At 38.3% G+C, this 144179-nt stretch overlaps 3 protein-coding genes across 14 annotated transcripts in view; 1 reads left to right on the plus strand and 2 right to left on the minus strand.

Moving 5' to 3' along the window:
- The first annotated feature begins 1021 nt into the window (after positions 1 to 1021).
- DNM1L (dynamin 1 like) lies at positions 1022 to 50709 on the plus strand. Of its 10 annotated transcripts, XM_055318562.1 has the most exons (21): positions 1022 to 1248; positions 24190 to 24337; positions 27549 to 27587; positions 29063 to 29109; positions 29512 to 29583; positions 32685 to 32771; positions 34559 to 34721; positions 35513 to 35633; positions 37360 to 37491; positions 38465 to 38671; positions 41493 to 41613; positions 41830 to 41985; positions 42212 to 42301; positions 43911 to 44003; positions 46361 to 46417; positions 47307 to 47384; positions 47699 to 47731; positions 49429 to 49605; positions 49772 to 49881; positions 50012 to 50171; positions 50454 to 50709. In XM_055318562.1, exons 1-21 carry the CDS (start codon positions 1147 to 1149, stop codon positions 50508 to 50510), a joined length of 2250 nt encoding a protein of 749 aa, XP_055174537.1. In that variant the 5' UTR covers positions 1022 to 1146; the 3' UTR covers positions 50511 to 50709. The 10 variants fall into 10 exon arrangements, with proteins under 10 accessions (XP_055174537.1, XP_055174539.1, XP_055174542.1 ...); XM_055318564.1 differs by lacking the exon at positions 47699 to 47731; XM_055318567.1 differs by lacking the exon at positions 47307 to 47384 and having other exon boundaries at positions 1023 to 1248.
- A 394-nt stretch (positions 50710 to 51103) lies between these two features.
- On the minus strand, positions 51104 to 71502 carry YARS2 (tyrosyl-tRNA synthetase 2). 2 transcript variants are annotated; one of them, XR_008663548.1, is made up of 6 exons: positions 70692 to 71502; positions 69025 to 69192; positions 56709 to 56864; positions 56278 to 56448; positions 53385 to 53677; positions 51104 to 51187 (listed from the first exon to the last, which is right to left on the minus strand). XR_008663548.1 is itself a non-coding variant. In XM_055318574.1 (5 exons), exons 1-5 carry the CDS (start codon positions 71468 to 71470, stop codon positions 53518 to 53520), a joined length of 1434 nt encoding a protein of 477 aa, XP_055174549.1. In that variant the 5' UTR covers positions 71471 to 71502; the 3' UTR covers positions 51389 to 53517. The 2 variants fall into 2 exon arrangements, 1 of the variants encoding a protein (XP_055174549.1); XM_055318574.1 differs by lacking the exon at positions 51104 to 51187 and having other exon boundaries at positions 51389 to 53677.
- A 29952-nt stretch (positions 71503 to 101454) lies between these two features.
- The window catches only part of PKP2 (plakophilin 2), an 87513-nt gene continuing 44788 nt past the window's right edge, over positions 101455 to 144179 (minus strand). Inside the window, exons 6-13 of one of the 2 annotated variants that reach the window (XM_055318964.1) lie at positions 139801 to 139978; positions 122937 to 123054; positions 121934 to 122098; positions 120423 to 120596; positions 113008 to 113161; positions 103051 to 103138; positions 102827 to 102910; positions 101455 to 102794 (exon numbers count right to left, since the gene is read on the minus strand). In XM_055318964.1, coding sequence (XP_055174939.1) covers positions 102671 to 102794; positions 102827 to 102910; positions 103051 to 103138; positions 113008 to 113161; positions 120423 to 120596; positions 121934 to 122098; positions 122937 to 123054; positions 139801 to 139978 — 1085 coding nt within the window. In that variant the 3' untranslated portion in view covers positions 101455 to 102670. Of the gene's footprint in view, positions 102911 to 103050; positions 103139 to 105731; positions 105922 to 113007; positions 113162 to 120422; positions 120597 to 121933; positions 122099 to 122936; positions 123055 to 139800; positions 139979 to 144179 lie in introns of both variants that reach the window. The other variant, XM_055318963.1, reaches the window with a different exon arrangement.

The raw sequence follows: 144179 nt of genomic DNA on the forward strand, positions 1-144179 counted from the left end.
GTCTCTCTCATGAATAAATAAATAAAGTATTTTTTAAAAATTAAAAAATAAAGAATATAAAAAGGCAAATTTTGACTACTACCGTAGGTGCACTTAACCCAAATTGGAAAAAAAAAAAAAAGCAAGCAAGGCAGTTATCAGATCGATTTCCACTTTGCCAGGAGTCAGGGCAAAATAAAATTTTATACAGAATATAGAGAACAGGGGCTTAGCCCTTTCCCCTCCAAAAACTCTTCACCTAAGATTCTTTCTGAACGTGCTATTTATTTTTTTTTATTTTTTTAAAAGATTTTATTTATTTATTCATAGAGACAGAGAGAGAGAGAGAGAGAGGCAGAGACACAGGCAGAGGGAGAAGCAGGCTCCATGCAGGGAGCCCGACGTGGGACTCGATCCCGAGTCTCCAGGATCACGCCCTGGGCTACAGGCGGCGCTAAACCGCTGCGCCACCGTGGCTGCCCTGAACGTGCTATTTTGAAAACGTTTTTACAGAAATCTCGGGAGAACCCGCGTGTTCTAACTGGGACCGACGTTCTGTTTGTTTTGTTTTGTTTTGCAAAATAGCAGCGCACGCCCTCCGCAGAATCAGCCTACACACCCCCGCACCTGGTCGGGGAGCCAGAGGCGATGAGCTACTCCTTTAAGTCTCTTCAACCCGTCCCGGTTAAGCAAGCTTCTGCATAAGGAAATGGCATCTTGGATCCTCAGGCTACCCCGCTGTACTTAACACATATTCCCTTCCGGCATTTTCGCCCTCGTTGCGCCCCGCGAACAGGCGTAAACGGGTCTCTTCCTTCCTACCCTCGGGGCCTGGCCCCCCAGCCTTCCGACAGGAGCCCGTGCAGCCGGCCCTCCCAGCTCCTCCTTCCGCCCGGCGCCGCACAGCCTTCTGGAAGCCGTAGGCCCCCCCCACCCCCCCGCGGTCCTCCGCCCCCCCAGAACTACAACTCCCGGCAGACTTTGCTCCTCTCCACCTTCCTCTTAGCGCACGGCCCGCCGGGAGGGGGCAGGTAGCGGGCGGGCGGGGTCCAATGGGTGCCGGCTCCCGAGGAGAGGGCGGAGGAGAGGAGGAAGGAGGCGGACTCTGGGCCCCGGCCCCATTCATTGCCGCGGCCGGCCGGGCGAGGGTCCCGCGTTCTCGGAGTCATGGAGGCGCTAATTCCTGTTATCAACAAGCTCCAGGACGTCTTCAACACGGTGGGCGCCGACATCATCCAGCTGCCTCAGATCGTCGTGGTGGGGACGCAGGTACGCGACGAGGGCGGTGTCCGCTCAGGCCGGAGTCCGGGGCGCGGGCCCGGTGGGGGGCTTGCGGCGGCGCCCGCTCCCGGCTGGCCTTTGCGGCCTTTGCTGGGGGCGCCGGGGCTCCCCGGGCTCGGCCGCGCCTCTCCGCCCGGGGCTGCGTTGCTCCGGGCCTGGGAATCCGGGCCCGGTCGGGAGGCGAGGGGCGGAGCCGGCGCGGCGGGCCCCGCGGGTCTCGGGGGCGGGCTGGGGGAGGGACCCGCCGGCGGGCGGAACTGGAGCCCGTGGGGACCGGGCGCGGCTGGGCCGGCGGGCGGCTGCTTGCAAGGGCACCTGGGGGACGCGCGGGGCACGCGGGGCCACCCTGGGCTCGTGGTGGGCCGGCTGGCCCCTCCTCGGGTAGTTCTAGGGAGCGTGGCTTTTTTTATTCCTCTCCTTGGCTTGCTCCGGGGATGCGGAGTCAGTTTTGGAGCCGCCGGGTCGGGGCCGAGAAGGCCGCAGCTGTCTGACAACCTGAGTGTTTGCCTGCAGTGCAATCCCTTCAGGGTTCGAGATCGCCGCAGCAATTACAAAAAAACCCCAAGAAGCAAAAGAAGCCCTCCAAAACAAACAAACAAAAACATCCCCCTCGAAACCACCTGTACTTGGGAAGGAATAACCAGTTTTTCTGCATAGGCTGTGGTTTTTGTATTCCGTCCAAATTGGGCATCAGGGTTCTCAGGTCTTTTCGTTTTTGGGTCTCCTAGATAGCATCATATTTAATAGGCAGAAATGTTGGAGAAATAAATTATTTCTAGAGTGACAGAGAAGTAGTACAAGTTTCATTTTTTTCTGCCTGCTGTGTTTCTTGGTTTAAGAATCATAGGACTTTTTTTTTTTTTTAAGAGTTCAGAGAAACACATTATAGAGATTACTTGATATATTGATTTTAAGTGTTTTCATTTCTTAATGATCTATTCGGTTGAGAAGGGGACGGTTTGCTCATTTTCTATTGCTGTATCTTGCCACAGCATTTTAGATTATAAATATTACGAGAGGGAATTTAATGGTCAACGTACTATAGGATATTTTCAAACACTTGGAGACCATAGACATTCTGCACTTTTTCTTGCTTTTAAATCAAGTGATAGAAATTGTTTCAGAAACGCATTTGCTTGGTCTGCTGTAGGATTACTATAGGTCCTGGTCTCTCCTGCCTACATATACTGTAATATTTGTAACTCGATATTTGTAATTTGGACACTGAATCATCAATATAATTTTGTGAGAGGTATTTTTATTTAGCATATTTTTTCACTGCCATATTCCTGTTCCTAGCACTGAAATAGTCTGGGGGTATGTAGTGAATGCTCCGTAAATACTTTAAATGAATGAATATTGCTCCAGTAATTAGATAATATTTTAAAACACTGGGACTTTTATTATCAAAACGTATCTGTTTTTGAAAATAGAATTAAAGGAGATGAAATAAATCTTTGGTAGTAATTTCTAGATGTTTCCTGTCTGTGGGCCAGAAACTTTCCATTTACTTTAAAGAGATTCTCCATGCTTTTTAAGCTTGAAGCAGTAACAGAATCAGGGCTATTGTGTATCAACATAAATAGTTTAAAATCAAGGACTTTTCTTACACCTTTGAGTTTATTTCAGTGAATAAACCTGTTGGCAGAATTGGGAGGGTCAGAGTAGAAAAGTGAAGACTGTTATGGAAAGTCATTAACATAATGCTAGGAAGAACCATCCTAGTAGTGACAGATGTATGCTGCGTCTGTATGTTGTTTGAAATTACTTGGAAATTTTGTTGTTGTTTTTTTTTAAAGATTTATTTATTTATGATAGACAGGCAGAGGGAGAAGCAGGCTCCATGCCGGGAGCCCGTCGCGGGACTCGATCCTGGAACTCCAGGATCGCGCCCTGGGCCAAAGGCAGGCGCCAAACCACTGAGCCACCCAGGGATCCCCTGTTGTTGTTTTTAAGTATGCTCTATAAGACACCCAGCATGCTTTTCTTTTCTTTTCTTTTCTTTTTTTAAGATTTTATTTATTCTTGAGAGAGGGAGGGAGAGAGAGAGAGAGAGAGAGAGAGAGAGAGAGAGGCAGAGGGAGGAGCAGGCTCCGTGCAGGGAGCTCGACGTGGGACTCTATCCCGGGACTCCAGGATCATGCCCTGGGCCAAAGGCAGGCACTAAACTGCTGAGCCATCCAGGCGTCCCCCAGCATGGGGTTTGAACTTAAAACCCTGAGATCAAGAGTCACATGCTCTACTGAGTGAGCCAGCCAGGCAACCTGGGGAAACTAGTTTTTAAAGACTTGATTTAGTGAAGTTTCTCTCCTTTTAGGTCTTTATTAGCTGAAATTCAATTCTTTAGGGATCCCTGGGTGGCGCAGCGATTTAGCGCCTGCCTTTGGCTCAGGGCGCGATCCTGGAGACCCGGGATCGAATCCCACGTCGGGCTCCCGGTGCATGGAGCCTGCTTCTCCCTCTGCCTGTGTCCCTGCCTCTCTCTCTCTCTCTCTCTCTCTCTCTCTCTCTCTCTCTCTCTCTGTGTGTGTGACTATCGTAAATAAATAAAAATTAAAAAAAAATTCAATCATTCAGGTACAGAAGAGATAAGATTAGAAACAGTGTCTTTTCCTTTTTTTTTAATAGTATTTTCTTTCTTTAAAAAATTATTTATTTATTTATTCATGAGAGGCACACACACACAAAGAGAGAGAGAGAGAGAGAGAAACACAGGCAGAGGAGAAGCAGGCTCCATGCAGGAAGCCCGACGTGGGACTCGATCCCAGGTCTCCAGGATCACACCCTGGGCCGCAGGCGGCACTAAACCGCTGCGCCACCGGGGCTGCCCAGTGTCTTCTTTTCCATGTTTTCCTCAGTATGTTGAAAAAAATCTGGTCATCTACTTTATATCTATGCCATTTAATGTTTTGCAGCATGCAACACATGCATTACATTCATATTTAACAGAGTAGGGTATCGTGAATGGGTTCCAGACATAGTGTTCTGACAGGTGAACTTCTCAGGGCAGTGATGACGTCTTCATAACACAGGTAGTCTCTATCCTACACATTACCTATACCTTAAACGGCTGTTGGTCCCATTTTGTCGAACTTTTTAGAGCAGTGATTTGCAATCTTAGTGTATGTAAGAATAACTTTGAAAATAAGTTCATGGATTCTGTCCCCAGAGATTATGATTTTCTAAGTCTTCGTTGGCCCAGACACCACAGGTGGTTCCAATGCAGATGGTTCCTAGAGCCTAATTGAAAAGAATTTTAGTGCATGTTTGATTTTAAAATGCATGAAGCTGGAAAAGACAGGGAAGCTGAGCCCAAGGGCATATCACCATCCAGTATAGCATGTTCATCTTGGTGGCATTCTTGCTAATCCTTTATATTTTGATTTCTTAAATTGCCCAAGTAATATTTATTTCAATCCAGAGAGTTGGAGGAGTTGAGGAGAGGGAATCATGTTTATAGCTGTAGATCATTCACAGCTTTTATGATTTAGCTAAATAGTTTTCTTTTTTCTCTGAGGGCATCCGTGTGGAAAGAACAGAAGAGGGGAAAGAAAAGGTTGATACTTGTAGACTGTAGTGTACTTTGCAGGTGGAGAAGGAGATAAGACTTAAATAACTTTTGTGACTCAATTTGGGAAATTTAACCACTATTTTTAAAGTTGAGAATTAGAAGGGGGAGCCCTCCCACGTATGTAATCCAAACCATCACCTACTATAGGAATCCCAGTGCTAATGACATTAACCTGAGACTCTGGCTCAGTTGCTAGTAAGGAACTTTTTACTTTACCTTTTATTTCAGTGATTTAAGCACTCCAACTTTAGTAATTCAGAAAGGAATCTTGTGTTTTAAAGGACCAATTTGCAGACCTTTTTTTTTTTTAATTTAACATTTAAAAAATTAAAATATAATTCATATAACAAAATTCACCTTTTTAAAGTGTATAGTTTGGTGGTTTTTAGTATACTCACCAGGTTATCCCATATCACCACTATATAATTCCGGAACATATTTTTTAAAAGGAATTTTTTAAAAAGATTTTGAGTGAGAGAGAAAGAGAAAACACGCAAGTATGTATGCAAATGAAGAGGGAGAAGCAGACTCTCTGCTGAGCAGAGAGCCTGACTCAGGGTTTGATCCAAGGGCCCTGTGATCATGACCTGAGCTGAAGGCAGAAGCTTAAAGGACCACTCAAGTGCCCCTAGAACTTTTCCCCTCAGAACATTTTTATGCAGGAAAGAAAACGTACCCATTAGTAGTCTTTCCCCACTTCCACCCTTCTGCCTTCAGATCCTCTGGTAGTCACCAATCTACTTTCTGTCTTCTATGGATTTGCCTGTTCTGGACATATAAATATAAATGAAATCAAACAACATGTGGCCCTTTGTGTCTGGCTTCTTTTGCTCTGCATGTTTTTTAAGTGCATCCATGTATTCATTACTTTTTATTGCTAACTAATATTCCATTGTATAGATATGCCACAGCTTGTTTATTCATCATTAGTTGATGAATCTTGGGTTGTTTCTGTTTCACTTTTTGGCTCTGATGAATAATGCTATGAATATTGTTTACAAGTTTTCAGTGGACATGTTTTCATTTGTCTTGGGTACATACCTATGAGTAGAATTGGTCGGTCATTTGGTAACTTGTTTAACTTTGAGGAACTGCCACATTGTTTTTCATTGTGGCTGTACCATTTTACATTGCCTCAATGCATGAGGGTTTCAGTTTCAGCACATTCTCACCAACTCTTGTTATTGTCTTTTTTAAAAAGTGCTAAATCGGGGTGTCAGGATGGCTCAGTGAGTTAAGCATCTGGCATGATCTTGGGGTCCTGGGATCGAGCCCCACATCTGGCTTCCTGCTCAGTGGGAAGTCTACTTCTTCCTCTCCCTTTGCCCCTCCCCCTGCTCATGTGTGTACTCTTTAAATCTTTTTTTTTTTTTTTAAGATTTTATTTATTCATGAGAGGCACAGAGAGAGAGGTAGAAACATAGGCAGAAGGAAAGGCAGGCTCCCCACAGGGAGCCCAGCGCGGGACTCCATTCCAGGACCTTGGCATCACCACCTGAGCCAAAGGCAGACACTCAACCACTGAGCCACAAAGGTGCCCCATCAAATAAATAAAATATTTTTTTAAAAATGCCAAATTATTGTAGAATTCTTTATCTTTTTTTAAAAATACCTCCCTCCCCACACTGCTGTCTACATTTTAGTTCCTGAAATCTTGTCTGCTCCTGCTGGATAGGCCTTCATTTGTCTTTTTTTTTTTTAAGTTTGTTTGTTTATTTATTTATTTATTCATGAGAGACAGAGAGAGAGAGGGGCAGAGACCTAGGCAGAGGGAGAAGCAGGCTCCATGCAGGGAGCCAGATGTGGGACCCAAACCCAGACATAGGATCACGACCTGAGCCAAAGGCAGACGTCCAGCTGCTGAGCCACACTATTCTGGTGTGTCCCATAGGTCTTCATTTGTCTTGTGTTCATAGAGGTGATGACTTCAGTTTAGTAATTTGGTGCCAAATATTGATCATAGTTTTCATTCCTATACTGATTTCTTATGAATGTTCTTAGGTAAACTCAGTTGCTTAAGTGTCTGCCTTCAGCTCAGATCATGATCCTAGGGCAGTGGGAAGTCTGCTCCTCCCTCTCCCTCTGCCTCTCCCCTTCTGCTTATGCTCTGTCTCTTGCTTTCTCTCAAACAAGCAAATAAATAAAATCTTTTTTAAAAATGAGGTGAAATTTATATAACCTAAAACTTGTCAGAGTGTACAGTTCATTGGCATTCAGTATTTTCATGATGTTGTGCAATTACCACCTCTTTCTACATCCAAAACATTTTTATCACTCCAAAAGCAAACTCCGTGCCCATTAAGCAATCACTTTTTGTTGTCCCTCTAGTCTTCTGGCAACCACCAATCTTCTTTCTTCTTTCTTTCAACCACCAATTTCTATGGATTTACCTATTCTGGATATTTCATAGAAATGGTGTCATAAAACATGTCATCATTTATGTCTGGCTTCTTTCACTACAAATTAAAAGTTTAAAAATTAAAAATACATTTTTATCTGTTATATTAATATCGAAATAAGTAAAAAGTCTGTTTTATACATGAAAAAAAGCTTAGTTAAAAACTGAATCAGTTTTGGGTAATGTGTTATGAATGAATATTTACTATTACCTATTTCCAACTGATGGTAGTTATCAGAGAGAAAAAGCTAAAAATATGAGTCTTTTCAGTGAAAGAGTTTCGAAATATAAATCGAAAGCACTATACATTTCAATACAGTACAATTTGTAAGAAACTAAAAGACACTGAGACCAGGCACACAAATCTCTTAACTCTTCAATATATCGATTTTGAATCAATTTGGGAAGTATGTGAATCTGTTGACAGAATTTCTTATAATTGAGATATAATTGAAATACAGCATTTTATTAGTTTCATGAGTACAACATAATGATATGTTTTGTTTTTTAAAAGATTTTATTTATTCATGAGGGACACCGAGAGAGAGAGAGGCACAGAGACACAGGCAGAGGGAGAAGCAGGCTCCATGCAGGGACCCTGACGTGGGACTTGATCCTGGACTCCAGGGTCACATCCCAGACCGAAGGCGGCGCTATACCATTGAGCCACCCAGGCTGCCCTAATGATCTGATGTACATATATACAGTGATCACACTAAGTCTAATTAATATTCATTATCACACATAGTTGCATTTTTCTTTATGAAAACTTAAGATTTATAGTCTTAGCAACTTTCAAATATACAGTATTATTATCTATAGTCACCATATTGTACATTACACCCATAGGACTTTATTGGAAGTTTTTACCTTGACCACCTTCACTCATTTCACCTAACCCTGCTTCTGACAGCCAATAGTTCTCTATATCTATGACCTTTTTGGTTTTTAGTTTTCATGTGTAAGTAAGACTATATGGAAATAAGTCTTTCTCTGACTTATTTCAGTTAGTTTAATGCTGTCACGATCCATTTATGTTGTTGGAAATAGCACGATTGCTTTCCTTTTTATGGCCAAATAGTATTCCATTGTGTGTGCATGCATGTGCTTGTGTGTATATTAGCATATATTAGAGTAGTCTTTTAAGGTCTTTTGTATTTCTGTGATAATAGTTGAAACATCTCTTATTTCTTTCTCATTTTGAGTCCTTTTTTTGGGGGGGGGCAAACTTAGCTAAAGGTTTGTGTATTTTATCTTTCCAAAAAAACCTTCGTTTCTTAGTTTGATTTTTTTTTTTTTACTGTTGTCTTTTTATTTAGTCTCATTTCATTTATATCTGCTTTGATCTTTGATATATTTTATTCTTTTACTAATTTTGGGCTTAATTTTTGTAGTTCCTTGAGGTGTAGTGTTGATATGTTTCTAGAGTTTTTTTTTGTTTATTAACATAGGCACTTATCACTATGAGATTCTCTGTTAGAACTGCTTGTGCTGCAATCCTGTAAGTTTTGGTATGTTTTATTTTCATTCATTTCAAGCTATTTTTTAAAAAGATTTTTATTTATTTATTCATGAGAGAGAGAGAGACCTAGACAGAGACACAGGCAGAGGGAGAAGCAGGCTCCATGCAGGGAGTCTGACATGGGACTCGATCCCAGAACCCCAGGACCACGCCGTGAGCCAAAGGGCAGATGCTCAACTGCTGAGCCACCCAGACTTCCCAATTTCAAGCTATTTTTTAATTTCTTTGTTCATTTATTGGTTGTTTAGTAGTATGTTGTCTAATCTCCACATTTCCACAAATTTTTCAGTGTTCTTGTAATTAATTTCTGGTTTCATACCATTGTGATTAGAAAAGATGCTTGTTATCATTTCAGTATTCTTAAACTTATTAAGATTTGTTTTGTAGCCTGGTATATGATCTATGCTGGAGAGTGCTCCATGTGCACTTAAGAATGATGTGTATTCTGTTAGTTTTGAATAGAATAGTCTATGTATGTTGCTTAAGTCCATCTGGTCTAATGTGTTTTTCTTAATTTTAAATACAGTTCACTTAATATACAGTGTTATATTAGTTTCAGGTGTACAATATACTGATTCCACAATTCTATACATTACTCATTGCTCATCATAAGTGTACTCTTAAATCCCTTCACTTATTTCACCCCCCCCACCGATCTAATAACCATTAGTTCTCTGTATTTAAGAGTTTGTTTTTGTCTCTTTTCTTCGTTTCATTTAGCCACATATGAGTAAAATCATAGGGTATTTTTTTCTTTTTCTGACCTACTTCACTTAACATTATACTCTCTAGATCTATGTTATTACAAATGACATTATTTCATTTTTTATGGCTGAGTAATATTCCTTAGTGTGTGTGTATATATATGTGTGTGTGTATCCTTTTATTATTTTATTTTATTTTATTTTATTTTATTTTATTTTATTTTATTTTATTTTATTTTATTTTATTTTTTTGTTTCTATCCTTCTATTCTGTGTATACTCACCATCCTTTCTTTGTCGATTTATCTATCAGTGGAAACTTGGGCTGCTTCCATAATTTGGCTATTGTAAATAATGCTGCGGAAACCAAAAGGGTGCATATATCTTTTCAAGTTAGCATTTTTCTATTCCTTGGGTAAATACCCATTAGTGGAATTATTGGATAATATGGTAATTCTGTTTTTAATTTTTTGAGGACCCTCCATATGGTTTTCCAAAGTGGCTGCACCAGTATGCATTCCCACCAAGAATGGGAGGGTTCCTTTTTCTCCACATTTTTGCCAACACTAGTTTCTTAAATTTTTAATTTTAGCCATTCTGAAAGGTGTGAGATAGTATCTCATTGTGTTTTTTTTTTTAAAGATTTATTTATTTATTCAGAGAGAGAGAGAGAGAGAGAGAGAGAGAGAGAGGCAGAGACACAGGCAGAGGGAGAAGCAGGCTCCATGCAGGGAGCCTGATGTGGGACTCGATCCTGGGTCTCCAGGATCACACCCCGGGCTGCAGATGAGGCTAAACCGCTCTGCCACCGGGGCTGCCCCTCATTGTGGTTTTGATTTGCTTTTCCCTAATGAGTATGTTGAGCACCTTTTCATGTGTCTGTTGGTCATCCATATGTCTTCTCTGGAGAAATATCTGTTTATGTCTTTTGCTCATTTTTATTGGATTGTTTGTTTTTTGGTGTTGTATAAGTTCCTTATATATTTTGGATACTAACCATACTAACCCTTTATTGGATATGTCATTTGCAACTATCTTCTCCCACTCAGTAAGTAGACTGGCTTTTAGTTTTGTCAATTGTTTTATTTGCTGTGCAGATAATCTCAATAGTTTATTTTTGCTTGTTTCCCCTGCCTTAGGAGATTTGTCTAGAAAAATCTTACTCTGACACATGTCAAAGAAATTACTGCCTGTGCTCTGTTCTAGGATTTCTGGGTCTCAGGTCTTACTTTTAGGTCTTTAATCCATTTTGAGTTTATTTTTGTGTACAATGTAAGAAAGTTGTCCAGTTTCATTCTTTTGCGTGCAGCTGTCCAGTTTTCCTAGTGACATTTGTTGAAGAGACTATCTTTTTCCCATTGTATATTCTTGCCTCCTTTGCCATAGATTAATTGACCATTGTGGATTTATTTCTGGGCTCTCTATTCTGTTCCATTGATCAGTGTGTCTATTTTTGTGCCAGTACTATATACTGTCTGGATTACGATAGCTTTGTAGTATATCTTGAAATCTGGGATTGTTTTTTCTCCTTTTTCCAGATTACTTTGACTATTTGAGGTCTTTTGTGGTTCCATACAAATTTTAGGATTATTTGTTCTAGTTCTGTGAAAAGTGATGGTATTTTTTTTAAGAGTTTTTAAATTTTATTTCATGAGAGAGAGGGAGAGGCAGAGAGACAGAGAGAGAGAGAGGCACAGAGACACAGGCAGAGGGAGAAGAAGGCTCCATGCAGGGAGCCCGACATGGGACTCGATCCTGGGTCTCCAGGATCACACCCTGGGCTAAAGGCAGCGGTAAACCACTGAGCCACCCAGGCTGCCCAAAAGTGGTGGTATTTTGATAGGGATTGCACTAAATCTGTACATGGCTTTGGATACTACGGACATTTTAACTATTTATTCTCCCAGTCCATGACCATGGAATATCTTTCTATTTTGTTTGTGTTATCTTTATTTTCTTTCTTTAGTGTTTTATAATTTTCAGAGTAAAGGTCTGTCACTTCCTTGATTATATTGATTCTTAGATATTTTATTTTATTTTATTTTATTTATTTTTTTTTTTTTTATTTTATGATAGTCACAGACAGAGAGAGGCAGAGACACAGGCAGAGGGAGAAGCAGGCTCCATGCACCGGGAGCCCGATATGGGATTCGATCCCGGGTCTCCAGGATCGCGCCCTGGGCCAAAGGCAGGCGCCAAACCGCTGTGCCACCCAGGGATCCCAGATATTTTATTTTTGATACACAATTGTAAAGTGGACTCTTTTCTTCATCTTTTTCGACTGCTTCATTGTTAGTGTATAGAAATACAATGGATAACTGTGTATTGCCTTTAAATTTTGCAAATTTCCTGAATTCATTTATCCATTCTAGTAGTTTTTTGGTGGAATTTTTAGAGTTTTTTTTTATATATAGTATCATTTAATCTGCAAATAATGGACGTTTTACTTTTTCCTTACCAATTTGAATGTCTTTTATTTCTTTTTCTTGTCTGATTGCTGTGGCTAGGACTTCCAGTACTGTGTTGAATAAAAGTGGGGAGAGTGGACATCCTTGTCTTATTCCTGATCTTAGGGGAAAAGCTCACAGTTTTTCCCCATTGAGGATAATGTTAGCTTTGGATTTTTCACCTAGGGTCTTTATTATGTTGAGATATGTTTCCTCTAAACCTACTTTGTTGAGGTTTTTCTTTTTTTAATCATGAATGGATTTTTTAAAAAAGATCTTATTTATTTTAGAGAGAGGAAGAGGGAGAGTGAGAATCATAAGCAGACTGCCTTCTGAGCATGGAGGCCCACATCATGACCTGAGCTAAACTAAGAGTTGGTTGCTTAAGCAACTGAGCCACCCAGGTGCCCTGATGAATGAATTTTTTTACTTTGTCAGATGTTTTTTCTGCATCTTTTGAAATGATCATATGGTTCTTATTTGTTTTGTTGATGTGATGTAGCATGTTGATTGATTTGTGGATATTGAACCACCCTTGTATCCTGGGAATAAATCCTACTTGATGGTAGTGAATGATTTTTTAAATGTATTTTTGGATTCAGTTTGCTAATATTTTATTGAGCATTTTTGCATCTCTATGTTCATCAGAGATACTGGCCTGCAGTTTTCTTTCTTTTTTTTTTTTTTTTTTGTAGTGTCTTTATCTGGTTTTGATATCAGGGTAATGCTGGCCTCATAGGATGAATTTGGAAATTTTCCTTCCTTTTCTATTTTTTGGAATAGTTTGAGAAGAATAAATATTAACTCTTCTTTACATGTTTGGTAGAATTTTCCTGTGAAGCCATCTGGTCTTGGACATTTATTTTTTGGGAGGTTTTTTGTTTGTTTGTTTGTTTTTTACCAATTCAGTTTTGTTATGAGCAATTGGTCTATTCAGATTTTTTCTTCCTGATTCAGTTTTGGAAGATTGCGTGTTTCTAGGAATTTATCCATGTCTTGTAGGTTGTCAATTTGCTGGCATATAATTTTTTGTAGTATACTCTGTGTAGTATCCTTTTATTTCTGTGGTATTGGTTGTTCCCTTTCTTTCTTTTTTTTTTTTTTTTGGTTGTTCCCTTTCATTTCTGATTTTGTGTCCTCTCTTTTTTTCTTGATGATTCTGGCTAAAAGCTTATCCATCTTCTTTATTTTCACAGAACCAGCTCTTGATTTCATTGATTTTTTTTTGGGGGGGTACTATTTCATTTTTTATTCTATAATTTTTAATATTTCCTTCTATTCATTCTGGGCTTTGTTCTCATTCCAGTTATTTTAGATGTAAGAGTATATGAGATTTTTCTTATTTCTTGATGAGGCATGTATCACTGTAAATTTTCCTTTTAGAATTGCTTTTCCTGCATTTAAAAACTTGGACCACTATGTTCTCATTTATCTCCATGTATGTTTTGATTTTTTTCATTGACCAATTGGGTGTTTATTACCATGTTGCTTAACGTCCATGTGTTTGTGTTTTTTTCCAGTTTGTTTTTCCCTCATAATTCATTTTTAGCTTCATACTGTTGTAGTCAGAAAAGATGCATGATATGATTTTGGTCTTCTTAACTTTATTGAGACTTGTTTTTATAACCTAACACGTGATCTATACTGGTGAATGTTCCAACAAAAGAATGTGTATTCTGTTTTTGGATGGAATGTTCTGTGTATATTTAAGTCCATCTGGTCTAACATGTCATTCAAACACACTGTTCCGGGGGGTGCCTGGGTGGCTCAGTTGGTTAAGTGCCTTACTCTTGATCTTAACTCAGGTCTTGATCTCAGAGTTGTATGTTCAAGCTCCAGACAAAGACACTGTTCCTTTATTGAATTTCTGCCTGGATGATCTGTCCATTGATGTAAGTGGGGTGTAAAAGTCCCTCACTATTATTTTATTACTATTATTTTTTCCTTTTGTGTCTTAATATTTGCTATATGTATTTAGGTGCTCTGATTTTGGGTATGTAGATAGTTATAATTGTTATATCCTCTTGTGGGATTGACCTGTTTATCATTATGTAATGCCCTTCTTTGTTGTTTGTTACAGTCTTTGTTTTAAAGTCCATTTTTTTTCTGATAGAAGTATTGCTACTCCAGCATTTTTTTTTCATTTCTATTTGCATGGTCTGTCGTTTTCCATACTTTCACTTTCAGTTTTTATGTATCTAGGTCTGAAGGGGGTTATTTTAGGTAGTGTATAAATGAGTTCTTTTTTTTAAAATTTATTCATGAGAAACACAGAGAGAGAGAGACACAGACACAGGCAGAGGGAGAACCAGGCTCCATGCAGGGAGCCTGACATGGGATTTGATCTCGGGTCTCCAGGATCACGCCCTGGGCTGAAGGCAGTGCTCAACTGCTGAGCCACCTGGGCTGCCCCCAGAGTAATTTCTTTTTCTTTTTCGTTTTTTTCTTTTTTTTTTAAAATATTTTATTTATTTATTCATGAGAGTCACAGAGAGAGAGAGAGAGGCAGAGACACAGGCAGAGGGAGAAGCAGGCTCCATGTAGGGAGCCCGACGTGGGACTCGATCCCAGGACTCCAGGATCATGCCCTGGGCCAAAGGCAGGCGCCAAACTGCTGAGCCACCCAGGGATCCCGAGTAATTTATTTTTATTTTTATTTATTTTATTTAATTATTTTTTTTATGATAGTCAGAGAGAGAGAGAGAGAGAGAGAGGCAGAGACACAGGCAGAGGGAGAAGCAGGCTCCATGCACCGGAGCCCGATGTGGGATTCGATCCCGGGTCTCCAGGATCGCGCCCTGGGCCAAAGGCAGGCGCCAAACCGCTGCGCCACCCAGGGATCCCTAATTTCTTTTTAAAGTCCATTTCACCACCCTGTCTTTTGATTGGAGTGTTTGGTCTATTTACATTTAAAATAAGTATTGGTAAGTGTGTACTTTTTGCCATTTTGTTAATAATTTTCTGTTTGTTTTTGTGGTTCTTCTCTGTTGCTTTCCTTTTCTCTTTTTCCTTGTTATTGATGACTTTGTATTGTTATGCTTGATCTTCTTTCTCTTCATTTTTTGTGTATTTATCATAGGTTTTGGGTTTGTAGTTACCATGAGATTCATGTGTAGGATCCTAAGTATATAGCAGTCTTTATTAGGTTGATGGTTATTTAAATTTGAATACATTCTAAAAAAGTCTTTTTTACTCCCTCCTTCATGTTTTATGTATATATTTTACATCTCTTTTTTCATAATTTTATTATTTCTGAGTGTGGCTTTTTCCTCCTCAGAGAAGTCACTTTATCACTTTTTGTAATGCTAGTTTAGTTTGATGAACTTCTGTAGCTTTTGTTTGAGAAACTCTTTATCTTTCCTTCAATTCTGACTGATAATCTTGCCAAGCATAGTAGTTTTGGTTGTAGATTTTTTTTCCTTTTAGCACTTTGAATATATCATGCCATTCTCTTCTGGCTGTAAAGTTTCTGCTGAAAAATCTACTGATAACCTTATGAGGTTTCTCTGCTATGTAACTTTTTTCCTTTCTCTTGCTAATTTTTATTTTTATTTTTTTTATTATTATTTATTTATGATAGTCATAGAGAGAGAGAGAGGCAGAGACATAGGCAGAGGGAGAAGCAGGCTCCATGCACTGGGAGCCTGACGTGGGATTCGATCCCGGGTCTCCAGGATCATGCCCTGGGCCAAAGGCAGGCGCCAAACCACCGCGCCACCCAGGGATCCCTCTCTTGCTAATTTTTAAATTCTCTTTCTGGGACTGGAGCATCTGCCTTTGGCTCAAGTCATGATCCTGGAGTTCTGGGATCAAGTCCCACATCAGTCTCCCTGCATGGAGCCTGCTTCTCCTCCCTCTGCCTATGTCTCTGCCTCTCTCTGTGTCTCTCATGAATAAATAAGATCTTTAAAAAAATAAAAATTCTCTCTTTAACTTTTGCCATTTAAATTATTATATTGTCTTGGTTTGTGCCTCCTGGGTTCCTCTTGTTTGCAATTCTTTGTGCTTTCTGAACTTGGATGTTTGCTTCCTTCCCTTGGTCAGGGACATTTTCAGCTATTATTTCTTCATATCATTTTCTGCCTTTTTCTTTCTCTCTTCTCCTTCTGGGACCCCATACTGTGACTGTTAATTCGCTTGATGTTGTCCAGATCTCTTAGTCTAATTGCCACCTTAAAAAATTCTTTCTTTGTGCTTTTCAGCTTGGGTGCTTTCCATTACCCTGTTTTCCAGATCACGGATCCAGTTTTCTGTGTTCTCTAATGTGGTGTTGATTCTCTCTAGTGTATTTTCTATTTAAGTTATTGTTCTTTTCAAATGTGATTACATCTTTTCAGTATTTGCTATTTCTTCATTGAAGGTCTCACTGAGTTCTCCCACTCTTTTCTGCAGTCTGGTGAACATCTTTTGATCATTACTTTAAACTCTATCAGGCTTATTGCTTATCTCCATTTCATATAGTTGTTACTCTCAGGGTTTGTTCTTTTGTTTGAAGCATATTCTTTGGTGCCCCATATTGCTTGACTTTCTTTGTTTGTATGAATTGGATAGGACAGCTACTTCTACTAAACTTGAAAGTGTGGTCTTGGGTATAATCATCTCATGTATAGATTGTGTGTGCTTGGTGACTTTGGTTGGCTGGAGCTGTGTCTGGAGTAGGGTCCTGGGACACTCTGCTGGGGCTGCCCTAGTGGGATAGCCAATGCAGAAATGGGCATGGGCCAGAGTGGTCCAGGGGCTTTCCATTCAGAGGGTGCTCTGGCAGCACAGCTGAAGATGAAGTGGGTGCAAACCTGGGGTCCCTGGTGTCTCACTACAGAGGGCACCCTGGTATGGCAGCTAGAGCTGAAGTGGATATGAGCTGGTCCCTGGGTTCTCCACACAGAGGATTCCCTGGCAGGATTGCTGAAGCTGAAGTGGGTGCAAGTTGGTATGTCTGGGGGTACTCAGTGCAAGGGGTGCCCTGGCAGGGTGATTAGAGCCAATGCTTGTGTGGGCCAGGGTGTCCTAGAGCACCCATGCAGGAGATGCCCTTTTGGGGTGACTGCAGCCAGGATGTGGTACAGGCCGGAGGATCTGAAGTGCTCTACTTAGGAAATTCCCTGGTGGGGTAGCTGGAACTGAGGCAGGCATGGGCCAGGGGCTTCTGGGGTGCTCTATTCAGGAGGTGCATTGGCAGAGTGGCTGGATCCAGGAAGATATAAGCCAGGTAATCCTGGAGTGTTCTGTGCCAGGAGTCAAAGTGGTGTGGTTCTGTAGTGTTCTGGGGTACTTTGTGCCTATGCCACCTTGACATGACAGCTGGAGCTATACTGACTGCTGAGCAAGGGTGTCTTGGTGTGTGCCACACTGGTGCTGCCTTAATGGTATGGCTGTGACTGGTGTGGGCTAGGGACTCAGTACTCTCGGAGGTGGCAGGTTGACTATGACACCTGGAACTCTGCACCCATCATCTGCACTGTCAAGGTAGAAGTTGAATGTAGACTGTGGCACTTGCCAGCCCCTCCAACCTGGAGCGAGTTCCAGCAGCTCCCTCACTGTTTGGTGGAGTTGTATGGCTGGATCTTTTATATGCTAATTGCTTTTTTAAACCAGAGCTTTTTTCTGTGCTCCAGGGCAGATGAATCTGCCCATTGTTCCCTTGTACTATCCTTCTCTACTGCAGTTCAGAGTTGGAGGTAGAGGTTCCCTTCCTTATAGTGTCTGGTTTCTTTGTCTCTCTTGCTGATGTGGCCTTTCTGTGTTTTGTCACGTAGAAGCTATTTAGGCAGCCCTCAGTTCTTCAGAGGAAGTGGTATATAATTAGGTGTAGATTTGATGTGTCTGTGGAGGAGGTGAGTTCAGCATCTTCTTAAGCTGCCATCATGGACAGGACTCTTGTTTATTGTCATGTTTTTAATTTATGGTATTTAATGGTGATTCTTATACCTCCCTAATTATTGAGTGTGGGCATCTTTTCTCTTGTCCCTTTGTAGTTCTACTTTTGTGAGTTTCTGTTCCTATCTCAGCACATTATTTTCTACTAGATTATCTTTTTCTTACTGGTTTGTAGACATTGTTTTGGCATTTTGCTTACTAGTTCTTGTCAGTTATGGGGATCACAAATATTTTCCTCTAGTTCTTTTGTATGAGTAAAAGAAATTTCAATTTTACTGTGTTGAATTATCAAGTTTTTCCCCCTAGTTTATACATTTTACATAATAGGGAGTCATTCCCTATCTTAAAGTCAGAAAAGTATACTTTAATGTTTTTCAGTACTTTTAAAAATATGTAATTCATCTGAAATTACTTTCTCCTTTGTTTTGTCATAGCTTTATTGATGTTGAGGTATATATACCATAAAGTTCGCCCACTTGAAATGTATAATCAGTAGTTTTTAGCATGTTTGTAGAATTGCAGCCAACACCATAATCTAGTTTTAGATATTTCATCATTCTAAAAAGAAACCTTGTATCCATTAGCTATCACTCCCCATTTCCCTCCATCTCCAGTGATTGGCAGTCACTTCATCTATTTTCTTGCCTGTTCTGGACATTTCATATAAATAGGATCAAATAAATACATGGCCTTTTGTGACTTACTTTCACTTAGCAGAATGTTTTTGAGGTTAATCCATAGTATAGTAGGTATCAGTACTTTATTTTTTTCATGATTGAATATTGTAAAAAAAAACCATAATATTAAGCATTAGTCTCAATATATCCAAGTGGGCTAAATTTCCCAATTATGGTTTCTGAGATGACAGCAGTGATAGAATGGTTTCCTAATCTCTATTTGACTTTCCCGTAAAAATGGGGCAAATGGAATAGGAAACCCAAAACCCATGATTGTTTACAACGTTTTTTAAAAAGATTTATTTATTTATTTTAGAGAGAGAGAGAGAGACAAAGCACGCACAAGCAGAAGGGAGAGGGAGAGAGAATCTCAAGCAGGATCTGCACTCCGCATATGAGGGGCTCAGTCCCAGGACCCTGAGATCATGACCTGAGCTGAAACTGAGAGTTGGACATTTAACTGACTGTGCCACTCAGGTGCCCCTACAACATTTACAAGAAAATTAGTTGACTGTGTTTCTTTGTAAATCCCCCATACCACTAGGTTGGGGACAAACCACAAACAGCTGCAAGACCTGTGTATTATTATCTATTCAAGAAGAAGAAGAGGGAAGCAGTGGAACATCAGATGAATCTGGGAATCGTAAAATAGGCAAAAGGCAGTCACTGGAAATCTTGGAGGGCCAGTTTAAGAATACCAGCTGAAACTGGGTGGCATTTTGCACACACAGATAATGGATGAGTGAGAGAGTCTGTGGTGAAGTCTTTTTTTTTTTTTTTTTAATTTTTTTATTGATTTTTATTTATTTATGATAGTCACAGAGAGAGAGAGAGAGGCAGAGACACAGGCAGAGGGAGAAGCAGGCTCCATGCACCGGGAGCCCGACGTGGGATTCGATCCCGGGTCTCCAGGATCATGTCCTGGGCCAAAGGCAGGCGCCAAACCGCTGCGCCACCCAGGGATCCCTGTGGTGAAGTCTTAATGGACTAGTGCACCTTTGTGAAACTTTGAAAACTATCCAAAGCTTCTTTCCAGGACCAATTCTCACAGTGCAATGGAACTGAGAATATAACTGAGCTTCCCTTGAAGAATACAGACAAAGGAAGAGAAGATCCTGATAAAAATTAATGTGAAATCTCACAAAGTATTTAAAGAAGAATGAGGCTCAGAATAGCCTTGTAGACAAGAAAGGACACCAGGAAGACATATCCAGATGAAAATAATTAGATATTAAGACTAAAGGCAAGACAAGACATTATAATCACAACAAGGCATTAAAAAACAAGTTTGCATAAAAGAAAAAACCTAGGTGATAGAATTTATTAATAAAATAATAGAAATGAAGAAAATTTTGGAAGTGAAGAAAATGGAAGGAATACAAGAGCAAGAAAAAAAAAGACAGACCATAAGAGAGGAAGATGAAAAGGAACAGGATGTTAAGAATAAGGGTTAGATAGAGTTATAAAAAGAATTTGAAAGAAGCTAACAGGGCAGCCTGGGTAGCTCAGCAGTTTAGCACCACCTTCAGCCCAGGGCCTGGTCCTGGAGACCCAGGATCGAGTCCCACATCAGGCTCCCTGCATGGAACCTGCTTCTCCCACTGCCTGTGTCTCTGCCTCTCTCTCTGTGTGTGCGTCTCTCATGAATAAATAAATAAAATCTTAAAAAGAAAGAAAGAAAAGAAGCTACATATTGAATACAGGTAAAGAAGATCCAACATGTGTATAATGGGAGTCCTTCAAAGAAGAAAAAAAGATAGTAAAGTAACAAACAGTTACTAAAAATTTAACTGAATTAAAAACACATTTGGAATTCCATTTTTTAAAAAGACTATCTATTCATGAGAGACACACAGAGTGAGGCAGAGACATAGGCAGAGGGAGAAGCAGGCTTCCTGCAGGGCACCTGATGCAGAACTCTATCCCAGCGCCCTGGGATCATGACCTGAGCCAAAGGCAGATGCGCAACTACTGAGCCACCCACGCATCCCTGGGATTTCATTTTGAAAAAGCACATCACATACCTGAGGGCATTGACACAGAAAGACCAACCCTGAGACAAGCATAGTCTAGTAAAATTATTGGACTTTAAAGGAAAAATAAAAAGTCCTTAGATGTGCAGGCAGAAGTCACAAAGTCTCTTGGAAAACCAGATTATTGTCATAACCTTTCAACAGTAACCATTCATGAGAAAAGATATGTTCATAAAATTTATGAAGGAAGATACAATTCATTGTGGAATTTTATACGTAAGATATTGAAGAGTATATGGGCCCAAGCTTTATGTAATCCAGCTGATTTTCAGGTAGAAAAGTCACAAACTTACATGTATGCTAGGATTTGAAGAATATTAGCCCTTTCTGAGGAATCTATTAGAGAACAACTTCAGAGAATCAAAATGACTAAAGGCATTAATGTAAGGACTGATGTTAGCATGACACATACTTGCAGAGCCAAATGATGGTTAAAAAAAAGGGGAAAACATGGTCTGTAAAGAGGTGGGAAAGAATGGAGATATCATTTGCAAAATATATAAAAAATTATTCTCAGCTATCTTATTGGTAGTGGTAGTATTGGTAATATTTGGAGGCTAACCAAATAATTGTGAATTAGAATACACAATTGTTAGAATAAACATTCTTGGTGTAGAAGAAAAGATAGAGACAACTCAGTTTGAGAAATGTATATATGTGTGTATGGGATGGATGAGGCAAATATTGGTAGCTGAGATAGAGAAATAAGCTAAATGTTTAACTTCAGGAGTTTTTAAAGAAAAGAAAAGATAAATAACTCCTTTTATCGGGGGGGGGTGCTAAGAAGTAGAAATGAACAGTATTAGAAAGATGACTACAAGATGAAATCAGTAAAAGATTTGACCAATAAAATCAATTTAATAATCAACTGGAAAATCTGATTATAAGAAACTACAAAGACAAAATATTAAAATAAAAATAAACTATCCTAAGAATATTATAAGCAGTTATGCCTGTAAATTTGAAAATGCAAGGAGTTAGACGGTTCATTTTGTTTAACAGACAGGTTCTATCAAAATGCATAAATTAAAGAACAGGAAATTTCCATTTTGCTCAGAGTGAGTACAGAAATGATGGAAATCACTTTATTTTTCTTAATGAGAGGAATAAACTGAGACCCTAAAATCTGGCAATACCAAGTGTGACATGTAATCTTCAATTTGACCATTCCAGTCAACATTCCTGTTCTTTCTGAGATGAGACCTTTCTGGACAACATGAATGGGACTCCATGTCCTCTGGCATCAGATTGGATTTGGAAATGGGGAGCCCTGGATATTTATTCCTGTGGCTCAGGCTCTGTATGTGGTTTCCTTGGGCTGGCTCTCCCTCTTTTCAAAGTTCTAGTCTTCAGGGCCTTTAGGTGGTAACAGCTTCTTTGTTGTTATTAGTCTGGGTTATAGTACTATCCCTTGTGATTTCCGAGAGCCTTATTCACAGTTTTGTAAACAGTCTGCTCATAAATAAACCCTTCTTAAATTAACCTAACTTGAGTGGACCATCTGCTTTCTGTAGACTCTTTCTGATTCAATAGATGAATTTAGGATTTTTGCCTTTGTAGAAAATATGAAAGTAATAGTCATACTAGTTTTGACTAAGAAGTATAGCACAGAGAAAATGTGCAGAAAATACTTACTATGAACTAAAGAAAATTATAAACATTTAAGATGTATAGGTTAGGGATTTATATATTATTTGATAATCTACTGTTTTTTAGTATTCTATTTATGCTTAGTTTCCGGAGTATGATCATTGAATATGGTTGTATAGAAGAATGCCCTTATGGATCTTCTTAGAGACAGATACACTACAATATTTAGGGATGAAGCATCATGATATATATAATTAATTCTCAAGTAGAACAGAAAAAAAAAGAAGTGTGTGTGTTTAAGAACAGACATAAAGCACATATGTCCAAATGTTAATTGGTGCATCTTTGTTAAGAAACGAATATTTCACTGTTAATATTTTCAAAACTCTTGTGGCTTTGAAATTTTCAAAATGAAAAGTTGGGAGATACAACAAAAAATGAAATTCTTACATGGATAAAGAGCTTTGTAAGCTAATAAGAAACATAAAGTGCCAGGATTTGAATAATCACTGAAAAATATAAAAAGCCTTTAAACAAAATGATCTTTGACTTCAGTAATAAATGTAAAATTATTTCTATTTATTTATTTTTTTTTAGGTTTTATTTATTTATTTGAGAGGGAGTGCATGCCCAAGAGCAGGGGGCAGGGGAAGCAGACTCCCTTCAGAGCATGGAGCCTGTTGGGGGTGAGGGGAGTGGACCCTAGGATCCAGTACCCCAGGATCTTGACCTTATCCAAAGGCAGATGCTTAACTGACTGAGCCACCTAGGCACCGCAGAAATGTACATTTAAATGAGCTATCAGTGTGTTCATCTATCAAAGTAGTAAAGGTTCAAAAAAGCGATAATGCCCAGTGCTGATGGGGTTGCAGAAAATTACAAGGGGAGTATAGTAAAATTACATGGGATCCTGCCACCTTGTGTGCAGTCTGACAGTATCTGTGAATGCTTAAGATCTCTATGCTCTTTAATCACAGCCATTCATTTAATGAAATAAATCTAATAAGATAAATGAGTAAGGTTATATGTATAAAGCACATGTACTGCAGCATTGTTTTTTTTTAACATTTTTTAATTTTTTTGAAATTTTTATTCATGATAGAGAGAGAGACAGAGACACAGGCAGAGGGAGAAGCAGGCTCCATGCACTGGGAGCCCGATGTGGGTCGATCCCGGGTCCCCAGGATCGCACCCTGGGCCAAAGGCAGGCGCCAAACTGCTGCGCCACCCAGGGATCCCTGCAGCATTGTTTTTTTCTGTTTTTGTTTTAAAAGATTCTATTTATTTATTCTTTAGAGACATACAGAGAGAGGCAGAGACACAGGCAGAGGGAGAAGCAGGCGCCCCAGGAGCTCCCCAGCATTGTTAATAGTAGCAAAAACCATTTAAATGTCCAAGTCAGTGTTTGATTTGACTTTACAAATAATAGAATACTACTTAACTATTAAACACAGAAATTACTATATTGATATGAAATAATCCATTTGCTACATTAAAAATCATGTTAGAGAAAAATACATATAAAACTACCCTATTTAAAGTAATTACTTTCATAGGCCTAATGTTATGTACCAATATTATACAGGCTTTGAAAACCTGGTTGAGAGAGTATCAAAAAAGGTGGGAAAGTTATAGGGGAGTGGGACTTTATTTTTTATTTTAAAAATTTTTGCAGGGGAGTGAGATTTTTGATACTCTCTCTTGGGAGTTTTTTTTATTCTAAAGATACAAAGATCACATAGTAGAAAATGTAACTAAACTTTGATTTTAAACATCTTTGCAATAATTTTCCCTTTAATTTATTCGTATGGTGCTTTCTTAGTATAGTCTTACTGAGTTACAAAAAAGTCTGTGGAGGGGTGCCTGGGTGGTTCAGTTGGTTAAGTGTCCAGATTTCCACTCAGGTTGTTGTCTCAGGGTCATGGGTGAGCCCTGTGTTAGGCTCTGCACTCAGCAGAGAGTCTGATTGAGATTCTTTCTCCCTCCCCTCTGCCCCTTCTCCTGCTGAACCATGCTCGTGCTTGTTTCTCTCTCTCCCAAATGAATAAATCTTTTAAAAAAAAAAAAGTCTGTGGACACACTAATTTTGCTCCTGTGTATTCTGTTTTCAGAGCAGTGGAAAGAGCTCAGTGCTAGAAAGCCTAGTGGGGAGGGACCTGCTTCCCAGAGGCACTGGTATTGTCACCCGGAGACCTCTCATTCTGCAGCTAGTCCATGTTTCACCCGAAGATAAGCGAAAAACAACAGGAGAAGAAAATGGTAAATTTTAGAATTGGAATAAAAACTATTTAAGAATTCTTCATATTTGCTTGAAAAATTTGCTTAAAAAAATACATGAATTGATTAGACAGAAATCAGTGGCTATAACAAAAGCAGAAGTCCTGTGAAGAGAAGTGGAATGAATGCGTCATTTCTCTTGTGGAAAAAGAGTAAGTTTTGTTTTGAGGACCATGAGTAGACATGTTTGGAATAGTACCTTTTTCATAATTCAGCTTATTAGTATACTGTCATTAATACTTATGGAGGATTTAGTGAGATACTTGATAATAGGAATCAGTTATTTTAAAGAAGTTTTTGTATTTTTTGGAGGTTTTTAATAAGCTTTTCTCACTTGTGTTGAAAATAATTTTATTTTTTAACTTTGATTTAGAAATGTAATCATTTTAGATATCTAGTTTAAAGATTTTAAATACAATTAAAATGACTTGCTTTTCAGTACAGCGGTGTTATCTCACCTTCCCTTTTCTGGTTTCACCATGTACCTGATAATTTTGAAATCTTTTGCCCTTCAAGCTAATAAAATATTATTTTTAGAAAGAGTTTTAATTTTTTATTTTTTTTCCTGTTGCTAAGGCTTACCTACATTACGTAGCACATACTATTCTGATTTTTAAGATCCACCCACTCCTACAATAGTAAATGTAGGACATTAAGATAAGAAAATATGTACTGTCCTTTATAGTAGTCCTTCTTTGGTTAAACTGAAAATATTTTGAGAAATGCTGTGTCTATAAACAGATATTAAATTGCTTTGTAAATATGTGTCCTATTTATATGAGTGGAGTTGAAATGTTTGGTGAAAATATATTTAATCTTCCTTGTTCAGTGTTTGACTCAGACTTTCTTATTTATGTAAGTGTAAAATGCTCTAATTATCACTTTGCAGCAGAGTACCATGTTTGTTACTTATCTGTAGAGATCTGTTTTTAGTGCCGTTTCATTCTACTTCTTAGATTCTGATCTAAGAAAGGATGATAGTATTAATGATATTGAAGTTCCTTTAATTTGTATCTTATTTTCCATTATTATAGGAGCATTGGTGGTGATGACCTGATTTATTTATTTTTTTTAGGGAAATTAAAAAAACCTATCATGATGTAGAAAGTTAATTACTGAAGCAAGTTAATGGAGTTGTACATGTTAACAAGTAGTATTTTTGGATAGACTGCCAGAGGATAGGTAGGAGCCTCTTAATTATATTAGGTAGTGTGTCTGGGTATATTTTTCATCACTTTCCATTTCTGTAATATTTCTTAATTATTGAAATTCTGAGCCTGGAATTTAATCATTTTGTACTAACCTATGGTTCAGCTTCATATATGTAGAATAACGCTTAAAATTTCATTCCCACTAACTTAGTTATCAGATCCCTTAAACTAAGACTTTAAGAAACTATATGGCATTAATTAGGTCTCTTTTGTTTAACTTTTTATTTTCTTCAGTCACCATGAAAAGGGCAGATGATAGATATCCTGCATGTCAGAAACTATTTGCAGAGGTGGGCAGTGTTTTTAGAAAAGACTATACATTCCAACTACGGAAGTGTCAATTCCTCAGTATCTCTGCTTATATGTTCACTATGTTTCGTTGATGTGTCTCCTCTTGGTGGTGGTCAGCAAATCTGCATATCTTAACGGATATATATATATATATATTTTTTCAAAGCTTAGTGCTTATATTTTACGTAAAAAACATAAAACCTCACTTAAAATGACAACTCAGCTACTGAGAACACAAAATAGATTTCATAAGTTTTCAGTATTAAATTTCGTATGTCCTATTAATAACTAGCATAGTTCTTCAGTTTCTCATCAGAGCCTCTTTATCCTCAGGATAAACAATCTATCTCATAAATCATTGTAAGTCAGAGAAAATCAGAAACAATGAAGCAGATAAATATTTAGTTAGCCAGAAGAGTATGAGCTCCTTGACATTCTGACAACTAGAGGGGAGAAAGGGAAGAAAACATAACCAGATGGAAGAACTTTCAAAAAAGAAAAAAATCAGTCTCTAACCATTTTGTATAGGGATTTATAACCTCAGAGGGCTTTGTTATGTAAGAAAGGCCCAAGTTATCAATAGTAGGTTAATTTAAGAGCAGTATATTTTAGGATGACATGAAGTAGTATAATCCATTTTAGATATGGGTTCATCAAAACAGACTAAAATAAAGTATTTAATGTTTAATATGTATAATTATCAGGAAATTTTATTCAATGTGGAATCCTTCATTCTGCCAACTATTTAGGATAATTAATAATTGTCAATATGTAGAATTTCTCAGCTTGCACCCCTTTTGCCAGTTAAAAAGAATTTTCTGATAAAATCTTTTTTTTTCTTTAAAGATTTTATTTATTTATTCATGAGAGACACAGAGAAAGAGAGGCAGAGACACAGGCAGAGGGAGAAGCAGGCTCCATTCAGAGAGCCTTGACATGGGACTTTATCATGCCCTGGGCTGAAGGCAGCTTGAGCCACCCGGGCTGCCCTTTTCTGATAAAACATTATTAAAAACATATTCACACTGTTTTAGAATAAGATGGTGGTGTAATTTGAAATTTGAACTTCATTATTATCTTTCATATATTTTAAAGAAATAAATCAAGCTTTCCTTAGATTTCTTTTTAGGTGAAATCCAAAAATAGCATGCTGATTAAAAACCAAAATTGTTTTTATGGTGTTCTTTTAAATTGAGTATATATTTCAAAGAATATAATAATCCCTTATAAATCTTAATTTTTATGAATAGGGTAAAAACTTGTATATATTTACTTTCAAGGTTTTGAAAGATATGTTTGGTATGGTTTGTAGATTTTTTTTATACCAGGCAATTTCTCTTTCCCCATAGTCATAGATCAAATATATTAATACTTAAGGCAAATTTTTGGAGAGTGAATTAATTTTAATACAGTTGTGTTAGAACTAGAAACCAGAAGTAAAACAATTAGTTGTAATGGAAAATAAGTAAATTATGACACATAGTATGCTTTATTCATATCATTAAAATCTATACATCCCTTTAATTATAATTAATTATAATGGGAATTATAGTCGTAAATTTTTAATAATTGAATGCTCTGTGCATTTGAAATGTGTTCAGGTTTCTACACATTTGATTTTTTAAAAAGGTTTAAAATATTAGGGATAAGCATTAAACTTATCATTCTGTGCTGTTTCTCTTTAACTACAGACCCTGCTACATGGAAAAACTCAAGACACCTTTCTAAAGGTTTCCTTTATCCATTTGTTTTTGGCCCTTCTTTTTCTAGTATGCCTGCATGTGTGCTATGTACTCTTACAGGCTGTGTGCATTATTTTTCTTCCATTTTTATTTGCCTATCCACATTGATTGATTGCAGGTGGTTCTTGTTCCCTTTTGGCATTGCATCAGAATGCAGGCTTTTTTTGGTGGTGAATGTATTTTATTTTTATTTTCAAAAACATGCTTGTTAAGCCAGGCCTCCTTTATACGATAAGGTAAATTTAAAACACCCCTTTGGTATGTAGTACCTCCTCTTTGAGTTCTGTTCACCTAGATTACTCCAGTCCTCCAATGAGACTTCTTGGAAGAAGGTACTAAGCTTCAAGTAGGTGAGCATTTTACTTGCAAAAAGGATCCAGTTTTATTTACCTTATTTCCACCAAAGATCAAATCACCTTTTCTTCAATATTTATTTGAATATCTTTAGTCATTTTTATTTTGATTTCAGTGGCTGATATGCATTATTCATAAACTCAGTCGTTAAGATATTTAAAACTCTAAATTTGGCAAAAGCAGAATAGCTGTGCTTAGGGAAGGGAATTAGGTTATCTTTCTACAATTAAACATGTCCAGTTTCTCTGAGAAAACTAGAACAAAATGTGCTCGCCAAGATTTAGACCCCTTGAAAACAGTGGCTACAGTGAATATATTTTCCTTTTTTTCCAGCAAGTGCAGGAAGGACAGACCTATTACTGGAAACTCATGTAGAGTAGTGATTTCATACAATAGTTATGATAGGTCTGTCTCTACCCGCCTCCCTCTCCCCCCAACATACATTCATTTCATTTCTTTCCAACCTTCACTTCCAAGGGAAAACATAGTCTTGGCCCCGGGGTGTGGGGTGGGAAATCACCTTGAAAGTGCATATAAATTACATAATGCACTACTGAGAGAGCTCTTTAAAGGAACAATAAATTGTGACTTATAGGTAACCAGTAGGAAACCAAATTAAAAACAAAATGGATTTAATATCTGTTTCATTCACATATTGCAAATTTTTACCTTGAATTACATGTGGAAATCTATTATATGTGCTTTTCGCATTACTCAGTAGGATTCTTAGTTTTTCTTCTTTTAGCCATTTGCTTGAGTTACTTTCCTCATATAAACTGCTTTATGTGTAAGATATTTAAAAACAAAGTATATATTTTTACTATGATATAATTACATACAGAATATGAAGAGAAGTGAACAATTTTATTTGTAGAATCTAGGTTTCAGATCTAGATTTCAAAAGGAAGACCTGTGAGTAACTCTGAAAATAGTCACTTTTTGAAATATAGGATACAGTTTTTAAAATACGAAAATATAATTTAGTAGATCTTAAAATACTGTTTATCAGCGGCAAAAAGAAACAAATGATACTATGTTGCCTTTTTGAATTCCTAAGATAAAAAGGTAATTGCCATAGTTTCCAATAAATGGAATTTTTCTTTTTCCAGGGGTTGAAGCAGAAGAATGGGGTAAATTTCTTCACACCAAAAATAAGGTAATCAGTCACACAAGAATATTATGAAGAAATAACATGTTGAAAATTTTTTTTTGTACAGATAGTTGATCATTTCTTATCATTGGTGATGTAGTATGTTAACTTGAAGCAACTACTCCTTGTAAAATAAATATTATCTTGGTAACATGTCTAACTATAGCAGTTTATTTGGAAAACACATTAAGTTGAGTCTTACCGTAATTTGGAAATTAATTGTTGTGGGATCAAGCAGCTTTGAAAAGCTCATATCAAACTCCTTGGCTCAGCAAATACATGTGTATATTAGTATTTACTAATTCTCTTAAGCAGATCCATGGGCCTCCTTGAAATTTATTGACTCCTTGCTTAAGAACTGTTGATCTTACTATGAGTGTTGTGCTTTTTTGTTTCAATAATTTTCAGCTTTACACGGATTTTGATGAAATTCGACAAGAAATTGAAAATGAAACAGAAAGGATTTCAGGAAATAATAAGGTAGGCATTTTTTAGAGCTAGAACACATAAACGTTGTAAATATATCATTCAGAGTATTCTGTATACAATGTATGATGGGCATTGTAAATTCATAGTCTTGGTATTTGAAATTAATGGAGATTTTCACAAAGATGTAAAAACTTAAATCCCTTTTGTTTCTTAGAGCTTTTATGTTCTACCAGATATTTCATTTAGATGCTTATTTTTTTTTTTTTAAGATTTTATTTATTTATTCATGATAGTCACACAGAGAGAGACAGAGAGGCAGAGACACAGGCAGAGGGAGAAGCAGGCTCCATGCAGGGAGCCTGACGTGGGATTCAACCCCGGGTCTCCAGGATCGTGCCCGGGCCAAAGGCAGGCGCCAAACCGCTGCGCCACCCAGGGATCCCTAGGTGCTTATTCTTGATCGTGATGTACATACCACTTACATAATTTTTCTATTTAATACTGCTATAATAAGTTACCTTTTCCTAACAGATTGATTGTACTCTAACTCAAGAGGCATTGTGTAGCTTCTGAGAGTTTGAAGAACCTTCTTTTTTTTTAAATTTATTTTTATTTTTATTTTTTTAAAGGTTTTATTTATTTATTTATGAGAAACACAGAGAGAGGCAGAGACACAGGCAGAGGGAGAAGCAGGCACCATGCAGGGAGCCTGATGTGGGACTCCATCCGAGGACCTGGGGATCAGCCCTGGGCCGAAGGCAGACCCTCAACCGCTGAGCCACCCTGGCGTCCCTCTTTTTTTTTTTTTTTTAACATTTTATTTATTTAACCATGAGAGACCTAGAGATCGGCAGAGGCACAGGCAGAGGGGGAGAAGCAGGCTCCATTCAGGGAGCCTGACGTGGTGGGACTCAATCCCGGGTCTCCAGGATCATGCCCTGGGCTGAAGGCGGTGCTAAACCGCTGAGCCACCCGGGCTGCCCCAAGAACTTTCTTTCTTACCTGAATAATAAGGATAGAGGTACTTATGAAAGCAAAGAGAGACTGGCTTTTTTTCAGTGAAAATGAAAACCAGTGTTAGCAGCTTAATTATTTTCCTGTTTTCTAACATTGTGAGAATTTAAAGTAAATTTGGTGTCTAAGATGCCATTAACCTGACACAGGCACTGTCACTGCTTCCTATAAATGCTTCTGTTTTCTCTTTTTTTATTCTTGCTACCATTCTCTGTTCCCTCCCCCCCTTTTTAAAAATCTCCATTCTTGTATTATCCAGAGGCTCTTTATTTTTTATTTTTTTAACGATTTAATTTATTCATGAGAGACGGGGGTGCTGGAGGGGCGGACACTGACACAGGCAGAGGGAGAAGCAGGCTCCATTCCATGCAGGGAGCCTGATGGACTGAATCCTGGGTTTCCAGGACCGTACCCTGGGCTGAAGGCAGCACTAAACCACTGAGCCACCGGGGCTGCCCTCCAGAGGCCCTTTAATCCCACAAGTGGGCCATAACCCAGAATATTCAACAAGTATTCATTGAGCCCTTTAATCTGCCAGATGCTGTGCTAGAGAGGTTGTCCTGACAGGCGTTTTTGGAGCCGTATCAATTCTTTATGCCTAGTAAGGAGATTATCTCTCTGACTGACTAAGCTTTGTTTGTTATTGAACTGGTAACTGAGTTACTGCTGCTGCTGCTACCATACTTTCCTGAATTTCTAACAATTGTGTTGTAAAAAGAAGAGGTAGAAAAAGTGGCAAGAAACTAGATTAGCTTCTCCTTGGTCCTGTAACTGTTTTCAGGGATAATTTTGACTTTGGGGGTATTATTAATCATAATACCAATCTGAATTCTCCTGCATCCCCATGGATTTACTGAACTTAGGAATTGGTGGTAATTTCACATAGGGCTAGAATTGAGTGCATGTGACTAGTGTTTCAGAAAGTTTTAGTTACATTAAACTGAATGTCATGAAAGATAGAGTCTGTATACCAACAAGATGTTTAATTTATGGTGGGGATGTGATATACTTACCTAGCAGGTTTTCTTACCCACAGTGTCCAAAGGATGAGAAGTCCCCTACCCCCAAATCTGTGAAAAGTCTCTTCTTTCCTAAGTCATATTTGTAATGAAGTAAATACTTTGATCTTATGTAAGTAATTTTATATGTACAAATATCTAAATGATTTCATATGCCTAACATAAAACCCTGAAGGATTTAAAATATCTGTGAGATTGGAATTATAGAAGCAGTTGAGTAAATCTTTGTATTAAACATGATAAGGGAATGCCTAAGAAAGCACACAACCTAGGTAGGTATGCTGAATATCAGCATATGACTTTGAACACTGGTGTATTTGAAGTAGAAAAGTAGTTTGGAGAAACCCAATATATCTCAAAGTAAAGGATGTTCCAAAAAAGCTTTCTGGGAAGTTAGAATTTTCAATGGATTAATGAAAGAAGATAGAAAGTAGGTAAGAGAAAAGGACATTTAAGGGCATGTGCAAAGACAAGTTATGCATATTTTTTGTGTGCCCTTTAACTTGTAGCTGGCTCAGCTTCAAAATTTTTAGAGGGCTAGTGTTGAAGAGAAGGCAGTCTGTATAATAAATAATCTCAGTCCAGGGGAGAGAAAATAGAGGTATCTCTCATTATCCAAATTCTAACTACTTGAATTCAGGGATCTGAAGATTTAGGTAAATTTTCTGAAGAATCTCTTAAAATACACACTCTTGCTACTTGATAGTCATAGATTAGGAACCAAGTTGAAATGGATAACTTGTTTGCCCATGCCTCACTGTCTACTCAACCTCATAAATTTGGATAGTGATACAGTTTTCTTTAGTTCAGCACTAAGTCTATTAAACATATTTAAGAAGTTGTATCTGTTCAGAATCAAGAGACAAGGATATAAAATAATGCAGGGGAAATAAATTTTTGTATATCGATGTTACAGAATTGGATAAGATTATCACCTGCTATATGGCTGGCTGCCTTACTTGATGTGTTTCCTCAGGTTTTGATTGTTTAAATGTTCATAGTTTAATTCATACTTAAAAGCATCTAATGTCTATCTGCTTGAAGGGAGGTATACTTTAGCAATTTATATTTCACTGAAATTTTAATGTGACTTTAATATATTTTAAAACTTATTTTTAGGGAGTAAGCCCTGAGCCAATTCATCTTAAGATTTTTTCACCCAATGTTGTCAATCTGACACTTGTGGATTTGCCAGGAATGACCAAGGTAAAGATTAGTTGTTACTCATTGTGGATTTGGTCATATTTGTTTTCAATTGTGGTCATTTTTGCTTTACCTTATGAGAATAATCAGCTTTTTCCCCCCCCCAGTTGATCTATTAGCAGCATTGAATATAGTCGAGCCCTCCCTTCTCATTGAAATATTTTCTTTACTTGGCTTCCAGGATACCATACTCTGCAGGTTTCTCTCCAGTCTTACTGGCCACTCCTTCTCTGTCTCTTTTGCTGGTTTCTTATCTTCCCAGTGTTTCCACAGTGAGTGCCCAGAGCTATTTTTAGACCTCTTGTCAGTTGGGTACACTACCCTCCCCCCCGCACCATTGATTTCATCCAAACTATGGCTTTAAATATATGAATGTCTGTATGCTGACAGCATTTAAACATCTCCAGACTTGTATATCCCAACTCTCTATTTGGCACGTACACTGAAGTGTCTAATAGGTAAACTTTGTGTCTCATGCTAAATTTCTTACCTATTCCCTCAATCTTACTTCATATTTCTGTAGTCTCCACCACCTCAATAAATGGCAACTTTCTTCTTTCTTAGGCCAAAAAATTTGTAGTCATCCTTGACGTGACACGTTTTATTCCACACCCTACTTTCTCAGAAGATCCTTTTGGTTTTCTTTTCTTTTTTTTTTTTTTTTTAATATTTTTATTTATTTTTTCATGGTAGACATAGAGAGGCAGAGACATAGGCAAAGGGAGAAGTAGGCTCCATGCAGGGAGCCCGATGTGGGACTTGATCCCCGGACTCCAGGATCACACCCTGGGCCAAAGGAAGGCGCTGAACCACTGAGCCACCCAGGGATCCCCTCCTTTTGGTTTTCCTTACATTTAAAATCTATCCAGAACTCCATTTTATCTTACAAATTTGTAGCTACCATCCTGATCTAGCCACTATCCTATCAGCTGGATTACTACAATAGCCCTCCTAATAGGTCTTCCTCATAAACTTATTCTTAAGCAGCCAGAATGATGCTATTAAGGTGAAGATTAGATTATGTCATTCCTTGGCTCAAAATCTCCAGTGGGTTTTCATTTCATTCACAATAAAAGCTTAAGTTCTTAAAAGTGATTTAAAATATCCCTGTTATTCTAACTCTTTCTGTTTGAGTTTTCTGCCCTTACTATTCATTGTGCTGGAATATTCTTCCCTCAGATATCTGCATGTACTTCTCCCTTATCTCCTTTAGTTTCTGCTCATTCTCTTAAATGTCATTATCTGAGTGACTTTTCCCCCTCATTTCTCTTTTTAAAAGCATAATCCTAAAGTAATTATTTAAAAGTATAACCTTATCTGATCACTCCCTAGCTCCTTGTTCTGCTTAATGTTTTCCATAGCTCTGCCACCACCTAGATACTATATATATGTATTTGCTATATATATATGTATTCTCATCACTAAAATATAAACTTAATGAAGACAGGAATCTTGGTCTTTTTTTTTTTTTTAAATCACTACTGTGACATCTGATGTATAACGGTGCCTGAATTATAGTAGGTTGCCAATAAATACTTGCTAATTGAATGAACGAATGGATTTGCCTCTGGGCATTGACCAGTCCTTTACACGGTAAACTTTTGATATTTGCAAGAAATATGTTTTGGGACTTTAATACTACCAAATTCATATATAATGCTAGTACTATATGCGTTCTTCATTTTTACTATCTGTGAATGGAGTAATACCTATATTCTTTAGATTAAATTGGCGGGGGGGAAGCTGAGTTGATTTTTATTATTAGTTCCTTGCTCATCTGTTCGGTTCAGGTGCCTGTAGGTGATCAACCTAAGGATATCGAGCTTCAAATCAGAGAGCTCATTCTTCGGTTCATCAGTAATCCAAATTCCATCATCCTTGCTGTCACTGCTGCTAATACAGATATGGCAACATCAGAGGCACTTAAGATTTCAAGAGAGGTAGATCCAGATGGTAAGGACAGATATTAATATTTAATGAGATCCTTGATTAACAGTGGTAAATCTACCCTCAAGAAAGGAGTATTTATTTTTAAAAGTAATTTCTCTAGCTATTAATAAAGATTTAAAAAATAATGCATTCCTATTTTGCTTATAATTACAAATAGATATTCTGATGGAAATTAAACTTTAATGGGTTAGTTGCTGTATAGACAAGGCAAAAGCACTTGACACAATATCCATATTTGTAATAGTTGCCTAATGATTTTAAAATTATAAGATGGTTTTGTAAAGAGGACTTGTTTTGTATAAATAAAATGATTTAGATTTTTAAATGGTTGACTTCTAAGAATAAACTCTCATAATCATTGTAGATGATTGTGTTACCTACATTCTGCAGAGGTAGAAAACATTTAGACAGGGCAGAGGAAATTCTTAGAAATAAAGGTAAAATCCTTTTAAGAAGCATTTGTAACTCCAAGGATTATGTTTGTAAGTCCTAATTTAGTTCATACTGTGGGTCAGTGTATGATATTTGACTAATGCTGTGGTGTGCATTTCTTTATATAAAATGGCAGCTTGCAGGGATTAGTTATTATTGCTGCTAATAAATGTAGCTTTGCTTCATACCCCTATAATTAGTTTTTAAAAAGTATTTGTAAGCAAAGGTCAGAAAAGCATTATTAAAATGACAGAGATAATGTTAAGGAGGGATTATAGATGAGGATTTTTTCCTTATTAATACCTAATAGCTTTATTTAATGGATCATTTTCTTCTTTGTTTTTGTTTTTTACATTTATCAGGTCGCAGAACCTTAGCTGTAATCACTAAACTTGACCTCATGGATGCGGGTACTGATGCCATGGATGTATTGATGGGAAGGGTTATACCAGTCAAACTTGGAATAATTGGAGTAGTTAACAGGTTAGCAATCAAGAATGTGATAAGAATTGCAGCATTCCCATTTCAAAGGAAATCTGAATTTTATTTTTATTTTTTAAAAATATTTTATTTATTTATTTGACACAGAGAAAGAGCACAAGCAGGGGGAGTGGCAGGCAGAGGAAGAGAGAGAAGCAGGCTCTTCATTGAACAGGGACCCTGGGATCATGACCTGAACCGAAGGCAGATGCTTAACCGACTGAGTCACCCAGGCGCCCGCAAATCTGAATTTTAAATATTTTTTTTTTAATTTTTTTTTTAATTTTTATTTATTTATGATAGGCACACAGTGAGAGAGAGAGAGAGAGGCAGAGACACAGGCAGAGGGAGAAGCAGGCTCCATGCACCGGGAGCCCGACGTGGGATTCGATCCCGGGTCTCCAGGATCGCGCCCTGGGCCAAAGGCAGGCGCCAAACCACTGCGCCACCCAGGGATCCCCAAATCTGAATTTTAAAAAGCAGTTTAAAATGTGATATTATCCCTCTTTTTCCCTTTTATATAATCTTGGTATTGCTAGGAGTTTATTACTCTGAAGAGAGGAGAGAGATTCACGAAAGCCTCCTATGGGCATTTGTAATGGAAAGGGTTTTTAAAGTAAGCAGTCCATAAAATGGAAGAAAATTTAATAGCCAGGCTTGAAAAATTTCTGCCTATTATGTTATATATGAGGAGTGCACTGGAAGAGAAAAAAAAAGTATTATTTGGTTTGTACACATTCGAGACAGAGTCTCTAAATAAGGTGGTAGGATTTTAATAAACTGGTTTAACACCTCTCGTATTAGTGATCCTTTTTAATCGCCAGGATGACTTGGAGAAATTTTATTAAAGGTATCCTAATCATAAATAGCTGGTATTAAAAATTATAGAAAAGAAACTCTTGTTGAGTGTCTAATTATATTTTAGATCCTCTTCTGTTAGCAGTTTCCAAATGGTAGCTCTTTGAATCCTTATAACATCTCTGTGAGGTAGGGGATGATGTTTATTTTATAATCAGAAGACTCAAGCTATACATTGGAGACTGAGATTGTGAGTCTGAGCCAAAGTCAGACAGACACTTAACCAACTGAGCCACCCAGATACCCCTTTAATGTGGATTTAAATGCCAGCTAACATCTTTAAATCTCAGGCCTTTTAAAATGAAACTGTTTTTACTAAAGTGATACCCAGGGTCCATTACAATTAAGTTGTCTGCTTTGTATGTCCTATCTTATCCATACTTTGGCTTTTTTTTTTTTTAATCTGCCCCCTCCCATTTCATAGCGTAAGACTTGCATCTGTAAATGACTGCTCTTGAAGTTAATTATTTTTGATAGAAATTAGATACCTGTATATGGATAAAATATACTGCTGGTTATCATATTTATACTTTTTTTTTTTCACTTGTCTACCCTGTTACTTCAGACTGCTGCTTTTGGCAGTAGTTAATGGTAACAGTGAGGCCTAAACTATTCAGGTATTACTTACAAGTCACAGGTTGAATCTTGGTGGAAGTACTTACCATGTGATCTTGAGTAGGTTAATGTCCCTGGGCATCAATTCCTTTGCTGTAAAATGGGATAATACCTACTGCAAGAATTACTGCAAAAATTAGATAACACAATCCATATCAGGCATTACAAGCAATGTCTGGTGCTACCATCATCATCTAAGGTATGTAGAGGACCACAATTGACTTTAGTTAAACAGTTTGTTATTTTTCAACCTTAGGAGCCAACTAGACATTAACAATAAGAAGAGTGTAACTGATTCAATCCGTGATGAATATGCTTTCCTTCAAAAGAAATACCCATCTCTGGCTAACAGAAATGGAACAAAGTATCTTGCTAGGACTTTAAACAGGTAACGTTTTTACTCTTGGAAAATATGGTCTTTTGGTTTGGCAATAGGTGTCTGTGAGCTCTCATTTTTAGTTCCTTTTCATAACATTTTTGCGTGTACAGTTTCATGTTTTGTTTCTTGTACAGTAGGTTCTTGTAATGTAGATAGATGTCTTTTTGTTCAGGTGACTGGCGTTAAATTATGTAGTCTAGGAGTGCTCAAGGGAATTTTAAAATGTCTTAATTATGAAGTTCTTGACAGTCTACTCTTTTGATAATAGAACTAAATAGCAGATGACTAATTTCCCCTTGGGGTTTCAGGAACTAAAATAAAATGTCTATTTTTTACATAACCAATTGTTATTTTCGGATGTCTTCTGTTCTTATCCATAAAAAGAATTTAAAGTATATACCTTGAATCCTTAATACCCACTGATGGTAGAGGGACTGGAAAAGCTTTCTAGATGATTTTTAAATGACTGAAATGAAAGTTGTTTTCTCTTACTTTTGTCGTATTCCTTAAATAAAGGCTCATGGACTTGGATCTTAATAAGATGGGGTTGAAGGCAAATTTAAAAAGTGTTGACTAAATTCTTTGTTCGTGTTCAACCCATCAAATTGTAGCGATTGCTAGAGAGCCAGATAAACATTGAAAAAATTATTTTTATATTAGTTACAATTACCTCATAGAAAGTAAGCTACTCAGTATAATTCTATCTACATAATTTTGATTACTGACTTCTGTTTTACTGTGGATACTCAGCACAGTGAAAATGATTACTTAGTCTGAAAAATGTAAAAAGTGTGGGCTCAAGTATCATCGTGTCTTTTTTTCACACTAAGCATTTAGTTCCAGCCTAATATTGCTTTATTTCCTGCCAGGACAAATTATTTGACAGCTTTTACCATTATTGGCACATTAAAAATTTGACCTGTTTGGGTCTTCAGAATACACAGCTTTATTGTAAGAATCCTTTCTTTCCGACCTTTGTTAGGTTACTGATGCATCACATCAGAGATTGCTTACCAGAGCTGAAAACCAGGATAAATGTTCTAGCTGCCCAGTATCAGTCTCTCCTCAATAGCTATGGTGAGCCGGTCGATGATAAAAGTGCTACTCTGCTCCAGCTTATCACCAAATTCGCCACAGAATATTGTAACACTATTGAAGGAACTGCAAAATATATCGAAACTTCAGAGCTGTAAGTAAAGAATTTCTCTATGGGTTTGCTTATCTGAATTGCTGGGTTACTTTTGCTTTCGTAACAGTGACTTTAACTCTGAGATTTTCTGATCATTATTTGTTATTTGCAGAATAGTGTTTTGCAGAAATAATAGGATGCTGTCTGACATATGTGTTAATAAAATGCTTTGTAAACTAGGTAAAGCACAGTAAATTTGTTTTTTTTAGACAAGACTTTGATAAGCATTTAAATATAACTGATAATTTAACTTTTTAAATATTTGTCTCTTTAATAGACACACTATGATTTTTCATGGAAAAAAAAAAGAAAATGCAGATAAAAAGAACAGAAGGACAAAATGATTTAATTCCACTATCCAGAAATAATCCCTGCTAATTTTGGCATGAACTTAGACGTTTTTCAATGCAATGATAAAATATTATAAATGCCTGTATTACACATCTTCAAAAATCAGATCAAAACACTATCATGCTGTTTTGGAATCATTCCTTTAAATTATTGTGTCATAAACAACTAATATTAATTACACGTTTCTATTATCAATCTTAAAATTTACATAGTATTTTGCTTTTTAGATACATCCTCATGTCTTGAACCAGTACCCTACTACTGATAGTTTCATTTAAATATAAACAGTGTTTTGATCGACTATTTTGGGGGCATGAATCTGAGTAAACCCTTAGGCTAAATTCTTAGGATGGAATTACTATATCAAAGGGAGAACATCCTAAAAATCCCTTCCTGTTGCCACACTGTTAGTGGATTATATTGTTTTACTGTTAGCAATATGTAAGAATGTTCATTTCTCTGAACTCTCACTTTAAAAAAAAGTTTTTAATTTTGAAATAATCATAGACTTCCAGGAAGTTGCGAATAAATATGCCTTCCTAGGTCCTGTTAATCTTTCACCCCATCTTCCCTAGTGTTGACATCTTGCATAACTGTAGTACAGAAACAAAATGAGAAAATGGACCAAGGGTACAGCCCACAGAGCTTATTCAGATTTTACCACTTGTGAAATTATACACACATCGGTGTGTGTATTCTGTGTACTTTTGTGTGACACAGGTGGCCTGTTATGTGAGTTAATTCTATAAAGACAGTATTTAACTAATTGGTGAATGGTTAGTCATATTATAATATATATAAATATATATATGATATTATATATATATTATATATAAACATACGGCATATTGAGGGGAAATACAGATTACTAAGATGAGCCTTTGAAGCACTTAGTGGGTAAGGTAGAACAAGAACACAAGGCATGATTCGGTGGCAAACAGGTGTATAATCAAGTATTTTTATTTAAATACTTATTTAATATACTGCACATCTAGAAAAGTGCTTATATATTATATATATATAAGTATTTTATAAGTAGTTAATAAAGCAGATATCTATCTGTGTAATCATTTAAGCCTTAAAACATTGAGGAGAGATCATTTACATTTCTCTGAGAGACGGTAAGTGCCATAGTTAAGAATGTGTTCAGGTTGGGCTCTGAATAGGATATAGGGAAGCAATAAGTGGAAGAGTGTTTTAGGCTTTGGGACAGCAAAGAATAATGCAAAGGGTGTATTTGGGGAATGGCATGTACGGTGGCAGGACATAGCAGGCGGTTAGGCAGCAAAGGCATCTGAGAACAAGATTGTGGAAAGTCAGATATCTTCAGAATTTAGAGAACTTCCTGCCATAGAAAATAAAACACTTTCAGTCAGAGGAGTACCCATTTTAGAAGGATAATTTTAATCATTATGGAAAATTATTTGGAGAAAGGATCGGTTGGAGGCAAATGGATAATTTAACCATTTTTAAGTGTGGTTTAATAGCATTTGGTTACAGTCACAATATTGTCTAAGCATCAGATGGTGTCTATTTCTAAAATTTTCATCACCCCAACAGAAACTCTGTAACCATTAAGCAGTATTTCTTTGTTCCCTCCTCCTCCAGTCTCTGGTAACCTCTAATTTACTTTCTGTCTCCATGAATTTGCTAATTCTAGATATTTTATATGAGGGGAATCATATAATCTTTGTCCTTTTGTGTCTGGCTTATTTCACTTAACATAATGTAGGTTGGTACCTTCTGCTTAGACAACGGTAAGAAAGTAGAGGATAGTAGAGATTTAATTTGTTTAAAGCAGAAGAAAACTGTAGCCCATCGGCCAAGAAGGATTTTTACATTTTTAAATGGTTGAAAAATATTCAAAGAATATTTCATGACATGTTAAAATCCAAATTTCAGTGTGCATAAGTTTTACTGGAACACAGCTACGCTTATTTGTTTGTATTTTTCTCTATAGCTGCTTTTGTGCTCAGTAGTTGAATGGAGTTGTCGTGGCAGGGACCGTATGGCCTGAAAAGCCTAAACTATTTACTATCTGGCCCTTTACAGGAAAAGTTTGCCTATCTTTTCTCTAAATTGTGAATAAACAGAAATAAACAAGATATCATTTCTTGTCTTTTAAAAAGCTCATAGTCAAGGAAACTAAGGGCAGAGAAAAGATGTTTAATAGTTCTTAGTTACCTAATGTTTTTGGACAGACCATTATTCTGTATGTGTGTCTGTGTGCATGCAAACAAATACATGTGATGGATGCCTTTTGTGGAATGACTCTTGTTCATTAAAAGAAAAAAATTACAGAAACTGGTTCATAAGGGAGTTGAGAACACATGGAAATGATCTAAAAGTAATTGCTTATCTGAGAACTTTATCAGACAATAAGGCCTTAAAAGCTTATAGAAAGGCTTCTAACTTGTAGCTTCTTTCCCTTTTAATAATAATAGAAACCATATACTTCGTTGCCTTTCAGATGCGGTGGTGCTAGGATATGTTATATTTTCCATGAGACTTTTGGGCGAACTTTAGAATCTGTTGACCCACTAGGTGGCCTTAACACCATTGACATTTTGACTGCCATCAGAAATGCTACTGTGAGTATGCTCAACTTTTAGAAATTTTTTAAAAGGTTAAGGGTTTATTATAATTTTTAACCCATTAGCTATATCTTTAAAGGAATTGTATTTTTGCCCTCATACTTAATATCAGGAAGCACTTTTCATGAAAAATACCAAAAAACATGATTTATTTTAACTTAGGGAATAATTAAAATTTAATATAGCTATAATAAGAGCTCAAAAATTTTTTAGGGTCCTCGTCCTGCTTTGTTTGTGCCTGAAGTTTCATTTGAGCTATTGGTTAAGCGGCAAATCAAACGTCTGGAAGAACCCAGCCTGCGTTGTGTGGAGCTGGTTCATGAGGAAATGCAAAGGATTATTCAGCACTGTAGCAATTATAGTACACAGGTAACTGAGAAATGTAACGTGTCAGATTAAGTAGTAAAAGACGTGAAGTGGTGGTTTTGTGGATGGGCTAAAAATAAGTTAAAAATCTGCATTTTTCCTTATCTGAAAGTGATTTGAAGTGTAATGCTATATGTTGCTTAAAATCTAATTCAGTATTTTGGTGATTATTTAATTTTCCTTTAAACAAAGTAGACCGTTAAATTTTTCTTTCTTCTATCATTTATAGGAATTGTTGCGGTTTCCTAAACTTCATGATGCCATAGTTGAAGTAGTGACTTGTCTTCTTCGTAAGCGGTTACCTGTTACAAATGAAATGGTGAGCTGCTATTTTCACAAATCATCATGGTAACCACTAAAGAAATTTTTTTGTATAGCAATAGGAGTACTTTAGAGTTTAAGCCATGTTTCCCAGTGTATTGGGAAGAAAAAGAAGTAAACTTCACTCTTATTTCAAAGGACACAAGTAATTCTGGCATGAAGTATAGTTTTCTTCATATCTTAATCACTGTTAGCCTACAGCTATAGGTTTTCATTAAGAATGGAGTTAGTGTTGACAATTGTGAATAGCTTTGCTATACTATATAGCACCACTGATCTAATAGAAAATTAGTTTAATAATCAGGCCTGATAAACTGAGCTTTTATATAGCAAACTATTTTAGCTCTAGTACATCAGGGTAATTTGGCCACTTGTAGTTTGCTTGTTTGATGATGCAACACTGTAATATGGTTGCTTGCTGCTCTTTTCTGGGTTACTGCTATCCTTAAAAATGCTGAAATTGGCAAAAATAGGGGATAAGCATTTGAAATTGCCTTATGTCTCTATTTGTTGGCTGGGTGTTTTGTTTCCCTTTCTGGTCACTAGAAGTGCATTTGGATCCTTGGCTCAGGATGGTGGCGAGTCCCCATGGAGGTTTACAAAGAGTACAAAACCATCCCTGGAAGTATAGAATGTGAGCGCTGCTGTTTGGCAGTTTCCCTAGCGAGTGGAACCCTCAGACTGAGAGGAGCAGAATATAGTTAGCCTGATCTCAGTGTCTACCCAGTGACAGCACAGAATCATTGGAATTTCACTTGAATAGATGCTTTTCACCTTGGTTCTTGATGTTTTAGTATTCTTCTAATACCCAATTTAAGGCAGCTGAAGGAGCTAATCTCTCTGCAATGCTGGGGAAATTAATTTCAACTTTCCTTTTTGATTATTGTCCTGTTTTGATTATTGTTATTAGGATTTCAGACCACATACACTATTTAAACTGTGTGTCTAAGGCTAATCAGTCATTATCTCAGGTCTTTCAATGTATCCTTTACTCAAAGTTAACAGCTTTTATATCTGATTATGAAATGTTTTCTTATTGAAACTGAACTGAAACTTTGAAATGGATTAGCAGGTCATCTGAGGTTTTATTATTTTTAAAAGATTTTATTTATTCATGAGAGATACAGAGAGGCAGAGACAGAGGCAGAGGGAGAAGCAGGGTCCCCCCCGAAGAGGGAGCCCGATATGGGACTGGAACCCAGGGCCCCAGGATCATGACCAGAGCCAAAGGCAGACGCTCAACCACTGAGCTGCCCAGGTGCCCCTGAACCTGAGTTTAGTAGCAAAATTATGTAAAGTCTTGGAACTTTAGGTTTGCATCAGGGAATTTTTTTTCCTCTAGCAAAGTACTTCTAACTACCTTAAGGTCACTTCCTCCCCTCCCTCTAAAGGGGGGAAATGCATTCTTAGATGCTGAGATGTAAATTATTCAAAAGATAGAGCAAATTATATGGCATAACATGTATCAGTTGGAGTATAATTATTGACTATTAATTTAGGCATCAGTTTCCCATACTGTCTTTTTAAAAACTGTTTACTAAGTTTTGTTTCTTAAAGTAGTTAGGTCGCTGTATTTTTGTATACAGTCTAATTTTGTTTTTTTCTAGGTCCATAACTTAGTGGCGATTGAATTGGCTTATATCAACACAAAACATCCAGACTTTGCTGATGCATGTGGGCTAATGAACAATAATATAGAGGTAAATACCATTTGAATTGTCTCTTTAGAGAGAAAAAAATCTGTTGTAAATCAGTTGTATCAAATTCACCAAGCATGGGATAACTATAAAACATACATAGGCTATGTCATTTATTGTCTGTCATATCCCAGGAAGTATGACAGCATTACATTGTTACATAAATTTAATTGTCAAAACCACCTGGAGGCATTTTTCTCATTTTCTGTTTACACAATTGTAATTCAGAGGGGACCTGGGATTCACTGATATAGTGTTGAAGGACTGCCTGCCTGCTCCCTTTCAGTAACTGTTGTAGTTTATTCAGGTTGAAGAGTGCAAAACTAAGTGTGTTTAAAATAGTTTTCATTTGGTTCTGAAAGCTGGGAAGGAAACATTCCAAGAATTACCTAAATTAATTAATAGTAAATTTTCATCAGTGCTGGGGTGGTTGCATTTCATAGCTCTTTTTTTTCCCCATTTGAGTTGAACGTTGCAAGTTGTTTAAGATCTCACACAGAGCCAAGGCTAGTGGATAAAGCAATTTATCCAGATGCTGTTTTTTTTCTTTCTTGGCTACTTTTATCCAAGAACAGTAAGTTTTTCTGTTTACTCGTTAATCCAGTAAGACCTTAAGAGTCCTCTTCTTTATAAAATTTCCTTTTATGCATATGGATGGACAGAAAATTCTAAGCATGTAATTTGGAAACTGGAAGGGACCCTGGGTCATCCACTTCAGTCTTGGTTAAACAGATGAGGAGTCTGAGGCCCACAGATGGTAACAGTATTTTTTTAGTGCTTAATTTGCTGGGCACTGTTGGAGGAAACAAGCACCTTCTCTTTGTAACAGGTATAGGGAACTATTTTATAGCTATTTAGCAGAGGTGACTCAGTGTCAGAAAAGAAAAATTCAAAATGGACACTTTAAAGCACTTGGAAAGGGCACTGGGTAACCATTATGTAAAAATTAGCATGTAGACACTTAGAATAAAGATTTAGTTCTTGTAACATTGAAACCTCCTTCAATGGAAAACTAAAGTATGGGACTTTGTGATACTGACAAGGTCATTTATGATGATTTCAGCTAAGTTTTTTTTTTTTTTCTTTAAACAAATGAGCATGTCCCTGTTTTTAATGATTCATGACAAAGATCATTATTTGGATATTCTCAGTAATCTTTACAACAATCTTTTAAGGTTAGATAATGTTAACAGACTACAAAACTGAGGGCTTAGAAAGAGTTGGTAACCTGTCCAGTTAACAAAGTTAAAATAAACCAGGACCATTGTCCAGGGCCAGCTGAGGTCATAACTGGTTGGTAATGAACTAGGATGAGAATTTCTGGGCTTTAGATTTTCCTGTTTTGCTTTGTGTCCTGTCCCTCTTCAATATGTATAATATGTAACAACCTTATTCTGAAGGTTGTTAAATCCCCATATTTTTCTTGTCTGCTCTATTTTTTTTATCACTGGATTCTCCCCATGAGAAAAATGAAAATCAGCCAAGTATCTGTCAAAAGAAAATCTTAAGTATAAAAGATCACAGTGGAAGCTTTGTTAACGTCTTTTTCACAGGTTTGAGAGTGCTCATAAAATGTTTGCTCCTTAGGAGCAATTTTGACTTTATTTAACCTAAATGCTTTCCTAGGTCTTTGTTGCTCCCTGGGAAAGAGCTGTGAACACCTCCATCTTTCTGTTTTCACTCTTGCACCGGTCATGGTGCTTGACATACAGTAGGTGTTCACTACCTGTTGATTTGAACTTAACACTGTTTCTTAAGCTTTGTACCAGTTACCCGATATTAGCAAGTTAGAAGAGTGGGTGGTCATTCTGTTAAATTAGGTTTTTCTCTACTTTTATTCTGGGAGAGTTTAGAATAAAGGAAATGGAACATCCTGAAAGGATAACCTCTGCCACAGTATTCAGGGTTTTGTGGGTGGGAATTGTGTGAATTTAACACAGAGGTGTGCAGGGTGGAGTGATTTTTAAAGGCTTACGTTTTCTGTCATTTGTGCGCTTAGAAGATTCCTTATGGTGTGCTGAAGGCTTATGCACACGTTTATGTGGGGACAGCTGAAACCATGGACACCTAGTGGGAAAGGCAGAGATGTCGGCCCATGCCCCTCAATTGAGAATCCCTGGTACAGGGAGCCACTATAACTGACGTTATATTGTATCCTTCAGGTGTGTTGGGCAGAAAAAAAGATTGAGAAGCATTGGGTTAAATGATTTGTTTGTTTTAAAATAAAATTGTGGCATGAGTCCCAACAGTGAGAGGATATACTGTAAGTTATTCCACACTTTTCAATTCAGCTGAACATTTTTTAGTAGGCTTCCATCTCAGTGCTCTGATAATCACTTTGGTTTGGTTGTGTTTTATAGGAACAAAGGAGAAACAGGCTAGCAAGAGAATTACCTTCAGCTGTATCACGAGACAAGGTAAAAAAAAACAGTATTTTAAAAGTATATTCCCAATATGCAAAGGATTGATTGGTAAGCCTTAATACTACTCAGTTCTAGGAACAGTCTTTTCTTCGTCTCCCTTTACTATTTCATTGGAACTGTTTGTTTGAGTGAAGATATGCAAGTTTATTTAAAAATAGGTTGAAGTAAAAGATAATGGTATCTTGAAAACATTAGAAAAAATGCTTAAAGGTGAATTTTAAATACCAAGCTTTTATTTATTTTTAAAAAGATTTTTACAAGAGAGTGACAGTGCACACAAGAGAGGGGGAGCGGGATCAAGGGAGAATGAGAATCTCAAGCAAGCTCCAGGCTGAGAAGAGCCCAACACACGGCTCCATCTCAAGACCCCCAGATCATGACCTAAGCTGAAACAGGGAGTTTAACCAGCTGAGCCACCCAGGCACCCCAAAATATTGAGCTTTTAAAACAAAGCTTATGGTGACTTTATCAACTTTGTAAAATTAGTTGAAATGACTTTACTATAACAAGGCATTTTGGAGAGAAGATAATGTGCACATAATAGGTTTTGGTTTTCTGTAACAGTTGCATAGATTAAAATGTATGTATACAAATGTGTTATCTTGAATTCTTTACCAGAAAAGATCTTACCAGATTCCAAAAGTAAAAATGAAGTTTTTGAATTTGGATTTTTCTTAGGTATTCATCTGAAGAAGGTTTTTTAACGAAGGTGACAATAATATAAGAAATACGAATAAGCCATAATTTTATATCCCATAATTACTTTTATTTCTCATGTTACTTTACTATTTTGATACAGAGAAGAAAAATTTACATTTATACAATGTTTCTGAATGCACTTTTGGCATCCTTGATTTTCTTTCCCTGCATTTTTTGCCTTTAGTCTTATAAAGTTCCAAGTGCTTTGGCACCTGCCTCCCAGGAGCCCTCCCCTGCTGCTTCTGCTGAGGCTGATGGCAAGGTCTGTTCTGATTCTTAATCTAAGCCTGCATGCCTAGTTGTTTGGTGCAACATAATCATCTGGAGACACCACACTGTACAGTAATAGCAGAACATTAATGTGGGATGTTGTGCTAAGGTTAGATCATTTCATTCTAATAGGAATCTTAAATTATATAACAGCGTATACTTTATATTGTTGACATGCCTTTGCTTGTAATAAAGATGCACACAAAAATAATTTAAAGAGGAAATTATCCTGCACTTTTGAAATTCAGGCTATTGGTATTTAAATTTTGCTTGTTAAACTGCATGTTTTAACATATCTTTTAACAGTTAATTCAGGACAGCAGAAGAGAAACTAAAAATGTGAGTCTCTTGCTTCAGAATGGAAATGTACCTTTGGTTCTCATTGAAACACTGTCTTCAAAACCATTGGAGAAGCTGTTTGTACCATAGCATCTGCCCCTTGTCTGTGTTCCATTTTTTGTTTCTCTTACCTAACTAACCCTTCTAAGATGGCATTAGTTCTAGTTTAAACATTTCCTTAAATAACAACTACAGGCTTTCTCCTAGTTTTGATTTTAATATTGTGGTAGGGAATTGAGATTCCAGAGATGAAAGTTAATACTTTTGAACATTTCCTCTTTAAAGGCTCTGAGCTCTGTCCAGTACTAATGGATAACCCTCTCCTGCTTTCTTGTGCTTCCATGCGGTTTGCCTTGTCACCCTAAACACCTAGCTTAACATGTGCCTTGGTAGCTTAAGCAAATTCAAAACAGGGACTGCAAGTGCTTGAGACTGTCAATTTTTGATCATCTTTTTTTGGGGAAAATGAAATCATCAATGACTCATTCAGACCCATCCTTATTTCTGGTTTTTCTGCCGTTGGCTCCTTTCCTCACTTATTGTCCAGATGTAAGGTTCTGAACCTCAAAAGTTTATAAAGGTCTTACCTTCTCTCAGCCCACTGTGCTGAGGATTTATTGCTTTAAGTTTTATTTCACTCCTAGCATCACTCTGAATTTGCTGACTTTTTTTTTTTAATCGTTCACTGGTGTTTAAAGATACAGTTACTCATTTTAACATTAGTGTATAAATATACTGCCTATATTGAGCTATGGCATATCTTAACTAGCATATTTGAGGCAATCTGGGCCAGTATTTTGATTCAGAATGATACCCCAAACTGACTTTTGGAAAAATTAAACAGTGATATTACCCCCAAAAGGCTAGTTAACCATTCATCACCCTATAATTGACCCCCAGTTCTTTTTGTTTTGAAAGCTGATTTTTTTTAACAATTGCCATAACACTCTGTAAGATCTTTTTAAGGAGTATCTAAAACTATTCTTAAATGTTGATGAGTTACTGTTTTTTCCATTATCCTAAACTTACTTTCTTGTATAAACTAACAGCTATCCTAGAAAAGAAGGTGCAAAAGTACTTGAGATTACTAGATTTCTTTCCACATTTTAGGCAGCTTCAGAGTCACTGCCAGCCTAAGAATTGTGAGTGTATTCTTGTTTTATTAGTTTTATCCTATGGTATTTTGTTGACCAGTAAAGATGTAAGCTAACATAGAAAACTCTGAAGTTTTGGAGACATGAGTTCATAGAACTTTTGGAGAGATCATAGTTCAATAGTGTGTGAGATTACTTTGAAAAAATTAGGCTAAATGGCAGCTGTTTTTCCTTGTGCTTTTAATAAGTACTCTTGTTTTTAAGGGCAGTTTATTTATGCTTTTCCCACAATCTGCTGTTAGAGGGGTTGGAGAAGAGGAAGAATATTAGAATATTAAAGTTAGCAAACGATAAAGAAAAATTAAATCTGTTGGCTGAGGCTTGCAAAGAAATGACAACAAAACCTCTTGTTTATGATAGCTCAGGGTTCCAGTTATACATGCCACCTACCATCTTTTTCTGACTCTGTCATCTGTCTGAATAGAGGAAATTCCAGATGGGTACTGGATGTGTGTTCTCCTTGACTGCTGTCAAAGAAAATGAACTTTAGGTAATGTCAGATATGATACAGCGGGAATAGGTTTTGGAATGTGCTTTTTTCAGGTTGTGGCTGGTGGTGGTGGGGTTGGAGATGGTGGTCAAGAACCAACAACAGGCAACTGGAGAGGAATGCTGAAAACTTCCAAAGCTGAAGAGTTACTAGCTGAGGAAAAATCAAAACCAATTCCAATTATGCCAGCGAGTCCACAAAAAGGCCACGCTGTAAATCTGCTGGATGTGGTAAGCCATGCAAATGGGTGAACACTGCTAAGATAACCAGATTGCTAGGAAAACACTTCAAAAGACAAAAGGAACTGAAAGTCACAAAAACTCCTGGAACTTTTAAATGTTGCTGATTCAAAATGGCACAAAAGTAAAAATTTTTTCTTCCCCTCACTCTGTTTAGCCAGTGCCCGTTGCACGAAAACTATCTGCCCGTGAACAGCGAGATTGTGAGGTCATTGAACGACTCATCAAATCATATTTTCTTATAGTCAGAAAGAACATTCAGGACAGGTTAGTACTGTAGTATGAAATCAGATTAATATTGCTTGATGATTCCATTATCTGTTTTGAAAATACGTGTTTTAAAACTTAGGCTTTTATTCTAAATTAATGAATCATCTGTTGTGTTTTGTTTTTGCAGTGTGCCAAAGGCAGTAATGCATTTTTTGGTTAATCATGTGAAAGATACTCTTCAGAGTGAGTTAGTAGGACAGCTGTATAAGTCATCCTTATTGGATGATCTTCTGACTGAATCTGAGGACATGGCACAGCGCAGGAAGGAAGCAGCTGACATGCTAAAGGTACTGTAAAGGGTCTTGAATTGTCACACTTGGGTGGTAGATGTAAACATTACACTGTTAAAAATGCATTCTGATCCTTGGGAGGTCTGTAGTCTTCAATATGATGGCTGATCTTTTTCCGGGGGTTGGTACTTGATTAGATTTTTAGATTCAAATTCCAGAGAAGAAAGGGATTAGTATAAATCTACCCCATACCAAGTGGAGAGATTACCCCCACCTAATTCAGATTCTTTGATATTATAACTGAATAAGCATCTATAATTTTTTTCTTTTTTAATACAGGCATTACAAGGAGCCAGTCAAATAATTGCGGAAATCCGAGAGACTCATCTTTGGTGAAGAGAATTATATATGAGACTTTGTTGACTCAAAATTTGCTAGTTACTGCCTACTTGAGTAGAATTTTATTTATGAACTGTGTATTGCAATGGTATGAATCTGCTCATGTGAAGAGACTGGCTATAAACTGAAAATTTCACTCTGTATTGCAGAACAAATCATACATTTATCCAAATAATAAATGGCTGTTTCTAAAGTTGCCCAGTACATATAAAATACATCAAGTCTTTCTTGTGACAGTTTCATTTGAACTTAAAAAGAACTGTTAATGTTCTAGTTGTACAAGCAGTTTGCCTGTGGACAAGATGACCTGTGTAATCTGTTAGTAGTCTTACAGCTGCTGCCATAGTCCTTCGAGAAGAACGCACCGAGACAATGTTTCATACAACTGTAATGCATGCACAATATAAACCGGTCTGGCTTTGAAAGATGTGAGTTGACAAGTTACTCACAGTCACTGTACTCCACCTGTCCTTTGAGTTATAGTTTATTGAGCTTCTCTGCAACGCCTTTGATGTGTTAGTAGGCAAGTTGAAGGCACAAGATCTGACATTGACGGTGAGGTGGTGTGCATAACATGTAGCTGTGTAGCCCTTCCATTTCTGGGTCCACATTGCCCTCGTGCGTTAAAATATCTTTGATCCTTTCTTAAACCCGGAAGCATGATTTATAGTTTCCTGCATTAAAAACAACCATCTAGACTTGATTTTCAAATATTAAGTAATTCAGATACATCTTTAAATTAGGTCATTTACATCATGTTCCAAGATTCACTTGGAGGTGAAACCAAATCCTGTGCTGATCATTGAAGTATATCTTCTCTATTATTGGTAGTAGCTACTTTTGCTTCACACCAATAAGACACATTAGAATAGAGGTATGAAAATACTGGCGGAACTTTATTAAGAAAAACACCTGGACACAGCTACACACCTGAAGGCTTACACTACTAAAATGTATTCAGAGGTTGGGGGTGAGGTTTAGAACATATTCACATTTTATTAAGATTCCCCAGATGATCCTTGATAGGAATTACATTATAAATTTTAAGATACAGGTCAAAATCTTTAAGGCATCTAGCTCCATCTCTTAACAGATACTATATCTGCGATACATAATTTACTCAACATGTTAACATTTCTCTTAAATTATGACATTGATGAAGGACTCCTGGCAGGACAATGTGTCTGTTGACTTGAGCTTCCGGCACCCATTGACTAGCAAGAAACAGGCTCAGCAACTGATCTCAAACATAAGAAAACAGATTCAATCTTACAAGATACGGTACTGTTCTAAATCTGTTAATAGTACCATCTGGATAGAATGCACACTACCTAGATGTTTGTTAGCACACACTTCAGAGTCACTTTGCCATCATCCGTCAGTACAGCCATCCATGATTTACTCCAGATGCTGTCAGAGGACTACCATCTCAGCCTTCTGAATCTGTAATATCCAACCTATTTCAAATTGAAAAGGTTACTTTTAAAAATAGGCTACGGTAATGTACTTGCTGGCACTACACACCTTGTGCAAGAAAGGTATGGGAAGTTAGAGAACCTTCCTTTACTGGCTCTCAAACTGAGGGAAGCTCTGTGTTGAGATGATCTCTGACATTTACAGTGGACTGCTGTATGTTCTTGCTATGTAAATAAAATTGCTGGTATGAAATGACAAAGTTTTGTCAATAAATGAATTCTTCCTAACTTTGCTCCCAGAGAAAGGTTTAGATAAACTATAGTTTTTTAACATACACACCTCATTGGAACATAGTATAGCTTCTACTATATAAAAGGTTCTACAAATTTTTTCCTATTCTTAAAATTCACAGAGGTATTTATTAGTCCATCTCCAGTTTTACACATAAGAATGGCGATCCAGTTTCACATAATCCAGGTGGTAAATGCCTAGGATCTGAACATTAAAGCCATGCTTTGCTGCCTATAAGGTTTTCTAGAAGGAACTGGATCATGAACCATTCTGTATTTGCGTTTCACTTGGTCCTCAAGGAAAGAGGGTAATACTACCTTGATTTTTCAGATGTGGAAACAGTTCTGAGAACTGGAACTTGCCCAATGTATATAGTGCTTAATTAGGTCTTGATTCTAAATCCTGAAAACTACCCTTAGCTTAACAAAACCTTTAGATATTCTCATATGATTAGATATTTGGTATAATGTTTGCTTCTATCTTCTCTCTACTTTTCAGTTTATCTCAAGTTGCAATCTGCTTGGGGACAGGAGTTGAAACTTAGTTACTGTTAAATATTACTAATAATATTAAACTAATGTTAAATATTACTAATAATATTAAACTAATGTAAGTTTCCAGATTTATAAAATACTGCTACCTTAGTAATCTGGCACAGCAAGGCTGTGAGTAAATTTAATTATGCAAGGGACTGGAAAACTGGGTTAGAAATTTTATGAAAAGTACTGAGTTTTATTCTTTGAAAGGAAACTTTCTATAACTTCTACTGCCAACTATGCCTTAATGTATGTAATACTTTTCTTCCTAAGGAGAACTGTTTGCTTCATAAACCACAAAAAATCCAGAAATTTACGTTTCCAGTATTTTTCGCATTTCCGATGTGGACACGAGAGGGTGCTGCTGGGGTTGGTGAGTGCGATCAGGGAGCGACCCCTCCTCCCAGAGGAAGGAGCCCTTTGCTGCCCTGGTCGCTGTTCTTCCTCACCTCTACAAGGACTGAGAAGCATAGGACAGCTCTTTCACGAAACAATTTTTAAAAGAGAGATGATCCTTCGCAATCACGGTTTTCTTGGTAGTCGTTACGCCTGCGGCTCAGGAGATCAACCCCCTCAGTACACAAGCCCTTGGTCTTAACCACCCTGTGGAAATAATGGAATTACTCACGCTCGGAGGCCTAGGGCCTACTCCGTTCTCTGTGGTTTGACTTGCAGAGCGAAGTAGAAGTTCTGGAGCCAACCTCTGGTACATCTTGAGAATGTGATGGACAAGTCCGTCGGAACCACCAGAGGATTTGTCGTCATAGCTGAAGCCACTTTATAATGTAGAAATTCCTTTTTCCTATTTTAAGTAATGAAAGTCCGTTCTTAAGAATATGTTGTCCAACAACCAAAACACTCTCAGGATTTGTTACTTGTCTGTGATTTATGCTGACTCCACCTTCTGTTATCATCCGATACCTAAAAATAGAAATGTTTAATCAGAATCATCATTCCACTTACATTTCAGAGGTTCTCCAACTAAAACCACTTAGCACTGAATTGTTACCTCATGCTCACCCTACTGGGTTCTGCCCCCGCCCCCCCAAAGGCTCTTCTAAAAGGAGTGGATTTAAGGCCTAGTAATCTTGTTCAGTGGAGAAAAAACCGGCGATTTCACAGCTCTACATGGAACTGTTCAGTTAGTAATGGTTTAAAAATGAGTAGCAGAATCGCTTTCTGGCGAGTGACTCCCCAGTCAGAGCAAAGAAGCTTCCAAAAAGACAAGAGAGCAATGCTGCTTTTAATGAGCTCCCAGGAGATACAAGTAACAACTATGTAGTGCTATTACAGAAATCTTTAGGAAACTTGCTTGCAAAACTAGAAAATCCTTGGAAACTATATTCTGAGGCTATGCAAATAATTACAAATTTTGTTAAAATTTTAAGAATTTTTTAAAAAGTGAAATTGGGTGACCTCAGAAATGGAAAATCAATAGCTTATCTAATTCCAGTTTAATAACAATTTTCTCATGGTTTATGTGAACAGGTTTTATTTATTGCCCAGTCCATTCAAACAACATTTCTAGAGCCTTGACTAGGCACTACATACAAACAGTACTGCAAACCAGTGGAGAGCCAGACAAACAATGGCACAGTGACTCAATGCTAGCAAGCGCTAGGAAAGGCTGCTCTGGGTGCACACTGGGTTGGTGGGGTAGGGAATCTTCTTGAAAGAAGACACATGGAAACTGGGAGGGGGAGGAGCAGTTATTCCCACAAACAGGGCGAGGAAACCTGGGGAATAGCTAGAAAGAAGTGAACTCAAGAAAAGAGGTCTAGAACATGAAAGGCCTTGGAAGCCCTTGTGAAAAGCAAATGTTCATTTTCTCTTATCTGAATGTTACCAAACGACATCAAGAAACTGCTACTACACATGGTTTTATGAAACTCAACCGTAAAACATGTTCTTTTTAAGGACGGATTTCTTTCTCTCAGAATGTGTTATTTTGGGCTATTTGCTATAGTTTCCAGACCATGTTCTACATTTTGTTTAAATGCACAAACCAATCTTATTTAGCTTATACAATCTAAAAATTAAAAAATGTCAGTATTAAGAACTCTAAATTGGATATGGTGACATCTTAAGTTGTGGCAAAATTTCCAATCAGTAAATAAATATAAACCACTAGAAAAGGTCAGAAGAAAATAAAAAATGCTTCTACTTCTATAGTAAGAAAAATTCTTAGAACCAGTGACTCACGGTGTGGAGGTATATGGTGCCACCCCTAATTCAGTGTACATTAAATGAACATATTAGGGAATCTATAAGGTAGAATGGCAGGTGATACAAAGACAATGCATATTTTCTCTATATAGAATACTCTAGGGCTCTTTAGGATAAAGGCAAATAATCCAAAACAAGGGGAAAAAAACAGCAACTATAACAAATGTCATTTATAATCATGAATATGGGGGCAGCCCAGGTGGCTCAGCGGTTTAGCGCCACCTTCAGCCCAGGACGTGATCCTGGAGTCCCGGGATCGAGTCCCACGTCAGACTCCCTGCATGGAGCCTGCTTCTCCCTCTGCCTGTGTCTCTGCCTCTCTCTCTCTCTCCCTCTCTCTCTCTCTCGTTCTGTGTCTCTCATGAATGAAATGAAATCTAAAAAAAAAAAAAAAAAAAAAAAAAATCATGAATATGGGCTCACAAGCATTTGACTTATGCTCAAACTCCAGAAGATGCAGCACCCAGTTGTCTGGCTAACTAATGCTTTTCCTTCTAGGTCCCTGTTTCTAAGTGCATAAGCATCAAGTATATGCCAGATTACCTTTTTGTAGAATACTTTATTCCCTCATACTACTATTCTACAAACATCCTACCTACTTCTTAAATAAGAAAACTGGAATTCTCAACAGGAATAGTATGTAATTTATAATACTAGTCTTAGGAAGTAACATCATATGCTTGCTTCATTTTCAGAAATTTAACTACTATTTTAAATAGGTTGGGCAATGCCTCGACTCCCTAAAATACCATGTAGACTGAATATGAGAGGAGTCATGTGAATCTGTTCACTTTTTTTTTATTAAAGATTTTATTTATTCATGAGAGAGGGGGGAGGGGAGCAGAAAGAGGCAGAGGGAGAAACAGGCTCCATGCAGGGAGCCTGACGTGGGACTTGATCCCGGGTCTCCAGGATCCGGCCCTAGGGTGAAGGCGGCGCTAAACCGCTGAGCCACCCGGGCTGCCCAAATCTGTTCCCTTTTGATCTCAAATTGTGACCATCCCTGAGCTGACTAATTGCAGTGCATTTACTAACCACAGGGGTCTCTTCAATACAGGCCTGCTGGAGGGAAAAAGGAGTTCGACTTATTGAGAGACAGGAGAGTTGGACTGGATTTTATTGAAAATTTATGGTATTTTCAACCATAAGTCAGTTTTTACTTTATTCTTGGACTAACCCAACTTCTGCCAGGAAGGAGATACCATTATGTTACTATCAGGAAAACACCCTCGGGAAACATACGCTGTGAAGATTTAATGTTGAGTTAACCGTGACTAGAAGTTAAATAATCTTACCCCCGGGGGCCGTCTGGAATGGCATTTGCTTTGCGGCATATATCTAGGACACTTGTTCCTGGGTCAAGAACTAATTCAGAAAATGATGCTTCTTTAAACAACTCTTTTAACTCTTGATCCGACATGACCTCCAGTGCATCTATGCTACTGTGATAGAGCGCTTGTGTACACCTGAAAAACACATTGAGAACCACGTCATGTGAGTGCCTGTCCACAAACACGTCCTAATAGCCAGTTCTGAAACAGCACCGTTTATCTTGTATGATTCACACTTCACTCAAGGTGATTTTTCTTTCCAACAGAGGCTATTCTAAAACACCTAAGTCGAACACTGACAATCCTTGTTAGTGGTAAGTGACAAGATAACCCGAATGAATTTTCTCACACCTATTAACTACATGACTTTATCCAGTGCTATTCTAAAAGGCCACCTTTTAGCAGAATCCAGCCCTTCTTGTCCATGAACAAGCTTTGTAACTTCGGCAGCAAGTCGTTTCTGAGGACCCCGCTTTTCTGGCTCTTTGTCGTGTAGCTGCATTATGTGGTCAATCTCTGGAAGGGGCAGAAAAGTGAAGAGCTTCAGGTACCTGAGGGACAAAAAATACAGTGCTCATATATATGACATACCTAATTTTTGTCTCCAACTCCCTTACCTTTTAAAAAATATCCTGCCTATTTTTATTTTTAATCTATTTTTAAAGATAGATTTATTTATTTATTTATTTATTTATTTATTTATTTATTTATTTATTTATTTATTTATTTATGAATGAGAGAAGGGGGAGGCAGAGACACAGGAGGAGGGAGAAGCAGGCTCCATGCTGGGAGTCTGACCCAGGACTCGATCCCAGGAGTCCAGGATCGTGCCCTGGGCCAAAGGCAGGCGCCAAACCGCTGAGCCACCCAGGGATCCCCTATCCTGCCTACTTTTAAATTTATTTATTTTAGAAAAAGAGAGACAGCACACGAAGGGGGAAGGGGCAGAGGGAGAGGGAGAGAGAGAATCCCAAGCAGGCTCCCTGCTGAGCACAGAGCCCAACATCGACATGGGGCTTGATACCACAACCCTAAAATCATGACCTGAGCCAAAACCAAGAGTGGGCTGCTTAGCCAAGTGAGCTACCCAGGTACCTCTAAATTTATGTTTTTATTATGAAAAATAAGCATGCAGAAATGCACCAGAAATAAGATACCCATGCACATACCACCCAGACTAAAGGTGTTATTATTTTGCCATCTTTGTTTCAGATGATTTCTTTTTGAAAAGGCACAAAATAGTATATAGCTCTAGATGTCAGCACCATCATATTCCCTTCTTTGCCCAGAGATAAGCTAATCTAAATTTGTACATGTCCTTCTTAAGCAGGTTTTTTTTTTTAAGATTTTATTTATTTATTCATGAGAGACACAGAGAGAGGGAGAGAGAGAGAGAGAGAGAGAGAGAGAGAGAGAGAGAGAGAGAGAGGCGCAGACACACAGGCAGAGGGGGAAGCAGGCTCCATGGACGGAGCCTGATGCGGGACTTGATCCTGGGACTCCAGGATCATATCCTGGGCCGAAGGGGGTGCTAAACTGCTGAGCTACCTGGGCTGCCCTTAAGCAGGTTTTAATACTTTTGTTTTACCTAGATGTATTCTTTAAAAAAATCTTTTCTTGGTAAAAAACATGTAGAAAAATATACAAATCACAAATCCACTTTAATGCATCAGAAAGCCAACGTCTATGTGACCATCCTCTGTCTAGAAATACATTGTTGCTTCAACCCAAGAAAGCCCAGACTTAGCACATCTCTTCCCCCTCCAAATTAACCACTCTTTTGCCTTTCAAGCTAATTATTTTCTTGTTTTTCTTTACACTTTTACTATTCTGGTATCCCTTGGCAAATAGTATTGCTTCGTTTTGCCAGTTTTTAGGCTTCATAAATAAACAGAATCACATAGGATATATGTGAGTTTGGCTACTCTGCTACGTCATTATGCTTCGTAGGAGAGCCACCCATGTTGCTGTGTGTACAGCTGGCATGTACGGCATTCTGTAAGTGACCATTTCTCATAATGTATTTATTTGGTCTATTCTGGATATTCGTGTTGTTTCTACTCTTGGACAACTGCTAATAATGCTATAAATATTCCCATGTATTTCTCTCGGTGCATCTGTGCACTAATTTATTTTGGGGATATACCCAGGAGAGGAACTGCTGGGTCATGGATTTATATGCATATTCAGGTTTGGTAAGCACAGACACGTACTCTTCCCAAGTGGTTCTGTAAATGTGGCACCCGTGCCGGACATTAAGCTCTTGATTGCCAAGGCACCATTTTGCAGAGACACTTACGCCTCACATAAACACACTGCAGGTTGTATGCCAAAGCTAGAGGCAAATCAACCAGACAAAGCACCAGGCCACTGCCACACACGAAGTTTCCTTTTTAGAAAGCTCTGGGTAACTCGGATAACTGACCACTTGAGTGACCCTGTTTCTCCCTTCCCACTCCCTAATTTCTGCTCTTATTTGCCAATAAAGAATGAACTCCCAGCCCCAGGAACTTCACCCTTCTTCCAAGGGCCACGCTCTCTTCCCCTCTCCCTAACCGAGACCTCAGAGTGCCACACACCCTCCAGGACTTGTAGGCTGTAAAATCTTGTTTTTCGAAGTTCCCTGATGGTTGTTGCTGAGGTGCATCCTGCAACTGTAAGAAGGCCAGTCCAGCCGCAAAACGGACTCAGGTCAGGGAAACGTCTGTAGGAGCTCGCCATAAGTAGTACAGACTCGGCAGGTGCCCCCAGGCATTCCTAACTGCTAGCACCACTATCAACAGGCTGCGACTGAAACAGCCCGGCAGAAGGTACAGTCAGCAGGACTGCCTGATAGCGCTTGCAGTTAACTGCAGGGAATGTCTTTGGCTTCCACTATCTCACTAACTTTAAGTGGCTAACCTACACAGGTGACACACACCATTTGGGAATGCAGCACCACTTGCTGGAGGCCCATCCCACTGGCTGTGCTTCTGCATATTGCCTCTGCTGTGGGTTGCCTGTGGGATCTATCCTAAAATGTCACTGCTACCATAAAAATTCAGTCTTTCCAGAGCCAACGTGATAGAGGCCATATGGACTACTGAGACGATTAGACCACTAATTATAAAGGCCTTTAATGACTACTGTGTAAACGAGGGTCCTGCAGGCCTTGAGCCCAGGAGAGCAAATGTATGTAGACTGGATCCCAAGGCTGTTATTATGGCCCCAGGTGAGGCTTTGGGCTAATGGTACTGAGGAAAGGATATTCCAATAGGTAAGGAGGGAGAACGCCCCAGCGACCACTGAGTGGTGGGTCATAGTGGGACTATGGGTCCTAATCCAGACGAACAGAAGAGCCTTGCAATGGGAAACTAATGGCACCACGAAAGGAGAAATACAGCTGAGGCTTGCTGTCCCCACATGGCCACCATGCTCCCTGCTGTTGCTCTGTCTCCCTAACTCAATGGGATATCATGAGTTCAGTTCCTGGTGTGATGTTGCTAAATAATTAATGGACAAAAAAAAAAAAAAAAATGTCCTGAATATCTTAAGCCAGAGCTTCCTAAGACCCCAGAGAAGGTATACCAGCTCCTAAGAAATACAAAACTTCTGTGAAAGCTTCCTGGACGTTGCTTAGTGCCACTGTGTACCAACACGCTAAGGCTCCAGTATGTGCTCCGGAGGCCTCGGGCTTTCCCAAAGATCCTGTACATACTGTGCTAGTGGAGGCAGACCCTAATCCTGGACCCTGGGAAGGAAGTCGGTCACCCATGAAGTGCACTCACAGGGACATTTTCCAGAAACTTCTTCTGGTAACAACATGTAAGATCATGGTAACAAAGAAAATCAGGAGGTAAAAATTGCAGTAAGAAATTACGCCTTAACTGAAATTCTAACCTTCCTTTAAGATTTTGTGCAGAGGAAGGACAGAAGGGAGCTAACTGGCTATCATAGATTTTTGGCCTGTGCTCTAAAATGTGACAGCTGCTGAAATGTGCAACTGGTCAGAAGCTCTAGGGACCCGAGGATCTATAATCTGCTCAGAGAACGATCCAGGCTACATGTCTGTTTCCTCTGACATACCACAGATCCTGAGTCTCCTAGGCTTTCCTCTGAAGGGGGCAGGACAAAGCAACATGTCTCAGGGGGTGCCTCTGCTACCAAAGGAAAAGCTGACGGGATTATTGAAGCCACTGATGAGGATGAAGAGATAAACGAAGACCGAGGCCCTCAGACCCACTGACATTTGCACGGCTCTCCCTCTCCTCCTCTGGATATCTACTGCCTGGTGCTGTGCCCATCCTCTCATGACAGAGATCACTAAAGCCAAGGCTCACAGTGAATGGAAAATATTAGATTAGGCTCATTTCCTGCTGCACCAAGTTGGCATGGACCAATACAATATGTTTATCATTTGTATGACCATAGTGATCCAAATGACTCCCTCTTCATTTCTAAAGCTGAGGAGGCCCCAAATGATCCTGAGTCCAGAGAATTCTTCTCATAAGGCACTCCCCCGAATTATAGAGCAGCCTTATTACATTTTAATGGGACTGCTGAAACCTTTAAAAGGCATTGGGGGGCCCCTGACATGGTTGCTAGACATAGAGGAGATTACTATCCCGGCACCCAGATACTTCGGATCTATGCCTTTCCACACCCACTGTCCCAGAGAAGGTTTCCCCTTGAGCAAATTTCCCTCAACAAAAAGGGCTCCCCACACCCTCCCTAAAAAATCCCCAACTTAATTTTGCCCCTTATGAACATACACAGGTTAACCTCTCCTAGAAGTTACAAAATCTCAGCGTTCCTGTCACTTAGTATCTAGACAGCCAGTCTCTAAACTCTAGGCCCTAATACTAGCATTCTCCCAGCCACAGGCCCCTTTGGTCATCCATCCTCTTGTCACACAGCTGCCATCTATCCCCTGACTCTGACCCAGTCCCCTCAATGACCTCTGCCCTCTTCTCTAACCTCCAGGGTTGGCAGCCACCAAAGCCTCTACCACAGGAAATGGGTAGCTCCCCAGGACCCGTCCCACCTCGCAGAGACAATGGCCCCATGCCACTTTGGTAGTCCACTGGGACAATAAAAATGCACAGTCCTCTCTGGCCCTATTAGGCATCAGGGCCCAAGTCACTCATTCTAGACAATCCTTCTAAATTCTCAAAAGGTAAGTCCTTCTACTTATAGGGCATTATCAGTAAAACAATCAAAAGTGTACAAATCCATTCAGATGCAACTAACCACAGGGACCATTTACTTTAAACAGGTTCTTCTGGTGGTGGCCTCCTTGGCCCTTTCTCTCCCTATTTTGGGCATGGATGCACTGACCCACCCAATGCCATGCCACAGAGAACCAGCCCAAGTTCTTAGTCATCTTGGTGGGATTTACCAAGTGGATGCCAGTGACTCTTCCTCCTGTGGGCAAGATGGTGAACAGCCCCCCAATACCAATTTAAACAGGGCACCAAGGGCCAATACCTTGTTATTGTTATTAAAGATGTTGAGATGGAGTCATTAAGCCCTCAGTCTTCCCTTTCAATGACTCCATTTGGTTGGTACAGAGGTAGCCACTAGTGTATGGTACCTCACCATTTACCTTCGAAACCTTAATACTAAGGTTCCTCCAATTAAGCTACAATTCCTAGTATTAGAGAGTTAATTAAGGATACATAACTCTGGGACAAGAAACATACTAGCATTCACATTACATGGGTCCTAAAAGGAAAACAGACTGAGTAAGGGGCAAGGTATTTTTTCAAAGGCTTTATTTATGTATTCATTTGAGACACACAGTGAGAGGCAGAGATATAAGGCAGAGGGAGAAGCAGACTCCCCGCTTAGAGGGAGCACGAGGCAGGACTCAATCCCAGGACCCTGGGATCATGCCCTGAGCCAAAGGCAGACTCTCAACCACTGAGCTACCCAGGTGCAAATAATCCTAAAATTTGTATGGAATCACAAAAGACCCTGAATAGCCAAAGTAATCATGAGAAAGGATAACAAAGCTGGAGGTATCACACTTTCACGTTTCAAGATACATTACAAAACCACAGTAATCAAACAGAATGGTACTGGCACAAAAACAGACCCACAGATCAGTGGAACAGAATAGAGCAGAGATATAAATCAGATGTATGTGGTCAATTAATATGTGACAAAGGAGGCAAGAAAATGCAATGGAGAAGAGTCCCTTTAACAAACGGTGCTGGGAAAACCAGACAGCTACACACAAAAGCATGAAACAGGACCACTTTCTTACACTATACATAAAAATAAACTCAAAATGGATTAAAGACTTAAAATATTGAGACCCGAAACCATAAAACGCCTAGAAGAAAACATAGGCAATGATCTGTTTGACATGGCCCTTAGCAATATTTTCCTAGATATGGCTTTTCAGACAAGGAAAACAAAGTAAAAATAAACTATTGGGACTACACCAAAATAAAAAGCTTTCACACAGCGAAGGAAAGCATCAACAAAACAAAAAGGAGACCTACTGAGAGAAAATATTTGCAAATGATATATCCAACAAGGGATTAATATCCGAGACATACAGAACTCACAGAAGTAACAGTAACAATCCAATTAAAAGTGGGCAGAGGACCTGAACAGACATTTCTCCAAAGATGACACACAGATGGTAGACACATAACAAGATGCTCAATATCACTAACCACAGAGAAATGGAAATCAAGACCACAATGAGATATTACTTTACACCTGTCACAATGGTTACTATTAAAGACAAGACACAAGTGTTGGTGAGGATATGGAGAAAAGGAAACCCTTGTGCACTGTTGATGGGAATGTAAATTGATGCAGCCACTGTAGAAAACAGTATGGAGGTTCTTCAAAAAATTAAAAATAGATATATCACAGGATCCAGTAATTCTACTAATGGTATTTGCTAAAAGTAAATGAAAACACTAATTCAAAAAGATATGCATCCTTATGTTTACTGCACATTATTTGCAATAGCTAAGATATGGAAGCAACCCAAGGGGCCATCAATAGATGAATGGATAGGGATGCCTGGGTGGCTCAAGCAGTTGAGAGTCTGCCTTTGGCCCAGGGCGTGATCTTGGTTGGAGTCCCAGGATGGAGACCCGCATTGGGCTTCTTGTGTGAAGCCTGCTTCTCCCTTTTCCTGTGTCTCCTCTGTGTCTCATGAATAAATAAAATCTTAAAAAAAAAAAAAGAAGAAGAAAGGATAAAGAAGAGGTATATATACAATGGAAAATCACTCAGCAATAAAAAATAATGTATCTTGCCATTTGTGACAACTCTGATGGATCTAGAGGATATTATGCTAAGTGAAATAATTCCAACAGAAAGAAATTCCACATGATTTCATTTATATGTGGAATCTAAAAAAAATAATCAAAACCCAAAAAAGTAAAAACAGACCCACAAATACAGAGGACAAACTAATGGTTGCCAGAGGGAAGGAGGGGTGGGGGGTGGGAAAGATGGATGATAGAGAGGAAACAGAGGCTTCCAGTTAAGGGATGAATAATCATGAGATGAAAGGTACAGCATAGAGAATATAATCAATGATTTTTTTTTTAAAAAGGACTATTAAGGAAAATTATTATATGACCAATATATTGGACAATTTAGAAGGAATGAAAAATTCTAGAAACATACAATCTTCAAGACAATCAGGAAGAAATAGAAAATCTGAACAGATTAATTACTTGGAATGAAACTGAATCAGTAATCAAAATCTCCCAAGAAACAAAAGTCTAGGACCAGATAGCTTCACACACGAATTCTACCAAATATTTAAAGAGTTAATACCTATTCTTCTTAAACTATTAAAAAACTGAAGAGGAAGGAATGCTTCCAAATAAACTGTATAAGGCCAGCATTACCCTGACACCAAAACCAGACAAAGACATTAAAAAAAAAAAAAAGGTATTGCAGGCTACATTCTTGATGAACACAGATGCAAAAATCCTCACATATATTAACAGATTGAATCCAAAAATATATTAAAAGGATCATTCCCCACGATCAAGTGGGATTTATTCCAAGGATGCAAGGATGGTTCAATTTATGCAAATCAATTAACAGGATACGCCACATTAACAAAAGATAAAAACTATATGATTATGTCAACAGAAGTAGAAAAAAAAATTTGACAAAATCCAACATCCATTTAGGATAAACACTCTCAACAGAGTGGGTTTACAGTGAACGTACCCCAAAATCCAAGTATGAAAATCCCACAATTGGGGTGCCTGTGTGGCTCAGTTGGTTAAGTGTCTGCCTTTGGCTCAGGTCATGATCCTGGGGATCTGGGACTGAGCCCTGAGTTGGGCTCCCTGCTCAGCGGGAAGTCTGCTTTTCCTTGTCCTTCTGCCCCCTCCTCTCTGCTTGTTCTTTCTCTCTCTCCCCCCTTCTCAAATAAATAAAATCATAAAAAAAAAAAAAAAAGAAAAAGAAAACCACAACTAATATCATACTCATGGTGAAAATTTCAAAGCTTTTCCTCTAATATCAGGAACAAGACAACAATGCCTATTTGCCACTTTAATTAAATATAGTACTGGAAGTCCTACTACAGCCAACAGAGAGAGATAAAAAGCATCCAAACTGGTAAGGAAGAAGTAAAATTGTTGCTATTTGCAAATGACTTGATACTGTACAAGAAAATCCTCAAGACTCCACCAAAAAACTACTGGAAGTATATCCAGTAAGGTTACAGAATGTACAGCATTAATATACAGAAAACTGTTGCATTTTTATATACTAATAACAAGCTAGGAGACGAGGAAATTAAGAAAACAATCCCATTTACAATTGCAACAAAAAGAGTAAAATACCTAGAAGTAAATTTAACAAAGGAGAGACCTGTACTCTAAAAACTATAAAACACTGATGAAAGTGAAGATGTCACAAATAAATGAAAAAAAAAAAATACCATGCTTATAGGCTGGAATAATACTGTTAAAATGTCCATATTACCCAAAGCAAACTACAGATTCAACGCCATCCCTATCAAAATATCAACAGTATTTTTCACAGAACTAGGAACAAACAATCCTAAAATCTGTATGGAACCATGAAAGACCTCAAATAACCAAAGCAATCTTGAGAAATAAAAGGCTGGAGATATCACACTCCCAGATTTCAAGATACAGCACAAAACCATAACAATCAAAACACTATGGAAGTGGCACAAAAATATATACATAGACAAACGGAACAGAATAGCGATCACAGAAATAAAACTACACCTGTATGTTCAATTAATCTATGACTAAGAAAGCAAGAATATACAATGGGGAGAAGACAGTCTCTTAAATAAGTGGTGCTGGGAAAACTGGACAGCTACATGCAAAAGAATAAAACTTGACCATTTTCTCACACCAGACACAAAATAAACTCAAAATAGATTAAAGACCAAAATGTAAGTCCTGAAACCATAAAATTCCTAAAAGGAAACATAGGCAGGAAACTCTTGGACATCTACGTTAGCATTATTTTTTGGATTTTTCTCCTCAGGCAAGAGGAACAATAGCAAAAATAAACTACTGGGAACATACCAAACTAAAAAGCTTTTGTACCACAAAGGAAACTATCAACAAAGCAAAAAAGGAACCTACTGATTGGGAGGAGATATTTGCAAATGATAATATCCCAATAAAGGGTTAATATCCAAAATATATAAAGAACCCATACAACTCAACACCAAAACAATCTGATTAAAAAATAGTCAGAAGACCTGAACAGACATTTTTTCCAAAGAAGACAGATGGTGAGAATACACATGAAAAGACGCTCAACATCACTCAGGGAAATGCAAATCAAAACTACAATGATATCCTGCCTCATACCTGGCAAAATGGCTAGTATCAAAAAGACAGGAAATAAGTTTTGGCAAGAATGTGGAGAAAGGGAACTCTCATGCACTGTTGGAGGTAAACTGGTACAGCCACTATGAAAAAGAGTAGGGAGGTCTTCAAAAAATTAAAAATTTGATACCATTCAGCAATTCCCCTTTCGAGTATTTACCTGTAGAAAACAGGAACACTAATTCAAAAAGATATGTGCACACCTATTTTCACTGCACTATTATTTACAATAGCCAAGATATGGAAGCAACCTAAGCGTCCACTGATAGACGAATGGCTGAAGAAGAATGGAATACTACTCAGTCATAAAAAGGGAAATCTTGTCATCTGCAATATGGATAGACCTTGAGGGTATTATGCTAAGTGAAATAACTCAGTAAAAGACAAATACCAGGACCTCACTTACATGTGGAATCTAAGAAACAAATGAACAGACAAATCAGAAACAGACTTATAAATACAGAGAACTGGTGTTTGCCAGAGGAGAGTGGATGGGTGAACAGATGAAGGGGATTAAGATAAACAAATGTCCAGTTATAAAATAAGTCACAGGGATGAAAAGTACAGCACAGGGAATAGTCAAGAATATTGTAATAATTTTGCATGGTGGCAGCCAGTAAATACAATTATTGTGGTGAGCATGTCATAACGTTTATGAATATCAAATCACTATGTTGCACACATAATACAGTATGTTAACTATACTTCATTTAGAAAGAAGGAACAAAAATTCTGATGCCTCTGAGTGCCTGACACTTAAGCTTTTAATTGCCAAATTATCCATTTTAAAGACATCCATTTTTAATAAATATACTGCCAGCTGTTAGGATATAGCTAGTAGCAAACCAACTATATAAGGAACCAGGCCACCTTAACTCAGGAAGTTCCTCTTTTAAGAAAACTCTGGGTGATATAGATAACTGACCCTTAGAGTGCCCTGTTTCTCCCTTTCTTGTTCCCTGATTCCTGCTTTTGTTTTAGATTTCCCAATAAAGGGTGAACCTGCAAAACTCTAGGCACCTTACCCTTTGTCTCCAATAAGGTCAAGCCCTAGGTCCATGCTCCCTTCCTCTTTCTACCCAGGACCTTTCTATGTGGCCCTCCAAGACTAGTAAGAAATCTTGTTTTTCAAATTTCCCTGATGGTTGCTGCTAAGGTACATCTTGCAATCAGAAGAACCACTAAGGTCAGTCCAGCCACAACACTGATTCTGGTCTGGGGGGGGGGGGGGGGCTTTGCCACAAGTGGCAGGTGTCCAAGCGAGTTCCTTAAGCATTTCTGGCCAATAGCATCACTAGCTATCAACTGAGACTGATACAACAGTTAAGTTTATTCTCCCACCACCTTGGAATATTCTCATCAACACTTGGTATTACCAATTCTATGTTTATCCATTCTGGAAGGTGTGTCACAGTATTTAGTTGTGGTTTTATTTTGCATTTTTCTCCTCGTTATAAAGGCTGAGCAACTTTTCATATGTTTTTGGCCTTTTGGATAGAATATTTCTAAAGTGCATGTTCAACTTTCTATTCCTGTTTCTACTGGGTTGTTTTTTTTTTTTTGTTTTTTTTTTTGGGTTGTCTTTTACTTACTGGTTTATGGAACTTGAGTATAAGCTTTCTACACTTTTAGTACATGTAACTGATATTCTTCTGATATTCTTCTACTCTTAATGGTGATTTTTGATCTTAATTGTAACTTAGTCTAATCTACCAATCTTTTCTTTGTATCTCATTTAAGAATACCAATTAGGGATCTTTATCCCAGTTAGGAAGATATTTTCCTATATATCTTCTGAACACGATTCATCTTTTGTTACAGTTAGGCTGATATCTACCTGGAACTGATTTTTTTACACTGTGTGAGATTAAGTTTCATTATTTCCCCCACATAAGACATCTAATTATCCAAGTGGCATTTATTGAAAAGCTTGTTTTATCCTGCTGTTCTGTGGTGCCACAGAGATCAAGTGACCATAGATGCTGGAGTCTGGCTGGATTCTCTGATCTTTTCCATTAGTCTCTTTACCTTGCATTTAAGATTGTGCTTTAAAATCCAAAGATTGTTATTAGAATTAATAAGAATTGTCAGATACACAGTTAATCAAAGAAATTAACTGTATTTTTATACATTAGGGCCAAACAGAAAATGAAATTTTCAAAAAGATGTCAGTTCTTGATACATCAAAACCCTTAACTGTATCATCAAATACATTTGAAATAAATCTAAAGGAAAAAAAAGCTTTATTGTAGTTTTATAAGGCATATTTTCCACTCTGGAAAAGTTATTTTTTGGAAAATTCACCTTTACTCTAAAAAAAAAAAAATTTTTTTTTTAAGATTTTATTTATTTACTCACGAGAGAGAGAGAGAGAGAGAGAGAGGGAGAGAGACAGAGACACAGGCAGAGAGAGAAGCAGGCTCCATACAGGGAGCCTGATATGGGACTCGATCCAGGGTCTCCAGGATCACCCCTGGGCTGAAGGCGGCGCTAAACCACTGAACCACTGGGGCTGCCCTAAAAAGGATTTTCAAAAGATGTTATAAAGAAAAACTTTAGAAACAAAGGTGAAATCAAGTTTAGCCAAGTTGATAAAAGGAGTGAAAAAACTAAAATAGGCAAGATAAAGTACTTGCTAGATGTAGATCACAAACTTGGCTCTAAATTTTTCAGCAACCAAGAGGTTTTCTGCTCTAACAAAAAACTGCTTAGAACAGTTAGAATTACAATGTTCTGCATATTAAATAGAATCTAAATGAAAACACAAAAAAACTATAAAGGGTACATAGAGATTCAATGACTGAAATTATATCATGAGCTTATAAACTTAATTTTTCTCAGCACACTATTAGGAACTTACCTTTCTACCAAATTGTCCTGCTGCCTGACAAAGAACTGATACAATTCAAATGGAGAGGTCTTCTCTCTGTTTAGCCAAACAGCATTACCAGCGGACTTTCCCAGTTTTGCTCCGGTTGTACTTGTAACTAGAGGCACAGTGATTCCAAATACATCCTCTCCAGTCAACCTAAGCATAAAGAAAAACTTCATTAGGTGCTTCAAGCACAAGTGGTGGTAGGTTCTGCTAATCATTCTTCAGATTTCATTCTGGTGTCTTGCTTTAAGAAAACTTTTACTTTCTAAATCTTACTTTTTGTCCCTCTTAATTTTCACGGCCCTCACTCTGTTTTGGCATTTGTCATCCTAAAGTGCAATGGAACCAGTGATTCTGTGGTAGTTTCTGCAAAACCAGGGCCTAGGAAATTTTTTTCTTCTTTTTTTTTTTTTTTAGATTTTTATTTATTTACTCATGAGAGACAGAGAGAGGCAGAGACACAGGCAGAGGGAGAAGCAGGCTCCCGGCAGGCCTGATGTGGGACTCGATCCCGAACCCCAAGATCATGCCCTGGGCTGAAGTTGGCGCTAGACCGCTGAGCCACCCGGGCTGCTTCCTAGGAATTTTTTTTTTTTTTTTTAAGATTTATTTATTTATTTATTTATTTTTTTTTTAAGATTCTATTTATTTATTCATGAGAGATACAGAGAGAGAGAGAGAGAGAGAGAGAAAGAGAGAGAGAGAGAGAGAGGGAGGCAGAGACACAGGCAGAGGGGGAAGCAGGGAGCCGGCCCTCCATGCAGGGAGCCGACGCGGGACTCGATCCCGGGACTCCAAGATCACACCCTGGGCCAAAGGCAGGCGCTAAACCGCTGCGCCACCCAGGGATTCCTCCCCCTAGGAAATTTTCAAGGCCAAGGAAGGAGAGAAGAAAGTTGGGTAAGGGGAAGTGAGCTAGAGACACTAAGGATATTTTAAGGGATTTAAAAAAATGAGTGCCACACGGCCCTGTAGAGTTCATCTCCCTCAAGAAAATGCGATCAAAATCTCCCTTATCTGCCAAATTTTTGGAGTTGAAAAGAGTTTTGAGATGCCAACCCAAAAACTAACACTAGCCTTACGGAACCTGCCAGAGCCGAAGCAGAAACTCCAAGGAGACAACACGGCGGCGTTCACGCTCCAACCGCTCCAACCGCGAGAAAGCAGTTTCTCAAGTCAGGAAACACAGCGTCCCTCCGGGGAAGCCGGATCTGAATCCCGACGCGCGGTCTGCCGCCTGCTGAGCTCTAAGAATGCGCGTTCCAGGCCTAGTGCCGTCAAATGCAGCCCTTCAGCTCGCGTTAGCCAACCACATTAACACCGTTACAGGTGTAGCGGGGGTGAGACCCGAAAGGACGCGGAACGGGCGTCGTTCCCTATTCCTGATAGTGGATCACAGGCTACTCGTGGGTGAATTATTTGGTCACAGAATTTCGCCTGGGGCTAGATGCGCTTACTTTTTTTTTTTTTTTTTTCCCCCTTAAATTCATGAGACACACGCACCAAGAGGCAGAGACGCAGGCAGAGGGAGAAGCAGGCTCCGTGCAGGGAGCCCGACGCGGGACTCGACCCCGGGACCCCAGGGTCACGCCCCGGGCCGAAGGCGGGCGCGGAACCGCAGAGCCACCCAGGGGGTCCCGAAAGGCGCTTACTTGTGGATGAACTCGTATCCGGACGTGATGTTGCCCAGCTGATCGGACCCACCCAGCTGGACCCGGCATCCGTAATGCTGGAACAGATAGTAGAAGTCGTAAGCCTGGAGCACCTGGTATAAAAACTCGGCCAAGCTCATGCCGCCGGCGCTCTGGAGCCGGGCTTGCACGCTCACGCGGCTCAGGAGCGTGCCCATGCGGAAGTGGCCGCCCACGGCCCCTAGGAAGTCCACCAGGTGCTGCTTCTGGTACCAGGCCGCGTTGTCCAGGACCGTGAAGCTTCCCCAGGGCCGCCCGTTGGCGAAGAGCCGCTGGTGATTAGCCACCACGGCCTCGAGGCCTCGGCGGAGGGCGCGCGCGTTCCCGCGCACCTGCTCCGGCGCCAGCGCCTCGCGCTCCTTGGTGCGGCCGCTGGGGTCTCCGAGGCGCGCGGTGGCCCCCCCCACCAGGGCGATCACGTTGTGGCCCGCTCGCTGGAAGTGAAACAGGCCCAGCAGCGTCAGCAGGTGCCCCACGTGAAGCGAGTCGGCTGTGGGGTCGAAGCCGCAGTAGACGGTCTGGGGAAAGCTGCCCGAGCCACGGTCCAAGAGCTCGGGCAGCTCTACCTTCGCCCCCTTCTCGGGGAAGAACTCCTTGAACAGACCCCGGGCCTTCTGCACCGCCAGCAACCCCTGAGCGCCCGAATGGGCCTCACGCTGTCCCAGGAGCAAGACTCCCGACAGGCCCGGGGTCCCACACCGCCGGCCCCGGAGAAAGCGCCGCAACATGGGGGCCGCCATGTTGGACTCGGCACGACGGGAACGCTGGGATATCTCAGCCCTCGCCACGCCCCTCGGCGCCAACCTCTGCCAGTTTATACGGACGTTACTTCCGTGTTTTTCTGCGCATGCCCGGGCGGGGCGGGGCGGTCGCTTAGTTACGGAGCTTGAGTTCTCAGCAGTCGTGGGAGTTCTGACGACTCAAGCGAGGATTCCGCTTACCCTGCAGTCACCTTGAATCAGCTAAAAGTTCTATTTCCTCATTCGTATCGTAGGCGTGTCTGTGATAATAGTTCCTATGCCAGGGGGCTCTTGTGGGGACTGAGAGAGCGCTTGGCATCTCTTAAGCGCTCCTACAAATGCTGGGTTTTGTTTACATTTTCGGGTAAAAAAAAAAATTGTGATGCGCAGGTTCCTGTGAATTCTTGGTTCCGTGCAAAAACTTGTTCAGAGAGGTGGCGATGGGTTGGAAATTGGCTTAACTGAACGGGGAGATAACAAAGTTGGCGTTGGAACCCAGACTCCTCGTAGGGATTCCCCAAGCGGACGACAGCGCCTCGGCCGCGTGTATACATTAGCTTCTCCAGGAGGTGGCAGGCTTGTCCGAGCTATGGTGAGAGCGAGGTCCACACAGTAAATGCAGAAAACCCCGTGTTCCGTTTATCCGTTTAACGATTACAGGTAACCAGGCGGGACACAGCTTTCGTGTAAGCGGGTTCAAATTAGTCATCACATTGCCACAGCGTGACAGGTGCTATCGGTACTCCACTCACCAAGGATGGGGGTTCTCCTTGCCAGTTGGCTAGCATGGAATCCAGCTCCAAAACCCGATTTTAGGGTCCATTTCTGGGACCACTTTCAACACTAACTGTGTAAGGTCGACTTGGAGATCTGCGTGCAGAAGGACTATGGGGTGTACACTTGGAACAACATCTGTAATAGAGTGATGGAGGCAGGGCTGGGCTGAGGGAGAGAGTGGACTGTCAACAGTTTGCAGTAGCAGCCTCAAATAATCAATCCCAAGCGGGCTCTGGAGCCAGGATGTCCTTTCAGATTCATTCTAAGTTGAAACAAGGGGCAGGCCTTGTTTCTTGTCCAGCCATTCAATGTGGGATGCCCCTGGAGAGGAGGCAAAACCTTGGGCAAGGCTTTGGCAGAGAGCGAGATGCAGAAATGGTCTCAGCTGTGAACCATTAGCAACTTGATAAGCTCAGCAGCTGGGAGATTGAGTGCCCGGATCCTGAAGCAGGCAGGCATCTGGGCCATGGACTAAATGACTCCCTACAGGACCTTTCCATTACGTAACATTATAAAGTCATTTAGCAACATAATGAAATCTTATTTAAAGAATTAGTTTAGGGCAGCCCCGGTGGCGCAGCGGGTTAGCTCCGCCTGCAGCCTGGGGCGTGATCCTGGAGACCCTGGATTGAGTCCCACATCGGGCTCCCTGCATGGTGCCTGCTTCTCTCTCTGCCTCTCTCTCTGCCTCTCTCTCTCCCTCTCTCTCTCCCTCTCCCTCTCCCTCTCTGTGTGTGTCTCTATGAATAAATAAATAATCTTTTAAAAAATAAAAATAAAAAATTAGTTTCTTTGCATATATGATCATCAGTGAAGTGAGATTCTCATTCCCAAAAGGTTACTGTGATAAGATTTGAGATGCTTATTCAACAGGCCATGCAACAGTATCCCAAATTCTGAAGAAAATTAGCAGGCTGTGTTCTCTCATGTTGCTATTCAAGATATCTTAAAATTTGCAATTGTAACTTGTTTCCCTGCAACCTTATTTCCTGCCACTTTAATCAGAGACATATTTAAATATGTGTAGCAGGAAATTTTCCTGAGCACACACAGCAGATAGTGTTTTCTGTTTCAGGAAGATTTGAACGTTTTTAGAAGGCATCTTTCTTTCCTGAAGTTTCTGGTTAATAGGAGAGGTAACTATCTGTGGTTTTTACAGGTATGTTAGTAACCTTACACCCGAAAGTATGACTTCATATTGTGGTTTACTTAGTCACATCAGGAAATCATGCTTCTCCCAAAAGATAGGAGCAATAGAAGAAGGTGGGACATTTAAACCTTTGGAATTATATACATGGCTAAAATTTTATGGGCCTGGTCCTATGACTTGAGCTTGCCATGAGAAGAGGTGCATAAGTTGATTCTTGCGGTTTTTATTGGCTTAAAAAGGAAATAAATAATGTTAAAAAGTATTTTAGCGTGACTTATCTCAGGTATGATAAAGTTAGCTGACCTTGAATTAGGGTCACATCAATTTTGCAATTACCCCTTCCTGCAACAGAATGCCACATAAATATTCACTTTGAGAGCACCCCTATTTTATACGGTTTGGTTTCAAAATGTAAAAAAAAAAAAATGTAATAGCATTCAAAAGGCACAGGAAGAGTAAAGATTAATAGTGTTTTAATTGGCTTCTCACAGGTTATGCCCAACACTTTAAAGTTAGGCAGTCATACTGAATTCTGAAGCTTTTCTCTATCTGTAGCATGGAACATATTCAAGTTACAGCAGAGATCAGGCTCGGGCTAAAATATATTCTGCCTAAAGGTCACAGCAAAACCACAGCAGAAAGGACTCTAAAGAATTCTGATCATTATAATCAGTATAAAAGGTTATTCCCGGATGCGGGGTGACTCAGCGGTTTGGCGCCTGCCTTTGGCCCAGGGCATGATCCTGGAGTCCCGGGATCCAGTCCCACATCGGGCTCCCTGCATGGAGCCTGCTTCTCTCTCTGCCTGTGTCTCTGCCTTTCTCTCTCTCTTGCTGTCTCGCATGAATAAATAAATAAAATCTTTAAAAAAAATTAAAAAATAAAAGATTATTCCTACTTGTATTTTTTTTCTCTTGAAGACAGGTGGCATAGGTTTCTTCTGAAACATACGTGGTGACCCAGGATGGGATGCAAAAGGGAGTGGATAGCAAAAAGAAATAGAAATTGGAAGTCACGTCACGGATTTAGCAATAGCCTCCCAAATATTCCAGATGAAGTATTTCTTCAGTATTCCTATTTCTTACTACTTGAGAAAAGATCCAGAATCACTTTTAAAGGCCAGTTTCAAACCTTTGTTGTCTATGTAGGTAACAAATCAATCTTCCTCATAATTTCATCCTGCCTCCTGACTTCATGGTTGCCAATATTTTTGAAACGCACACCACAAATCATAAAGAATCCTCCCATTCTGCTTGTCCCTATCTGCCAGATAGTCATTCCCTCTTCGTTCCAAATGAATTTCTTCCAGGAAATTTTTTCTGGACTAGGTGGGATAGGAGAAAGATGCTTTTACAATCCAAGTTCAACACACTCCCAAGATATATTAAAATGGGAAATTAATAATGTTCATCCTCCTCACAAGAAAAGAAAGCCCATTAAATTCGATTCAAATATAAATTTATAAAAAAAAACAAAACAAAAACAAATATAAATTTATCAGTCAAATACCTTGAAACCTAGTCTTTCTCCTTCTATTGAGGTGTCTCTGTTGCTTTTTGAGCTGGTAGTCATCTTAAAATCCGAACAATTTTTGGAAGAAATTAGTTTCTTCCTTTTTTTTAAGATATATATATATATATATATATATATATTTTTTTTTTTTTTTTTTTGACAGAGAGCGCACACACACACACAAGCAGGGGGTGGGGGTAGTAGTAGGCAGAAGGAGAGGGAGAAGCAGGCTCCACACTGAACCTGATGAGGGGACCTCAGGGCCTGACCCTGAGATCATGACCTGAGCTGAAGGCAGATGCTTAACCAACTGAGCCACACAGGTGCCCCAGAAATCAGTTCCTTTAAAGCTGTTGGTTATAGGAGGATATTAAACCAAAAAACAAAACAAAGCCAGACCAAGTGTTCTTTTCTTTCTATATTGGTAATAGCAGAGAAAAATACAACTGTTCATTCTTTTAAAGTGCTTTTGGAGTCCAGGGAATAACCTGTAGGGCTCACAGTTGCCAAAACTATGTGCATCTGGTCCCATATACATATGGCTGGGTAATATTTTGAGATATTTACAGGTTGTTGTTTTGTTTTTTCCACCCTTCATTTTCCCCTTTCCATTCTACGATTTAAGCTGACAGTAAGCTCTGTGTGTCAGTGCCTGGGGGAAGTAAGGGAAGAATGCAGAGCAAGTCCAGAAATTTTATCTGCTTTTGTTTCCAAAAGTTAAAAACCTAGAGACAGGATAAAGTTTCAGAAAACAAGCTTGGAGAAGCAGAAGAGAAAGACATGACTCTCCTTATTAATGAGGGTCCCAACCTGAGCAAGGGAGCCCCAGCTGTTGGCCTCTTTTGCCAGAGGAGCTGTGCATTGCTCCCTGGCCTCAAATACCTGGTCTCCTGGTGCACTTTGGGCCTGGGGTTCTTGGCCCCACAGAAGGTTCTGCTCCATTTGAGGCAGCGCAGTGCCTGAGTGCCAGCTGGAGGCCTCAGAACAGCAGTGTGGGCTTGGCCACCAAGGATGGCTAGTCACCAGAATAGACTAGAGATGATTTCCGGGACATCATGTAAGATGATTAAATTTTAGAAATCCTGGAGGAGAGAAGGAGCCCAATAATAAAGGTGAAGTAATTTGCTACCATTACAGTGGGTTGGTTCTCAGAAGTTGGTTCATTCATTTAAAAATTTAACAAGTATTTATTAAAAGTAATCAGTAAGTCACGCACTGTTCTAATGGCTTAGACACACTCATGAACGAAAGGAAGATCCCTGCCCTTATGGAAATAAAATTGTTTTCTAAAGTCCTATTGCTTAGAGTAGTTCTATTCTTCACCGACTTCCTCCTTCTGACCCGGGGCCCTTTGCCACCCTCAGCCTTGGGGCAGAGAGAGGGAATGAGTTCATGAACATGCAGGTTGAGATGGGGCTGAGGGAGAGAAACACTGGGGAGGATGATGAGGAAGGCCTCCCCTTGAGGAAGGGTGCAGATAGAGGCATCCAGCTAATGGGATCCCAGGACACAGAACTCACACAATTCTTCCCCTTTAGATCTGCAATTTTGTCTTCTTTTAAACATTGCTGCACCTTTTTTTTTCCCTCAGGTGACCCTTTCCCCAACGCCTTCCCTTTCTGCCCTGGGTTTGGCGATAGCTGGTGCAGTCCAATCAATATCTTGTTTCACAGGCTCTTTGCCAGGTTTACTTCACAAGCTGCTTGTCTATGTGCTAATGTCATGAGAACAAGCACGTTTGTCTCCTAGAAACAGAATCTTGGAGACATCAGTTATGATTGTATTTTGAAAAGCTGAAAAAAAAAAAAAAGAAAAGCTTAGTTCAAAAGGATAATGTCTTTGGCTAGATAATTTCAGAATTTACCTATTTCTCAAGCCACTTTAGCACTTTTCTGGTCTCTCTGACATAGCACACAAGTGGACCAATCAACTCATCATTCTCTTTCCATTAAGGCCAACTGATTGTATGTCTCCATTGAAGAAGAAGTAAAACAATAAGCAATTAATCTACATTTTGTAGAGTATTTCTACTTTATTCAATTTATTTTTGTCTTTTTTTCCCAGTGTCTCCCATATAGGCTTTATGTACTCCTGTTGTAAGCCCTGTATGAAAGTGATCTAATGGGGAGCAAGTCCAGAAATATCTCCTAATTATTCTTTTATAACACTGTCATGGGAATAAATACCTTCCATTTATTTGGCCCATACAGAAAAGTCAGGCTTTATTCCTTCATCCTCATAACAGCAACAAAATGTGGTTTCGAGTTGTGATATAGGTGCATTGGAGCAGAAGTCATAGACCTGGTTAGCTGTCTCAGCTCAAACGCCACTAGCTGTATTCCTTAGGTAACTCAGTTAACACTCTTGGCCTAGTGTCCTCATTTTACAGATAAAAGGGTTAGGGTGCCTGACTGGCTCAGTCAGAAGAGCAAGATATATTTATATATTTTGGTCCTCATCATATGAAATGTGGAAAAGACAGGCACAAGGATGCATATCAGGTTATTATGGGGAAAATTAAATATCCAAAGATTGAGAACTGATTAAATATAATATGGTATAACCTGTACCGGTATATTTTGTAGTTATTAAAATTGTGGTTATAGGGCAGCCCAAGTGGCTCAGCGGTTTACCTCTGCAGTCTTCGGCCCATGGCCTGATCCTGGAGACCCGGGATCGAGTCCTATGTCGGGCTCCCTGCCTGGAGCCTGCTTCTCCCTCTGCCTGTGTCTTTGCCTCTCTCTCTCTGTCTCTCATGGATAAATAAATAAAATCTTAAAAAAAATAAAATAAAGTTGTGGTTATAAAATGTTTAGGAAAATCAGAAACCAAAGTGTACATGTGTACATATTTCACATTGAGGTGGAATAGGATTCTCTAAAATAAAAAAAAAATGGGATCATACATGAAGAGATTAAGAATTTCTGGAATTGAGCCCCAAGTCAGGCTCCCCACTCAGCAGGGAATCTGCTTTTCCCTCTCCCTCTGCTTCTTCTCCCATTCATGCTCTCTCTCTCTCATTAAAATAAATAAAATATCAAAAAAAAGATGTAAAGCATACATCTATACAAATAGGTCGATGATACCACTCAAATGAAGAGCTGCGCAGGCTTAGAAGCATAGGGAAGATCCACAAGGAGAACCCTTGGTAATCCTTGCCCAGCCATTGTCCAGGTAAGAGATGGAGATGTAGGTCTCTGAGTTGGAATACATTCATGGTGACAACTGGCAGGTTGGTCCCTAATGAACAGTTAGATACAAGGGCAGGAATAATAATAACACAATAACAAAAAAAAAACATTATTGAATGCTATGTACAAGGCATTGTGATATGTGTTTTACACGATTATTTAATTCTCACTAAAAACTCTTAAGGGAAATTTTATTCTATTTTATTATTATTATTTTTTTAAAGAGTTTATTTATTCATTCATTCATGAGAGACACAGAGAGAGAGAGAGGCACAGACAGGCAGAGGGAGAAGCAGGCTCCATGCAGGGAGCCTGATGTGGGACTTGATCCAGGGTCTCCAGGATCACACCCTGGGCCGAAGGCAGCGCTAAACCGCTGAGCCACCCGGGCTGCCCAATTTTACTATTTTCATCAAGTTCGCAGAGGAGGAAACATCAATACCTGAATTCAGATTTTTCTGACAATGAACATCTTAGCCATTCTTTACAAGACTTTTTAAAGTAGTTTTTCACTCAAGAGATATGTACTAGGCCTGTATTGGGTTCTGAAAATTTAACTGATAGATATACAGATGTCTCTTGTCCTTACAGAGCTTACAATTTAGCAGGACCTCATGGTCTGGTGCTGCTGCTGACAAGCTCAGGCTTGCTGTGAGATGAACACATTAGGCTCTCTTAGCCTGATGCCATTGGTGCTAATTACGTTGGCTCGACATGTACTCCAAAGTTCCTCCCTATGCCTTTCTGTGCAGCAGGGGCTGGAAAGCTGAAAGCCGTCTTTCCAAGAATCACTTGTAGCTGGGGTTCTAAATGAAAGTGGGATTCCTCCAATCAGATATACTCAGGGTGCGATGGAGGTAGCTCAGGTGGAGGCCATCAGTCTTCCTTCCTTCCTTGCTCCCTCCCTGCCTACATCCCTCCCTTTCTTTCTTTCTTTTTTTTTTTTTTTTTTGATGATAATATTGAAGTTCTACTCTTTGAGCAATTTCAAGTATACATTACAGTGTTATCCACCAACTACAGTTACCATGTTATACATTAGTTCCTTAGAACTTACTCATCTTTTAACTGAAAATTTGTACCCTTTACCAACCTCTTCTCATTTGCCTCACTTCTGAGTCCTGGAAACCACTTTCTACTCTGTTTCCAGGAGTTTGACTTTTTTGGAGTGATTCCACATACGAGGCGTCTGAGTGGCTCTGTGGGTTAAGTGTCGACCTTCGCTCAGGTCATGATCCCAGGGTTCTGGGGTCCAGCTCCCTGCTCAGCGGGAAGTCTGCTTCTCCTTCTCCCTCTGCCACTCCGCTGCTTGTGCTCTCTCGCTCACTCTCTCTCTCTCTCTCTCTCAAATAAATAAATAAAATCTTTTTTTTAAAAAACAAACCTTTTACCTTTAGTCAGTAATCCTGGACACCAGTAATGCACGATCCTTCCATTCTAGTTTCTCTCACTCTTAGCCTGGAGGTCCTGAGGTCTCCAAATATTTTTGGTCATGCACCCCTAACTAAGAAAGTTTGAACACTCAATATCTTAGTGTGGGTGTCTATATGTATGTATACATATATGCAAAACATATACTACTGAAATAATATATTATGTACATCATAAAACATCCACGAATTGAATTAAAACATAAAAATAAAAATTCTGGTTTTTCATCTTGTATCCCATTGTGTGCATTTGCACCCTCCACTGGGGTCCACACACTACATTTTAAGATGAATGCCTTGAAGTTCAGAACAAAGTTCAAAGGAGCCAACCTCCTGCAGTGATAAATCTACCCTGGCTCCTCCTACAGGAATATTTTAAAACTAGTTTTTAATGGCTTTTTAGTTTCTTAATGCCCACAAGTAGTCCTTACATCAAGCCAGAGCTATTTTTTTTAAAGCCAGAACTAATTTATAATCTTTGATTTTTCTTGTTCTTTTCTGATTTGTTATATTTCTTTTTCTTTTCTTACTCTATTTGCAGTCTTGTTTTCTCTCAAGCAATCTATTTCCAACATAGTTTTAACATTTAAACCGTATGCATTTATATTGACTTTACAAAATATTGTTTTTAGCAATATTGACAGGATACGCACGCAAAAAAGGAGGGAGGGAATTTCCTTTAGGTTCTGCTTGGATTCTGCCCAAGATGGAAAGGACCTGGAAGCCATTCAGAGACTGGATAAATTGCCAATTGGATGAAAAATTGTACCTTGGGATTTTCCACATTTTTGTAAAAAATATATAAAATAGACATGAATAGAAATAAAACCTGTACTACTTTTCACTAGAAATAACTATCAAATACATAATAAGAGCTGTGATCTCAGCAATTTGGCTGTTATATCAGCCAAATACGGCCTTTTGACATAGGATTGATGTCAAAAGACTATAGTTTGGCCAGTAAAAAGCAGTATATTGTATATAAGTATAAAAAAAGCCTTAGGGGTCCAATCTGAGGCATTTAAAGATACACTCAGTTTTCTTTCAGAAGACAACCACTGTTACCAGTTCTTTTGCATCTTTTCAAATATATCGTATACAACACCAATAATAATGTACTATATAGACCTTCCTGCAACTTCCCTGTTTTGATTTAAAATGATATCTTGCTAAAGGAAGAGAACCCTCATTCTTTTTTATAGTTTCATGAAAAGCTGTAACATAGTTTATTTAGCTAATTATTTATTTAACCAATATTGATGATCAATAGCACTAGCTATTACAAATATTGCTATAATCTTACACATGACATTTTATGTATGTATTAGCATCTGTAGTATTAATTCCTATAAATTCAACTGCTGGTCAAAGAGTATGTGATTTTAACATTTATAGGTTTTGGCAATTATTGAGTAATATGTTTCTTATGATGCTAGCTATAGTGCTTTATAGTCAGTAAGCACTCACATATTCATTTGGTGATTCAATTAATTGTTGTAAAATCAAAGCACCATATATGATGGAAATGGGAAATACATAATCTCCAAGACTAAACATTATGGTTCTTCTCCATGATGAATTCAACATCAGCTCAGGTAAGACAAAGGTGTTTCTGAGTTTATTGTTTCCTTGTCCTGGGCTGGAAACAGCGAGAGAACTCAGAGGTAAGCTTTCCATCTAAACTCTACCCTAAGCCTTTAAACTTGCATCATTTACCTGCCATGGATGGCTCTGATTTAAGGAACTTTCACTTTAAGAAAGAAGGTTAATATCATGCTTTTTAAACCAAAAGGCAAGACTAAATCATTTTATAGGACTGTGTAGATGAGGATCAAAGCTTGCTTTGTTCTTCCAAACGTGCTTCTTTGGATAAAAAGATATTTCTGTTAATGCCTCAATTGAAGTTAACCTACTGTGCAGAGAATACCATGCAGCATTATCTCCAGTTGAAAGCACACAGTGTATAAATGAAATCCTATTGGAAGGAAATATGGCATCAACATGTCCACACCTCTGAAATGAAAATAGACTAAGACCAAGGAGTGAATAGCAGATGCAAATGTTCGGCAAGATGGTTGGTGCTCTGGCACTTGGGTTTGCATCTATATATGTCGGTTGGCACCATTTGTATCTTTACCTCAAATGGTGCAGATTATAAGTGTCATTGCCTTTATGGTTACATTAGCTCTGTTAGAAATGCAAAAGCTCTGCAGAGAACCAAGCCTTCCTCTCTTAAGGACACACATGCAACCTTGCCTTGCTTTGTGAGCTAAACACACTGACTCAGCTGTATTCGCTGATATATAAATGCAACTTAAGGGGAAAGCAGAGCACAGACAAGCCCTTTCCTGGGATAAAGAGTCAGTCTGGCCCAGTGTTCCTGCTCTGTGATTCTGGGATGCTGACCCAATCCAAACAGGTCTAAACTCAGTTCTACTCCTATTTTTTTCACAGATGGCTTAAGCCTTGAATCAGCCAAGACTATGCACAATGCTTAGCTAAGGCCATTGCACGCTGACCTCTTATCCATGATCTTAGTCCTAGGGCCTTTTTCACTTTGATCTGCTCACCCACAGTTTGAATTTTGCAGAGGGTCTCTGGCAAGGGGTTGCATCTTAATATCTGCTTTGCTGTTGCAAGTCATGATAACCATGTGCTTCCTCTCTCTCAGAGTTGGAGCATGCTAACCCCCGCAGCCTTTGTCCTGGTCTAGCAGCTTCACTAGCCTTCGGAGGGTCCTGATTAGAGTCTCTCTGAGTCAGGGGAGCCATAGAGTGCAGTAAAAATACAGGCTTTGGAGTAAGACAAATATAGTCTTGAATCACAGTTTGATTCTTTCTGGCTGTCACATTGAGCAAGTTCCTTTGCCATATTGTTTCAGCTTTCTCATCTTGAACAGGGTGACAGCAGTGTCAACGTCATGAGGTTTTATTGATAGGAGTGGGAGCAATAATAAAGTGCATAACACTTTAGGCAAAGGCTGACAGATTCTATGCACTTTATTTTTATTGCTCTATCCTGCAGCTGCTTTTAACCAGAGGCTTTTCCTTTCCAATCTATGAGGACTGCGGTGATCTGGATGACTTGTATATTAAAGAGTTGAGGGGGAAACATTCCTTTTAATTTTCTTCCCATACGACAGTTATGTAGACTCTTCCTCTTCATGATCCTGAATAAAAGACAGAAGTATTCTTAGGCCTGCTGTTGGGGTATGCCCAAGTAACCACCCCCTCAGTCGAGAGGGAGGGTCTCCTCTGGGAGGTCCCAGCTTGAATTCTTCTTTTAGTGCTAGAAATGGTGTTTAACAGGGGTCCTGCTGGCTGTGAAAATGCAGGCTTTCAGCATAGAGCTCACACAACCAAGATCTTCATAATTATCTTTGGACTTAATAATAGTGTAAGAAGAAAGTGCATTAGAAATTACTCTTTCGTCATGTATATCCTTACCTCGAGAAGGCCAATAAATGTTAGTTAATGTACAGACCAAAACTACTGATAAGGAAATCAGACTATTTTGTGCACAAGGTCATGAGGAAAAGTAACAGGTGCAAATATTGACACCAAGCCCTCCAAAGGGGAGTTTTCTTACTCTGTGCAGAAGAGAGAATAAAATTGTTACTATTCTTTTGCAAAAACTTTTTGAGTCTGAAGATCATTACTCAGTTTGTCTTCTGGCACTTCTTTTTTTTTTTTTTTTCTTCTGGCACTTCTTACCAGGTTTAAAGATTCTAATTTTTAAAAAAGTTTTTAGATATTCTGTTTTTCAATTGCTTGATTCTACTTTGAATTCTTCTTTAACAACCTCCATATTTTTGAGTAGGATAACCTAATGATCACAGTTTTCCAGTGAGATTTAAACCACTGCTGGGGGCAGCCCGGGTGGCTCAGCGGTTTAGCGCCGCCTTCAGCCCAGGGCCTGATCCTGGAGACCAGGGATCGAGTCCCACATGGGCCTCCCTGCATGGAGCCTGCTTCTCCCTCTGCCTGTGTCTCTGCCTCTCTCTTTCTCTTTGTGTCTCTCATGAATAAATGAATAAAATCTTAAAAAAAAAAAAACCACTGCTGATTACAGTTGTAGTTATCTTGTCTGATGCTTTATCATCTGGAAGACTAGAAAACCTGCTTCTGAGCAGCCTGGGTGGCTCAGCGGTTTAGCGCCTGCCTTCGGTCCAGGTCCTGATCATGGAGACCCCGGACTGGGTCCCACATCGGGCTCCCTGCATAGATCCTGCTTCTCCCTCTGCCTGTGTCTCTGCCTCTCTCTGTGTGTCTCTCATGAATAAATAAATAAAATCTTAAAAAAAAAAAAAAAACAAATAACATGTGTCTGATATACTACAATTTTCTATCTAAACTTGGATCTAGCAACCCCCCTGGCCAAGAGAAAGTAGTTTAGCTGCTTTGAGAGTTGTTGGAAGCCTGTAACTAGTTCCTGTGTATGTACCTGTGGAGACTTGGAGTTTGGGGAGAAAGGGAAATGTCAATCAATGGCAAATTCAAAAGGCTGGCAATAAACAATGATAGGTAGCTCCTTTTCTCATATAAATCTAAGAAAGGAACCAAGAGAAGAAAATACAGAAATATGCGAGGCAGCAAAATCACAGGATAATTTAGACTTGGAAGAAACTTGCTGTTCTTCTGGTTTGAATGCTTTAACTCAACAGGTGATGATCCAAGACCATGATGCTAAAAATTGGCACAACTCTTTGCCATAAGTTGAATTTTAATACTAATTTTATGGATGATGAAATTGAGGTAGCTCAGACAGTAAATGTAGAGCTGGAATTTGGACCCAGGTATGGTTGACTTTGGGGCTTAAGTTTTAGCATCTGTGCTACCTCCTACACATACATCTATGAGGTGTTTTCTTTTCTCTCTCTCTTTTTAAAAGATTTTATTTATTTATTCATAAGAGACACAGAGAGAGGCAGAGAGAGAAGCAGGCTCCTCACGGGGAGCCTGATGTGGGACTTGATCCCAAGACCCCAGGATCACGATTGGAGCCAAAGGCAGATGCTCAACCACTGAGCCGCCCAGGGCACCCTAGGTGTTTTCTTGCATTGATTCATAATGAATCAATGTGTTTATACATAATGAGTAACTGTATTTGCCCCCTTGTGTTTTGCTTATACTCTCTAAAGAAATTAGATGTTTTTAGCATAAGGAAAAAGAATTTAAGAGACTGTATTAACACTTGTGCTTTTCCTCTCTGGAGAATTTATTTTCCATGGTATCCCAGGAGATAAAATTGGCAGAGGAAAAAGGGCCAGGGAGGCAGGAAAGGGCACAAAAAAGCCAAGCTGAGGATCCTACAAACAAAAAACTGGGGGTAAAATGTGGGGAGTAATGACCAAAGGACATACCTAGTAAATTAAAATGCTGAAAATAATCATAGTCATGCTTTAAAATTGGAAATTAATGTTGATAAAGGAGGTAAATCAAGTTGAGGGGCTGAGGCAAAAGGATGCCCCTATGAAGGGAAAAAAAGGACTGTTTTCTCACAGCCTGGCTTGAAGTTTTACACATTTCATACATATTTACATGGTAAATAGACAGGAGGAGAAAGGAAAGTAGCAGGTCCCTACATAGGACACACAGCAGGACTTATTTATCTCAAAATATAAGTATTAAATCTCCACCACTTCACTCATTCAATAATTAAAACTTATTGAGCACCTATTCTGTGCCAAGCCTTGCACAAGATGCTACATATCCATAGATGAATAAGATACCACTCCTGACCTCAATCAATTTCTTGGCTGGCAGGGGAGATGGCAAACAGATGTCTGCAATATAATGGGCAAGTAATAGGACCATAAGACTTTATTTATTTATTTTTAAATTTCTTTATTTATTTACGATAGTCATACAGAGAGAGAGAGAGGCAGAGACACAGGCAGAGGGAGAAGCAGGCTCCATGCACCGGGAGCCCAACGCGGGACTCGATCCCGGGTCTCCAGGATCGCGCCCTGGGCCAAAGGCAGGCGCCAAACCACTGCGCCACCCAGGGATCCCGACCATAAAACTTTTTTTTTTTTCCGACCATAAGACTTTAATACAACAATTTGAGCAAGCAATTCAGCTTAGAGTATCTGGGATATAATCACAAAAACTCCTTTTGAGTTGTAGGATCCTTTTAAAGGATGAGAGGAAGTTTGCCAGATGAAAACAAAAGGAAGAAGATATTTCAGATGAATGGCTTTGCATGAGCAAAGACACAGAATTATGAAAGTACATGCATGGAGGGGCTGGAGAACTGTGCAAAGTTAGCATGACTCCACCTAGAGGACCAAGGGTGGTGGCTATCACATTTGACCCTTAAACAATGGAGGGGTTAGGGGTGTGGTCCCCTGAGCAGCTGAAAATTCACATCTAAATCTGACTCCTTAAAAACTACTAAGAGCCTACCATTGACCAGAAGCCTTACCAATAACATAGTCAATTAACACATATTTTGTATTATATACTCTGTTCTTACAATCAAGCTAGGCAAAAGAAAACGTTAAGAAAATCACAAGGAAAATACATTTATACCACCAGACTGTGGATATAGAAAAAAAATCTACATTGAGGGTGGACCTGCAGCTCCTATCCATATGGTTCAGCTGTATTATATTGGCTAGTTGTAATGAAATTGTTAATAGCTATTATCACAAGTTAGTACCACTTATGCTAATACCAGACTGGAATGCAAGCTGAGCAAGTCTGGGTCTAAGAGAATGACAGTTTCTCTATATGATAGAGATTATTAAAGATAAGATAAAAAGCAGCTTCATATCAGAATGATGGACAATATGAGTAAACTTATCATTTCCAGAGTTTAAGGACATCTTGACAACACAGAGATGTAGCCAAGCAGACCGCTTCACCCTGAGGCAGTGGTGATAAGTGCTTTCTTTTTTTTTTTTTTTAAGATTTTATTTATTTATTCATGAAAGACACACAGAGAGAGAGGCAGAGACAGGCAGAGAGAGAAGCAGGCTCCATGCAAGGAGCCCAATGTGGGACTCGATCCTGGGACTCCAGGATCATGCCCTGGGCGGAAGGCAGGTGCTCAACCACTGAGCCACCTTCAGTGGTTACCAGCTTATTCTTCAAGTGCTTTCTTGAAGACCATATGAAACTGAGCAAAACATCATAGAACAAACAGAATGAATAAACAGAAAAATCTGCGCAATCGTCTTGGATTTCCTTTTACAGAACATGTCTAGAGAAAAGAGTATGGCATTTGGAGTCTCAAAGTCTGAGGTTTGAGTTCTGGCTCTGCCATTTACTAGCTATGTGGCTGGGAAAAAAGTAACCTCCAAAACTCTCAGCTACCTCTTGTGGAAAAGGGAGGCGTGGAGAAGTGCCTTGCAGAGACGCTGCAGTGAAAGCCCTAGCACAATGCCTGGCACCCAGTGTGAACATCACAGTTACCCTTGCTGTGCACTCAGGGGGCTGGCTTTGAACATGTAATTAAAGTTGCTGCCTTCTTTGGAACAACTCTAGAGTGAGTCCTTTGAAATAAGCTACATTCCATGAACCATCTGTGTGGGAGGTTGTGTGTGGCGGCGGTATATCTATGGATAGGTGAGCAGTTTTTGAAATAGTTTTAGAGCAAAGAAAAAAGATTCCAATTTAAACAGTGGGTGAAAGATGACTACATAAAGCTTTTTACCAGTCAATATTATACAGAGACCACCAATTCTTGATGAAACCATAGACCTCACAAAACCGAAGTTCCACAAGGTCAGGGTCATCTTTATGTTGCTCATATCCCTGGTGCTGAGCACTGTATTTGATACATAGCAGGCACCAAATATCTGTATCTGTTAAATGAAAGAAGAAAGAAAAGAGTAGTATTGAAAGGGTTTGGCCATGCTCAAAAATGGCATAAACTTAACATAATCCAAGGGCAAGTCAATACGTATTTTGGGGATATGTTGGCTTATGTTGACACTGAGATAACCAACTGTCATATTTTCCTACAAAATATTCTTAGTACAGGGGTGCCTGGGTGGCTCAGTCGGTTGAGCAGCTGACTCTTGGTTTCTGCTGGGGTCCCGATCTCAGAGTCAAGATCAAGTCCAGCCTTGGGGTCCACGCTCAGCAGAGAGTCTGCTTGAGATTCTTTCCCCCTCCCTCTCCCTCCTCCTCTGCTTGTGCGCTCCCCCTCTCTCTAAAGATAAATAAAATCGTGAACAAATAAATCTTTAAAAAATATTCCTTAGTACCATTTTCAAAGATAAATTTATCACTGGATAAATCCTTGAGCAGGTGAAGTTCTTAGAAATTCCAGATGGGTAGGTTTACAGAGTTCAGATCTAAATGGACATTGTTATACAAAAAGATGGAAGGAACCCAAATGATAATGCAGTTTTACATTCTTTCTTTACATGAAACCCAGGAGCCCTCAGATGATTTCTGTACTCTTTTCCATTTTCAACCAAAATAGATTCTTTCTGCCTTTCTCAAACTTTTCCACTATTGCATAATCTAGGAGGTCCCCGCAGAGCTCCCCTTGTTGTTAAGCAGAACTCACAGAAGAGTGATATTTTCTATTTAAGGCAGAGCTTGGAAGTTACCAGCTGATTCTCAAATAGCACTGAAAAACAAATGCTGGTATCATGCACAAGATGTTTTGTCCCTTGGACTTTTACTTTCTTGCCTCTAAATATCAACTCTTAAACAGCAGGCTGGTGATGACTGACATGGGACCATGGGCATTGCTATTAGTTCTTTAGAAGGCAAATTTCGGCTTTTATATTTTGTTTTCAATACATTTAAGAGAGAATGCCTCACATCCACATAAACAAACCTGGAAATTCCATCTTGGAGTATCATATTCAGAATGTTATATTACCTTTGTTCCTTAAGAGGCCTCTGATTAAAAAGTACCTCAAAACAAACAAAACAAACCAAAAATAACCCACCACCTCACAAGCTGAAGAGGTTCTGGACAGTACGCAATTTGGATAATAAATATGCCATTTTATAGAGTGAGATCTGTTTTCAATATCTGACTGGCATTTTTTTCTCAACCTAAATGATTTCTAATATTTTTCATAATTATTTAAAACATATTTGTGTTACCACATTTAAGTCCTATGAAGGGCAAAGGGACTAGACCTTTATGTAAGCATATCTCTGAGTACTGCAGGTTCAGTTCCAGACCACCACGGTAGAATGAATTTTGCAACAGAGCAAGTCAAACCAAATTTTTTGTTTCCCAGTGCATACAAGAGGTAGGTTTACACTATATGGTAGTCTATTAAGTATGCAACAACATTATGTCTAAAAAACCAATTTAAATACCTAAATTTAAGAATACTTTATTGCTAAAACCTGCTAACGATCATCTGAGCATTCAAAGAGGGGTCATCTTCCTGGTGATCTTTTTCCCTTTCTTGCCTCAGTGTTCATGGCCACTGACTGATCAGGGTGGTGGTTGTTGAAGGTTGGGGTGGTTGTGGCAATTTCTTTTTTTTTTTTTAAGACTTTATTCATTTATTCATCACACACACACACACACACACACACACGAGAGAGAGAGAGAGAGAGAGAGAGAGAGAGAGAGAGAGAGAGAGGCAGGGACACAGGTAGAGGGAGAAGCAGGCTCCATGCAAGGAGCCCGATGCGGAACTTGATCCTGGGTCTCCAGGATCAGGCCCTGGGCTGAAGGCAGGAGCCAAAATGCTGAGTCACCCAGGGATCCCCCTGCAATTTCTTAAAGTAAGACAACAATGGAATTTGTCACAACATTTGACAATTTTTTTTCACGTATGATTTCTCTGCAGCATCTGTGCACAGCAGAACTTCTTTCTAAATTGGAATCATTCCTCTCAAACCCTGCTGCTGCTTTACCAGCTAAGTTGATTTCTAAATCCTTTGTCGTCATTTTCACAATCTTCACAGCATCTTCACCCGGAGTAGATTCCATCTCAAAAAATCACTTTCTTTGCTCATCCATAAGAAGCAACTCCTCTTCCACTAAAGTTTTATCATGAGAGATGGCAGCAATTCAGTTCCATCTTGAGTCTCCACTTCCAATTCTAGTTCTCTATTTCCACCACATCTGCAGTTACTTCCTCCTCTGAAGTCCTGAACCCCTCAAAGTCATCCGTGAGGGTTGGAATTGATTTCTTCCAAACTCTTGTTCATGTTGATACTTTGATCTCTTTCCATGAATCATGAATGTTCCTGATGGCATCTAGAGTGGTGAATCCTTTCCAGAAGGTTTTCAGTTTACTTTGCCCAGATCCCTCAGTGGAGTCACTATCTGTGGCAGCCATGGCCTTATGCAATGTACTTTTTAAATAATAAGACTTGAAAGTCAAAATTACTCCTTGGTCCATGGGCTGCAGAATAAATGTTGTGTTAGCAGGTACGAAAGCAACATTAATCTGTATGTCTTCACCAGATCTGTTGGGTGATCAGATGCACTGTCAAATGAACAGTAATATTTTGAAAGGAATCTTTTTTTTCCTTGAGATCTCAACAGTGAGCTTAAAATATTCAGTAAACCATGTTGCAAACAAATGTGCTATCACCCAGGGTTTGTTGTTCCATTGATAGAGCACAGGCAAAGTAAATTTAGCATAACTCTTAAGGGCCCTAGGATTTTGGAAATGGTCAATGAGAACTGGCTTCAACTTAGTCACCAGCTGCATTAGCTCCTAACAAAAGAGCCTGTTTTTTGAAGCCAGGCATTGGATTCTCCTCTTTAATGATGAAAATCCTAGCTGGCATCTTCTTCTAATATAAAGCTGCTTTGTCTGCATTAAAATTCTATTGTTTAGTGTAGCTTTCATTACTTATCTTAGCTATATCTTAGTTTTTTAAAGATTTTATTTATTTATTCATGAGAGACAGAGAGAGACAGAGATATAGGCAGAGGGAGAAGAAGGCTCCCTGGAGGGAGCCTGATGTGGGACTCGATCCTGGAACTCTGGGATCATGCCCTGAGCTGAAGGCAGATGCTCAACTGCTGAGCCACCCAGGTGTCTCACTGTATCTTATTTTTTTTTAATATTTCATTTATTTATTTGAAAAAGAGAGAGAGAACAAGAGCAGGGAGGAGGGGCAGGGAGCCTGATTTGGGGCTCAATTCCAGGACCCCAAGATAATGACCTGAGCCAAAGTCAGATGCTTAACCTACTGAGCCATCCAGGTGCCCCTTAGGTAGATCTTCTTGATACCTTGCTGCTTCACCTTACACTGCTATGCTATGGAGATGGTTTTTTTCCTTAAACCTCATTAACCAAAGTCTTCCAACTTTTCTTCTGTAGGTTCCTCACCTCTCTCAGCCTTCACAGGATTGAAGAGAATTAGGGACTTCCTATGGATTAGGCTTTGGCTACAGGGAATGCTGTGACTGATCATCTATCCAGACCACTGAAGCTTTCTCCATAGCCGCCATAAGGCTGTTTTGCTTTCTTATCATTTGTGTGTTCACTGGAGTGAACTTTCAATTTCCTTCAAGACCTTTTCCTTTGTGTTCACAATTTGGCTAACGGGTGTGAGAGGCCTGGCTTTCAGCCTGTCTTGGCTTTTGGCATGCCTTTCTCATTGAGCTTAAAAATGTCTAGGTTTTGATTTAAAGTGAGAGACATGCAACTCTTCCTTTCACTTGAACACTGAGAGGCCATTGTAGGGTTATTAACTGGCCCAATTTCAATCTGTGACTCAAGAAATAAGGAGGCCGCGAGGAGGAGGAGAGAGGTGGAGGAAATAGCCAGTGGTGGAACAGTCTGAACACACACACTTATCAATTAAGTTTGCTGTCTTAGGTGGGAGTGGTTCATAGGGCCCTAAAAACAACTACAGTAGTAACATCAAAGATCCCTGATCACAGATCACTGCAACAAGTATAATAAAGGCCTTGAAATATTGTGAGAATTATCAAAATATGGCACAGAGGCATGAAATGAACAGAATGCTGTTGAAAAAAAATGGTGCCGATAGACTTGCTTGATGCAGGGTTGCCAAAAGTTTCAATTTGTAAAAAATGCAGTATCTGGAAAATGCAATAAAAGCAGAGTGCAAAGAAGGAGGTATGCCTATAATCTCAGTTTGACCAGTCTGTGGATATGGACGATTCCAGGAACGGGGGTGCTATCTAGGGTCTAAGGCTGTCTGTGTCCAAAAACAAGTCCCAGAGAGGACCTCAGTTCAGAGACAGCGATTGCTAACACTCCCAGAAGCTGGAAGGGTGTGCTCTGACCCTGAGGTAGGGGGTCCTGGTTCCAAGTAGAGATGGAAGTGGGACAAGCATGTGCAACTCTGCTCAGAGTTCCCAGCTTGTTCATTTTTTAAGCATGGCAGCTCATTTTTAATCTTTAAATTAGTTTTGAACTTTTAAATCATGACCTATATTGCACTAGAGAACTCACAATATAGGTTTACCAAATAGACCATTTCCAATACCTTGGATGTTCCCACATAAATCTCCTTAATTGTATCCTCTCCAGAGGTAACTGCTGACCTTAGTGTGGTGTTAACCATTTACTGGCTACCTTTTATAGTTGTTTTTTTTTTTTTTTTTTTTAAATTAAGACACTAGTCAGATTGGGTTAGAGGACACAACTCAACCTACAACATGATTCTTTTCCCTTGCAAACATCTTATTTCCAGTGTTCTTAAATACATCTCTATATGCATTACAGAATGGTTGTCACATTCATTCTCTTACATAGCACTGTTCTCTACATACCATGCAAGGAGCACCCCTACAATTATCTTCTTTACACATGTTCTTAAATACTTCTCTCATGCATTCTTTTTATGGCTTTTTTTTTTTGCCACTTTTTATGGCTTTTTAAAGACACATAAGTAGCTTTTCCTAATCAATATTTTTTAGTTTTTGAACTTTTATATAAATAGAATCATCCTACTTTAGTCTCTTTCTGCTTAACATGATCTAAAAAAAGGTTTATTTTTTACCTATGCTTATAGCTGTAGCTTATTTTTCTTTACTATATATTATTCCATCATATGATGAGTTACTATGCAATGCCATTGATTTATTTTATATTGTCTGATGTTGGTTGGAACTTTTGGTGTTGCCTATGAGAGTTTGTTTTTTAAAAGAGGTTCTATTTTTTTTTAAGATTTTATTTATTCATGATAGAGAGAGAGAGAGAGAGGCAGAGACACAGGCAGAGGGAGAAGCAGGCCCCATGCCGGGAGCCTGATGTGGGACTTGATCCTGGGACTCCAGGATCACGCCCTGGGCCAAAGGCAGGTACTAAACCCCTGAGCCACCCAGGGATCCCCAGAGGTTCTATTTTTAACCAAAGCCTTAGACTCTAGTTGTTGACTTCCAGACAATGGCACAAAACAGATATAAATATCCTATGCTGTTGAAAAAATGCTGCTGCTGATCAACTTGCTTGATGCAGGGCTGCCAGAAGCTTCAATTTGTAGGAACTTTTTGGTTTGATAGATATATCTTCCACTTAATCAGATTCTGTTGACCTATGATGGCTGGTTTTAGTTAGAGCATAAGTGACAAAATACTTTTTTCAAAAATAAAATCAGTTTTATAATTGTTTGATAAACTGTGATTCTATAGTAGAAAGAGTATATGAGGAAATACTGTCTTTAAAAATAATGAGGATAAAAGACTAAGCAAAATCCGTAATAACTGTGGTATACAGAAACAAATTTTATATATGAGCATCTCATGAATAACTCTGATCATTTCGGTTTTATTGCTGCAATTTTCAACATGGGGCCTTGGCCCAGAACACACCTATTCAAAATAATGAATCATGGGTAGTGAAATAAAAAATGTCGAACTTCAGCCTACAACTCTAACAATAAGGAATTTGGCTAATTGCTTGGGTTTTTACAGTACTAGAGTGAATAGTTTTTCAAAAAAAGATTAATATGCCAAGGATAGCATTGCTGGAAATGAGCTTCTCTAATGGTTTTCCTGATGAAGAAGAAATTCTTACAAGACTCTTTGACCCTCAATATAATTTCAAGTAGCTAAAGACAGAACAAATCGATAGCTTTAATTATCTGCCTGCCAAAATTAAACTAAACTCTTGAAAGCAAAAACCCCAGTAGGGGTTTGCTCAAAAATGATTTTAAAACATCTAAATCTGCTAAGTATTCTTGGTTCAGAAAAATTTCTTTGAAGTAGGATATAAATTCAAGACTTGGAAGTGCCTTTCATCTCCCATGAGTTTAGATCTATTAAGCTCTCAGGGGCAATGGTTTTCCTCCCCAGGAGGGAAAAAAGAAGTTGAGTGTGTGTGTTTTTCCCCCCAAAGGAATGCTGTTCTCTAATTTTTAATTATTGTAGACTTTTTGTATCAGGGCCAAAAGTCAATTTATGATGTTTAAAAAATGGTGGCTTTATGGGTAATAAAGTAACGCATAAAAACATTAATTACTCTGTGTGCTTGCAGGACTCCATTAACTCTACTCAGGCAGGAGAGATTTGTTGCAATCTTTCTTGGTGAGTGAGATTGTGTGTGTATGAGTAAGGAGTTCACCCTACCCAAGTAGGTCAATAAAATGTTGTTAGAGATTGGGTAAGGGGATCGGTAGCAGAAAAAGCATGTGCTTCCAAAGTCCTAGCACTTGAAGAAGGATAGTCTGTGAGAAAGGGCAGAGAGGTCATCTGTGGTTTGCATGGCTCGGGTAGCATCAAATGGAATTAGCATCTAGACCCCTTGTCTATGTCTGCAATCTCTGGCTATAATCACACTCAAAATAGCATTCTGGTCTTGGATTTCATACTGATGAACTTAGCCATCCTGAGATGGTACATCTGCTTTATTTTTATTTCTATAACTTATTTTATATCTAAAGATTTTGAGAGAGACAGAGATAGTGACAAAAATAGCTAGAGAGAGCACAAATGAGGAGAGGGAGAAGCAGACTTCCCACTGAGCAGGGAGCCCCATGTAGGGCTCGATCCCAGGACCCCAGGATCATAACCTGAGCTGAAGGCAGATGCTTAAACAACTGAGCCAAGGAGGTACCCTTAGATAACTTATTATTTCTTAAAATTCCAGTATAGTTAAATACAGTGTTATATTAGTTTCAGGCGTACTGCTTTCTTTAGTTATACAAGTGACTTTGTAACCCTGCAAAGACTCTAGCTATCAAAGAAATGACATAAATAAAAATAAAAATTTTAATACTTCTATGTACACATAGGGGTTTTAGAATCGTCATTATAATTTGCCTCCATTTGTTATTTAATACATTTGATAAAATTGAGGAGATCTGGCACTTTTACTTGTGGTTTTATTTTTTTAACTTTTGTTTATTTTTTGGGTAATCTTTACACCCAACGTGGGCTCGAACTCATGACCCCCAGATCAAGACTCCCATGCTCTTCTGAGCCAGCCAGAGGCCCCTCTACTTGTGATTTTAATTTGATATGTTTAATTAATATCAGTCTTGTGACTTTTATGAGGAAGGTATTTGATTTAGTTTGAAAATAGTATTTGTGTAAAGGAATTAGATATTTCAGGTCAAGATGCTCAGGTCTCTCAGCACCATTTAACTACTTAGGAAAGTTTAAATATCTGGATGGGTGTACGGAAGGCCTTGAGATACACTGAAATTCTGTGATTATTATTTAACATGCTTAACTGAAATATAATTAACTAAAGTATTAGCTATTTGGAGTAAATTACTCTGTTAAACTTATTACAATATTAATCGAAGATCAAGTAAAATTTTTATAGAAGAATTACATTTGTATTGAAAACAACCAAATCTTTAAGTTGAGCTCAATGCTTAAGAAACACAAATCTTGGGATGCCTGGGCGGTTCAGAGGTTGAGCGTCTGTCTTTGGCTAAGGGCGTGATCCTGGGGCCTGGGGATCGAGTCCCACACTGGGCTCCCTGTGGAGAGCCTGCTTCTCCCTCTGCCTGTGTCTCTGCCTTTCTCTCTCTCTCTCTCTCTGTGTCTCCCATGAATAAATAAATCTTTTTTTTTTTTTTTTAAAGGCCACAAATCCACACAGGTTCATTACGACCTGGGTGCCTTTCTATCAAATAGAGTTCCTGTGGGACACCGTGTGTTAGTCAACTGTAGATGGTTTTGCAGTAGAAGTTTTAGAAATGTTCATGACCTAAATTAGGCTACTTAATGGCTCTTTTCATTTTGTCCAATTATTTCCTCTTGACATTTGTCAGGAAATACATTGCAGAAAACATGTTCCTCTAGTCACACAGTTTTACAAGGATTATATTTCAGGTATTACATTTTACCCCCTAGGCAATATGCCTCAGAGTGTGCTTCCCAGAGGAAATATGACACCATTAGGTCAAACCTGTGCCTTCCAGTTCCCTCTTGGAAATTTATGTATTTTTCTATTGAGAATTAATTTTACGATGTGGCTGGAGACTTTGTAAAGAGTCTTATCAACAGAATAAATGGATTTGAAGTCCATAATTAACTTACCAAATTTACTTCTCTTTTTTTATATTCTTGCTAGCAGTTTAATCTTTCAGTTGGCATTTTGATTTAGGACAGAAGCACTGTATCTTCGGGTTTGGGAATTTTCTTAATTTGATTTTGCTTTATATAATAGTATCAAGAAGTGATGGTTAGAATTAAACTTGATTATGAGATATAAAAACTAAAATAATCATAGCTTACATCCAATAAAGTTTTCTCTCTCATGTGTGTGGTGACGGAAGGTAGGTGGCCCAGAACTGGCATGACCAGGTTCCACTGAGATCACTGTCCCATCATACCAGATGGAGGCCTTCATCCTTGTGGTCCAGGCAGGCAGTGTCATCATCCCAGGCAGAATGGATAAAGGGGGAAATTGAGGGCAAAGGGCATGTGGCCACTGTCTTAAGGAAGGTTTTGAGAGGTTGTGGGATTACCCTTTACTTACATGCTGCTGGCTAGCATTTACTCACGTGCCTTCAACTCAACCTCCAGGCAGGCAAGGCAGGGAAATGCAGTCTTTACACTGGGCATCCTGTGTCCTGTCAAAAATTCTATTGTGTTGGGGGAAAGTGAGAAAGGATGTAGTGGGGGCCATGAGCTGTTTATGCCATACCGAACTTTCATGCACACTTCAAAATTCACTTTGGAAAAGTATCAGAACACTCTAAAAAAAAATCACTTTTTTTTCAGAAAAGGAAAAAAGGAAAAAAATTAAAGATTTTATTTATTTATTCATGAGAGACACAGAGAGAGGAAGAGAGAGAAGCAGGCTCCTTGTGGGGAGCCTGACATGGGACTCGATCCCAGGACCCCATGAGCCAAAGGCAGATGCTCAACTACTGAGCCACCCAGGTGTCCCAGAAAAGAAAATTAAGCTCTACTGTTTGATTGACCTGATGCATTATTTAAATAATAGCACAAATGCCCTAAATAGCACAAATACCCTTCTTGAATAGAAAAACATTATTTAATATTTCCATAGCAAGAACATGTCATCTCCTGCTGCAACTCTAGCAGCAAAGGGAGTCTTTTCACTTTGTGCTCCTAGTAGGTTTCCCTGATTTGAGTTCTTCAGGAGAATAGAGTCTGGAGTGGAAACGGGCAGGCCTAGAGACCGTGGCGTTGTGGATTACCGAGCAGCAGAAGAAAAGTGAGCAGGACCAGAAAGCATGAAGCGGGGCTGGAGGGGGCAGGGAGATTCAGCAGGGAAGTTTCCCTCTGTCTCTCATCACTTCGTTTCATCACCATCAAATGTGCTTTCTGCTCTAAATGATTCCTGGGCCACTGTGAAAAGCAGGGGAATGAAACCAGAGGCAGAAGCTGAAGGCTAGGGAACCCCTGGTGGCAGCCAGATCCACAGGAGGTTGAGTGCCCAGGCACCAAGCGTTACGAACATATCAGCTCATTGTATTCCCTGAACAATCCTATGAAGCAGGAATTGTCAACTCCATTTTACCAATGACTCAGAAAGTTAAAGTAAACTCCCCGGAGTCACACAGCCAGTAAGAGCTAAAGTCAGAATTCAAATCCATGTTGTGTCTACTGGCTAAACTGATGTCTCACTGAGGAGATGAGATTATCCAAACACCTCAGGCTCAGGCCCCATGTTCTTCTAAGATGATCTGGTCAATGAAGGTATCACTTGGGATCCGTAATTACTAAAGGCGAGGAATGGTAGATGTCAAGAAAAGGAGAATGAAAAAGAGGCACAGTACTTCTGAAATAATTTTATTCCACCTCTACTGTTCTGCTGAGCATCAGTTTTATCAGCTTCTTTCATTATTCTCCTTGAAATCATGATTATTGGTTTAACTGCAGTTGCCACCTCTTCCATCATTCTTTTTTTTTTTTTTTAAAGATTTTATTTATTTATTCATGATAGTCACAGAGAGAGAGAGAGGCAGAGACACAGGCAGAGGGAGAAGCAGGCTCCATGCAGGGAGCCCGATGTGGGATTCGATCCTGGGTCTCCAGGATCGTGCCCCGGGCCAAAGGCAGGCACTAAACCGCTGCGCCACCCAGGGATCCCCTCTTCCATCATTCTTTAGCTACAAACCCTCCTGGACTTTGTCCCAAATGTGATGCAACAGCTGTGCAAGACAAACTTATTGTTTCTCCGGCATTGTTTGAGACAATACTTCTTTTATAGGCCAAATGAAGTCTGGTTGCTAAAAATGTTGAATTCTTTAAAAAAAAATATTGAATTTTTTCTTCTCTGAGTGTCCCTACAGATGGCAGGCAATGTTGGTTAACTACTCTGCAGCCCCTTCTGTCCTTGCTCATAAAACCTTGATTTTGTTCAAGTATTCCCCATCCATGCATCTTGGTTCAGCCTTAGGTGAAATGTGACTGGTTTGAAAAAGGAACAGTAGTTTCATTTTTCTCACCAGGAATTGATTTCAGAATGGACAGCTGATAGAATTCTGGGTAATATGAAATGGGGATATCTGACAGAAGCCTCTGGGAAATTTTTCTTTACTTATTAAAAAAATGGATGTAAGTAAAGAATGCTTGCTCTTCTGGCCTTTAGACATGGTCCTATAAAGATGACATGTGTGGAGATGTCGCAACCATTTTGTCAACATGGAGAAATCAACTAGGTGACAAAAGCAAAGGTGCTGAGGATGGCAGAGCAGAAAGGTTGAAGGAATCTAGATTCTTGAGGACTTCAATGAGTTGCTGAAATAACCAAACCTGTGCCTAAACTTGGTCTTCCTGTTACATGGAATAAATACGTTTATTGTGTAAGCCACTTGAGTTGAACTTTTTTGTTACTCAAATGCAAATGAAACATCATCTTAAGCGAGAAACTAAAGCAGGAGAAATAGAACCTTGACATGAGGAAGTGGGTCATTTTAGGTATGAGCCACCAGAAGAAGTAGGAATGTGCTACTTAATACGTTCACACATAATTCTTATAAAAAGCTGTTCAGGCAATGCCACAAAAATAGACTACTTCTATTTTTTATATTAGGAACTGTAAAAATCTCCAATTAGGGCAAGAGGTAAAACAGATTCCTGAGAAAAAAATTTTTTGTCAATTTTCTAAACATTAGAATTTTCACACATTCTTATTAAAGGATATCAATTCTGACAACTCCTTCTGGCTAAAAATGCAGGTATCTTCTTAATAATCCTCTGCCTCTCAGGTTAACCATTTCTCGTTTTCTAAGAGACCTATTCCAGAAGTTCTATATGGGTCTAGTGCTTCCCAACTCCCACCCTATAGGATGCTGAGATTCACTTCCCAGGAAATGAAATGTCATCATTTCATCATTCATCATTTCCTGATAATGCAAAGGATACTGTAAATTGTAAGTGTGTCCATCACAGAGAATTCATTTCACTCAGATCGGTGAGCACTTTCCCATGAAGATGCATCTCATTGGTCTTCAGCTCCAGAATAAATAAATGTTCAAATACATGTATGTTGAAAGATAATTAAAAGGGGAAAAAAAAATAAAAGGGGAACCACATCCCCCTTTCTCTTCTAAAACAAAACTCCCAAAGGATTACTTGTTACTGGGGAGAACATATTACAGTTATAGGAAAATCTACAAGTTTGGACTTGTTTTTTATTCCTTGCCAGATGCATTGTATGTTAGCTTACAGGTGAAATCCAGGCCTTGGAGAGATTTAACTGCTTCTTGATGTGAGTTTTATGACAAGGTTTGATCAGCTGGATGTAGAAATGTCTGTTGCTGCCTCAACCTGCTCCTCTAGGTGAATAACTGCCTTTGGAGTTGCCTTCCTGCCTGCAGATTAGCATACTACAGTGGGAATGAAATAAGATATTTGAGAACTAGTCCTCAATCTCTTGAAATCATTGATTTTCAGGTTTTACTAAATCATGACTAACCCCAGCTATGGTTTCTGAGGATGCTTTCCCTTTCACTCATATTTTAAACAGCTCTTTTACCACTTAAGTGCATTTTGATCTCTTTCCCAAATATGTCATAAAAAGAGAGCTTTTCTTTCTCATATAGTCCTTAGAAGGTTGAAGTTTACTTAAAGAGATGATAACTCTTGGTGCCACTGTCAACTAAAACATTAAATCTAAAGCGGTATTTTATTTTGAAAAGTTTGTTTCCTTATTTATTTTCTCTTCCACAACAAATACTCTAATGCAACAGTTACTGACTCTTAAAATGACTGAATTACAGGGTCATGTTGAGCATTAACTCAATGAATGACTGCATATTTTTCTCCTGTTACTTTAACAAGACCTGCGTCTTTTCTGATGCAAGACGATACTTTAAGGAGGACTTGACCAGATGTCCTCTAAATTCCCCCCTAATCCTCAGATCCTACGATTAGAGGTTTCTGTGATTTTGTTGAAAGTACAAACATACTGAAGTCATCCTCATTCCAAAGCATAATAAGTTCATTACACATTTTAGAGGAAATTTCATTTATAACTATACTACAAATAAAGTATATGTATATAAAGATAGATTTAAATATATATATATTTCCTATTTCCTTTTTTTATTCTAAGAAATTGCTTTTTCAGAGGGTGATTAAACTCACTTTAAAGTGGTTTATCTACTCATGCTGCTTAATTTCCTATTTGACATGTTAATACCCTATCTTGCTGGATAACCCTTTGATTATTTCCATTAGGTATAAACAAATGTTTCCAGTGATAGAAATCCAGGCAGCGACCTCCCATATGCCAGAAAACCATTAAGAATTCTTGACAAGGTAGCAGCCCTTTGGAACAGATAGACAAAATGACCCTGCTCAGCCCGTCAACTCCCTTGGTGACATGGGCAAGGTCGGAACACATATTCAGAAAAGAGCTTTTTGTGTGGACCTGTGGTCAAAACTGATACTCAACACAAGAACCTCCTTCAGAAATACCCACAGATAGTAAAGTGGTGAGGTTTTTGGTAAGCGGAATGAACAAAGCAGGACATGGGGATCAGACACAATCTATCTTGTCAGGGTCACAGACCCACTCAATTTACTAAAATCTATCACATTTGTATGTCTCTCCATTTTTCTATGCTTTAGTCATTAGCTAGTTCCACTTTTCTTTTAGGAAGTATTTCTGGGTAAAGAATTTAGGGCTTTACGTAGGGAAGAAATAAAAACAAAGTATTAAACCCTTAGAAACTGAAGTTTATAAGGTCAGATCTTCAAATGTCATGTCAATCATACCACATATACCATGATCCACAAATAAAACAGATATACACAGATACCAATGCAGGCGACATTATTTTTGCCTCCTTTTGTGTTTAATATCATTGAAGGTTCTACTAAGAACCTTTTTAATGCCTTAAAAAACACAGAAACTTCTCAAACTTCTATCAGTTATCTGGAGGAATAAATCATGTTCCAAATTGTATTCAACAAAATTCTAGAAAAAGATGATTTCTTTTCAGTATTTAAAAATTGGTATCTAATTGATTTCATTTTGAACTAGATTAGTAATCTAAGTCTTCTTCATCAAGCTTTTAAAATTCAAAGAACTTCAGCTTCTAAATACAATAAAGACTTAAGTACACATTCAAATTGAAAATGGGAATTTATTTTCTATTACACTTTTCTGGCCAAAAGGAGTGGAAGGATTTTTTTTTTCCTTCTTACTTTCTTATAGCAAACATTGTCATATTAAAAAAAAAAAAAAACGCAAAATATAACAGAATTGTAGCCGAGGAGACTAATTCTATGCAAATGGTATTAATCACAGCTCAGTTAAAAGAACACTTGATATAGATTAGCTTTAACAGATGATGCCAACTTTTCAACATTTGTATTTCTCATATCACTTTTGGGCAGCCTTTGCATATTTTTCTTCAACATGATGTCTTCATATTTTTTGCTCTAGAATTTCCTTGACTTAAAATGCTGGCTTGAGGAAGATTACATGAGATTTATGGGCTCTGTGCTATTTTTTAAATGTTGGGCAAAGTTGGGCTGATTGATAGTGTAATTCATTCAAATGAGCTGTGTTTTCACTCACCAGTTTGAGAGGTTTGGTTCCTTTTGTAGTTAAAGAATACAGAGTCCATTTTTCTACCAGCCCACTGAAATGGCTAAAATAGTCCAGGCAATAGATCACACTGAATTCTACTATTCAGGAGAGATTCGCATTTCATGGTGTTGTCATAGGGTAGGTATTTCCTTGAGCAATGCTCGTATTTACACGTAGTGTTGAGAGGGAACACTGAATTTCATAACCATAGTTGCCTTTCTCTAGTGAAAAGATTTTTAAATTTGCTATGATCACTTCGTTTCAATTTCGTTTTCTTAGAGTCATGTACGCTCTATGATCTAAATTTCTTAAGTTCATTTCAAATCAAAGAAAAAAATTTAAGACTATAAAAACAAGCACAAAATGAACAAATGTATAATTTTGCCATTAAATTTTCTCCTGGATAACTCTGCAAATATTTCTTGTCGTTTCCATTCTGTTCAACACTGCAGAACAATACACTCGTGGCTCAATGGCAAAGCAACGTGCATATGAGTGACAAAACATGGAAACCATTAAAGGAATATAAATGTAAATCAAACTTTTAAAATCCTACTAATACAACCACCTCCTTCTTTATTTTTTGTCAATATTTATTCCACTTGAATTCACATTTTGATTCCAGGCGGCCCTGCGCCATTAGCCCCAATCACAAAGACCGCTATCTTTGGAGGGTAAAAGCCTGTTATGTCTACTGGTAGCAAACTTGCAAAAGTTTTCTGGAAGACTAATAAAATTATATTCTGCTTATTTGTTTTCTGGATGGGACCTTGAAAATAGAAAAGGACTAAGAAACAGGGCATGTTTTTTTGAGGTTTCTTGGGCTGGGAAGTAGAAAAATAGGTGTTTTCCTCTGGGACTTTTTTTGGGGCTGACAATGGTGAGGTGGAGATTTCTGAGCGCACTTTGTCATTTTCCTCAGTCCTTAAGGGAGTGGTAGGCTTTGGCAGTCCGGCTGTTGACAAAATCTGTCTTCTTAAATTGAGCCTTTGGAATAAGCAAACAGAGATGTGAAAGGTAATAACATTTTCACATGAGAAAATGCAGTTTTTAGCAATCTCTTACCAGGGGCAGAAAGGTGGGCCACCACAATCTGGATGTTAACTGCTACTCATATGTGTTCTTACCTTCTTGTAGGCATTATGGAGCTCCGTATGTGTCCACAGAGAGTAGAGGAGAACAGAAGCAGCTTTACTTGCTTTGTTGGAGGCATAACTGAAAAGAGGAAAAAGGCATATTCCGAGATCAGTGAGAACGTGTCAGGCTTCTGAATGCTGCCTTTGGACCTTCTGTATATCTTCTTTAACTGCTGTCACTTGGTGGCTGTCCATTAAGTCAGGCCACTCACCATGACAAGAGAATTAGATAGTGAGCTTTGAAGGCTGGGGGCCATTGGGTTTTAAAAGAAAAAATTACTAAAAAACATTTTTAAGGCCATTAGGACAGGCTAACCAATAGTTTATAGAGTATATTCCTGATACTTATAAGGAATATATCCTTAGATTTCATGAATCCTTGAATTTATTTACAGACTACAATTTGTATATTTATATACACTATTATATTTATTTTATATTAAAGAAATAAAATTAAATATATTTACATCAAATATTGTATATACACTATAGAAATATATTTGTATGTTTATAATGTGTGTGTATATATATACAAAAAATTATTCTAAAATGAGGTGGGTGGTGGAATGGGGTAACTGGGTGATGGGCATTAAGGAGGGCACTTGATGCACTGAGCACTGGGTTTATATGCAACTGATGAATCACTAAATTCTACCTCTGAAACTAATAATATGCTATATGTTAATTAAATTGAATTTAAGTAAAAAATGAAACAAAAAATTTGTCCTGAATTTTCTGTTTCTGGCTAAGGATCTATGCTTACTTAACGCTCTTTCTTTCCATTACCTGAACTAGCACACGGCTGAATTTTTTCATTTGACAAAGATTTCTCATATCATAGGAATTTATGAACAGGCAACCACGAATAGAAAATACAATACTGTATGGAGAAGCACATCCTGAGTTCATTCATTAGCTAAAAGCCTTTCTTTTCCATAACAGCCTTGCACTAAGGGTAAGTCAAATCATCACTTTACAGATTTTTTTTAGTACTTCATGAACTTTTTTTTTAAAGATTTTATTTACTTATTAATGAAACACACAGAGAGGCAGAGACATAGGCAGAGGGAGAAGCAGGCTCCCTATGAGGAGCCCAATGTGGGACTCAATCCCAGGACCCCGGGATCACAACCTGAGCCGAAGGCAGACACTCAACCACTGAGCCACCCTGGTGTCTCTAGTGGTTCATGGACTTTTCAGAGTTACTTGCTAATACTGAGGCACTAATAAATCCATGAGAGCTATGGTTGTTTAATATTTAAAATTGAAAAATATTTCTGAATTGCAAGGGTTTTATAGCATAGTTTGTTTATAAGTTGGTTGTGTGAAAAAAAAAAGGCTGGTTGTGTGGCACTTGGAAATCATTTATTCAAAGAAAAAATGCTATAAATGGCAACTGATTTCCAGGCTAGCCCCTAAATTACACATCAGCTATACAACACTAACAAGGAAAGGGCAGTGGGCATAACTGGTAAAAGCTCTTTGTTGATTTTTTTTTTTTTTTTTTTAGACAGAGCAAATGGACACTCAGGGCAAAAAAAGAATAGAGTAGTACATCCCATGTGTTGCTCAGCTATAAGTAGTTTCCAAAAGTGATCCATAGGCTCATGCACTTCTTAAACCTGAAGACTCAAATCATTAAAATCACATGGTCTTCCTGAGATTTGCTTATAAGCATGGATGACTACTTGAAATAGTCATTTCTGTTCTACAGCAATCATTCAATCTTTCCATAAAGACTGAGCAACTGTTCTCCGCCAGACTGTAGGGACAGGTGAATATTCTGATTTGCGGAATTAACATTCTAACCAGCACTCCTTTTAATCCTAGGATTCTGAATATGGTCTTCCTTTCCTATGAGGTTTGCCAGAGTGGGGCTGCAGAGCACAAGGGCTCACCTGAATGGGGCTGAAGGGAAGGAGATGTGTGTTTACTCCAGGACACCACCGACCCGCCTATGCTTACCTGTGTGGTCAGGCACACACTGTCTACTAGGGGAAAGTCTGTTTGCTTCACAACTCATCAGAATCAGGATATAACATTTTTCTCTTTCTTAGTTATTTACAAAAGTAACTTGTATTTAACAAGTCAAACAATTCAGAATTGTGTAAAGAGAAAAAGAGAAAAAGATGCCCCCTCTGGATTCTATGCCTCTAAATTAACTAATAGTAATAATTTTGTTACACAATGTTTTTCATTCTCTTTCTTGTCTTTTTTTAATGGGGAAAATTTAAAGAGACAGAAACAGGGATGTAGGATGGCTTATATACACTAGACCTATTCTCAAAAGGGAATAAAAGATAGAAGAGAAGTGATAGAGAAAACTGAGAAAGCAAGAATTTCTGATTATGTTGGTCTTATTTTATTCTTTTGAGAATCAAATTAATTCACCAGGTTGATAAAAGACTGGATTGTATTACCCAGGGAAGCTATGGAGTTTGTCTATCTAGATATTTTAGAAGAGAATGGGCAACTCTTTGGCTTGGAGAATTCAGTTTTTCACTTGTTTGATTATTAAGGATTGAACCAGATGATCTGGCCCAACTTTAGGATCTCGTTTTGTCCATATTACCCATGGTACTCAATGTGTGGACATTCAAAACTAGATTTACATATGGGACTGGAGGTGACGAATGAGGAAACAGTCAACTGGCAGATACCACAGGACTTACACATCGCCTGAGCTGATGGTCATGATTTTCTGCAGGCCCCCAGTGTTTAGAAGATCCCGTGCATTCTGGTAACTATTTTGGATTACATTGTTCAACGTGTAGCAGGCAGAGGCTGTGGTTTCAATGAGAAGATCAGTACTCGGGACTGTGTCAGGAATTATGGAAACCAAATCAGGTAGAGTTTCTTTGGCTACAAAATGAAAAACAACAACAACAATACTTGATTAGAAAGATTCTTAATTTCAAGATCCCAATACATTTTGGGTAAAGAAGGTTTCAAAAAGAAACACAATTGGTTAATAAACATATAGAAAGAGGTAATCTATCTGATACTCGGATTTTAAAAAGATTCTTAAAAAGATGGTATTTTTTTTTTTTAAGATTTTATTTATTCAGGAGAGACATACACAGAGAGAGGCAGAGACACAGGCAGAGAGAGAAGCAGGCTCCTCGCAGGGAGCCCGATGTGGGACTTGATCCCAGGATCACAACCTGAGCCAAAGGCAGACAGATGCTCAACTACTGAGCCACCCAGGCTCCCCTTCTTTTCTTTTTCTTTCTTTCTTTTTTTTTTTTTAATAAAGATTTATTTATTTATTTGAGAGAGAGAGAGAGAGAGCATGAGAGAGGGAGGGGGAACGAGATAATCTCCAGCAGATTCTCTGCTGAGCATGGAGATGGATGTAGGGCTTGATTAGATGACTCTGAGATTGTGACCTGAGCTGAAATCAAGATTTGGACACTCAACTGACTGAGGCACCCACAGGCACTCCAAAAAAGATAATATTCTGTGCTTAGTACATTGGAAGTCTTTTGACAGAAACACCAATGACAATTTGACAGAGAAGTCTTTTGACAGAAACACCAATGACAATTTGACAGAAGTGTCAAGAATTTAAAATTTTTCACATTCTTTGATTTAATAATTACACTTCTGGAAATTCATCCTAAAGACATCATTTTAAAAATAGAAAAAGATTTATGCAGAGACTTTTATTATAGTATTATATACAAGTGAAAAATTATAAAAAGCCTAAATAACTCAATAATAGGAATATGATTATCTGAAACACATCTGCAAAGATTATGTATCCCCAAAATATTTATGAAGCATGTATGGGGCACCTGGGTGGCTCAGTGGTTGAGCATCTGCCTTTGGCCCAGGTGGTCCTGGGGTCCTGGGATCAAGTCCTGTATCAGGCTCCCCCCAGGTAGTCTGCTTCTCTCTCTGCCTATGTTGCTGTCTCTCTCTGTCTCTCTGTGTCTTTCATGAGAAAAAAAATATAATCTTAACATGTATAACAAGAAAATATTTATGTTAGTATTCTGTGTGAAAAATCAGTATAGTTATTTATAAGAAATACATAATGTAACATTAGAAAAGAAAATATACAAAAGAAACATGAGAAGAAATACACTAAAATATTAATAGGACTTGTTTTTCTATAATACTATTGATGGTAACCTAAACCTCCGATGAGCTTCCGCAGCTGCTCAGGCTCTTTGGGAGACTCTGACTTAGACATGACGGCGGCGGTGGGAGGGGAGACTTTAATGATACTTACTCGGCGGCGTCCAGGGGCAGAAAAGGACCTAAAATTTTTTTAACGACTATCTGTACTGCTTGGTTTCTTCAATAAACAAATAATACTATTATTTAAAAAAGAAAAAAAAAAACCACTATTTAAAATTTATGTTTTCATTCTATATGTAAGTTCTTGGTTGTAGGATTTCAATTTCGCTTTTTTCATAATAACAAAAAAGGTATAAATATTTGATAATTTGACTATAACCTGTCAAATATATTGGGATATATTTTAGGCAATATGAATTTGTACTTGATTTCTTGCAATAATTCTTTTCACATACGTTTCCTTCCTTTTCTGTTACTACTTTGGACTCAAGTGATAGAGAACATGCTCCTATTATTCCTCACAACTCTTTATTTCTTAAAGATTTTAATTATATATTCATGAGAGACACAGAAAGAGGCAGACAAACACAGAGGGAGGAGCAGGTTTCTCTGTGGGGAGTCCGATTCAGGACACAATCCCAGGACCCTGGGATCACAGCTTGAGTCAAAGGCACATGCTCAACCACTGAACCATCCAGGTACCCCTCAATATCATATTATTGAGGGAGATCCTTAAACTAAATGGCTTAAAAAGCCAAGACATTAATTGGATGTCTGAAAACATCCATAACTATGAATAGATGGGAATTGAGAATCTCAAGATGTATCCAAATGCTTCCTTGTGTTATTTCAGCTGATCTTTGTAAAAACACTGTGAGGTAGTAATTATTAATCTCATTCTGTTTATTTCTGTAAATCTAAATAAAATGTGAGGATTTCATTCCAAGTCAGCACATGGAAACTTTTAGTCTAGAAGTCTCTCAGGAGAAACACGATTCATGTATTTCAAACTCATTTTCATTTATGCCTGGCTATTAATACTCTGAATCAAGATGGGCCCTTTCACTCAAATTATATATAAACCCAATTTGGAATTTAAAAATTGCATCTATCTTGCGGAAGCCTCTTCTCAATACTGTCCTTAAAATGAGAGGAGCTTTATTAGTGGATCATCTTATGACAGCATGGGACTACACAGAAATAAACCCACAATTATATGGTCAGTTAATCTTTGACTAAGGAAGGAAGAACATGCAATGGGAAAATACCAGACTCTTCAACAAATGGTGTTGGGAAAACTGGACAGCAACATGAAAAAGAATGAAACAGGACCACTTCCTTACACCATACACAAAAATTAACTCAAAATCGATTATGGACCTCAATGTGAGACCTGAAACCATACAAATCCTAGGAGAGCGCACAGGCAGTAATTTCTTTGACATCAACTGCAGCAACATTTTTCTAGATCTGTCTCCTGAGGCAAGGAAAACACAGCAAAAGTAAACTATTGAGACTTCATCAAAAGAAAAAGCTTCTGCAAAGCAAAAAATAACCAGCAAAACTAAAAGACAATGTACTGAGTAGGAGGAGATATTTGCAAATGACATATCTGATAAAGGGTTATTATCCAAAATATATGAAAAACTTATATAACTCAACACCCAAAAAACAAATAGTCCAATTAAAAAATGGGCAGAAGACATGAACAGATGTTTCTCTAAAAAAGACAGATGGTCAACAGACACATGAAAAGATTATCATCGTTGGTTATTATCAGGAAAATGCAGATCAAAATCACAATGAGATATCACCTCATACCTGTCAGAATGGCTAAAAAAAACCCTCAAGAAACAACAAGTATTGGCAAGGATATGCCGAAAAATGAGCCCTCATGCATTGTTGAGAAGAATACAAATTGGTGCAGCCACTGTGGAAGAAAGAATGGAAATTCTTCAAAAAATAAAAAGTAGAACTACCCTACCATCCAGGAACCACAGTACTGGATATTTACCCAAAGAATACAAAAACACTAATTCAAAGGGATACATGCGGCATTATGTTTACTGCAGCATTATTTACAACAGCTAAATTATGGAAGCAACACAAGTGTCCAAGGATAGATGAATAGATAAAGAAAATGTGGTATATGTATGTCTGTGTATTATACAGAATATTATTCAGCCATAAAAAAGAATGAAATCTTGTCATTTGCAACAACATAGATAGAGCCAGAGAGTGTTAACACTACGTGAAGTAAGTCACTCAGGGAAAGACAAATACCATATGACTTCACTCGTGTGGAATTTAAAAAACAAAACAAATGAACAAGGGGAAAAAAAGACAAAACAAAAATCAGACCCTTTACTATAGAGAACAAACAGTCACCAGAGGGGAGGTGGCTGGGAGGATGCATGGAATAGGTGAAGGGGATTGAGAGCACATTTATCCTGGTGAGCACTGAGTAATGTATAGAGTTGTTGAATCAGTACATTGTACACCTGAAATGAGTATAAACACTGTATGTTAACTACATTAGAATTAAAATTTTAAAAGTTGCAAAAAAAACCCAATAAAGATAATCTTACTAGAATTTTATGGATAAAAGCCTCACTACGATAACAGGCTACATAAAATAAATTGAACAAAACTAGACTCTGAGTGCAAACTACTTCATTAGTGAGAGGATTTGGATCAAGCTGGTCACAGTAAACTCTGATGTGACTGTACCATAATGGTCCTTTGGACTTATTCCAGAATAAAGGAGAAGGCTAGACCTATTTAACAAAACACTGGTCCTCCCTATAATGGTCAATGGGCATCATCTACAAGTTACATGGCACTTTAATTAAGAGGGCCACTAGGGCAGCCCGGGTGGCTCAGCGGTTTAGTGCCACCTGCAGCCCTGATCCTGGAGACCCAGGATTGAGTCCCATGTCAGGCTCCCTGCATGGAGCCTGCTTCTCCCTCTGCCTGTGTCTCTGCCTCTCTTTCTCTCTGTGTGTGTCATGAATAAATAAATAAATAATCTTAAAAAAAATAAAAAAAGAGGGCCACTAAAATGACAAACTGGAATTTGGACATTGGAATAGAAATTTTCCTCTCTCTTTCCCTCTCTCCCTTTCTCCCTTCCTTCTCTTTCTTCTTTCCTTTCTTTGTTTCTTTCCACTTTATCTTTTTACAGGCTAGTGGCAAAACACATGTTATATATGTTACACATATGTCACATGCATGCTACACATGTTACAACAAGGGAAATTATTGGAATTGAGGAAACTAATATTACTTCACATGCAGTTAAGACATTCCTCTAAGTTTGGCCAAGACTTAAAAATCAGTACTGAGAAAAACTTGATGACACATTATCACAATCTCTAAAACATGCCTGAAACGTAATGAAAAATTTATCTGAAGTTCAGTTATTCTACATCACTCAGTTTGCTTTTGTTTTGTTAAAATTAACTCTAATAATTTGTTAGCCACTAGATGTTACACAATCCAATTTTAATATCTTTTATATATCTTCCTGTTTCTCTAAACTTTTATCTGTCTATAAGCACAGAGAGAGATCTAGAATAATATTCACCTAAGGTTAACAATGGTTGCTTTCTGAGTGGTAAAAGGAAGTTTTTTTTGGTCTTATTTGTTGTGCTTTACTTAATTGCTTGCATTTTTAAAATAGGCACATATCTTTTCTTAAAAAAACCTGAAGTTGTGGTTCTTTAATAAAACCATCCAAACCAATGATTTTCCATTTATCTAGCTTCTGGTTAAGAGTGACAAGTATGGGATGAGAAGTCACATTGTTAAGCCATTTCGTATTAAGAGAAAAAAGAGTATCGATATTATAATTACCCAGGTGAGCCAAAAAAATTTAAGATGCAATGTATCAAAGCCAGAACTCACTCAACATAGGCAAACACAGAAACAAATAAACATTAAGTATAGTAAAATGCAAAAAATCCCCTTGATTCTGCTAAGGCCATTTCCTCAATTGAAGAATTAAATGTTTATTTATATATAAAAAAAGTAAAGAGTGGGCTACATTTGCATCTTCCCAAGAGTTAGAGGACGGTAGAACATGAGAGCGACAGCATTCCTGCCCTACAGGCATGTGCATAATGCATTGAGTGCAGTTACCTCCATCAGCATTGTTTTAAAGATGGAGTCAACATTTCCTTTGGGAAAAGAAAAAAAAAAAAAGCCAAAGGATAATATACTTGATTAAAGTGCAGCACAAAGTTCACAAAGGACAATGAGGAGAACACTTTGATAATTTTCAGAGTGCCTGTGGCAAGGTTTCTTTTAGATTCACTGAAAAATTTCCAGGCTCTCTCTATATTTATAATGGGCATGAAACCATTGTATGAAACCGCCCGTGCAATACTGTGCTGCCGGCTGGCTTTGGCAATGACATTATTAAAACATAACCACAGACTTCAGTATCTTTGGTGCTAAAACCAAACAAGAGTTTGTTTATAATTTTAGTGGAAATTTGTGAAAACCTGAATTTTGAGTTGAAATTTGTGAAAAACTGAATTTTGAGTTGTCAGGAATGACTAATTTATAGAGCATTAGGAAGCACGATTGATTTTGGCATTATCTTCCTATTAACTCATTTTACAGTTCTTTTTTTTTTTTTTCATTTTACAGTTCTTTACTTGATTCACAAACATTTATCAGACATTTCTATGTATAAAGCAAATGAACAGAACATTATTTGATAGTGTAACAGTTATCTTTGTCAGTACAGATTCAAAAGAGGGAGCACATATTTCATTGTATTCATTTTAAAATCCTCTATGCCAAATTTGTTTTTAATTTAAGGAATATTTTATTTAAATTTAACTTAGTTAACATATAGGATATTATTAGTTTCAGGGGGAGAATTTACTGGTTCATCAGTCTTATATAACACCCAGTGCTCATTACATCAAGTGCCCTCCTTAATGCCCATCACCCAGTTACCCCATTCCCCCACCCACTGCTCTTCCAGCACTCCTCAATTTGTTCTTTATAGTTAAGAGTCTCTGTTTTTATCTTATTTTTCCTTCCCTTCCCTCTGTTTTGTTTCTTAAATTCCACATGCGGGGATCCCTGGGTGGCGCAGCAGTTTAGTGCCTGCCTTTGGCCCAGGGCGCGATCCTGGAGACCCGGGATCGAATCCCACGTCGGGCTCCCGGTGCATGGAGCCTGCTTCTCCCTCTGCCTGTGTCTCTGCCTCTCTCTCTCTCTCTGTGACTATCATAAATAAATAAAAAAAAAAATTAAAAAAAAATGAATTCCACATACGATATCATATAATTGTCTTTCTCTGATGGACTTATTTCACTTAGCACAATACACTCTAGTTCCATCTGTATCATTGCAAGTGCATGTCGAATTCAACATATATTCAGTGACTCCTCCTTTTTGTCTTTTTTGCATGCCCATCCATTTTTTTCTAGTGCAGTGAGGACCAAACCTCTAAAGTGAGGACCGCTGTATGTATATTTTCAATGGTTTGGAAGAGCAGTGCTTAAGCAGGCCACACACAGAGCACTCCCACTTTCTTGACTGTGTAACGGAAGTCTGAGAAACATCAGGTATGTTATCTACCTTGTTAATTACATTTGAGTCTAAAATTTCTCTTCTGTAGTAATTAAAACAAACAAAAAAATGTTGGACATTAAGAAAAATCCTATTTGAGACCTGAGAACAAAGCCTATCCTGGTGCCTTGGTGCAAGGGCCAGGCAAGTCTCTTTATCACATTTTGCTCCTTGGTCCCATTTTCAGTTCGTCATTGTAGAAAATGAGATAGTTCCACTGCATTTGTATTTTCAGTATGTATTCACGACATCGAGACACATTTGCTGACTCACCAATTTCATTCTGCAGAGAAAGATTCCGAGACAAATTTCTCAGCAGGGAGACTGCTGTCTTTTTCACACTTGGATCACCAACATGCAGCATCTTGCGGGTGTGCTGAAGGCCATTTTCCTTCTGGACAACTGTCTGAGCTACTGACGTCGGCATCTGTTGCATGAGACATGTCTTATCAATACTATTGCACCTGACTTCATGCTAATATTAAATTTCTGTAGGTTACTAGAGACTGAGAAAGATGTTTTGAAAACTAGGGCTGTGATGAACCTAGTCTGAAGATATTTCCTTTAAATTCTTATGTTTTCATGTCTACCTTCAGTTCAGGTCATGATCCTGGGGTTCTGGGATCAGGCTCTGGGGTTCCCTGCTCAGTGAGGAGCCTGCTTCTCCTTCTCCCTCAGCCCCTCTCCCTGCTCATGCTCTCTCTCTCAAATAAATAAATACAATAAATGAATTCTTTTTATTATTTTTTAAAAAAGATTTTGTTTATTCATGAGAGACACACAGAGAGGCAGAGGGAGAAACAGGCTTCCTGAGGGGAGCCTGATGTGGGACTCTATCCCAGGACCTGTGGACCATGACCTGAGCCAAAGGCAGATGCTCAATCACTGAGCCACACAGGTGCCCTAATAAATGAATTCTTAATATGTTTTCAATTTTATTACAGGATAAAAACAGCTTATTTGGTGTTTTAATTTTTTTATTATTTATTTATTTAAAGATTTTATTTATTTATTTGAAAGAGAGAGCAAGAAAGACCACAGTTTGGAGGAGGAGCTGAGGGAGATGGAGAAGCCGACTCCCCACAGAGCAGGCAGCCAGGTTCAGGGCTTACATTCAGGACCTTGGGATCATGACCTGAGCCAAAGGCAGACACTTAACTGATTAAACCACCCAGGTGCCCTTATTTGGTATTTTAAATTAATTAATTGATTGATTGATTAATTTTTAAAAAATATTTTATTTATTTACACATGAGAGAGAGAGAGGCAGAGACACAAGCAGAAGGAGAAGCAGACTCTATGCAGGGAGCCCAACAGGAGACTCGATCCCGGGTCTCCAGGAGCACGCCCTGAGCTGAAGGTGGCCTAAACTGCTGAGCCACCTGGGCTGCCCTATTTGGTATTTTTAAATAGAATATTGGATTTGGGTTATTTACTATATTTTTGCATGGTTATAAATAAAATGGGCCTGTCTTTTTTTTTCCCTTCCTCTTTATTCACATTTTTAAACTCAGCACTGTGGAAAGAATATAAGGGTGATATTTTAGAATCAAACTCTAGCGTCATGCAATTAGTTGCATAATGTTTTCACTTTTTTAATTTCCTTGAACTATTTGTTTAATACAAGAATAATCCCAACTTTGTGGGCCTGGTGGAATCTAGCTATAAAGACAACTGAACTGAGAAAAATTTTAAAGGGAGATGTCTTTAATATTTCAGCATATATGCTAGCTGTTGCCTTGGTCACCTTCTTGTTCACATTTTGGCATTTTATATATTTTAACAAATTTACTCTTTTCTAAAAAGCCAGCTTATTCTAAAGGAGATATTGGGCTTTTAAAGAAAAGAATGTATGGCTAGTTAGGTTACTCTAATTTTATGCTCTCCATCAGAGGCTGTAGGTGCAAATCTTATTTGGAATTAGGTTGGCCACATACTTTCAGGGGGTCTGAGTACTGATGTTAGTACCTTCCTAGCATCAGTAAACCTCTAATACTGGGGTCTCGGCTTGTGTCTACAACTTTATAGATTTTTTTTTTAAAGATTTCATTTATCTGTTCATGAGAGACATACAGAGAGAGGCAAAGACAGAAGCAGGCTCCCTCAGGGGAGCCTGATGTGGGATTTGATACCAGGACCCCAAGATCATGACCTGAGCCAAAGCTCAACCACTGAGCAACTAAGGTGCCCCACAACTTTGTAGATTTGTATTTGAAGCTAACTTGAGGCCACCTGCCAGAAATGCCTATAATTCTTGACCATTCTTCAGGGTGTCTATCTTCTCTGTTTATCTAAACACTGCTTATTTGCCCCTCCCTCCTGCAGACTGCTCTCCTTACATTTTCCACTATCTTTTTAGAATAGGGGTTCTTAATAGAGGGCCCAGGGTAGGTTTCTGGGATGGGACAGGAGGTCCTTAAAACTATTTTTGTGTTGGGGCACCTGGCTAGCTAGTTGGTGAGCCTATGGTCTTAATCTCGAGGTTGTGAGTTCAAGCCCCACATTGGGTGTGGAGATTACATAAAAATAAAAAAGATAATAAAACAAAACAAAACAAAGCCTATTTTTGTATTTATGATAAACTTTCTCAGGGCAAGCATTTATAATTTCTATTAGGTACTCAGTGTCCATGTTTCCAAAGTTTAATAATCACTACTTCAGAATGTTTTATTATAAACGAGTTATACTTTGTCTTTCACTAATTTGCAGAGCACTCCATTAAACTATTTGCTCCATTCAGAAGAATCCTTCCTCTGTAGCCACACAGAGAGGAGGCTATTTATTCTCTACCACTCCTGTGACTTGGGCACAAAGGTAGGTTAGCATTCCTTTCTCTCCCCAATAGCCCATCTAGATAATGTCTTCTTCCCTCACATGCAAAAATTCTGCTCTTCTGAGTCACTGTTATCCAGCTCTATCACTGCCAGAGAGTTTTGTCATCTGAGGGCCTACTGGTTCTTTCCCAACATTCACTGGAGGCTCAGGGCCTGGCTCCTGGCTCAGAGCCTTCTCCACCTCCTATTCACTATAGATGACCACATTAATTCCATCATAGCTCCTCAATGTCACTGACCTTCATCTCTCCCATATATCAGCCATTCACTTCCATGGTCATCCAGAATCTGTATTCACCGCAAAATGCTTGGATTCCGAAAACCTAAACTCCAATGTTAGACTCTGAACATAATTTCCTGTTCTCTTTGCTCTCTCCCCCTCACTCCCACCATATTTCTTCTTCAGCTTCTTTAGCTTCAGTGCTTTCCTCTCAACCTCTACTCCCCACACCTCAAGCTGTTAGTCATCTCCTGCCTTTCCTTTCTTTCTTATTTAGATTAGGGTACAGGAGCCAACACATCAAAAACTGTCTTTCAAGACCCTTAACTCTCATCATTCCAGCTTCTTTCCACCTACCCATTAAAACTGCAAAACTAATTTTATACTTGGTCACTAAATACTGCTAGACTAAATACTGCATTTGTGGATTGATATTTCTGCAAATTTATGGTCTCCAGTCTTCACTAGGAACCAAATGTCGCCAGTCAACTTACTGTCTTTTAAAACGCCTATTGGAGATTCAAAGCCTTATGCCAGAACGATCCTCCTAAAATTTAATCTAATTATGTTCACCTCACATTTAAGCCCTGTAATGACTCTCCATTGTCTCCAGGATGATGTTCAATTGTCTTCATATGGGCTGGCATCTACTTTCCTCTCTTTCCTTATCATTAGTTCCTAATTCGTGAGGCTACCAATATACTAAACCGCTCTCTCTCCTATTAGAACATAAGTTCCTTTAAAGGAGGACATGGATCTTATCCATCTCTTTTTCCCTCCTCAGGGCTTTCTATGGTGCCCAGAACATGAGAGGTCCTATGTAAATGTTTACCGAACTGAATTATATGAATAAAATGTTATCAAGTTTTCCTAAAGATTTAGTATCATCTCAGGAGATGATCTTTTGATTGTTAACTTGATGAGTTTTTTAATATTTTCTAGGCCCTAACCTTTGTTACATACATATGTTGCAAACATTTTTTTTCTACTCTGTGATTTGCCTTTTTACGGTCTTAATAAATGTCTTCTGAAAACATAACAACCTAAGTTATTATTTTAATGTCGTCAATTTATAAAATATGTACTTTATAGTAGTACTTTTTGTGTCCACTTTAAAAATGTCTTCCTCTCTTCCAGGTCATGAAGATATTCTTCCATAAGCTTTACTGTTTTGTCTTTCTTATTTAAATCTCATTGCTGTTAGAACTTGTTTTCTAGTAAGGTGTGAGGGTAAGGGATATGTTTTGTTTTATTCCAACAGATATTAATTAAATTAAACAGTTTTAAAGTGTTTTAGAAATTTGAAAAGTGCTTATTTCAATGACTTTTAACTTTGATTATGTGATGTTTAACTTATTTCTATTGATATATAACTGACACATAACTAAAGTAATACAATTAGTTTTAGGTGTAAAACGTAATGATTTGATATACCTATATACTGCAAAATACTTGTCACAATAAGTTTAGTTAATATCCATCACTTATGATCACAATTTTTTTCTTCTTGTGATGATAATTTTTTTATTTTTTATTTTTTTTGTGATGATAATTTTTAAGATCTACTCTTCCAGCAACTTTCAAATATATAATATAGTATTGTTAACTATAGTCACCATTCTGTGCATTATATCTTTAGGACTTATTTTTATTTAAAGATTTTATTTATTTATTTACTCATGAGAGACAGAGAGAGAGAGGCAGAGACACAGGCAGAGGGAGAAGCAGGCACCATGCAGGGAGCCTGATGCGGGACTCAATCTCGGGGCACCAGGATCACGCCCTAAGCCAATGGCAGGCGCTAAACTGCTGAGCCAACCAAGGATCGCCTGGATTTACTTATCTTATAATGGAAAGTTTGTACCTTAAATCTTTTTTTTTTTTCTTTTTGGTACCTTAATCTTTTAATTTATAATGTACTTTTAGTTCATACTGTACTTAGAGAGTTTGCTAACTGGGTAAATTTTATTAATCCTTTCTCTATCCTATTTATTATTAGAAAGACCACTATATCTGGACCAATAAAGTTTATTAATGTAGGTATACTGATTAGAAATTACTGTAGTAATTTTATACTTAAATGACATAACCTATCTTTTAGGAAGCTATTCATTTTAGTTTAGGTTCTTTCCCATTTCAGGCACATGGCCATCAACTGCTCAGCACTCTCATTATGAACTCTCATTATGGTTAATGCACTGGGTATTTTCTGAAACTATTTTAAATGCCTTGCTTTTCACATTTTCCTATTAAGTGAGTCTTCTCAGAAATTATAAAAACAAATATTTTTTATCATATCATTTAAGTATAACAAAATTAGGAAAAGTAATAATTAGAAAGGATATTTTAATAAAAAGCATCTTGTAATTTAAAAGAACACATTCTTGTTCCATGGTGCTAATGATTTTATTCTATAAATCTCTAGTCAAATTAAACTCTAACAACTTTGAGTATAGATTAATACTAGTTCAGTGTAGGCCTCCTTTTAGGGGACCAGACTGGTCTAACGTTAGATAGGATTTTCAATGCCTTGACACAATTAGGATAATTATGAAGATATCTCCAATGCTTGGATTCCTTTTGGACTTGGAACCTTCTAGTACTTTAAATTTCTGTTTGTTTATCCCAGTTAGATTATTACTGCTATGTACTTAGCACTAGTCTAGTACCTGCTATATAGTAGGTGCTCAAAAAATGAATGAATTATTAATTGCTTATTAATTTTGTCCTATTTTGTCTTATTAACTGCCATGTACTCAGCACTAGGCTAGTACCTGCTATATAGTAGGTGCTCAAACAATGAATGGAGGAACTTAAGATCTAAGTTAATAAACTACATATTCAGAACTTAAGTGGCACAAATATTTCTGTATCCATCCTCAGGAATATGGAAAAATCTCTGGACTGTTTGTATGCCATGATCTTGGAATGGAAGAGGCTAAAATCCAGGCTTAAAGGGTTAGCTCATATTGAACCATACTCAGGGCACAGTGAACTCAGATATCCACACACACACATGCATACCAAGTTAATTCCTAACATTTTCTTTTAAGTTGGCTGATGGTTAACAAGAGGGCTTCCACAGTTTGGGAAAGTGAAAGGAATGGTTTTGGGAAACTAGCATGGGAAAATGGGAAGGTAAGATGTCTGTGCATCATTCAAGGCTCCCTGGCAGTTTTCTTGTTTCTTCCTCTTTGTGTACAAGTAAATTTTGCAGAAAATCAAAGAGATTATAAAGTTTGGTCATATATATGCATTTTTAAGATTTTATTTTTAAGTAATCTGAACACCCAACGTGGGGTTCAACTTACAACCTCAAGATCAAGAGTCACATGCTCTACTCAAACTGAGCCAGCTGGGTGCCTTAAGTTTGGTCATATTTTTACCACAGTGCTAAGATAAGAGACTTACTGGTTTTAGTATTTCACAATTTTGTTCAAAACAGAGCAACCTTCTGTGTAAACACATTAAAGAATGAACATGGCTTCTCAATTAAAGAATAAATAATATTTTTGTTATCCATAAGAGTACTCTTCTCTATGGGGATGGATAATTGGAAACTGGACATATACTGACACACTATTTTGTGTGTGGGGGGATTAATTCTAATAATTTCATGATCAGGACAAAGGATACAACCTTAGTTCAAATAACCAAATATTTATGGAATCCCTAACCATGTAGCAATGTGCAAAATACATAGGGAAGGGAATAAGCCTTTACTACTGTTTTATGTATTTTGACTTAGCTGGTATAAAGGAAGTGCATCAGGAAGAGAAGCAGCTCTTTATTTTTTAGGTAAATTTCTGGGACATAAAAGCACAGATGTTCTTTCCAACTCCAGACACAGTAGACATGTGTTGTTTTTGCCTGACCAGCACTCATTTTTCCTTCTGGTAATGAGCCACTCCTTTAGCACTTCAGACCACAGAGTACAAGTGGCAGTGATCCCTGCCTGCTCAAACCTACACCCCTGAAATTCACAGGTGGGCACGTTACCCAGATCTGGCCAGTCAGAACATCACAGGCTCCTAGCCTCAGGTACTTATTCAGATATGGGCAAGTGAGACTCATTTCTTGAGTTCCAAATGGAGCTATTGAGAAAACAGTTTTTTTGTTTGTTTGTTTGTTTTTTCCTGTGAGGACATTGGGCTGGATAAAATGCAAGTCTGAAAGCATCAGTGACCTTTGCTATCATATGAAAAGAGCCTTTTAGAATAAAAAAGGGGAAAAGAGAACCCAGAGATAGAGTTATCATCACAATTGCTGGGGTACCTATCTGCCGAGACAGAAAGAAGACCTACCTTGACTTTTCAGTTAAATGAGCCAAGAAATTCCTCTTTTTTTTTTTTTTTTGCCCTGGCCAGTTTAGGTAGGATTCTGAGACTTATTAACTGAGAGAGCTCTAATGTAAATATCTAGGAGTCTTTCACTCACCACCTGACCTGGCTCTGTAGAAATTGAAGCTGAAAGTCCTAGAAAGCTGGAACTCTTGCTGGCAATTACTGAGAACTGTCTTGACTGAAGGGAGAATACTTCTGTTTTTATTTCACTGTCTCATCTCTGAATCTAATGTAGGTATGTCCTACAATGTCATTCTTTTTAAAAAGCAGAAAAACAGCGGTGATACTCACTGGTCCACTTCCTGCAGTGAGATTCTGCAGAGCTCCCAAAGATGCTTCTTGAGTGTAGTTTCGGACACTCTTGGCAATCAAGGACAAGTACATCCGTATCACGATGGAATGCCACAGCCATTCCACACCCTTTGGGTTGCTCTTTTCTTCTGGCATTGGCATGTCCTGATATTGCTAACCACATATACAAAGAAATCCAGAATTAATGCCTTCAAGTGACTTCTACAATTCCACACCCAAACTAAGGGACCAGAGATACCATCTAGTCTAGAGAGACTGGTAATTTGCATAATAACAAGCCCCAGAAATGGAAAAACAAATGTGTATGATTTCCAACCAGTTAACTTTTAGCTCACAACGACTATTTCTCCTTAACAACACCCCGGAGGCTCCCCAACTTTACATGTCATAGTGAGAAAAACTCGAAAATTAAGCATGAGCTGTACTAGAATAGTTTTCAGGCTGCTGCTAAGCTAAAAGCTAAGTTAGTCACAACCACTGTGAAGATAAGAAAAACAGGTCTCTTCCCTCAGTCTTGTGAAGTTGACTAGGATGACATCAGGGTTCTAAGTTTAGCAGTTGCTCTCCAAGTGTACCATGATAGTCCGAGGAATAGGGGGGTTACATTCTTCCGGTTTTCATGAAATGCCAGTATAGACAGTATTCCTTCAGATGGATGTACTTTTAGGCCAAACACCAGGTTGCTTTTAATGCTGAATAATTTATACATCATTGGCTATGCTGTATTAAGCTCATTTTCTTTCTTTCTTTTTTTTTTTTTTAAAAAAAACCTTTTTTAAAAGATTTTATTTATTTATTCATGAGAGGCAGAGAGAGAGAGAGAGAGAGAGAGAGAGAGAGAGAGAGAGAGAGAGAGAGAGAAAGACACCGGCAGAGGGAGAAGCAGGTCCGATGTGGGACTCGATCCCAGGTCCCCAGGATCACACCCTGGGCTGAAGGCAGCGCTAAACCGCTGGGCCATGGGGGCTGCCCTAAGCTCATTTCCTAACTTATTAAGCATACAGCAGTATGATATAGTGGCTAATAATGCAAATCTGGAGCCAGACTGCCTGGGATTGAATTCCATCCCCTCGACTAATTTTTTGGATTTTTCTGGGAAAATTAACTAACCTTTCTGTACTTCTGCTTCCTTGTCAATAAATGAGGATATTAATAATACACACCTCATACAGTTGATGTAAAGATTAAAACAACTTTAAATTGTGCCTGACATTTACTAAGTACTCAGAAATACACACATACACACTTTTTCTTCCAAAGTCCTCCCAATAGGGATCCCTGGGTGGCGCAGCGGTTTGGCGCCTGTCTTTGGCCCAGGGCACGATCCTGGAGACCTGGGATCGAATCCCACGTCGGGCTCCCAGTGCATGGAGCCTGCTTCTCCCTCTGCCTATGTCCCTGCCTCTCTCTCTCTCTGTGTGACTATCATAAGTAAATAAAAAAAATAATAATAAAAAAAAAGAAAAAGAAACAAAGTCCTCCCAATATACCTCTTTTATTTTCCTACTTCGACTGCCAAAACACCCAATACTTTTGTTGTTGTCAGTCTGGATAGTCCGGTTTTGAATATAGATACTCTGGGAGTATCTATCTGGGAGCTCTGACTCCAGCTGGTAGGAGAGGTTATGAAGAATGCACACACAGTTCTCTGTGGCCTGAGAAAACAGGACATGAATATTAGTCACATACATATAGACATCTCTTTGTAGGTATGCTATCCACAGGATTTACTACCTTCAAACCTTACAGTTTACTGGATGCAGTAGGATGTACTTGGACTGTGTCCGGGGGAGTGGAATGAGTATGGATAGATCATGAATGGTCAGGAGCGCACTGCTAAGTAGAGGCTGAATTTCTTAAACCACTAGAGAGCCTTTCTAATTTACTTTTGAGAGTGTGTTCAGATAATTCTGTATTTTAAGATACATAATTTAGTAGCCACAAGGAACTGGGAAACAGAATTGTTTGTAGGACTGGTTAGGAGGCTATTGAAAGAAAGGCTATATGAAAGATGCATCAGTAGCAGCATGAGGGAGGAGTGGACCAAATAGGGAGCATTTTGAGGTGGAATGCACATGGTTTGCTGCCTGATGGATACAGGATGTGAGGGAAGGAAGGCAGTCAGAGATTACTCAGATTTCTGCTTTCATTTGATGGGTGATGATAATTATTAAGAAAGACTATTCAGAGAAGGAGCAAGTTTGGGAACAAGGGAAGAGATGACTTTAAGTTCATTATTGCACATAGAGTGCTTGAGCTCCTTTCAAATATCTACATAGAGTTGTTAAATAGGTAGTTATAAATTTGGGTCTGGAAAGTAGATAGAAAAATGGGGTAGGTAGATTTTAATATTTCTAAGCATGGATGGGAAATCTTAAGCTTAGCAAATGAGTTAATGAGTAAAACCCAAATAGCTACTTCCAGAATACTCTGCAGTGTCTTAGTAAGACAAAGTAAGTAACTCAAATGAGAGATATTTAACACATGAATCACCTTGTCATCTGGCTGGTAGTCTGCAATGGTTCCTCTGACATAATGGACCAGTGAGTCGATCAGTCCATCACACCTTCTCATCACTTTCCTCCCATCAGGGCCCGCCGAACTCATGTTTCTATCAGGAAAAACAAACAAACATAAGACTTGAGCTCTGTTATCCAATAGGCCTTTGTTTCAAAGCTTTATTTGATTGATGCTTCTTCCAAGTGTTTGGAAAACTGACAAATCTATAAAAGCGTGGCAGACATGTCCTGGGGTCAATTCATTATCAATTGTCCAGTGGTCATCAAATCTGGACACAACCTCTAACTACATTCATATAATATGTCACCATGTCAATAACGGCTTTCTGTCTACCTCACTCCAAGCACCAAGCCCACAGCGTCATTTACTTAAATTCGCAATCTATTTTTGAGAGGGTAGAAATGAAGCAAACACCTTGCAACTAAAAGAACAAATGGCATAGTTGACATAGCAGGATACTATATGTATAAGTCCCAATCTGTTCTGTGTCTTAACTCTAAGTAACTTAAAGTGACTTAAATTCTCTGGACCTCAGTTCCCTCATTTGTGAAGACATGATGTTGGACTCTATTATTTTGGGGTTTTGTAGCTTTCAGTGTTAAACAATTATTGACAAATGTCAAACCAGATGTTCTACAATGTGATGATTCTATAATGAAAATGGCAGAGCGATGTGACAAAAATGTGAAGTTCTACAGTTCGTAAGACCTAGGTCAAAAGCATGACCTATAAATATCTTTGCACTTAGTCTATTTCTAATTTTGTGAGGCCATAACACCTTTCTATAAACAGTGACTATATCTACAAGTAGAGGTTGCTTGCTTATAGAGACCTGAAACTTATCAAATATAGCAAAGTAATTTATTTTGGGATCAAATTTCAAATTCAGATCATGTTTATATTCTAGCATTACTATTATTACCATGTTCCTTTGGATTAAGATTTTGTCAGCATTAACATTAAAATTTTTTCCCCCAAAATGTTAATACCTCTGTTAACAAAAATGGTAAAAGAACAGCACCTTCAGATTTTTAGAATTTTGAGAACCACACTTACTTATTTCCTTCTGTTAACTTAATTGCAAAGAACTATAAAATTTATCAGACCAGTTTTTTTTTCTTTTTTCTGATAGGTAGAGTATCTAATGTATACTCAAAGGTTTTTGTTTATAATGTCTTTCATCCTGAACATCAAAAGAACTATAATTCTGAGAACTTTTTGGGTCTTATTTTATTCATCTTTAAAATATATATTGCATTAAGTGATTTCAAAAAGGCTTTCTGCCCCCAAATACTGATTTCAATACATACTATCAAAGAACAAATGTACCCAGTATGGTATCAGGAATTAAAAGAACAAAAACAGAACACACAGCATTGTACCCTGCTCCCATGAAAATCACATCTACAGGATGAAATTGATGACACAAGACTGTTTTTAACCCATAGAAATGCAATTTCATTATTCAATTTAACAGTTGAGAGGAGACTAATATATATAAAACTAAGGATATACTTAAAATTTAATGGTTGTTCGATTGATACAATGAATTTTCAATTTTAACAAAGTCCTTTCTGTGATTTTGGTTTGATACAATGAATTTTCAATTTTAACAAAATCCTTTCTGTGATTTTGGTTTTCATTGAAGTATTCCAATTAAGATTTACCTCCTGTTTAATTTTTACCGTACCTGAAAACTGACACTTCGTCCATTAAAAAAAGATAATGTTTTATAAATTATAAATTGAACCATTTTTACTATAGTTTTTTTCTCCAGAAATGATAATTTGAACCAAGATCCTGTATCTATTCTCTGAGGAATCCTGATAGAAACTGAAAAAGTGTCTTTTCCAGTCATCTTATTTTACACATGGAGAAACTGAGGTCCAAAGAGTTTAAGTTACATTTCCTGATGACAGCACATGAGTGATAAGGTCAGAATAGGAGAGCTATTCTTAATTCTGTTCTCAGAGGCGGCTCCAGAAGAGAGCACATCTCATCAGCATTCATTCACTCTGCCATTTGCTTAGCAAATACCATATGTCCCCCAACTCCAAGACAACGTTATCACTTTTTAAAGCTTTCCCTTGACCTTTTCAACCTCTGGCTTGGAGAAATGGCAGTAGTTTAAAATTGCTTTGACAAATCAAAAGGTTTTTCACTAGCTATCCCACTACATACCTTGCAGATGGATGACCTAGCTTTGTTAAACTTCAGGGTGTTTATTTTGGGTGAGCATGGTAATTCACTTTGGCAGTACCGCCAGTTCACACGCAATGACTCTTGTCTTGTAGTTTGGTATTATCCAGACTCTACTTGCTTGAAATGGGACTTATCAGTGTTTTCTGGCAGTTGATACCTTTGTTGACAGAAAGTGTAACCCCACTGCTTCAGTATTTGCTCCTGCATATCAAAAATAGTTCCTATCTTACTCAACTACCCAGAAATATGAACGATAAGGGTGGATTATTTTATAGTGCTATATCCATGAATAGAAGTCACTAGTCAGAAAGGAATTTGTTATTGTACCACTCTGAAAATAAGCAGTAATTATTAAAGTGATATATTTATCTTAAAGTACTAAAATATTTTTCTCAACAGCCAATACTTAAGTTTGTGGGAATCAGAGAATTACCAAGGCTTATCTTAGGCAGAATGGAAGCTTTTACAATGTATCTCCCGAATTCCACAAAATATTTGTTTATAAGTATTTCCTATATGTAGCCCAAAAGAGGTTTCATATGAAAAATATCCCAAAGTTATGAATGAAGCAATATTAAATATCAGTATATTGAAAGAGAATGAGCATACAAATACACTACTCAATAAAAATTGATTAATCGAGTTACCAATGACTATATTAGAAATGTTTAACTTAGTATCTATGATTTTAACTCAATTAAATGATGGGTTTACTTTCCCTGGTATAACCTAGCCAAAGTCTGAGTAAATATGTGGGCATCTTCCAGGAAACTATATGCTCTTGTACACTGAACTTTAAATACCAAGTCCTTGGACTGGGCATTAGAGGTTTGGTGGTCAGGGTCTCAGAAGAAGGGAGAAGTGGGGACTATAAACTCTTCCCACAAACACAAGGTTGTTTTGGAGCTCTTCTCTTTCACTGGGCCAGAATGGGAGGACACCAGTTTGATTGGTTACTTGTGCTTGATATTAAGAACAATTTTTCTGGCAATATGACTGTAAAGGGTGGAAAAAACTGAATCTGAACCTCTGTCTCTGAACAAAACTTTAATATTTAGGAAGATTCAGATGTCTTATCTAAAAGCAAATCAATGATTCATGACTCTCTAGGACCACTTATCTCATACATTCCTGAGTATTATAATGAAAAGGAGAAAAGAAAACTAAACATCCAGGACCTTGCTAGAATTAAAAGAAGAATGGTATGTCTTTGTTAAGATTAATGACAGGGTGACTAAATCTTAAATTCATATGGCAAACCAAGGAAGAATGGACAATGTCAAATAAGAAGAACTGCAATGTAGTGTGTGTGATGGATGTGATAGTAGGCACTTTACAAATACTGCTATCTGTAATTGTCACAATATTCTTTAAATTATGGCATGATAAAATCTCACTTGGAATCCTGACCTGTGACTCTTGTTTAAAATCATAATTACCTCTTTCTAATAGGGCTTTTATTGGCCCTTCCATAAAAAGTTATCTGTGAGTGGCTACATGCAGATATACTATTATAGCTAGTTTGCCAGCACTGAAAGAAGGTTTGTTACAACACAGAATGTCCGAAGCTTGGTGTGTGGTGTATGGACAACTAGCCTGGGGAAATGAACACTGTGTTAACTATACTGGAATTAAAATTTTAAAAAATTAAAAAAAAAGGCTATAATTACTTATCAGAGAGGAGAATGGCAGACAACACAATAATATGGTTATGCGAATTTTTTCAAGATACTTCCCCAACAAGTAATTCTAAGAGGCAGAAATTTTTTTAAATGGGGTGATGTCTACTGATAATAGGTGTAGTCTCCTACTAACACACAGTTTTTATGTGTCTCATAGGCACATAAACATCTATGGGACCAGCCTTCAAGGTCTAACTAGCCTACTGAGAGTGATAACCTCAATGGTTTTATAAATATTGTAGGTACATCTTCACATTCACTAACAATTATAGGATTTCTAATATCGTGTATCATAAACTGTGCAATAAGGCTCCAGTCCACTAAGTGCTTGGTCAGAGTCCATTCTAAGACCCAACAGGCACTTGATAAGAGATTGGTAGATAAGGAGGCGTCCTTCTTCCTCTTGTTATTTGAGATTTAGGTCTGGGCTTTTGTTTATCTCTCAGCTGATATATATCAAACAGTTGGGCCTTGTCTGTGATTAACCCAGAGAAAGCAGCAGAGGCAGCTTGTTATTGCACAGAACAAAAGGGGAGTCTCATCTAAACTGGCAGAGGGACAAAAACTCTTTGCCAAGAAAAGGACTTGTCTGTTACCCTAAAGTCAACGTCAACATCAGTTCCTGAAGGTATCTGCAAACATCAGCCAATGTTAACTGTTTGGTCTGCAAACAGAAGCATCATTGGGAGGTAGAACAAAGCTCTCCCATCCACATGTCTTGTTCCTTCCAGGACAAGGAACAATAACCAAACAAAGATATGTCAGCATCTATTACACATCAAGGAAGCAGAGGCAGAGGAGGAGAAAATCTAGCCTTAAAAATCCTTTAGTTTTGCTTTCTTATATTTTTTGGGTCCTCCAAAAGTATTCTGAATAATCAATGTAGCCAGTAATCATCTGGTTGATAGGTAACAGTTATTTCCTTCAGATTTAGCTGGGTAGAATCTCTTTAGGGTAGAATGCCAAATTCCTTTTCAAATCAATTATAAACAGCAAACTAACTTTTAAAATATGCCTAGGTGGGGCACCTGGGTGGGTTAGTCAGTTAAGCATCTGCCTTGGGCTCAGGTCATGATCCCAGGGTCCTGAGATCGAGCCCCACATTTGGGCTCCCTGCTCAGTAGGGCTCTGCCTCTCCCTCTGCCCCTTACCCTGCTTGTGCGCACGTGCGCTCTCTCTCATAAATACATACATACATAAAATCTTTAAAAAAAAAAGCTCAAGAGCCACTGGAACTTCAGTAGACTTTCTTGATACCTAAAGGTGTCAGACCAGGACTGATGAAGATCTCAAGACTTGGAGTAAAACCATATGATGCTCAGAGAGTCTCCACCTCCAAGACAGGCATAGATTTTAACCACAGGATAGCAACAAAGTTATCAACTACTTTATCCAAATATATCAACCTGGGCAGCCCAGGTGGCTCAGCAGTTTAGCTCTGCCTTCAGCCCAGGGCGTGATCCTGGAGACCCGGGATCGAGTCCCATGTCAGGCTCACTGCATGGAATGGAGCCTGCTTCTCCTTCTGCCTGTGTCTGTGCCTATCTCTCTCTGTCTCTCATGAATAAATAAATAAATAAAATCTTAAAAAAAAAAAAACAATATCAACCTGCTCATTTTTTTATAATAGTAAATTACAAAATTTTTAATAGCAGTTCTGACTATGATAGTCAAGTTTTTTAGAAAAGACTTTCAGTGACATAAGATATAATTAGTAAGAAACTACTTCCAATTTAAGCTATACACAGATTATTTTTTAAACATGAGGATGCTAAGAGAGTAAATAAAAGGTCTCACACAAGAAAAAGCATCTTTGTTAACTATGTAAGGTGAAAGATGTTAACTAGACTTACTGTGGTTATCATTTCACAATGTATACAAATACCAAATCATTATGTTGTAATGAAACTAATGTGTCAATTATACCTCAAAAAACAAGGAAACAAACATAAAGGATGCTTTAAAAAAATCCCTGAGAACAACATTCTTGGGAATTGTTGTTGTTGTTGTTGTTCAGGACTCAAGTCATACACTGATATAGAAAGGCAAGCAAATATAATTCCTTTTTTTTTTTAAGAATTCCTTTTGATATAATAAAAATTATTCTTCTGTTTCCTTCATTGATTTTTCTTCCTCCATATCAGTTATATTATTCCTCCATATTAGTCCTTTTCATGTATCCTTAATAATTATCCCAGGGCTGAGACCAAAGCAGGTAATCAGTATTTATGAGTTGACTGATAAGAATAAAGAGCTTCCCTGGCAAAGAGATATGTCATTATAATCATTGAGAAGTACAACTCTTAATCTGGGCCTATCTGCTAAGGGCACAAATAGGACAGCAGAAAATTTAGTCTGAAGAACTGAGACCTTTGCAATGGTTGTAGAATTGGACAATTCTAATGCAACCTAGACACTTAAGAATACTGGGTTCAGGGATATCAGAGAGGGGAGACCAGGTAAGCATAGCCATATTTGTGTGGTTTGATGTTTGATTTATTTGCTTTACTAACTTAATTACTGTTGAGATCATTTAAAACCCCTGAGATTTAGCTTATTAAACCAATCACTTTTTAAAACCAAGATTTTATATATCTATTTAAATACCACTTACATCTTTTAAATTTACTTGAGAAATTTACAAAATAACTCATTAAACTAGACATTTGTCTGTTTATTATTGGGGAGCAAGAGTTCCTGTCCCCTTTGAGGTCCTTCTAGCTGAACTAAAAATCAAATTGACATAAGACAGAGGAAGAGGGGAAAATCAAATAGCATATGTACAGAGAGTTCAAACAGTCATGGAAATTCTAAAGACAGGCAAAATGAAGTATATATGTTATTCTAAACTAAGGATAAAGGGGCAAGGGTCTGGGACTTCAGAAGAAAGGAATGTAATTCACAGGGTGAAAAAAGAATAGAAGTTTTTTTGTTTTTTTTTTTTGTTTTTTTGTTTTTTTTTTAGAATAGAAGTTTGGTAATGAGATCTCTGTCTTGCCATATAGATGGGACACTCAGATAAAATTTATCTCTGCTAATAATCCTTACTCTGGGAAAGACTCCCAATTTAGAGTTTTTTATGTAGTTAATGCAGGGGCAAAAGTTTCTCCTGAGCCCACAGGGTCTTGATTGCCTTTAGCTCAAAATAATCTTCATGTCAAAGTATCGAGTCCCACATCAGGCTCCCTGCATGGAGCCTGCTTCTCCCCCTGCCTATGTCTCTGCCTTCTCTCTCTCTCTGTGTCTCTCATGAAGAAATAAACAAAATCTTAAAAAAAAAAAAGTCACCCATCTTAGAATGGCCTATCCTTGGCCTCCACAATATCTAAAATATACAACATATAAAATACAATTATGACTGATAGTATAACATTGCTAGAAATATTGCCAATTCCATTATTTATGGTGTAGGGGAGTCATTTTTGCCACTTTGACATATTATTTTAAGCTGGTTGTTTTATTTTATTTTATTTTTTTTTTAGCTGGTTGTTTTAAAACAACAGCAAACACAGAAGTTCTGCAAACCTAGTGAAAGTTACTTTTTTGGAAGAGACATTTACATTTGTAAGAGAAATCTCCATTTGTAAGGGTGTCTCTCTGCTATATCAAAAAGAAGGGGGAACATTCTAAATCTCTAGAAATGTATCAAAGGAGAAAGCATGGATTTAAAATGGTATAAGGGCCTTATTCTTGTTTACTGTGCTTTGCCTGGTAACCTCCCTTAACTGACTCCTTACCCCCAACATTTTTGTCTTTAGCTAATGGTGATATTTAAGGTGATGGTTTTAGCCATTTTGGGAAATTACTCAGTTTTCCTGGCTTCTCCCATGTATATAGGAAGTATACATATTATTAAGCTGCTGTTAGAGTTTCTCCTGCTAATCTGTCTCAAGTCAATTTGATTATTAGAACAGCCAGAAGAACTCTGAAGGGTAGAGAAAAAATGTTCTTCTCTAACAACAGACTTCATATTGCTTATGTTTACACATCAAAGGAAGAACTTTTTTTTATACCAGACAAGAGAGAAGTATTTGGATATATTAAAATTTTACATGGAGACAGTCTTTTTCTAGAGAGTGGGTATATTGATATTCAAGACCCCTCTCCCACCCCATGACATTACTTTTAACCCTAAGGCTAATTAGGAACAAGACTGATAGATAGTTACAGCTTTTCTTTCTAAAGGTATTTTGCTTCCTCTGACCACTCAAATCAACTCCAGCTAGATTTATAGTGCTAAATGACAATGGAAGTTCCTTTTAAGACAGTTATACATTTTAGTACATATGCATTCATCAAAACACATTTACTGGGCAGCCCGGGTGGCGCAGCAGTTTAGCGCCGCCTGCAGCCTGAGGTGTGATCCTGAAGACCGGGGATCAAGTCCCACGTCAGGCTTCCTGTATAGAGAGCCTGTTTCTCCCTCTGCCTGTCTCTGCCTCTCTCTCTCTCTCTGTCTCTATGAATAAACAAAAATCTTAAAAAAACCCAAAACACATTTACTACACCATGATGTAGGGAAAACTGACATTTAAGTAACTTGCAAGAGAAATGTATTACCAATTGCTTTTCTTCTTTAACTGGTATCTATAGGCACAAAATACAAGAAAAAGAAAAATCATCCTAAACAAAATGGCAAAATTCTAGGGTGGCCTTTGATTATGGCAGTAAGATGAAGGTGCCAATTTTATATGCCTTTCTCATTATGACAATCCTGAAAAATGATAGAGATGAACCAGTAAGAGAATGAAGAGCTGAAGATACTTATCCTTTAACAGCTTCTTAAATGTGATTCTCCAATTAATTTTTCCCAACCCTCAGGCAATAACAGTTAGGCAAATGAATGCCTCCAGAAGAGTCTTTCATACCTATTACACTTCTTATCAAATGGATTGTGATTTTCTCTTCAGGTCCCTGTCTCTCCCACTAAACCTTGAGTTCCTCCAGGGCAAAGGTAGTTAGGTCTAAGTTCCCTTTGAAATTTCAGAAATTTAAACAGTGCTTTGATTATAGCAGGCATTCAAGAAACAAATACAGTGTTAGATAAGAGGAAGAGGAAAGACAGACCAGGTGGTAAAATACCAAGAAAACTGGACCAGTTTCTTTTCTCAAATTTCTGATAACGGTCTGTAATTGTGGGAGAGTCACTGTCACTTAATTTCTTCAAGAATGAAGGAGACTGCTAATAGAGGCTGTGGAGATATGTTTGTGTTTAGCCTGAAGTGTCTTCCAGAACTTTGAATCTTCCTGCTTTTGGAACAAGTAAATTTTCTCCATTCTCTACTGACAGCTTCAACCCCATGGCATTACACTTGTCCACCCACCTAAGTTCAATCAGAACTCTAAAGGCCCTCTAATTTCTGACCTCTAAGTTGTTTCCACCCCCTCTACTTTAAGAGAAACAAAGACCCAGGGAAGACAAGGGAAGAAAGGAAAGAAGGAAGGAAGGAAAGAAAGAAGAGAAAGAAGCCATGAGAACAACATGGAGGAATGGAGAAATAATGATAAATCTTTGGTAGAAATTTCAAACTTCCTCCTGATAATGATCCTTAGTTTTATTTGTCACAATCAAAGGTTTTCCAAAAGTGTGCCAATCAGTGAGGGGGAACATACTGATTTGACAGCCATGTCACATCAATTCCTAAGAAGTTACCCATACTAAATAGAAAAGCAAGGGCTCACCACAATGAGTGTGCACGTAGGAGGGGTGTTAAATCAAAGGTGGCAGCTAATGCTTTTTGGTAATTTACAATTCTATGATTGTCACATAAGTCTCTTGGAATCTGAAAATATCTGAAAGAGCATTCTACTGACTGCAATAAATTATCAAATATCAAATACTGTTACACTTTTCACCCTAAGTAAATGAAAACAATTTGGAAAAAAAAAGGGGGGGGCATCTTAGCATGTTTTCTTCGTTCCAAAAAAGGGGAAATGCTGAGGTTTTGTAATACCTTCCAAGAAAACAAAGGAATTGTTTCTTCTTTGAAAAGGGTTGTGTATTAAAAAATAGGTTTATAGCCTAATTATCCACTTTTTGATGTTAATTAACTAATAGAAATTCAGTGCCAGTGGTGTGCTAGTACATGTTTATTTAACAATCAGCTTTCAGGTTGCCTGGGTGGCTCAGTGGTTGAGTGTCTGCCTTTGCCTCAGGTCGTGATTCTGGGGTCCTAGAATCGAGTTCGGCATTGGGCCCCCTGCAGGGAGCCTGATTCTCCCTCTGCCTACGTCTCTGTCTCTCTGTGTGTCTCTCATGAATAAATAAATAAATAAAATCTTAAAAAGAGGACCAATCTAAGCCAAAACAAGACACAAAAACCATCAGCTTTCTAGGAGCAAGGGAATGAGGAGACCTCTGACTTGCAGCATGTGCCAATTTCTGTGGTGTAAATACAGCCACCATGTCTGATTTCAAGCTACCAACATGATGTCACTGCCCGTGGAGTTATGAAGAGATGTTGACAATTGCTTTTGCTGGTTCTAGCACATATTGGAGGGTATCATTTTATTTTGCCTCTCCTAACTTGGATTTTACTACTCATTATTGCCAGGATAGTATTGATTAAGGAAAAAACCCTGAAACTTGCATGAACACATTGTTTTACTCATTGCAAAATTTGTATCACCTTTCAATGAGTAACTTCAATCATGAAAAGTATGTTTATTCCAAAGGGACCTAAAGAAAGCACCAAGGCCCATGCAGACAGATGCTAATCCTGTAGATAAATGATCGAACACCTGACAAATATGCTGTACCTGACAGTGTTGGTCTTTTTGAAGGATAAACTCTGCATGTTCTCCTATGTGAATGCAATCTCACTGTACCAGCTCTGGGTATGCAGAGCCAGAGTCACTGCTGCAAGTTCATTAACAAAGCAAACATCTCACCTGCAGAGCAGATTCACTCTACACCATTGTTATATGCAGACCAAGCAAAGTCCCTCTCAACTGATCTCAGTGTCAAGTTAGTAAAGGAAAAAAGTCACTGGTGTGTGCAGTTTTTCTCCAAAGTAGATTCAAAAAATTTAGGTACATTAACCTGAGTCAACCACAGTGCCATGTTACTGCTCATGTTGCCAATTCGTTGTTGGCTCTACACCCACTGGGGGGAGAGAATACTTCAAATATACTTAGAGCATTTAAGATATTTGCTAACATTTATGACCTTCTTATTCAGTAAGATTCACTCTTGTTAGAACCAGTCAGCACCTGTCTTAAAATCTTTTTAGAGAAGCTGTGGTCATAAATAAACAACTACTTGGCAGATACCTCTACTGTTATGGAAATTGAGATTTTGATCTCAGGTTCCTTAGAGGTCTTGCATTCTGCACATCATCTCCTAGTGGATTTTATACTCATTGTGACAACATCTACCCCTGACATTGCCTCCAATGCCATCTCCTCTCCTGGAAATATCTCCCACTTCATAGGCTTCATCTTCTGTATCTTCTCTGTTTATATGAAATGCAGCAGAGTTTTATTTGCATAGAATTTCAGAAACAAAAACAATGAGACCCAGATGTAATGCCCTTAACAACACTTGAATGCGACTGTAAATTGGCCTACCTAACCCTGTGTGAGGCTGCAAGTCTGTGAAGGGCAGAGGTTTTATCCACACCAGCAAAGTCTGTAGAAATGGGACAAACATGAGTATGAATGTATTTGGCTTTGGAGACAGGCTTCCTGGATTTGCATTCCAGCTTTGTTTCTTACTAGTTGTATGATGTTGGGAAAAAAATCACTTAATCTCTCTTAACCCCTCATATATAAAATGGGGAAAGCTCACTTTACAAGGGCTGCTGTAAGAATAAACTGAGAAAATCCCCATAAAGCATTCAGAACAGTTTCTAGAACATAATTCACAATAAATGTCAGCTATTATTAATTGCAAATTAGGTGAAATAAGAACAGATATTTAAGCATATATTATGGCATCCAATTTTGTAGATATTTTGCTGTAATCTGCTTCTTAAAGTAGTTCAAATCAGTGGTTTGGCCTTGCTTTGCAAGTGCCGTTTGAAATGGTGTCATATTGATGGGAATGTAGTCAGCGATTACATCTTCTGGAAAATGTGTGTTAACCAAAGTATTGCTTCACTTAAATTATCCAACTCTTTTATTCCTCATTCATAATGGGAAATGGCAGAGAGAAATTTGTAACATTTTTGTCTTTATTACATTATTCACCTCTCAAAACACCTTTCCTGTGAATATTATAATTATTTTTCACACAGAATTTATCATCTTTCTATCCTCCTAACCACTAGTCTTGCTTACAGAAGAAAAAAATTAACTCCTTAATATGACCTTCAAGACCCTCACAATCTGGCCTTCACCTATGTTTCCAATTTCTGCTTGATTACTTCCCATCACCAATTTGATATTCTTGCCAGACATTATTATTCACCCAGCTTTTCATGTATTTTCATTTGCTCACTCATTCATTTACTTTTTTCATTCAAATACTTTATCCTTGCTTACTATATGTATGTCAGAAATTTTGCTAGGTGTTAGGGATTAAAGATAAAAAGAATGCAGAGGCTTGTTTGCATTTGTAGAGAATGAGCCCAACATGTGAGTTAGAAGAGCAAGCAGAGAGGAGATAGAAATTTAAAAACAGGGATCCTTGGGTGGCGCAGCGGTTTGGCGCCTGTCTTTGGCCCGGGGCGCATCCTGGAGACCCGGGATCGAATCCCACATCGGGCTCCTGGTGTATGGAGCCTGCTTCTCCCTCTGCCTCTCTCTCTCTCTCTCTCTCTCTCTCTCTCTCTCTCTCTGTGACTATTATAAGTAGATAAAAAAAAAAATTAAAAACAGAGTGAGTCCATGGATGCTGAATTTCTGTCCTAATCCTTGAGGTCATAGTTCCTGGTGCACTTCCTTCACTTCCACAAGTGACTATCAACATCTTCTCATCCACATGAGCCAATGAATCCCTACTTGGCTTTAGCAAGAGTTTGGGTTGAATAATTCATTTTGAATTGAAAGAGTCCTGCCACTTGAAGAACTCTGATGTAATACGGTGAGGCAATGGGAGCTACAGAGAAAATTTTGAGATGCAAAATACTTTTAAATAGATCAAAATGTGTTATTAGATCAAAAGCACAATGAAAAAGCAGTTCTAGTGAACAGTACAGAATATGGATTCAAAGAGACCATTTTAGGCACCTCTTCTGCTGTTCAAGGAGTTAGTCCTTAGTCCTTAGAGAATTTCTGACTATTGAAATAATCCACCAAGGCCTAGTTCATTTGGCACCTCATCTGTAGTGTCTTTCTGATCCCACTCAGCTGGCATGAATGGTTCTTTGTTCTGCATTCCTGCAGCACTTCACTTGTACCTCTGACACCAGGCCTCTCACAATTCAGTTGCATCAGAATCACCTGGAGGGCTTGTTAAAACTAGATTGCTCAGCCCCACCCTGAGAGTTTCTGATTCTGGTCTGAGGTAGGACCTGAGGATCCTAACAACTTCTAGGTAATGCAGATGTTAATGCTTCAGGGGCCACTGCTCTAACATATTTCATTGTAAGCTGTGTTCTAGTTCCTTTGCTCATCTGCATCCTCTGCTAGGTTAAAAGTTCCCTAAGGATTTTCTTACTCATCTTTCTAAAATTCTCAGTACCTAATATAAAACTTTATGCAAAATTAGTATTTGATATGCTGTGTGATTAAATATGGAAATAAGGCAAACATTTTACCATAATAAATTCTCTCAGTTACAGTCTAGATTTTCTCAAATAATGAACTATAACTAGAAAAAAAAAGAGGCAGAATATATTCTGACCTCTCATGGGCTGCCTAATTTTCATTACACCTATTTTTAATTAATTTATTTATTTTAAATTTTTATTTATTTATTTATTTATTTATTTATTTATTTATTTATTTATTTATTTGAGAGAGAGAGAGAGAGAGAGAGAGACAGAGCTCGCATGTGCACACGTGCAAGCATGCACATGCAGCCCGATGCAGGGCTCAATCTCATGACCCTGAGATCATGACCTGAGCTGAAATCAAGAGTCAGACGCTTAACTGAATGAGCCATCCAGGTGCCCCCGATTACATCTTCTATTTGATTTAATCTTTGCACATAAAGTACAATGATTATTTTCAAATATATGAAAGCTTCAAATGCATGATCTCAGAGAAGTTAGAACTAGGATTTTCCTTCCTCCTGCATGTATTTTTATTTCCTCTCGATTTAGCTGGCATCTGACAGCCCAAGGGAGAAAACATTTCAAATATTTTTTCATCCCACTATTAAGAAATGCTGATCAAACTAACTTATTTTGTAGCTGTTCTTATGGCAAAACATTCTGTCCTTTAGGCTTTGTTGCCTTGCAGCTACTTTAAAACATCTAGAAGTAACTTTTTTTTTTTAATCTATGATAGAGAGAGAGAGAGAGAGGCGCAGAGACACAGGCAGAGGGAGAAGCAGGCTCCATGCACCAGGAGCCCGATGTGGGACTCGATCCTGGGTCTCCAGGATTGCGCCCTGGGCCAAAGGCAGGCGCCAAACCGCTGCGCCACCCAGGGATCCCTAGAAGTAACTTTTAATTACGTAGGTAAAAGACCTGTATACTAACAACAATAAGACACTGATGAAACAACCAAAGATGTAAATAAAGGGGAAGACAGATCATACTCATGGATTGGAAGAATATAGTTAAAATGTCCATTCTACCCAAGGCAATCTACAGATTCAGTGCAATTCCTATTAAATTTCCAATTGCACGTTTCATAGAAATAGAACAAACAATTCTACATTTTGTATGGAATCACAAAAAAACTCAAATAACCAAAGCAGTCTAAAGAAACAAGAGCTAAGCTGGAGGCATCACACTCCTTGATTTCCAATTACATTACAAAACTAGAGTAATCAAAACAGCAAGTGATACTGGCATAAAAACAGACATATAGATCATTGCAACATAATAATGAGCCCAGAAATAAACTTGAGAATATATGGTCAATTAATTTGCAACAGAGAAGTCAAGAATACTTGTGGAAAGTGGAGAGTGGAGAAAGGAAAGTCTCTTCAATAAATGGTGTCAGGAAAATTGGACAGCCCCATGCAAAAGAATGGAACTGGACCATTATCTCACATTAAACACAAAAATTAACTCAAAATGGATTAAAGACTTGATTATAAGACCTGAAACCATACAACTGCTAGAAGAAAACATAGGCAGTAGGCTCCTTGACATCAATCTTGAAGGTTATTTTTTGGATTTGACACCAAAAGTTAACAAAAACAAAAATAAAGTGGGATGATATCAAACAAAAATCTTCTGCACAACAAAGAAAACCATCAACAAAATGAAAAGGCCACCTATGGAATGGAAGAAAATATCTGCAAGTCATATATTTGATAAAATATATAAAGAACTTATACAACTCAATATTAAACAAAATCTGATTAAAAAATGAGAAGATCTGAACAGACATTTTTCCAAAGAAAGCACATGAAAAAATGCACATCACTAATCACCAGGGAAATGCAAATCAAAACCACAAGATATTATATCAGACCTGTTAGAATGGCTGTTATAAAAAAAACAAGAAATGACAAGTGTTGGTGAGGATATGGAGAAAAGGCAAACTTTGTGCAGTGCTTGTGGAAATGTTAAGTTGGCATAACCACTATGGAAAACATTACATAGGTTCCTAAGAAAATTAAACATAGAACTATCATATGATCCAGCAATTTCACTTCTGGATATTTATCCAAAGAAAATGAAAACACTAACTTGAAAAGATATATGCACCTGTATATTCACTGAAGCATTATTCATAATAGCCAAGAAATAGAAACCAGCTAAATGTCTACTGACAAGTGAATGGATAAAGAAAATCAGGTTTATATATATATATAAAGAACGAAATATTACCACTGATAGCATCATGGGTGGACCTTTAGGGCATTATGTTAAGTGAAATAAGTCAGACAGAGAAAGACAAATACAGTATTGATCTCACTTATAAATGGAATTTCAAAGGAACACAACAAACAAAAACCAAGCTCATACGGGCACCTGGCTGGCTCATTCAGTAGAGCATATGACTTCTGATCTTGGGGCTGTGAGTTCAAGCTCCATGTTGGATATAAAGATTACATTAAAAACAAAAAACAAAAAAAAACACCAAAACCAAAAACCAAGCTCATAGATACAGAGAACAGATTGGTGGGGTTGTCACAGGCAGGGGGCAGGCAAAATGGTCAAAAGGTACAAACTTCTAGTTATAAAGTAAGTTTAAAAAAACAATAATGGGAATAAATTTTCGTCTGCCACAAACAAACAAACAAACAAACAGTCTTGGGGAGGTAATGTACAGTATGGCAACCATAGTTAATAACACTGTATTACATATTTGAAAGTTGCTAAGACAAAAATCTTAAAAGTTCTCATTACAAGAAAAAAAGAAGTTCTGTAAAACTATGCATGGCAATGAATGTTATCTAGACTTATTGTGGTGCCTGTTTGCAATATACATACAAATACTGAATCATATTGTACACCCGAAACTAATTTATGTCAATTATGACTTGATAAAACATAAACAATAAAAAAGTAAAAATATTGGGCTTAAAATTATTTTTTTTTTAACCATGTCATTAGCTTCTTGTGAATTAAAAAAGCATGAAGTCTACCTTAAGCCTTGGGAGATAGGAAAGGCCAGTCTGCATTGAATTCTGGGTGTTCAGATCAAATCTCTGTTTTCTTTATTGGAACTGACATCCTCTCTCTTGTGAGCTAATGTGGGTAGCTGCTAAAATCAAACATGCCTAGAAACAGTATTGTGTTCTTTACCTTTCTCACTGTCTTTACATGGTATTTCTTGTATTCAGAGTGATTTTTATGATTCTTATAGCATCTCCAGGTAATGGGATAGAGTTTTTAATGCAGTATGTAAGGTATACAGAGAAAAGATTTGTAGAGTGGCATTACCTTAAGCATCCTGTGACGTTGTAAAATATATCAAAATCAAGCAAACCATTTGCTTTGGGGTAGTCTCCTTCTGGCCACCCAGAGAAGGGAATGATGATATTCTCAGTCAGGATGAGCAAGGCTTCTGTTATCATGAGATTCTTGAGTTTGTCATTAGATGACAAATTCCACAGCAAACCTAGAAAAGCAAAAAGTACTATATCAAAACAGCACGGGGATGGGTCAAATGACTGCTGAAAAGATGAGTTAGGGCTGTGGCTAGTAGTGTAGAGAAAAGGGTGGCCCCTTTTCCAACTGAAAGAATCAGTTTAGAGTTTGTTAGATGGCAATGAAGCTGATCCATAATAGACACACACACACAGATATTATGATATAAAATTATGCAGCTTTTAAATTAATCAGGAATGTGAATGAAAGTTAGAAATCCTTAAACACGTATACTGTTTCTCTTAAAAGATCCTACCACTAAGCTGACTTCACTGAGGTAACAAATTCTGGTCTCACCAACACAGAGGCTTGAAATGATCCTATTGTAGTAAAGACTTCCATATTTTTATTTTTGTTTATTTTATTTTTTAAAAAAAGATTTTACATTCTTTTAAAGTGATCGCTACACCCAACCTGGGGCTTGAACTTAAAACCGAGAGATCAAGATTTGTACACTCTACCAACTGAGCCAGTCAGGTACTCCAAGGCTTCAGTGTTTTTAAAGGGTCATCTTTTTCTCCTGTAGTTGCATGGGGAGAATATCTCCCTCTGCCTCCTGCTCCCCACTACCTGCCACTTCCACCTGATATTTGCCACCCAGTGACAGCAGGAAGGGCCTGATTGAAAGCCTTTGCCTGTACCCCTGCCTGTTACCAGTAGGCTGATCAACATCACCAATTAATATTTATTAAATCCTACCCAATGATAGACTTTCTGCCCTCCTGGAACTTATGTTGGGTATCTCATGAATTTCTTACATTATGGTTTGGCAGTGAAGGAGATACAAGAGTATTTAATCTACATGCCAACATACATGGCCTAAAGCACTGGTCTAAGCATTGTCCTCATTTAACTTTACCTTTCCTCTTGAAATCTCCCCCTTGACCCACCAGTAAAGAGAAAGGCCATATAAGCCAACTCAGAAAGAAATTCATAAGATAAGAGCATACTGTACTTTTCAGGGCATTTGTGAGACAGAGCCTGAAGCTGGGTGCCTCAGAGGGAATACAAAGTGGCACACACATTTAGGATTTGTTTTTCTTACAGATTTGGCATTCAAATACTTCCGATTCAGTGGAAGAATAGCTCTTGCTTGCTATTCCAGTGACTCCCAGCAGGTGTAAAGCTGCCTTACTTTCCTTCTTTCATGCCTCAGGAAATGACTAACTCACTATCATCCAGGAAGGCCGAGAGCAGAGAAAGAGAAGCGATCTTCATTTTCTTCCCTATTCATTCCCCCACCACCTAGTCGGTAATTCCTACTTTTAAAATTTACTGCTTTGTCTGCATAAAAGAAAGAGGAAGCACAGGTATACAGAACAGTCTACGTTGTGAAAAAAGCAAAGGTGCTTTTTTTTGGGGGGGGGGGCTGAATTCTATGGTGGTGTCATCTCCCCTGATTTTAATGACTGAAATAATTGTCTACACAATTAAAGCTTGCTAATTATTCAACCATACTCATATCTGGCCCACCATTTAGAACACTCTAGGCCAAATGCAGTTTACTTTGGCTGTGTACCAGTAAGTCATTTTTGAGACCATAACCGAATCCCCACTGCAGCCTACGCAGAACTTCCATCAGATACAGCGACACTGGGGGTCTGGTGTCTGGTGAGAGCTCGAATTCTGGCTTGGGAGGGGGGGGTGTCTTTTCCTGATCAAACTAGCCCTGGGGATTTAGGCAGGAGCAGTGTCCCTCAGCCACTGGTTTTGCAACACAATGACTTCATTCCTCCCACTTAGGTTTGAGGGGCCCTGGACGGGGGTAGAATGACAGAACAGAACTCCAAAGGTGGCTGAAAACAATGTAGAGGCAGGTCTGAGGTTGAGTTGTGTTTCCTAAGCTACTAAAGAAAGCTAAAAAGAAAAGAGAGAGAAGGTGGGGAAAAGCTTCCTGTTTTAAATAAGCAAACAAATGAACAGTCAGTCCCTGCCTGCCAGAGGCTTAAAAATGTAAAGCATAATGACATGTCCTCTTTTTAGAAAGGACCACACAGGGCACTCAAAGGAAAAGTATACCTTACAATAAAAACCAGAAGAAGATTCATTTTAAACAAAGGAAGTGAGATTTTCCTTCAACACTTGATGTCCTTTATAGCTTGGCAAGCAGTATTATTTCCATAAAAATATCTGGTTTGGGAGTATCAGTATAATTTTTGAATTCTTAATATAGGATATCATATAGAAATGTCATGCCTACCAAATTTTTGTATGGCACAAAGTTAGGAAGGAGCTTAAGTGTTCACTAGAGATTTGGGATTATACCTAGACACTCCCCTAACATGAGCATACAAAAATCAATAAACAGTCAATTACAGATTGGGAAAATATGTATGACAATACAAGGTAAATATCCCTAATATATAGAGTTCTTATAAATCATTATAAATTCAATTGCTAATAGAAAAATTAATCCTAGCTAAAAAATATTAGAATCTACTACACATAGGAATGCATTTTCTTGGGATCCCTGGGTGGCTCAGCGGTTTAGCATGGCCTTCAGCCCAGGGCGTGATCCTGGGGCTCCGGGATCGAGTCCCACATGGGGCTCCCTGCATGGAGCCTGCTTCTCTCTCTGCCTGTGTCTCGGCCTCTCTCTGTGTCTCTCATGAATAAATAAATAAATAAAATCTTAAAAAAAAAAAAGGAATGCATTTTCTCCAGTAACGAAAGAAATGCAAATTTAACAACTAGATATCATTTTTTGGTGACTATAAGACAGCAAAACCAGAACTAATGAGTGGAAATTCAAGTGAAAGAGATTCTGGCTCACTGAAAATATGTTTCTAAGAGAGCTTTGAAGAAAACAGATCTGTTTGTAAGATCCAGCTCTATTGCTGCAGCTGATAAAAATGAGCTCCTCCTTTATCAAAACACTGACAAGGAGATTTTATCTCAAAGCTAGAGTGTTACACTAGACCAGCAGTTTCCGAATGAACCTCGTGGCATATCAGAATCATTATTCCTATGCCACATCTCATACTTACTTGCCAGAATCTCAGGACAGATCTTAGGAATTTGTATTTTAAAAAATGATTCCTGAGGCACCTGGCTGGCTCAGTCAGAACACGGGACTCTTGATCTCAGGGTCATGAGTTTGAGCCCCAAACTAGATGTAAAGATTACTTAAAAAAAATGATTCCCATTTCTGGCACTGGGAAACAAATGGGCCAGAAGACCCTTCATAGAACTTCCTTTCAATGACTTGATTCTGGATGTTCTGAGATAACATTAGGGTTTAGATTTTCATTGGTCTCACCTTTAGCTTCTAATCAACTTATTCATAGCGCCTAGGTTTCTATTATTATAGTTCTTTGTTGCAGGTGATAAGCCTGTAATTTTCTATCACTAAGTTCTCATTCAAGGCAAAAAGAAAGAGAAATGGATTCTGGTTAGGGATATGTTTTGAATAATTAGCACTTAGAAGAGAGATAATAATAACTTCATTATCTTGAAATTTGTTGCCAACTGTGATATTTGCAAAAAATACCTAACTTTAGTAAAGGGATCTTATAAGATATTAAAATCCAGTCCGCCCTTGAGGACTAGAAATACAGTTATTTAACAAAGTCTAAATGACACTTAGGTGGCAAAAATTGCGAGTAGTATGATTAAATGAATCCCTATTATCAGTACAGAGGGAGAAGGAAGAGCAGGAGGAAAAAAAGGAGAACCGGTGTGTTTCAACCTTGTTTTGCAAAGTGATCACAAAACTGAGGATTTTTTTTTTTTTAATAATTTTCCTTGTGTGGATATACTCCTTTCATCTAAGTTTTGTAAATCTTACCTGCGATACCACACTATTGCAAAAGCCTTTTAGTCCAAGTTATACATGAACCCAAGGTAACCTGTTGCATATTACAAATGCAGAAAATAATATAGAATTATTTTTAAAGGTGCATAATGAATATTTTATAGTAAAATGTTTCTATTTTATTAAAATACAGCAATTCAATTAAATATTTCCATAAAATATGCAGAAGTCAATATGCATTTTCAACAAATCATCGACAAACATGACCCTTCCCTATGGCTTCCTTATGTAACACGCAGAAGGACAAGAATCTCTTGCTTCATTCTTACTAAGCCAGAGCCCACTCATTTCTGAAAGTGTTCATTACTCAGTGACCCTGAAGATGAACCTCTGAGATCAGTATGTACTGTTCTCATTT

This window comes from Nyctereutes procyonoides, unplaced genomic scaffold, assembly GCF_905146905.1.
Source record: "Nyctereutes procyonoides isolate TBG_1078 unplaced genomic scaffold, NYPRO_anot_genome, whole genome shotgun sequence".
Lineage (NCBI taxonomy): Eukaryota > Metazoa > Chordata > Mammalia > Carnivora > Canidae > Nyctereutes > Nyctereutes procyonoides.

What these genes read in the sequence shown, in the direction of transcription:
- DNM1L (XM_055318562.1), top strand. Translation starts at nt 1,147, where the DNA reads ATGGAGGCGCTAATTCCTGTTATCAACAAGCTCCAGGACGTCTTCAAC. An exon ending in ATTTGCCAGGAATGACCAAG is followed by an intron (nt 32,772 to 34,558) that starts GTAAAGATTAGT and finishes TGTTCGGTTCAG; the next exon opens with GTGCCTGTAGGTGATCAACC. An exon ending in TACCTGTTACAAATGAAATG is followed by an intron (nt 42,302 to 43,910) that starts GTGAGCTGCTAT and finishes GTTTTTTTCTAG; the next exon opens with GTCCATAACTTAGTGGCGAT.
- YARS2 (XM_055318574.1), bottom strand. Translation starts at nt 71,470, where the DNA reads ATGGCGGCCCCCATGTTGCGGCGCTTTCTCCGGGGCCGGCGGTGTGGG. An exon ending in CAGGACAATTTGGTAGAAAG is followed by an intron (nt 56,865 to 69,024) that starts GTAAGTTCCTAA and finishes TTTGTCCCTCAG; the next exon opens with GTACCTGAAGCTCTTCACTT. An exon ending in ATTCCAGACGGCCCCCGGGG is followed by an intron (nt 53,678 to 56,277) that starts GTAAGATTATTT and finishes TTCTATTTTTAG; the next exon opens with GTATCGGATGATAACAGAAG.